This window comes from Coffea arabica, chromosome 2c (genome assembly GCF_036785885.1).
Source record: "Coffea arabica cultivar ET-39 chromosome 2c, Coffea Arabica ET-39 HiFi, whole genome shotgun sequence".
Classification (NCBI taxonomy): domain Eukaryota; kingdom Viridiplantae; phylum Streptophyta; class Magnoliopsida; order Gentianales; family Rubiaceae; genus Coffea; species Coffea arabica.
Genome location: NC_092312.1, coordinates 69,136,957 through 69,280,783, shown reverse-complemented (window position 1 = coordinate 69,280,783; position 143,827 = coordinate 69,136,957). Strand labels below are relative to the sequence as shown.

General features: G+C 35.3%; 10 protein-coding genes and 2 non-coding genes across 14 annotated transcripts; 5 read left to right on the top strand and 7 right to left on the bottom strand.

Moving 5' to 3' along the window:
• Nucleotides 1-3,058: 3,058 nt before the first annotated feature.
• Nucleotides 3,059-4,345, bottom strand: LOC113723706 (phosphoglycerate mutase-like protein AT74H). The gene is made up of 2 exons (XM_027246686.2): nt 3,671-4,345; nt 3,059-3,583 (listed from the first exon to the last, which is right to left on the bottom strand). Exons 1-2 carry the CDS (start codon nt 4,140-4,142, stop codon nt 3,168-3,170), a joined length of 888 nt encoding a protein of 295 aa, XP_027102487.1. The 5' UTR covers nt 4,143-4,345; the 3' UTR covers nt 3,059-3,167.
• Nucleotides 4,346-6,265: 1,920 nt separating this feature from the next.
• Nucleotides 6,266-10,723, bottom strand: LOC140035404 (phosphoglycerate mutase-like protein AT74H). The gene is made up of 2 exons (XM_072076235.1): nt 9,976-10,723; nt 6,266-6,907 (listed from the first exon to the last, which is right to left on the bottom strand). The coding sequence occupies exons 1-2, from the start codon at nt 10,481-10,483 to the stop codon at nt 6,483-6,485; spliced, it is 933 nt and encodes a 310-aa protein (XP_071932336.1). The 5' UTR covers nt 10,484-10,723; the 3' UTR covers nt 6,266-6,482.
• A 2,425-nt stretch (nt 10,724-13,148) lies between these two features.
• On the top strand, nt 13,149-34,584 carry LOC113732774 (piezo-type mechanosensitive ion channel homolog). The gene is made up of 21 exons (XM_027258733.2): nt 13,149-13,666; nt 14,870-14,947; nt 16,831-16,990; nt 17,112-17,269; nt 17,791-17,956; nt 18,061-18,247; nt 18,595-18,710; nt 19,238-19,322; nt 21,374-21,589; nt 21,665-21,842; nt 23,413-23,541; nt 23,721-23,894; nt 24,046-24,279; nt 24,990-26,504; nt 26,934-29,413; nt 29,846-30,241; nt 30,653-30,811; nt 32,521-33,024; nt 33,126-33,267; nt 33,384-33,528; nt 33,891-34,584. The coding sequence occupies exons 1-21, from the start codon at nt 13,618-13,620 to the stop codon at nt 34,024-34,026; spliced, it is 7,407 nt and encodes a 2,468-aa protein (XP_027114534.2). The 5' UTR covers nt 13,149-13,617; the 3' UTR covers nt 34,027-34,584.
• Nucleotides 34,585-35,751: 1,167 nt separating this feature from the next.
• TRNAS-UGA (transfer RNA serine (anticodon UGA)) lies at nt 35,752-35,833 on the top strand. The gene has a single exon. It is a non-coding gene; the product is annotated as a tRNA-Ser (tRNA).
• A 129-nt stretch (nt 35,834-35,962) lies between these two features.
• TRNAS-UGA (transfer RNA serine (anticodon UGA)) lies at nt 35,963-36,044 on the top strand. Its single transcript has one exon. It is a non-coding gene; the product is annotated as a tRNA-Ser (tRNA).
• A 2,269-nt stretch (nt 36,045-38,313) lies between these two features.
• Nucleotides 38,314-40,127, bottom strand: LOC140035403 (uncharacterized). Its single transcript, XM_072076234.1, has one exon. The coding sequence runs from the start codon at nt 39,799-39,801 to the stop codon at nt 38,866-38,868; it is 936 nt and encodes a 311-aa protein (XP_071932335.1). The 5' UTR covers nt 39,802-40,127; the 3' UTR covers nt 38,314-38,865.
• A 4,110-nt stretch (nt 40,128-44,237) lies between these two features.
• Nucleotides 44,238-45,371, bottom strand: LOC113723705 (protein DMP10). The gene is made up of 2 exons (XM_072077307.1): nt 44,625-45,371; nt 44,238-44,417 (listed from the first exon to the last, which is right to left on the bottom strand). Exon 1 carries the CDS (start codon nt 45,313-45,315, stop codon nt 44,659-44,661), a length of 657 nt encoding a protein of 218 aa, XP_071933408.1. The 5' UTR covers nt 45,316-45,371; the 3' UTR covers nt 44,238-44,417; nt 44,625-44,658.
• A 2,964-nt stretch (nt 45,372-48,335) lies between these two features.
• LOC113724581 (uncharacterized) lies at nt 48,336-72,992 on the bottom strand. The gene is made up of 55 exons (XM_072077152.1): nt 72,625-72,992; nt 71,216-71,365; nt 70,720-70,782; nt 69,518-69,607; nt 69,373-69,432; nt 68,529-68,594; nt 68,370-68,435; nt 68,180-68,255; nt 68,028-68,092; nt 67,695-67,787; nt 67,501-67,581; nt 67,336-67,420; nt 67,195-67,238; nt 67,048-67,110; nt 66,908-66,967; nt 66,738-66,791; nt 66,385-66,444; nt 66,172-66,286; nt 65,967-66,085; nt 64,351-64,557; nt 64,083-64,145; nt 63,190-63,279; nt 62,810-62,869; nt 62,316-62,381; nt 55,406-55,471; nt 55,255-55,330; nt 55,102-55,166; nt 54,883-54,975; nt 54,716-54,796; nt 54,542-54,626; nt 54,408-54,451; nt 54,265-54,327; nt 54,125-54,184; nt 53,992-54,042; nt 53,804-53,863; nt 53,574-53,691; nt 53,351-53,480; nt 52,175-52,421; nt 51,873-51,935; nt 51,632-51,721; nt 51,331-51,390; nt 50,896-50,961; nt 50,748-50,813; nt 50,595-50,670; nt 50,449-50,513; nt 50,131-50,223; nt 49,977-50,057; nt 49,820-49,904; nt 49,681-49,724; nt 49,542-49,604; nt 49,405-49,464; nt 49,265-49,315; nt 48,935-48,994; nt 48,682-48,799; nt 48,336-48,600 (listed from the first exon to the last, which is right to left on the bottom strand). Exons 2-55 carry the CDS (start codon nt 71,339-71,341, stop codon nt 48,470-48,472), a joined length of 4,383 nt encoding a protein of 1,460 aa, XP_071933253.1. The 5' UTR covers nt 71,342-71,365; nt 72,625-72,992; the 3' UTR covers nt 48,336-48,469.
• Nucleotides 72,993-84,539: 11,547 nt separating this feature from the next.
• Nucleotides 84,540-101,927, bottom strand: LOC113727565 (sugar transporter ERD6-like 5). 3 transcript variants are annotated; one of them, XM_027251795.2, is made up of 18 exons: nt 101,507-101,927; nt 89,356-89,418; nt 88,592-88,681; nt 88,429-88,488; nt 87,941-88,006; nt 87,790-87,855; nt 87,642-87,717; nt 87,449-87,513; nt 86,689-86,781; nt 86,486-86,566; nt 86,316-86,400; nt 86,088-86,131; nt 85,947-86,009; nt 85,818-85,877; nt 85,683-85,736; nt 85,358-85,414; nt 85,132-85,246; nt 84,540-84,863 (listed from the first exon to the last, which is right to left on the bottom strand). In XM_027251795.2, the coding sequence occupies exons 1-18, from the start codon at nt 101,645-101,647 to the stop codon at nt 84,739-84,741; spliced, it is 1,404 nt and encodes a 467-aa protein (XP_027107596.1). In that variant the 5' UTR covers nt 101,648-101,927; the 3' UTR covers nt 84,540-84,738. The 3 variants fall into 3 exon arrangements, with proteins under 3 accessions (XP_027107596.1, XP_027107599.1, XP_027107597.1); XM_027251798.2 differs by lacking the exon at nt 101,507-101,927 and adding an exon at nt 101,006-101,195; XM_027251796.2 differs by lacking the exon at nt 89,356-89,418.
• Nucleotides 101,928-108,301: 6,374 nt separating this feature from the next.
• LOC113724580 (putative disease resistance protein RGA3) lies at nt 108,302-112,935 on the top strand. The gene has a single exon (XM_027247467.2). The coding sequence runs from the start codon at nt 108,864-108,866 to the stop codon at nt 112,587-112,589; it is 3,726 nt and encodes a 1,241-aa protein (XP_027103268.1). The 5' UTR covers nt 108,302-108,863; the 3' UTR covers nt 112,590-112,935.
• A 2,808-nt stretch (nt 112,936-115,743) lies between these two features.
• On the top strand, nt 115,744-117,153 carry LOC113724579 (uncharacterized). The gene is made up of 4 exons (XM_027247466.1): nt 115,744-116,193; nt 116,248-116,301; nt 116,404-116,687; nt 116,922-117,153. Exons 1-4 carry the CDS (start codon nt 115,744-115,746, stop codon nt 117,151-117,153), a joined length of 1,020 nt encoding a protein of 339 aa, XP_027103267.1.
• A 4,854-nt stretch (nt 117,154-122,007) lies between these two features.
• LOC113727568 (sugar transporter ERD6-like 8) lies at nt 122,008-127,732 on the bottom strand. Its single transcript, XM_027251805.2, has 18 exons — nt 127,347-127,732; nt 126,975-127,037; nt 126,796-126,885; nt 126,285-126,344; nt 126,122-126,187; nt 125,912-125,977; nt 125,484-125,559; nt 124,818-124,882; nt 124,596-124,688; nt 124,381-124,461; nt 124,182-124,266; nt 123,858-123,901; nt 123,517-123,579; nt 123,267-123,326; nt 123,098-123,151; nt 122,809-122,868; nt 122,575-122,689; nt 122,008-122,357 (listed from the first exon to the last, which is right to left on the bottom strand). Exons 1-18 carry the CDS (start codon nt 127,500-127,502, stop codon nt 122,239-122,241), a joined length of 1,416 nt encoding a protein of 471 aa, XP_027107606.1. The 5' UTR covers nt 127,503-127,732; the 3' UTR covers nt 122,008-122,238.
• Nucleotides 127,733-143,827: the final 16,095 nt, after the last annotated feature.

Below are 143,827 nucleotides of genomic sequence, written 5' to 3'. Positions count from 1 at the left end.
TTTTAATTACATTTTTTTTTATCGTATATCAAAATTTTTTCTTAACAGATACAATGTTAACATACAAGTTAAAAATTCTAGTGGTAACTTATACCTTGCTCTTCAAGACAGACATGCACGATTTATATTTCATTCTGATGCTTCTTATCTTAGAGATTTAAAAGGGAAGGTATAAATTATTTTTACATATAAATTTTTATGCAATATTATTTATAAACTTTCTAAAACAAATGATAATTCTGAACTTCGTATGCTCTTAATTGTTAGAAAAATGGAGGTACATTGTTCGACCAACACATTAATTCATGCAAAAATTGTGCATTCCTATTTATAGTACGAACTCCACAAAATTCAACAGAATAAATTAAACTCCCAATATTGGCATTCATGCTCAGAGTTGGTTGGTGTGAAAAATGTTCCCACCTTCATAGAAGATTATCAAATCAAAGCCTAAATATTTGTAAGTATTTCATTTACTTATCAAATTAAATATTCAGTTACATTTAATTGAACCCTTATGTCGCTCAATTTATGATATAGATTTTTAATTTTTTTTAGGATCCAATTTCCATCAATGTGGTAGTTTATAAATAATGGGAATGTTCTTATCATATATTGAACTATTACTACAAAATCTCATTTTTTAACTATACTTTCATGTGTCCTAAATTATATGAACAATTACATACATTTCTTACTCTTTTTTAAATTCCTCCCTCAATTATAATTTCTTCCAAAAATATGATCTACTGTGTGTAGCACGGGCGTTTAGACTGTGTTTCAAATCAAAGAATAGCTAGAACCGGTGAAAGGGTAGATATAAGCCTCTTGAGAGAGGACAAGGAGGGGATCGCTTATCAATTTGTTCTTCGAAACTACGTGCTAGATAGTATTCTAAACAAATTTTATCTCTATACACTATACATATCAAAAGCACTTGAGGGGTGGGGATAGGTGGGGATGAATTAGATGGCCGTGGGAAAGGAGTGTAAGTGAAATATTTTAAATTCGAACCCTCCCATTTATACTAATTTTTTTTTTAAAAAAAAGCCAATATAATTTAGTAATTTAGTTTTTCTTTCCTAAAATGCCCTTATTACTAATATTAACGACTTTACTCTATTTCCAAACACAAATGTAATTCCACGTATTATTGGAGCTTTTTACGTACTACCAACTTTTAAGTTTTGTTTTAGAAGTAGAATCCCTTATGGAATAGAAATTGATTTGGAAAGATTATAGGTTATAAGTTAATTTGCTTGAAAAAAAAATTTCGTTAAAATTTAATGACCAGGCATTAGTTAGCCCATATTCTTAAAATTCTTGACTAATTTCATGTATATCAACTTTCTTAAACTTGTATAAATTCTTGCCAAGTTGATTAGAAACTTTTATAAATTCAATGTCTCACTACATAACATTACATTAAACAAGTTGCGTATCACTATGTCAGTGGATGGATATTCGAATACATAAGATAGTTATACAAAGAACGTAGACACAGCTAAATTCAGTTCAAAACCCTAATACTCATATTTTGATTTCCTTTTCCATGATGTTAACTGATTTCAAAAGACACACCCCAAGGTGGATATTGCTGACACCTATCTAATTCTATATTAGCATTAACAGAATAAGTGACCCATTAATGACGACATTATGTTCCCAAGGCCCTTTTCTATTTTTTGCTATTATTCATTTAATACTAGCCTTTAAATTTCATTTTGGAAAATAAACTTCCGGATGTAAATCTCCATCCTGAATAGAGTTTTAAAAAATAGATACTAGCATTGGTGAAGAACAAGAAAAAAAATTTAGCGGGGTAATTTATAAACTAAACATGAATGGGAAAACAAAATTTCTGTAAATTAATTTTACATGGAAGAAATAGGCGCGAACTGTGGAGAAACGAAGAAAAAGGGAAAAAAATAAAAAGAAATGACAGAAAAGAAAGATAGATTGAGTGAATCACCAATATGATTTGGTAATTTAGTGATTTAGGTATTTTCCAACAATACCTTTGCCATATACTCTAATTACTATTAATTATGATGTGATATCTTGAGACACTAATGCCTAAATATATAACTTTTGAGGTTTTCCGTAGTATCTGACTTTGATGTTTTATTGAGGAATAAAATTCTATTAAAAGCATCATTTGGATTGAAGAATTTGACGAAGGATTTGAAGTACACTCAAATCGTTATAGTTGTTTAGATGATTTAAAAAACATTTAAATTTATAATTCACCAATTATCAAAGTACATTTTTAACATTATAATAATTTGCGATTCAGAAATTCAAATACCTTTTTAAATAATCTAAACAATTAGAGTGATTTAAGAGGATTTTGAATTTTTTGTTAAATCCCTCAATCCAAACGAAGAGTGAACTTCCTCAAATAGAATTTAGTTTAGAATGGAATTATGCAATTATGAAGGAAAATTGTTCATTTTAAACCACTGATTCCTTTGAATTGCTCCTAGAATATAAGATGAATATAGGAAAGAAATCTAGCTCTTGCTCTTTTTGAGGTCAGGTTTGGCCTCCCTAAAAATGAATATAAGATGAATAAGAAAGAATCTACATCCCTTTCACAAGCAATCCAAGAACTCTTTTGCTTTTCATCATCCTTTTCAGAATTTTCCTCCCTGCCAGCAACGGAAGGCGAAAGCATCAACATACCAAGGGCACTTTCATGATGCCTTACCCTGAAAGTAAACAAGCTTAGGATAACAGTACACTCAAAAGGAAAACTAGAAATAGTACTTTTGCTTGCAAGATTACTTGCGTCTAAATTCATACAAGCATCGCTCTTACCCCCCTAAAATTGACAACATAGAAATACAGACTTAGGATAGTAGACAAACGTTGCAGCAGAAGAAGGAAAAAGGTTGAATAGAGGAACTCCCGAACATTTGGCGGTCTCAGATGTATCGATATCAATGGTGACTCGTTATTTTTTATTTCAATGAATCCTTTCGAATAAAAGAAATAGCCCTTTCTATCATTGAGCCAAGCTTTGGACCGGTGAAAGCGAGAAAATTTTGTGTGTCAGTGGTTAATTAAAAATTTTCATTCAAGTAACTTGTTTTGGTTACATTTGATCAGAATCAGAAGAGCTTACAATAAAATCTCAGTTGGGAAAATCACAAATATGCAAACAATCACTTGTTCTGACCATCTTCATGGCCATCTTTCTTAGCAGTTTCATGATCAGAATCAGCTAACTCAAAGAAAGTATTGAGGTACCACGGACTCCTGTCATTCCAAGTATCCCTGTAATTGGCCCTCAATTTTTGGTCCTCTATCATTTCAGGAGAGAACCCCCATCTTTTGAGCGTTTCATCATCATGTTGGATCGCTAAGCTGTACTCTCCACTTGCCCCTAATTCCATAACTCGAAACTCGCAATTTTTGGGACTCTTGAGAGACTCGAATTGCTCGACTGTCCACTTGAACCACTTCATCAGAAAAATGCGAACAGCTAATCCATGGGATACAATCACTAGATTCAGCTCATCAGCAGGATCATGAGTTAGTCTCCTCATGTATATGTCCCTCCATAGAGATTCAAGAAAGCCTGCAAAAGTTGTACTAAATCAACTCCTCATTTACTCGGCATACTGAAAAAGATAAAATTTATCTAAGAGAGCTTAATGGTACATACTGGAAACGCGATCATAGACATCAGCCCCAGATTCTCCTTCAGGAAACCGATAGAAGAACCTTCCATATCTATTCCTGATCTGCTTGAGCTCCTTCATTTTCTCATAATCTTGGAAGTTCCCAAAATCTTGCTCTCTGATCCTGCACTCCTCTCTGACTCCCCTGACTCTGTTTCTTGGAAATGCCCGGCCAATCTCCCTGAGAGTTGATCTGGTACGTTCGTAAGGAGACACATAAAAGTAGGCCTTCCAATTCTGCGAATTTCCCTGCTCAGAAACCACATCCAATATGCTTCTACCAGCTTGCCTGGCTTGCTCAATCCCATTCGTGGATAATGGGATTTTGTGATCTGCTGTAATGCCATATATCTTGTCATCTGTGTTGGCCGTGCTCTCCCCATGGCGCACCAGGATTATGCGCTTTGGGAGGTACTTGTTATAGTCCTGCATTTCTGCACTGCCGTTGTTTGCCATTTCTTGCTATTGCAGATTAATGGAAGTTATTGTTTTTATGGAAGTTCATCAACTGCGAGGGTTTGACATGGTTGAGGAAGGCCATGAGCTGACCTTTATAGATTGTTTTGGCCGCGTGGGCAGGTAGGATGGGAGGAGGAAGGGGGAATAGGATGGTGATAGGAACGTGGGGTTATCATTTTTTTAAGATTGGATGCAGCATTTGTGGCTTTTGAATTCTAGTCAAGTTTGATAGTTTAGGACGACTTCCTTTGTGGTCGGGAAAAGTTTGGTCGGTGTCTTTATAAATGAACGTTACCAGTTGGTCTAATCCCATCGACGGTTCGACACTAGTTTTAGAATCCATTTGGATTGTTTTTTTTAGAGTTTTTATTGAAAAATATGTTCACAAAAATTGAAAAGATTTTGTAGAAAAAAATGGCAATACAAACAAGACTGATTTGGTTAGGCAGACTTCTTTCAATTATCAAAGGATTAGATCATTGGATTAAAATAAGGGCTTAAGATAAATGAACATAATTTTTGACGTTTGAATAAGAGAGAAATCTAATCTTGTGCTGTTTTAGGTTAAATTTGTAAAAGTAATTTCTACTATGTGAATTCCTCTAAAAGGGGAAGGATAGAAAACAAAGGGAAGGATAGAAAACAAATGGAAGGTTGAAATGGTGAAATATCCTATTTCGGTTGCATTTTTTTGGGAGTTTTTTGAGAAAAGTTACTATAACACTTATTTATAATATGATATACGTGAGGTACAAAAGATTATTAGAAATTGTGTAGAAAGAATATTCACGAAAAACATTAAAAAAAATTCCACCAAAAGATCACAACCCAAACAAAGTTTTAAAAGGATAACACAAAAAGACTATTGACTTAATTTGCTCAATGCTTAAAGACGACTGCCGTGTAAGAAGAAAAAGTTCTATTATCATTTTTTTCTTTTTTTGTACAGGAAACCATGAGTTTTGAGTTATGATCGTAGATAGAGAAAGATGTAAAATCCAAAGCAAGCAACATTAAATATGACTTTTTTTTTTCTTTTTGCTAACAATTTACCCAAAATAAGATCACTTAAGATAATGTTGCCAATTAATATTTTCACTTATTCTTTTTTTTTTTTAACTTTTTCCTTTTAATATCAACAGATGGATTTATCACTTTTGAATACTTTGCTTTATCCTTCTCAATTATATGAATTCTAGTTGATTTTTCAATGGTTATGTATTCAAAACTTAGATAGACCTGATCTTCAAAACTCAGATTGCGCCATTGATTCTTTGAAGGCCGAATTTATCCAAATGTGAAGCATGTATATTCGATTCAACGAAGGTTCCTGTTCACTTCCGGTCCCTATATTCATTTCCAAATGCCTAAACGATTCCTGTTCACTTCCGGTCCCTATATTCATTTCCAAATGCCTAAACGAAATGGAAATGAATATAGAAATTGAAAGAAGAGAAGAACTTTGTTGACCAATAATAATTAATTAATTGCTTGCTCATGTATGGCTACAAAATAGAGCTAGTATTCGTGTAGCTATGAAGACTGGATTGCACAAAACCATTCTGATGGAAATGAGTATAGAAAATTGGAAGAAGAGAAGAACATATGTTGAACAATTAATAATTAATTGCTTCCACATGGATGGCTATGAAACTGGTATTAGACTCGGTTGCAGAAAACTATTCCAATACTCTCTTTTTGATGCAGCATTTGACCGAGGGCTTTTACAAACAATGTGCTGCAGTTGATCAAAACCAGGCAAAACAGCAAGCTAGTTGCCCAAGTTGTGAATTAGTATGGTTTACTCCAAACAAAAATGGGAGATAACGGAGCCCTATCTTTTGGGGGGCTTGGATGATCAAAGAGTCCAAAAATGTATGATTTCAATGGGGGTGCCCTATAGTAAATGTTAAATCCCATAAATTGCTTTCAACTCAATCTGAATAATGACAGAGCAAACAAAAAGCCACCTTGAAACATCTTTCACATAACATCCAATGCAAGGAATTTGCTACCATTGTTCCAACTTAGTACATAGGCCTACTTGGTTACCCACAACCTATTTGCTAAATCAAGAAAGGGTTTAAAGGGAACAACTAGTTTATTGTGATTCAAGTCCATGGAGGCATCAATGTAATGTATAATAGGTCATTTCCACACTGTTAAACTAAGAGATGTTTTCACTTTATGACATGAAAATATTTAGCTCCTAACAAGGGAATGTGGGGCGAAATAGATACAGGGGGAATTGTTGTGTGACACCTACAAGTACAGTAAAGAAGTGACAAATAGCCTATACAACTGAACCAAAGGAGAACTGGAAAATATACACCCCTTTCACACGCAGTCCAAGAACTCTTTGCTTTCATCATCTTCTTCAGAACTTTCATCTGTCTCAGCTAGGCTATCAAAGAAAGCATCAAGGTACCAAGGACACTTTTCATTCCAATCACCCTTCTTGGCACGAGCTCGCCACCTCTGGTCTGCTATCATATCTGAGGATAACCCCCATGCTTGCATCTCTTCATCACTATGATTGACCGCCAAGCTATATTCTCCACCAATGCCTAATTGCATAACTCGAAACTCGCAGTTGCCAAGATTGTTTAGATACTCAAATTGTTCGACAGTCCACTTGAACCACTTCATGAGAAAGACGCGAATAGCTAGTCCATGAGATACAATTACGAGATTTAGGTCATCAGCTGCGTTTTGTTGAAGTCTGTTCATGTCTATATCCCTCCATAAAGATTCAAGGAAACCTGTAAGTTAATCAGCCACTTATTAGTAAAAATATGCACTCAATATTTGTTAGCAACTAGTATTAACACACAACTTTTCACAAAGACTTCATCTTTATCTAGATTCAGTAAATATCCAAATTTGAAAACTACAATTTTGTGTTAGGCAAGTAAATTATGCCCTCTAAGCGGTCACCAAGTAAAACAATACATCCAGCTCTTCATCCATCAGCTTACGATGAAGAGCTCACGCCAGGAAAGGTGATTATGTAAGCTTGCCACCAAGTTGGGTTTATGAAATAATTACTGTAGCATTTTTTATGATGTGATAAATGTGAGATAAAAAGATAGTTGAGAAGGTAAAAAGATGATTAGAAAATGTGTTTGTGATTCAAGCAAATGTTCTTTTCCAAATAATGCCCAACCCAAACACAGATGTCCTTAGGCTGCCTGAAGCAATTCTACACATAATGGTTGCAAATCATAGTGAGAAAAGAAATGCAAAGATCTCTAGATAATACAAGTTATGTGTAGGAGTAACAAGAATGCAATGTTGGCTCAAATGTAATAAATAACTCTCGAGATACAATCTCAACTCATAGTCCCTTTCAGCCTTTACTCATTTAATCTACAGGGAAAATCAGATTTTGGTTGCATTGGTTTTATGTCCACAGAAGAAGCAAATGCAATCCTACAAATTACATGAGAACACAACAGTTCAAGCTTGCCACAGAAGTAGGAGATACTTGAACATATGAAATTTAAAAAAAAAAAAAAAAAAAAAAATTACCCAAGTTTAACCGCCAAAACTGCCAAAGAGAAAGGCTAATATGAACTTCTGATCATTCCTAAGAAAATGTCACAAAGAAAACACCCAAATAAAATAGATAGCTTTTCTTTTAATTTGAGTTATAAAGAATAATCATGTAATGAGGAATAAACTCAAAAAAATGTGAGTATGAATGGACAACCATCCAATGCAGAGAACTGATATAAAGATATGATAGGTTTGACTTAATAAAAGAATTAGGATAAGCTGGAATTTGAGAAGCAACAAGTTTGTATCCAAAATGAAGCAACAAGTTTTTTTTTTGAGATGTATCTCTGACTGTCTAATATGTATTGCAAACCACAATGGACAAATCGACAATCTTATCTCTTTTGATCCAGTCACTTTTGTTATTTTTAGAACCAAATGAATGTAATTATATCCATAAATAATTGAGGCACACATCTGAATAAGAAATAACAGAACAGAAAGGACCAGGAGAGCCAATTGGATATATAACGTTATAAATCACACATCTCCACTGACCAACAGCCATACATAAGAGTTGACACAGAGATGTATCTCTGACTGTCTAATATGTATTGCAAACCACAATGGACAAATCGACAATCTTATCTCTTTTGATCCAGTCACTTTTGTTATTTTTAGAACCAAATGAATGTAATTATATCCATAAATAATTGAGGCACACATCTGAATAAGAAATAACAGAACAGAAAGGACCAGGAGAGCCAATTGGATATATAACGTTATAAATCACACATCTCCACTGACCAACAGCCATACATAAGAGTTGACACAGAGAATATACTCATAAAAGCTAAACAAGAATCAGTTTAGCAGGTGAAGCTTAAGGATGATCAAGAAAAGAGAGACAATTACCAGTTAAGGTGTCAGCAAAGATACTTTTGCAATCTAGACAGGTTAGTAGAAATTATCCTCACATAAAAAAAAAAAGTGCAGAATTGAATGTAAGCTTGTGTTCTAAAGAAAATGCATCTGGGTTGGAAAAGGCTGCAGATACAAAGAGCTTTTCACATACAGGACTTAGAACAAAACTCCAAAATGTGACAGTAGTGGCTGCAAGTACTGATCATGCATTCATATGCTACGCTTTGATACTTGTTTCGTATTACAGCTATTGATCAGCATCTAACTTGTCATCACAATTGTTTTTTTGCCCACCATTTGGTGAATTCTCCAATTTCCTGAGTTCATCAGCTATGCTAAGATTCACGAGGAAGTGCTTTATTGCCCATTCTTTTAAATTAAGTTTCCAATTATGTCAATCAGAGCGCTTACATCTAGTCAATAAACAGCTAATTTAATAAAGTGATGCTGAGATCCTCAAAAAGGGCTGAGAAACAGAAGGAAGTCTAAACAATTAGCATCTATAACCTAGAGGACTTAATTGATGGGCTACTATTAGTTCAAATTTACAACATTTCTAGTTGGGGGTTTAAAACATTTCTAGTTGGAGGTTTCACTTTGCAAAGTGTGACACTGATTCATCGCTCAACCACAGTTCAGGCAACAATCATCCAAGCCTTGTCTTTTTAGGTACCTTAATAAGTGTTTATGAAATGATCAACTGAATTCAACCAAATGAATCTAAACAACGCCTATTATCTCCTACATTGACTTGATCCAGACCACTACATATACGTCTGAGAGTGCATTCCAGTTACTTAATTTGCACCACCAAATATATGTCTGGGAATGCATTCCATTGTCTAATTTCCTAAACCTTTTGGTCAAGAAATTATATCCAATTCCTCAATAACCTAAATTTGAAACTTTGACACTTCTAGTAGCCAGTTTAAAAGTGAATGCTCGGTTGCTGCTGAAAATTCTAGTGTCTTTTTCAAACGCTATTCCAGTGTCCCAATGTTATATTGCTACAATTCTAAATCATACTCAACCAAATAAAATATTATTGATTTTCCCAACCAGCACACGCTCGCATGCATTGTCATCCCACACATTATTTTATTTTATGTGTACAACTTAATGATTCAAGTTCTTTTTTTAACCCAAACACCTACTCTAGCTAACCTGGTCAGACAACCGATAATCTTAGTACTATGTCCTATATCCTGTAAATAGTAGAATCCAAACAAAGAAAAAGGCCAAAAAAGTTGATATCTCAGCAAACATCTAAAACAACAGCAATCCAAATAATTCAAGAAATTCTAAAAATCAATAGTTTAAACACTTCCAAATAAAAATAAAAACAACCCGTTACAAAAAATAAAAAACAAAGACTTTTTTTTTTTTTTTGGGTTTAAATTCCACTTACTGGAAACCCTGTCATAGACATCGGCCGCCGATTCGCCTTCAGGAAACCGATAAAAGAACCTTCCAAACTTCTCTCTGGTCTGTTTAATAATCTTCATCCTCTCCGCCACCTGAAAATTCCCAAAATCTTGTTCCCTAATCCTGCACTCTTCCCGGACACCGATCAGTCGACGCCTGGAAAATGCCCGGCCGATCTCCCGGAGCGTGGAGCGCGTGCGCTCATAAGGAGAGACATAGAAGTAAATTCTCCAATTCTGAGAAGAACCCTGATCGGAAACCACCTGTCTGATGCCTAATCCGGCTTGCCGAGCTTGGGAAATGCCAGTAGAAGTTAATGGGATTTTGTAATCCGGGGTGACAACGTATGCCGAGTCATCTTTGTTCCCTTGGCTTTCGCCATGCCGGACCAAGATTATTCTCTTGGGTAGATTTCTATGGTGAGAATGAGAATGAGATTGCTGCTGCTGATGCTGATGGACATGGTTACCAGTAGAATTCCTGTTTATCATTTTGGGCAGTAAAAAAAATGAACCAAAAAAAATGAAAAAGATAGAAAAGATCTAGGTGGCAGAAGAACTAATACCACATGGGGTTTATATAACAAGTATGGAGGTGAGGGGGATTTGGTGGGATTTGAAAGGGATTTTTGTGGGTTTTTTTTTTATGTGGCTTTTTTATTTGGTTATTTTGGGAGTGTTTGATGGGGGCAAACTGGACCAAGGGAGGAGTTTTGATTTGTGAAAGGAATCAAAATGGTCAGTGGGAAGACAGGATGAAACTTGAAGAAGTGTAATTACAGCAGGATTTAAAGGGGGTTTTCAGTTTGACCAAGAATTTACTTTCAATGGCGGAGATGGCGATCCATGACTGGCTCTGACTGACTCCATGAAAGGGGACGGGAGGCTGTTAACTTAATGCTACAATAACTTTTTGGGGGTTTCATGGATATTATTGTTAAAGTTGATGTACAAATTGAAGCTGTACGAAACTTTTTTGGCCAATCAAGACCGTTAATAGTTCAAAACCGTTGCTATTGTGACGGTTGTGCCCCAACTTCATCTGCTTTTTTTTTTTTTTTTTTTTTTTTAAAAGCAAATTGCGGAAACCATCTTGCACAATTTGATTGACAAATTATTGTTGTAATAATGATAGGTTATACATGTATTAGAAATTACAGATCTATAATTTAACACATATAATAGATTTGAAAAATCATCAGCATATATGAAAAATACAGGAAATTTCACAATTGTCTTCTAATAGATAAATCATTATAACTCCCTTCTGTGCATGTGCATGTAGAAATCACCGAAATTGCTAATCAACGGTTTTAAACTCCAATAATAATGTTGAGACCTGTCGAAATAGATTCAAAATCTAAAAAAATATTTCAGATCTTACAACCAAATTTGAAATAAATTTAGATCTTACAATAAAATAAGGAAAAATACAAAATTTCCATAGGAATCCTTAGAAGAATAGTAAAAAGTTCGTACTAGCAATTCTTATGAGAAACAGAAAACTCGTACTGAAAAATGAAGAGAAATTCTATTAGAAAAACAAAATAAATGAAATTCAAGAGAGGGAGATCCATGGTAATTCTGTCCCTAAGGGAAGGTTTTTGAAATGAAGTGAAGAAATAAAGAGAAGTTGGAAAAGAGGAGGAACGTGTATATATATTGTTCGAAAGCAATTCAATATTTGATTTGGGCTTAGATGTGTCCAAACATAGATTTCTTTTTTTTTTTTTTTTTTTTGTAAGATTCAAACATAATTCTTTGGTGTAATTGGGATTGACAAGGTGTTAGGGTATTTGCTTTTTGGAATTTTTCTTGAAAATGGATGATATTTTTTTATAAAGTAATTTATCTAGAATTTTAAAGCTTATCATGGAGATATATATGTACAGAATTTAATTTACACAAAAGCGCAAACACTTATCAACGACAATCGATCTGAACTGTTTATATTAATAATAAACAAATTAAAAGATAAAATCCAAACAACACTACGCCATTTTGATATAATAAGAGTTAAGCCTACATGAACAGTAATTGAATATAATAATATTTATTTATATCACAAATTATACTACTACTATTTGTCATGAATTGCATCTTGTTCAAATGATGTTAAATTGTTCAAGAACATTTGTGGTAACAATTGCAACTTGGGGTGCTTGTGCAGTGCATATCTAACGTTTAAATCTTCGAACTTTGACCCAAAGAATCGGAAATCAATAAAGGTTGAAATAACTTGTTCAAATTTTCTAGAAAAGAAAAATTTTGTATGTTGTGCACGGAATTGTCCCACTCGGTCAAAATCAAAGTGGGCAATAAACTCAGTAGAAGAAAACCACTCTAAGAATACATAAAAACATAACTGATTCTGCCCAATACAGCGTGACTAAAAAGGAAGGGAGCCTGCCTGGCCATGTCTCTCCTCCAAACAAAAGGCATAACGTTTTCATTCCATGATTATATACTTGTATTTTTTTTCGAAATATTAATGGTTTAAAAATTAATTTTTAAATATAATATTATAATAATACACAAATAAAAATATTTTATCCATATAATATATCAAAAATGATTCACATATATATAAAAGAATTAAAAAAAATTTAAATTCTACAACATTTTCCACCCTCACCCATCACCGCTAACATTACTAGAGTGGTAGTGTTAATTTTTAAAAGTATTTTAATTTTTTTTAACTTTAAAAGGTACACGAATATATATATATGTATATTTTTAAAAAATTCCTCTAAAAATACAATAAAAAATATTTATAGTAAAAATTTTTCATACACGCAACTATAATAAAATATTTCAAAAATATCTTTAAAAACAGTTAATTCAAACAGAACCTCGAATCAAAAAACTATTAAGATTTGGTTTAGTGATTAAAATTGAGATTCCACTGTATTTCTATTGAGTTGTAATTTTGACTATTTGTGAGTTAGTTTGAATTGTAAATAGCTTGTGAACTCCCACAATTTTGGGTTTCTTGTAATTTTATTTTAAAAAAATATTTCAAATAACAAAATCATTTTGGAGGGATTTTATCAACCTAACATCTAATATATTTTTTTTTTTAGGATTTGACGAAATCAGATGGGGTCCACCAATTCAAATCCTCCCAAAGGTCCCTTTGGTTCGTTTAACGTTTCCACTTTCCACACGGGAAAAAAAGAGCTTCTTTGGCTCTTTGATCCGTAAACGTGTCTTTACGGCTGCGCCAATCTGAAATCAAGAATGCCATTTTCATTCATTCCAAATCACCCCTTCAATTAATCTCCTCAAATTTCTTGATTTTCTTCTCCTGAACTGGAATAACTGGAAGGGATTAAGAGCAAAGTGCCCGATTATTATAATTATTCTTTATTTGTTGATCTTCATTTTTCCACAATTTCCGATCATGGGATTTTTGTTTTGACCATGATTTTTCAACTAAAAGGTTGAATAATTAACGTTTTCTATGATTCGAGACAAAATGGAGGGAATGTATTCATAGAAACATCCTTTTCTTGGTGAATTCTGTAAAAAAGATCTTTTTTTTTTTTTTTGAAAATGATCAAAAGGTGTCTGTGGAATGTAAAAATGCAGTCTTGGTGAAGCCATTAGTTAAAGATAGCTTAACAATGGGAAGTTCCATTGCTGGGATTGTTATACCTTTGCTGCTTTTTGCAGGTAACTGGAGGGTTCAGCCTTGATAATCATATGTTCAAGATTATGTTTGCTGCATTTTACCTTTAGTTTTGAACATAATTTTGTATTGTTAGAAAGGACAATATGAGCAAAACATGTGGATGAGACTCATTAATACTTTATAATTTATGAAGAATTAGTCTTGCATGTAGAACTGATGTCTTTATGAGTACAAGTTCTATCAGAAAATATGTTGATTTTGATATTAAAGGGAAATTTGCCATGGCCTTGTTGAAGGAGAGCTAAAAGTTGTGGTTGAGCTTTTGAATTTGTTGTGGATTTGAAGGTACTTTTGATATTTGAACTTTAGTTGATCGGAAACTTGGAGAAGTGAAAATTTTCCTATGGAAGATGAGCATTGCGAGGGTAGTCATCATTGGAGAAACCCTACCTTTGGCCTGACAGAGGTGCTGTGGGAATTTTGGATATCCTTTGATTATGTTGCTGTTACACTAACTTTCGCACCTGGTATTGTAGGGACACTTGTCCCTTCTGATATCAATGAGATTCCATGATCATTCCAGTCCACGATAAAAAACAAGAGTTGAGCTTGAAATTTTAATGAACACTAAATGCCGTTCTTGTAGTATGTTCAGTTGGCGAACCAAGCTCAAACAAGCTAAATTCCAACATTGAGTAGCTTGCATGTCTTTCAGCCCTGAGTGTGACTCCGACACCAGGTATAGAAGGAAGTGTAATACAGGTGTAGAAAAAGTGCCAAAGCCTGTGTGGGGTCACTCCAAATATAGGTGGTGTGATTTTAGTGCAAGGTTCTCTATGCGGAGGTGTGGTACACGGTAGTAGTACATCATGTTGTGTATGGACAAAAAGAAAGAATATGATGAGAGAGGATGAAATGTTCGTTATTTTTGCAAGTGGTTATTTTTTAATGCTTCTGTGACGACAAGAGGTTAATAACTGGGAACTTGGACTTTGACACTAGACTGCAGCAAAGTTGTTTTTGAGAAAACTTTGTGCAGATACTATACCACATCAACGAATGTATCATTAACCTCTTTCCAATGTTATGTTTCTGGGAGCATGTCGAAATATTAGGGGTTGTGAAATATTTTTTTTAACTTGCCTAATAACCACATCAGTACCTTGCTTTTTTGAGTTTTTATTTTCTTCTGTAAAGAGCTGCATTGTTTCCTGGTTCATGTCTTCCACTTGTGATTCCTGCAGCTTCTCTACTTAACTGGAGTGTAATAGGTTTGGCTGATTTGTTCACTTCACTTCTCATTCTATCAACTGGTGTGGAAGGTAAGTTCTTTTTTACCACATGCTTGCTCTTTGTGTAATTGGTGTATTGTTTCTATGCCGAGAAGCAACTTTCTATAAACTTTTAGGTACCTAAAACATTTTTTTATGGTCCTCATGGTCCTCTTAGTTTAAATACGCATGTGTGCTGGTTTTTAACTTGCTGAAGTTGAGGAATCACTCAGATGTTTCATGAATTCCTACATTGAATCAGATTCTTCCTAGGCAAATCTGTTCTAGCTAGGTACTCTAAAGTTATGTTAATTATATTGGTGTTCTGACTTGCGAAATGGTCTTTCAATTTTTTGTACTTTTTGTTTAATTTCATAACACCTTGCATATAGTTTTTCTCTTTTCTTTTTTTTCCTCCCTCTTTTATGATTGCACATTGCTGAAAGTGAACCAAGTCTGTTATCTGTCATCAGTTTCTGGAAAAGCTCCATAAAATTAGATGTCAAATATGAACGATTGCAGTCTCTGGCAGCAGTATGTACAATACCGTTAGTAATGCACCTAAACAATGATTAAGGTGGAAAGAGGATGAAATGAAGAAGAGTTTCAAAAAATTTCCTGATATCACAAATCCTATGGTGGCGAGCTTGAGGATCCTATTTAAAGCACATAGCTATAACCATAAGAAGTTGCTAAGAGATCCAGAAATCCAAGTAGAGTTATAATACCGACGTGTAATTTCCCATGATTAATGAAAGGACCAAATTACTACTAAATTCCAGAAAACCCTAAGTTTATCAGCAGCAAACTAGCAAAACACCTATGCATATTAAAGACTCTTTGAATTATCATTTTCATTTTCTTTTTCTTTTAGACTGAAAACACCTGTGGTTTGAATAGTTCTTATAACTGTCCTCGAGGTTCTGAGAGGCCTTAGTTTATGGCTGAGAAGAGGTGTCACATCACCAGACTTCTTGTGATCGTAATTGTCTTTTATATCTCACTAGCTGTCATTCACATGTATGTTTCACGAATCTTCTTTGCTAGTAAGGACATTGATCAGTCCGGGGTTAGTAGAATTATCTTACACAAATTTGGCCTCAACATAGTCTACAAATAATGAACCTTGGTTTCATGAACTAGTATTCTGTAATAGCAAACTAAACTTTGACTAAGCAATCTTGCATGATCTTGACAATTCTCACTTAAGCTGTGCAATTCATTATTTAGAATTCATTGACCTGGTCAGAATGCAATCATGAGGTCCAGATCCTATTTCCCTGATTTCAGTTTCTTGAAAAAGCTTTAAAGAAGTAATTGTTTTTACATTCTATATGCACGGAATAATTTAAGAGCATAGTAGTGGGGAGACCTAACTTAAATTTACAACATATCTACCCGCATACTTATGGAAGGGTGAAAAATCGTTACAAGTGTTTCAACAGAAATGAACTAATTTCCACATTCTCATTTAGTTGAATGCTACTTTAATCAAATGGGCTTTCCCACAAACAATAACTGTTAATAATTTTATTACATGTTTGATAATTACTTCATTCAGTAGGATGATTTAATTATGACCTTTTAGGAATTATTAATACACTCTGAATATTTGTCTCTATGATCCTCTTTAATCCTTCCTTTCTGAATTGTGAGTTAAATTTCGTTCTCCTGTGAATGCAAATGCTAGTGGGAGACCCTTTTTGCTTTATAAACTGTGAAGTGTAGTTTGTTTACCCATTCAGAGAAATGTCCCAGGTCTACACCTTGATGATCCTTCTATTGGTGTTTTATGCATCCGTTTAACATTTCAATGAGAATAATGCCATCTTTTCAGGGGATAGAACTAAAGTGGCTCAAATTTGTTTACATGCTGCTTATCCTTTTAATTTGCCGTCAGTCATTATGACTCCTGATGCCCTGATATTTTCTAGGTTCATATTGCTGGAAGCATGTTATAGTTTTATGGCATGTCATCATGCTTTCTGGAGCAGTTATAATCTCGCATTTCCTTTTCCATCTTACTGTGGCTATTGAAGGTGATCATTGGGGTGTAGCAGATGCTTGGTGGGCGAAATTACTTGGTTTTGTAAGGTTCCTACTGATGTTCTTTCTTCTCGACTCCTATGAATATGTTGATATGTTTCGTGGAAATTGGAATAGGTCTTTGTTCAGTCATTTGGTTGCTCATGTTAAAGTTGTATGGTTTCTGCAGAGATCAGTCCCAGAGTCCTCATGCAGTGATTTATTCCCTCCTCATTCACATAATAGTGGGTGTGGTTGCTCTAACCAAAATATATATGAGCAGAACCTTCCCTGATTCCTTAGGACAATCCTGTTTGCTTGATTTGGGTTTGTCTAGTGAAAGCCAAGGTCAGTTGACAATCCACATCAAGTATTCCTTTTCAGTGCAAGACACCCGTGAGCTCACTTCTTATTGTGTTTCTGTACATTGTTTACATGTGGAAGTGCATTTTCTTTTTCTTCTTTCTGGCCATACACTTTACGGCTGGAAGCGTTTACTAAAAAAGTTAAAGAACATAAGATTTTATAATTTATGGCAATATTACGAACAATTGAGTACTACGATTCCAGTATATTTAGTTGAAGGATCATATATGTTGGAATCATTTGCACTTTTTTTCATGAATCCTATTATGGAACTATGAGGATCATTTCATCTGCAAGATCTTAAATACAAATTCTGATCAAATGAATCATTAATCCTTTTCTCTTTTGTTAAAAGAAGATGGAAATAATTGCTAATTAAGTTAGTGCTAGATTGAAAGTTAGAGCCAGTTGGCATGTCCAAATATAATGTTCTTGGTGCAAAGTTGTTCATTTTCAACTTCTTGCATTGATACTTGATACTTGCTTTCTTTGCTGCATGGAAGATGCTTTCCACTTCAGGTTCAAGGTCCTATGTTACTTGTTCCTGCCTGCAGTACAACTGCTGTTGGGAATTAGCCACCCATCATGGGTTTCTCTGCCATTTTTCCTCTGCAGCTGCATTGGACTTGTCAAGTGGTCGATGACAAGTAAATTTCTTGGGCTCTTTTGGTGAGTATCTATTTTGTCTTTTAGTTTCTGATTGCAACTAGTTTTTATAGTTGCAATTTGCATTCAATTTTTTACTGATTGTTGGTGCATGGATCACTGTGAAGGTGCTGGAGATATCTTTTATTCTATGCAGGCGTCAACATCATTCTGTTGTATGCATATCAGCTACCCCTTGAATTCTCAAACAGGCTTGAGCAGTTTGCTGATCTCACTGGACTCTACAAGTTCTCTCTCAAATCAGATTGGCCAGAAATTTGTTCTGGTATCTCACTTTTACTTTTCTACTCCATGGTGAGCTCTCAACATTTGATGTTTTGAACAATGCCGTACCAGCAGCATTACAATTTGACTGGACTAGTTGGAAGTTTTATCTGTATACCATGTAGAAACACATTAAGTTTACTTGTCAAGCACTTCTTTTGGGAAATTGATTATTGACTTTTTGCACCTACCCCTTTATTCTATTTTAATTAATCTGGCATTGCTAGACAGAAGGATGATTTCTCTTTTCTTTTCCGAGGAAGGAATGATAATTTGAGTTTTTTATTCCCTTTCTCAACTTGGTTAGAATTTCTTGGGGTATTATTCCTTCTTAATCACTTCCAAGCTTGATAAGGATGTTTTCACCATTCTTTCAGCTTTCATATGTCAGACATGACTTGATTGAAATAAATGAAATCTTCTCCACCAAACAAACTGACTTGACTGAGCAGCTTCTTCCTAAGACACATTCTTTTCTCATTCATGAGCTAAGGTACGATTTAAGTGTTGATATTGCTTTCTCTTCATGTACTTTCGTACTTTAAGTTTCTTTGAAGATGTCTATTATTTGTGCTCCACTGTGACAATGAAGTTTTCAGTATAAGCTGATAGAAATGCAAACCTTCTCAAACAATGAAGGCATACAGTTTACCTCTATAAGAAATGAATATTGGCTATTTTGTATTTTTTATTTTACTTGAAACAAAGTAAATATGACATCAAATCCTAAATGTCATCAACATGTTCCAAAATTTTTTCTTTGAAAATTACAACCTTCTAAATGCCCTATTTTTTGTTTATTTTCCAATTTAGAGGTTCACTAGGTCTGTTACAAGGTGCTTATAATCAGCTGATGTTAGCTTTTCTGAAAGCCATTTGAGGTTTTCTGCCTTCTGAATATCGTTGACTGAAACAGAGTTTGCTTTCAGTTCCCCAAGTTTGATTCTTGTAAATCACCATGCTACAGAATATTTGTTTTTTTTTTATAGCTGATTCTTCAATTTCTCACTTGATTTTCAGATGTAACGTGATGCGCACCAGCATTTTGCACAGTGAAGCAATTATGTGGAGATTTACTATCAACTTCTTTACTTATGGATTTCCCGTAAGAAAATAACATACATATTTGTTTTGCTTTGTTCTTGTGCATTTTATCAGAATGTATGGAATGACTTGAGGGAAAGTTGTAGAAACTACATTTTTGTATGCCATGTTTGGTTGTTATCTATGTAGAATTTTGGTTGAAGAGTAGGGGCATTTTTTTATTTCATTTTTTTTCAGCATCTTTTTCTTAAAGAGTATTGGAATCATTTGTATAGCCACCATATTGCCTGTAATAAATATAAAAATAAATGTTTGTAAAGATTGAATATGCTTTTGCTTGAAGTTTCAAATGGTGAAACTCTTTTGGACTAACCATGCAGCAACTTTTGATTGTTGACATGGAAAATAGTAACACAAGAAATCAAGCCAAGGCATGTGTACACAAAACCAAACCATGTAGTGTTTAGGTCATTGACCCATGTGCATGGGCTAAGATAATACCAGGTAGGTTCAAAGAGTAGTGGGATTATGTTAGAATGGCTCTCCAAGACATCTTACCTACTTGGTTCTCAGTAGATGAGCTTTCAGTCCCAATATGTTCCCAAATACCACTCCATATGCATGAGACCTTCCCATGATTTTATGATTCTTTGCATGCGTTCTGTAACCATAGTCAAGCCAGGAATTAACCTTCTCTAACTTCTCATGTTTTGGCCAAAAATCCTTTAAGAACATCAGAGACCTGCTTTTCCAAGAGAAAAAAGCCCTCATTCTGGCCGAGAAAAGATGCAAGTATTTTCAGATTTTTTTGGACTTTGACGGGTGCATTTTTTGTATCAAAACCTTACTGTTTGGCTTGCATTGTATCTTCTTGGCTTTGGCAAAATAGTTCATGCTTTCATTTAGCGATCCTTTCTTTCAGCCCTTTCTAAGCACAGAGTCCTCGAAGTTTCCACATTTATGTGCCAGCATGGAGATAGATTAGTTAGGAAGATTGCATAGATTTTCTTGTTGCATTGGTCCTAGATGATTCTTGAACATTAAACTGCAACATGTCCAGCGAGCTTGATAAGAAGTTTAGTGCTTGAAATTTCATATTGCCCATTATCCTTGATATCATGTCAGAGTCCCAATGGTATTGCCCAATGCCAATATGACTCTTTCAACCAAATCTTATGATTTTCATGTTTAATGCAAAAGAGCAGCATGTCTATAACCTTGCAGAAATACTTAGTTCCTTTTACCCGAACAGTTTACTTTTCTCGTCCTCGTGAGTTGAATGTCTGTCTGTCTCTCTTATTCTTCTTCTAGCTTCCCTTGTTATTCTCTAAGCTTTAAACTTTTATTGAAGTTCAAACCAAAGTTATAATCCTAAAACTCCCCATCTATCCAGAAAAGAACAGGCGAATGTAGCTCTGCAACTGAGGTGCAGAAATTGCTGCTAGTGTCCAATTCAAGCACTAAGGCTCATTATAGTTTGTCATATAGCTTATTGGACTAAAACCAGAAACTTGCTGAAAACTGCAGATTAACCATTTAATTCCATGTTTGTATCTTTCAATAGTTTATAAATGATAGTATTACACTCAATATACGGTTGGTAGGTACATTTCAAAATGCTGTGGACAAGATTTTCCTTGTACATGAGTGGAAATTGGTTGCATGTGTAGACTGCTATGTGGAATACTTTTGACATTCATATAGATGTTTGATTGTATTATCTAGTCTCTTATTTGAAGGTACTTACAGTTTGAAGTTTGTCATTGCATCAGTTAACTTTTTATAATGCTTGATAAAGGTTTTGGTCCCTTTCCAATAACTCTGGTTCAGCACAATGGAAAGTGAAATAGATCTTGTTTATAAGTTTAGTTTTTGCATTTTGCTATATTTTGTTGTTTCTTTACATGAAGCATCTTAAGGTAGCTCTCATCTGTACATTATTTTGTTTGTGTGTAGAGGCTAAGAGTCTTGTTTTGTTTAACTGTTATCTTTTTAACATATTCCTATATCTTTTATTGCTTTTATACTTGATAATATTTTTGTTCCCAGTATTATTGGGATTGCAGTCTTGACACGTAACATTAGATTCACTTATAACTTGTTAAATGACAGGTCTCTTTATTTGCTCTTTCCTTTTGGAGCTTTCAGTTCACAAGCCTGTGTTCATTTGGATTACTCGCATATGTTGGCTATGTTATATACGCCTTCCCATCCTTGTTTCACTTGCACCGGTTAAATAGTCTTCTTCTAGTGTTTATTCTATTATGGGCTGCTTGCACATATATCTTCAACATCATATTCACGCTGCTCAATAAGAAACTAGAAAAGGTAAGTTCTTAAATTATGTTTTGATGCATCTTTTATGTTTGAATATTTAGCAAGAGAATTATATTAAAATTTCAGGACATGGCACTGTGGGAAGCTATTGGCTTGTGGCACTACTCTAAACCAGGTTTATATCTACTAGCACAATTTTTTCCTGCAATCCTGCTTACTATGGGGAATCTTGTCAACAGCACTGTGTTTTCGTACTTGATTGATGGTGATGGGCAACCTAAATATCGGAACCTTGCTGCTCAAGGTAGGAAGTGTGGCTGCATATTTTAAGTGCTGTCATAGCGGTTCTATATGCGATCATATTGTACATCTATGGAAATAATTTGATGTGCTTTAAAGACCGCATGTTTCTTACTTTTGATTGCTTTATCATGAGAAAAGTGAACTTTATGGTGAATATTAGAAAATAAAAATAAAAAAAGAAAACCAATGAAATCCAAAGCTTCATCAACGAACTCTAGTGATTTTTAGAGGAAAAAAAGAAAAATTGAAAGTCAATAAATTGACATTCTTGGCAGGCCCAAATTAAGTTTCTGTTGCTAAAAATAGTAATTAAGGATTGGTAATTCATTGGCACATAAAAAGAAAAATACTATGTCAAATGGAATTGCCTCACCTCTTAAATCATGTAACTTCTCCATGGATTAAGTTTCTTCCAAGTCCCTGGGTTGTTTCAGTATGGGATAATGTGGAGAAGGCTATAATGAAATTCATAATGGCTCTATTTAGCTAAAGAGAATTCCTAACAGCCCTGAAGGATATATGTAACCAAAGTTCTTCAGAGTAGGTACAATATCAAAGATGCAAATCGTAAACCTTATCTTTTAAAGTGGAATGAGTATTGTGCCGTTGCAAACCAATTATATGACTAACATCAAATCAGTTGAAGATTTTAAGATGTTAAATAGTTAAACTCATTTATCCTCAAACTAAGATTTCCTATATTTAAAAAATTACACTGATAGTAAACAAGAATAATGTTCACCCTTAAACTAAAATTTTCTTCCTAACAAATTGGACAGTTTACAAAATTCCCCTCTCTGAAAGTTGCTAATTGCTAAACACCCTCCTGCATAGACACAATTAGCACATTTATTATATGTTTCACATGATTTCCATGAGTTTTTGATATCCATGCTTTTATTTCGCAATAGAAAGCAAAATAAATATTGACATCGGGGCATTTTAGAATTCAATCATACACATAAAACGTCTTGTTCTTTGAAAGATTTTACTGGTACGTCATCTGGGTTTAGAATGATCAGAGACACTCTGATCTATATCCAGCATATCATTAGAGTAGTGAAGGAACTGCAAGTAGTAAACACTTTACTTCTTTATTACTTACATGGTTATCGATTACTGTACTCTTCCGATGTTGAACATGTAAGTTCCTAATAAGACTGTAGCATTAGAATTGGTTACGTGATACTGAAAGCAGCAGATTAATGCTGTTTCTGTGTTTCTCACTCTTGTTATGGAAGGCTTGTGCATTTAGAATCTAAAATAGTCTGCAGATTCATTGGCTACTGTTAACTTTTACATTAGCACTTATTAATTCCATTCATCCATGTCATGTTCACATTTTTATCCTTTTTTGACCAATTTATAACTGTGCAGTGTTTTTCTTTTTCTTTTGGTCAATAAATTCTATGTATGTTCTAATGTTGAAGCCCTAAGATTTTATTGCCTTCTTTCTTTTGCCCTTTTAGATTGACATTCTTACTTGACAAGGCTTGTTTTCAGCTCCCTGCCTCTCTTCTCTGATTGATCTGATATTCAATGCAACAACTGATGTTTGTAATTGATTTTAGAGAAAGAGGAGAAAGAAGTATTTGTCATAGCTACAATAGCATGGGGATTTCGCAAAGTTTCTCGAGCAATTGTGCTGGTGCTGTTATTTTTCATTGCACTGAGACCTGGTTTTGTTCATGCTGTATATAGTAAGTTGAACCAGATTTTCCAATTTTTCTTGTCTATAATCCTATTTGAGTCTTGTACTAGAATTCTAGAGGCCCTTGCCCTTACTTTGGAGGCTACGGAGTTCATTTATTGTTGCTTTAAATGGACTAAAGTTAGGCAATGAAGGCTGACTATTGGTTATTCTCCCTTGACATTTCAGTGATATTCTTTATGATTTATCTATTAAGTCACACCATTAGTAGGAAGCTTCGTCAATCATTGATTCTTTTATGTGAGGCGCATTTTGCTGCACTTTTCATTCTTCAACTAAATGTGATCTCCAGAGTCCTAGAAGAGAAAGGCTCTTGGGCTGCAGAAATTTTCTCACAGTCAGGTAACTATCCCAAGATATGGTCCCCTATCTTTTAGGACATTTTTACCAGAATCTTTTAGGACCAAAGAAAAATTTTCTGCTTCAATACTGAGTGTTTTTTTTTTAAAGCTCATCTAATCGTCCTTTTGTATATTCTATGCATGCATTTCAGGTTTGCTTGATGGCACTAGCTCCATGGAGTTGGCGACAATTGCTGGGCTGGCATCCTTCTGTGCCATTCAAAATCATGGATTTGACATACTTTGTTCATTTTCAACAATTGTACAGTTCACTCCATTACCTCCTTTTGGCTGGAGATTTTGGAAGGCTGGGTTGAACAAATCCGTACTACTTTCAGTTTATGCTTTAATATCTAGAGGGATCGAGTATGATAACTCTCTTCCTGGTATTATAGCAATGCAATCTATACATAGAAAAAGGATTAGCTTGTTATTTCCTGGATCTTTTGCTTATAATTTCATTTTTAACTGCATAAGCATTATTCCAAAAAAAATTGTTTTGGGATGTGGTTTCTAATCCATCAGTAGTTTCATAGTGTTCTCTGAGAATATACTCGCAACATATGCCTACTCTTACATCTGGTTGTGGTTAGCAGAATTTCAAATTCTCTCTTAGGAGGGCAATAATATGATCACTATGATTTTGTATTTAAGCTTAAAACCAAAACAGAGGAGATTGTAGAAAACAATTGATGATGATGTAGCTGCTTATTAAAATCTGAGGTACTGAATGTAACATGGCATTTAGATGGTAATATTTCAGTACAGATACAAGTCCCTAAGAAATAATACAAGTGGTTTTCTTTGCAATCAAAGTATGGTAAGTTTTGGATTAGTGGTTAACTAGTCCACTGCAGAAAAATATAGTCACTGATCAAGCACTAGAAAAAGCAAATTGAGAGGCACACTTAGCAGCTGTACTATTAGTGTCCAATAAATTTGGTAGCATAAAGTTTGGTGGGCAATGATGGTCAGATGGACTAAATATTTAACTAAATAGGATGCACAACTTGATCTTACATCTTATGCATTGCTCTTGTACAACCTCCCTGGTAAAATCTAAAATCTAATATCCTTGTTAACTTTCTGTTTTCAGAGCAAAGAACAATGTTGTATCTGAGTGCAATTGGACAGAAGTTTCTCCACGCATATCGAGCGTGTGGAACCTACATTGTCTGTTTGACTGTACTTCTCACAGTTTACCACGTAAAACCTAATTATATATCATTTGGATACCTGTTCTTCCTCCTACTATGGATGAATGGAAGACAACTAAGGGAGAAGACAAGCAGACACTGGTGGTTTCCTTTGAAAGTTTATGCAATCTTGGTTTGTATTCTCATTTATAGTCTGAATGTCTTTATCAGCTTAAAGAGATGGTTGTCTAGTTTGACAGATCTTTACCATGTCTTTGGCTTTAACCCTGATGCTTCAAGCATAGAAAATATCTGGATGTCATTGGCAGTTCTTGTTGTCATGGTCTTGTATAGCTATGAGAGGAGAAGAAGCAGGTCCTTGAATTTAGCAGATAAAGAAACAGAAGAAAATGTAAAATTTTCCTTTATGAGGCGTCTTCTTATTTGGCATTGTGAGAAAATATTATCTCTTTCCTTATTCTATGCATCAGTGTCCCCGATAAGTGCATTTGGTTTTGTTTACCTTATCGGCCTGGTCATCTTTTCAACCTTCCCAAAATCCTCCCAAATTCCTTCAAAAATATTTCTAGCTTATTCGGGGTTTCATTTAGCGATGGATTATCTATTCCAGATGTGGGGTGAAAAAGCAAAAATGCTTCCTGGTCAGACAAACTTTAATTTATCTCTCCTTTTGGGCTTACGATTGTTTGAGCATGGCTTTTTTGGTCTAGAATCAGGCATGAGATGTAAAGTTTTGGTTATTGCTGCATGCTTACTCCAGTACAACATCTTTCATTGGCTGAAAAAGATGCCAAGCAACTATGGACATCATGACAAATGGGAGGAGCCTTGTGCTTTGTTTAACTTGACGGAAGAACAGCCTATAGCAGGCCCTTCTTATGCCAAAGAAAGTGAGCCTTCTGCAGAAACGAGCGCATTTTTAAGAAAGCACAAGGGACCGATGAGTAACTCGTGGCCATCTTTAGAAACTAGTACTGGAGTTTTGGAGAATAGGAACAGAAATGATACATTCAGACGTATCTGGGGAAGCTCCAAGGACAGCTTTAAGTGGAATAAAAAGTGGATTCTTCTTTTACGAAAGGAAAGGCTCGAAATGCAAATGACCACCATAAAAATATATTTGGCATATTGGATGGAGAACATATTTAACCTTTTTGGCCTTGAGATTAACATGATTGGATTACTCCTTGCTAGTTTTGCTGTCTTGAATGCTATTTCGCTGCTCTATGTGACATCACTTGCCGCCTGTATACTTATGACTCGGCATAGTATTCGAAAACTCTGGCCAATATTTGTTCTCTCATTTGGTTCTGTTCTCATCCTTGAATATTTGACAATTTGGGTGGGCATGGTAGACTCAAAGCAGCAGTTCCCAAAAATAGCAAAAAGGCCTTGCCACGAATGTTGGAAGAACTCTGCCCTGTTCTTTGAACACTGCAAAAAATGCTGGTTAGGTATCTATTTATATTTATGCTTTTATGATCTCTGGGGTAGGTTCTTAAACAGTAGGAATTTATCAGATTTGACTTCATTGACATACATACGTGCTAAAACCATTTTGTCATCATGGGTGTGGTATGGTTTTCATGCAATTCTTTAGGTCTCAAATAATGGCTTTCATGCAATTCATTTGGTTCTAGTTTATGATAAAGAGGACAAATTTATTTGTAGTTTCTGGGCAAATGCTTGCCACTTCTGTGGAAGATATATTAGCATCACTATAATGAAATCATTGTGTTTTCCAGTGATCATTTTCTCTAGGACTGTTACAAAATCTGTGACATCCTATGATCACATCCCCTTGTCAGTGGCTAATTGTTTGAGCTTTCCCTACAATCTCAGTTTCTCCATCACTCTTATTATTTTACTCATGGTTTTTGTAGGAATCATTGTTGATGATCCCAGAATGCTTATCAGCTATTACATGGTTTTCATGCTTTCATGTTTGAAACTGCGTGCTGATTACATGTCTAACGCTTCGGGAATGCATACTTACTGGCAAGTGATAATGCAAAGCAGAATGGCCGCTGCCTTTAGTGATCTCTCTTTTGAAACTAAGAGCATGTGGACATTTCTTGACTATCTGAGGCTTTATGGCTACTGTCACTTGCTGGATCTTGTCCTTGCCTTAATACTGATCACAGGAACACTTGAGTATGATATCCTTCACCTAGGTTATCTTGGTTTTGCTCTGGCATTCTTCCGTCTGAGGCTTAAGATACTAAAAGAAAGAAACAAAATCTTCAAATTCTTGCGTATATACAACTTCAGTTTGATTATTCTTTCTCTTGCTTATCAATCTCCTTTTGTTGGAGATTCTAATGAGGGAAAATGTAAGACAACTGATTACATACATGAAGTTATTGGCTTTTACAAATATGATTATGGCTTTCGAATCACATCAAGATCTGCCGTTGTGGAGATTATCATCTTTATGTTGGTATCCCTACAATCACATATTTTTTCATCCCCGGAGTTTGATTTTGTATCTAAGTATCTTGAAGTAGAGCAGATTGATGCCTTAATTCGAGAACAGGAGAAGAGAGCTTCCTGGAAGACAGCACAGTTGCAGCACATCCGTAAATCAGTAGAGGAGAAGCGCCTTCGCAATTTGCAAGTGGAGAATATTAAATCGGAGATGCTTAATGTACAAATCAATCTTCACAGCTTGAGCACCAATGCAACCTTAAGTAGCGCTTCTCTGGGAAGTCAAGGCCAACAAGGGAGACTGAATTCATTTTCATATCACCAAAGTAGTAACTTGCAAAATGATGAGGCTAATGTGAAAAAGAATGGACAAGATTCTTACTCTTTGTTTCCCTTTGACACAAGTTCATTAAAAGGTCTGAGAAGGGGAAGCCTGGGCGTGGACTCTATGAATGCTTCCATGGGTTCTTCGCAAGAGATCTCTGAGCTAAATGAAACATCCAGTTACCTATTTCCAGGACTGGAAGAAGATTACACAGAATATAATAAAAGTAAGCATAACTTGTTAATTTCAGCATTTCACCTTGTGGGGGATGGTGTTTCTCATGCACGATCTTTTGGTAAGAAGGCAGTTAGGAATCTTGTTAACTTTTTCAATATCGAAGATGAACTGGATCTAAATGATAATGCCTCTGAGAATGAGGTTTATTACGAGCTCGAGAGTCAGAATATAGGATTTGATCCTGTGGAGCAGATGCATTCTTTTCATTCTGCTAGTGACAAAACTGTATCTGATGCTACATGTCTGCAAATTGGAATGATTTTTCGTTTTATGTGGGTCCAGATGCGAGCAAACAATGACATTCTCTGCTATTGTTGCTTCGTTCTGATATTTCTGTGGAACTTCAGTTTGCTTTCCATTGTTTACCTTGCTGCACTATTCTTATATGCTTTATGTGTAAATACTGGCCCTAGTTACATTTTCTGGTTCATCATGCTAATATATAGTGAAATCTGCATCTTGCTCCAATATCTATACCAAGTCATTATCCAACATTGTGGGCTGGGCATCGATACAAGTTTCCTTGAGGAACTGGGATTCCCTGATCATCGAATCAGGTCATCAATTGTAATAAGCAACTTGCCTCTATTTCTGGTGTACCTCTTTACGCTCATACAGACTTTCATCAGTGCAAGAGAGGGTAAATGGGCATCTATTACAGAGTTTGGTTCTCTTGGGCCAAAAAAGAAAGATCCTAAGGTGTCCACATTGACTCCATATTGGTTGGAGCAAGTATATAAACTGCTTTTACCAGTAAAAGATGCAATGGAAAAGATTATTAGGAGTCTATATTGGTACTGGAAATCAGTAACAAAAGGAGCAGAAACTCCACCTTACTTTGTGCAGTTGTCCATGGAAGTTAAAGTGTGGCCAGAAGATGGGATTCAGCCGGAAAGAATTGAGTCAGGTATAAACAAGTTGTTAAAAGCTGTTATTGACATGAGATCCCAGGACACTAGACAGAATGGACCCCATATGCCAAGTAGAGTACGTATTCAGAGCATTGAAAGAAGTACTGAAAACCCTTCTGTTGCTTTGGCTGTTTTTGAGGTTGTGCTTGCCTCCTCGATGGAAGGATCAGTCCCTATGAAACTTTACAAGCCATTAACTCCTGCGGCTGACATAGCAAAAGAAATTTTAATCGCTCAGCGTACTGGTATTTTTGAAGAAATAGGATTTCCTTACCCTGTGCTCTCTGTGATTGGTGGTGGAAAAAGAGATATCGATCTATATGCATTTGTTTTCTGTGCAGATTTAGCTGTTTTCTTCTTGGTTGCCATTTTTTACCAATCAGTGATAAAAAATAAGAGTGAGCTTCTTGAAGTCTACCAGTTAGAAGATCAATTTCCAAAAGAGTTTGTGTTTGTTCTAATGGTAAGTGTCTATCATTTTGCTGTGCTCCACAGACTTAGGACTTCCAAATGTTTTTTTGGAGTTCTATTAGTTTTCTATATTACATGAAAAATGACTGCAAAGTGATGCAAAAAATTCAATGTAGTTGTGGGATCAAAGCCTGAAATTAATTGTCTTAGTCAATTTACTGGTGGTAATAGTTGCATCTTCACTTGTTTCTACACTGAATTTGTTTGCGAATCAATATGTACCATCCTGAAGCATATAATTTTTGTAAGATATATAACTGCTGATCGGATTGTTTATTGGTTTCCAAAGACTTGGATCACTGGGGTTTTTCAGGGGATCTTGTATTATGAGCATAATCAGTAATGGCCATGCTACATGATGTAATGATGTTGGATGCAGATAATGAGCTATCTTCTTCTTCTTCTTCCTTTTTTCTTTTTGCAGGTAATTTTCTTCTTGATTATGATTGATCGTATTATCTACCTCTGCTCATTTGCAACTGGAAAAGTCATTTCCTATCTTTTTAGCCTTTTTCTCTTTACATACTCGACAACAAAATATGCTTGCGGCATGCAGCCATCTCACCAACATGCTGGAAAATTTGCCCTCCGTGCTATCTACTTGACTAAGGCAATATCTCTAGCACTTCAGGCTATACAGATCCGCCACGGGCTTCCCCATAAAAGCACTTTATATCGGCAATTTTTAACCAGTAGTGTTTCAAAAGTTAACTTTCTATGTTTTCGGCTTTACCGAGCTCTGCCATTTCTTTATGAACTGCGATGTGTCCTTGACTGGTCTTGCACAACTACATCTTTGACAATGTATGATTGGTTAAAGGTAACCTACTGAAATTATCTAAGGAAATTTTTGCAGAAGATTTGGTCTTTATCATATTTTTTCTCTAATGAAATTCATGCACAAGTCTGTACTCCTACTATCTGTATGCATATATTCTTTCATCAGCTAAAAGAAAGGTTCGCAAAACGAGTTAGCCTAGATGTTGGAGTTTTTATGAGTTCTAGAAATTGGTTTTTGCTTCATATCTTGCCTATATTCAGTCTCTAACATCTTCCATGTACATACTGTTCTTTAGGGTGGATTAATGTCGTTGGTTCATGAAATTGAGTTGTCTTTTGCCTACTGATACATTATATTCTCTTTGACTTTTCCAGTACTTTTTCCTTATTTAAATGATATCTTTTAGATTTGAAGATACCTTTTCTCATTCCAGCTTTTCTTCCCTTCCAGTTGGAGGACATTTATTCAAGTCTATTTCTGGTCAAATGTAATGAGGATTTGCACAGAGTCAAGCATCACCAGGGACAAAAGCAAAGCAAAATGACAAAATTTTGCAACGGAATATGCTTGTTCTTAGTTTTGATATGTGTTATATGGGCTCCAATGCTGGTGAGATCTCAGGGAGTTGGAATCTATGGACAATGTTTTCTGCATACTAACTCAAATATCATGTTTGTGATACTTATTGCCTGATTGAAGTGAAACATGGATATCAGGACTCCAAGATGTTTTGACTAATCCATTAAAGTCAGACAGATAAAAATTGTTGGATACATAAAAAGAAGTCAGGATATCTTTTTCTATTGGTGGATAAGATGCATTAAAGCTTTAAAACTTCTGATTTTTCGATTGAAAACCTGAGGAACTCTGAGTCTGAATATGTCATTATTTACATTATACATGCACTCCTTGTTGACAGCAGAGTTCTTGTTTCTATTCTGCTGATTGTATCTCTGCATTTATTCTTCTATCAAGTAGTTGAATTTCCATGATAGTCGTTGATCTATAAGAAACAGTTTATTTAAACTGCAATCAGCTGAGTAACTAAGTTTTCTCTTTGTTGGATCATTAAATCTCTTCAGATTAGAAACCCATAGAGTGTTGCAGATGTATCATGGTTTTTTTTTTTATTTGATCCATTTTTGGTGCTATTTAATTCCTGTAACTTACATAGCATCCATTCAATTCTCTAGCATTAATTCTTTTTTCTGTTCTTTTAGAAGAAAAAAAATAAAAGGGTCTTAACGTGCTTCTGAAGAAGAATTCTTTCCATACTTTTCATGAAAGAATACTATCTATATCCAGATGTTTTATTCTTTTCTCTGTTGTTTCCAGATAATCCCTTTATTTTGCTAAGTAGAATCTTCCAATACTCTGTTGATGGTTGCTATCAGTTTGTGACATTCGTTGTGGTTTCCATCTAGATACCTTTCTGACTTTTATAGCTATTTGGTATTTCCTACTTTAATGGTGACAAGAATTTAGTAATGCTAAGTAAGTTTAGGTACTTCTATACTTCAATGTGAAGTTTTGGTTTGATTTTTAAATATCCTTTGATTTTTCCAGAGACCGTCTTGATATTTCTACATTCTGAAATTATTTACTTGATCAATTCAGTGCCTCTTCTAATGTATTTCACATTTTTTTGTAACTTGCTCCTGGATCTTGCTGTACTGCCCTGTTCAAAGAATTATGTGCTAATTGCTTGATTAGGAGGGGACGGAGTACTTAACTAATCAACCCAAAGATTTCTGCCTAATGGGTTTTGATTTCAAGCTGTCTGCTGGGCATTGTGGTCTAGTTGAAGATAACCTGGATACCAAAAAACTGTCCATCTGCATCAGAATGCAGCTGGTGTTGTAACATCAGGAGCCATGAAATTGGAAACTTGGTCTCATTATAAGAGAAATAGCACGATTAGACTGTTGCATAATTTTATGGATTTGGTTGATATAAAAATATGGATGATGATACTCTGTGTGTTTGGCTAATCATTGGAATGTTCATTTGTTTGGTTCGAGGGTTTTGTGATATTAAATGGAAGTCACTCCACATGCATCAAGACATATTTAACCATTTATCCTCTAATTGTTGCTTTAGCAACCAAAGTGACACCATGACTAATATTCTTTAATATCATCTATTCATCCAATTACAAGAGTGACTTTTCATCTTTAGAATACAATTACCTGATAAAGTCTACATAGAAGTACAAAGTTTCTAGGATGTCTAATTCTAGTAAATTACCCATTTGGGTCCACCCTATTGTTGTACAAGTCATTTGTTCACAGAATGTCCAATTTTGTTCTTTGTAATAGATGTACAGCAGTGGCAACCCAACAAATATTGCAAATCCTATCAAGGATGCGAGTGTTCAGATTGATATAAGGACAATCAGTGGAAAATTGACCTTGTTTGAGACAACACTTTGCAGAAAGCTGTCTTGGAATGAACTTGACACTCTAGTTGATCTGGATCCTCTGGATTTATTAAGTTCATATAATGAGAAAGATATCCAATTAATATGTTGTGAAGCAGATGCTAGTGCATCATGGCATGTCCCTCCTGTTGTTCAAGCAAGATTCATTCAGTCTATTAATTATAGTATGAACGTTGTATTCCACTGGCAATTCACGAGGGATAGGCCAAAAGGAAAAGAGGTGGTAAATTATGACATACACATTCAAGACGCAGATCTTCCAAAACCAGAGGAAGTAATGCAAGTCCTAAATGGTACTCTTAACAGTTTCAGGATATATAATCTCTACCCAAGATACTTCAGGGTCACTGGATCTGGTGATGTGCGATTTATTGAACAACCGGTTTGTGTTTTTTTCTTTTAATATTTTCCTTCCAAATCAAAGGATATAAAATACAAAAACCATACCGATAGAGATAAAATATGTAATGTTTGTTTATGCAGGTAAATTTAGTTACAGGTGACCTGGTACTCCATCGAGGTGATCCAGAATGGTGGTCCTTCCATGATTTAGATGTCTCAGATAGAAGTGGCTGTGGAGAACTGGCTGGACCTATGGCTGTTATCGTATCTGAAGAAACTCCACGTGAGTGCTGGTGTCTCAATAAGGGCTAAATATATTCTAGTTCTTGTTTCAGATAAGGAAATACAGTGTTGTTCTACTCTTTATTCATTCCTTAAGTCTTCTTGTCTGTTGCTTAGAAGGTATAATCGGTGATACGTTGAGCAAATTCAGCATATGGGGTCTTTACATAACCTTTGTGCTTGCGGTTGGCCGTTTCATCAGACTTCAGTGTTCTGATCTCAGGATGAGAATTCCATTTGAGGATCTCCCCTACTGTGACAGGTATACAATTTCTGCATTTCTTACCATGTCTAATACCGGGAGGGAGCATTGTTTCTTCAACTGTTAACTAGAAACTATCCACTATCAATGTCATTTTGTTTAAATTGATCTCTAAATTTTTGTATTCCTCATCATACAAGACTTGTTCAATCATAAATACTAATCCACAGAACCAAGATGGAATATCTATATTTTCTTACTTTTCATATTAATTCCGGTATCATTTAACGAGTTAATACTATGAAAGATCTGTTTAGTAATTGAAGTGACAGTTATTTTCTTATGAGATTGACAGTTATGTGCTTCTTTTCTGGAATATATATTCTTCTGAGGTCAGATATGATACACAATGCTTCGTGCAGATTGATTGCAATTTGTGAGGACATCTATGCTGCAAGAGCAGAGGGTGAGCTTGAAGTTGAGGAGGTCCTTTACTGGACACTGGTGAAAATTTATCGGTCCCCTCACATGCTGCTTGAATACACTAAACGCGACTAATCCTGCACGAGTTGCTGAACGGGAATCAATGGCAGTTTTCATCCAGCTACAATGCTTACTTTGTTAGCTCCATTATAGAGTACGGATTGACATTTTGCCTAATGCTGCTGCTGCAGGCTAGACAATTGAAACAAATTCCTGGAAAGTTGGAATACGGCATTGTGTAAAGTGGCTCCATGAAGTTGTTAATCAGTTTAAGAGATCGATTTCAGGATTGCTCAAGTGTTCTTCCAATTGGTAATTGATGAGAGTACAAGGAAACTATTTCTGCAATCACCAAATATCATTTATCACTGCCCTGAATGGAGCTCTTCATTGTTTTAGAGGTTGATTTCAGCTGATTGCAGAAGTCTTCTTAGAAGTGGTAACTGACTGAAGAACCAGGAAATTGTTTCTCCAATCTATGAAGGTGCATCCAACTGATAAATTCTTGCAGCTTTTGTAGCTGAAATCTTTGCCTGATGACATTCTTGATAATTGGAAAGATGATAGCTGAACCCCTTCCCTAGTTGATTCATTAAATTTGGCAGATAAATTACATTCATGTCATGTTCACCACAGCCACATTGTTCTGCCATTTTTAATTAGGTTTTTACAAAATAAATTATGTATCAATTTTTTGTAGCTTTTAAAGGTTTGATTTTTTTTGCATTTAGCTTTCATTCCAACCAAATATTTGATACTTTCAAGAGAGCTGTAGTTCTTTAATTTTCCTATTAAACTACAAGAAGCATTACTCAACCATAAATTTTACTGCCAAACGATGCTTCACCCAAGTAATTCATATTTAACTTTGTTCAAACTACAAATCCAACCAGAAGCCTGGCATGTATGACCTTAGAAAACTGCTTCCATTGTTTTTTTTTTTTTCCTCCCATACAGATTAAGATCATGGAAAGGCGGTTTAGTCCTTAACTAAACTTGTGATTTTAAGACTTCGTCCAGGTATATGTAAGGATTTATTTGATGTTCAATTAGCAATTCAGAAAACTTCATTAGGTATATGTAAGAAATTCATTGGTAATTTAGATGTTCAACTAACAATTCAGAGATATACTGACTCAATTATGTTATTATCATAAATAAAAGTAAATGGTCGTCATTGATCAGAACAAAGTTGATTTCACTAAATATTCGAGAATACATTATACGTGTGAGTTTGTTGATACCAATATATATATTTTTTGTTTTGATAAAAGCAAATTTCATTAACAAATTGCTAGAAATCATCCGGCACGATTTGATATACATCATTGCCCTAATGGAAGATTAAACGTGCATTAGAAATTACACGTCTGCAATTTAACAAAATCAGATACAATAGATCTGAAAAATAAAATAGATAGAATAGAAATTTCACAATTATTTTCTAATAAATGAATCACTGCATCTCTCTTTTGTACATGTTGCAATTTCCAAATTTACTAATCAACGATTTTAAATTCCAATAATGATGATAAGATCTGTCGAAATAGATTGAAGATCCAAAAATTTTCAAATTTGAGAACCAGATCTAAAATAAATTTAGATCTATCAATAAAATGAGAGATAGATTGAAAGCTCCTATAAAAATAGAAAGTTATAAAATTTTAAAGAATTGTTATGTGAAAATAGTTTTCTTCTTTGTGTGCATTTTGCCCTTCTGTGTTTTAAGCGAATATTGTAGAGGCGATCAATAAAGTCGATATCTACCATAACTATAGAGTTGATCGCAGAATCAACAAAGTCGATATGTCCGAGTGGTTAAGGAGACAGACTTGAAATCTGTTGGGCTTCGCCCGCGCAGGTTCGAACCCTGCTGTCGACGCTTTGTGTTTTTCCCTTTCCAGTTTTTATCAGCACTTTACATTTCCATCATTTGCTAATCAACAAAGTCGATATCCCCTTTCGAATGTTTATCAGCAGTTAACATTTCTATCATTTGTTTATCAACAAAGTCGATATGTCCGAGTGGTTAAGGAGACAGACTTGAAATCTGTTGGGCTTCGCCCGCGCAGGTTCGAACCCTGCTGTCGACGCTTTGCATTTTCCCCTTTCCAATTTTTATCAGCAGCTGACATGTCCTTCATTAAAACCAAGCAATTCACATTTCTTTTCTTGAATTAAAAATAGTTGCATTATTTACCATTCCCATTTTTTGCCCCAAACAACTGAGAATTAAATATGCTATATATCTCAATAACTAAATAAATCTGACTCGTTGAAAAAATTTAAAGCTGATTTTTGCAAAATAAAGAAAGTTCAAGAAGAGAACAATCAAGTAGAGATCAAACAAGGGGAGGGTTATGTTGGGACGATAGAGTGAGAGAAATTATAAATAAGAGATCTTGAGTTTAAAATCTCTTATCTAGGAACAAAAAAGAGTAGAAATTGAACAATGACTTGGTCTAACTCTATTCTTGTTAGCCACAATTTCACCCAATTATAGGATCATGATTACGTGGTTCAGTTAACAACTTTATCTTCAAATTTTAACATGTATATATATATGTGTGTGTGTGTGAATCTTATCTACTGCACATGATGTGCATGAACTACCTATAAAGACCGTGTTAATGAAGGTTACAAACAAACCAAATTGCTCTAGATAAGTTGACCACCAAAAAGGATTTAAAATCGCCCTTGAATAATAGGTTGGGTGTTTGAACCCTTACATCTACATTCAAAAGAATCTCCCTTGACCATGATAATGAAGGTTGCAAAAAAATCAAATTGCTCTTGATAAATTGGCTACCAAGAAAGGATTTAAAATCCCCCTTATTCAATGAATTGGGTATTTGAACCTTTACATCTACATTTAAAAGAATCCAGAGAATGTGCAATACTGCACTTAAAAAAAAAACACACAGTGCAAATAAAGAACTCAAATTTAGAGTTTTAATAATAATTAGTACGTGCAGGGTTATAAAATTGAGGGATAAAATAAACACTCATATGTGGGAGGGAAGAAAATAAATAATTCATACTATTATTGAAATCTCAAACAACGAAAAACATAATACCACAATAAAACTTTACAGAAGAGCGTCTTGGACTCTCCTAATGAAAAAAAAAAAAAAAAGACTTGTATAAGGAATTATCAAATAAAACACGCAGCTTCTAAATTCTGACTCCAATAAAACTAGTAAATAAATAAAACTTCTAGATTGGATCTATTTTGCCAACAAATGCGAGGGGGCGTTTAACAAAAATGTTATCATGCACATGTCTAGTGATGTATTAGACAACTGGTAGTTTTTTTCCTTTTTCAAGTTTTCCGAAACTAACTTCGCCTTAGAACATTAATTAAAGCTAAAAATTACACTAATGGTTAGACATATTTGATGCATGATTAACGTTCATCGACTCCTCATTCCCTTTTCTTGAAACTTGAAGGTTAGTCCTTTTTATTGTTTTGGGTAGCCTACGTCACAGAGCATGGATACATAAAGATCAACTTTTGCATTTTCAACGTCGCTTTAGACATCTAATTTGTAATACTAGGGTTTTAATTTGTTGAAACAAAAAAGTTAGTCTTTTCAATAGGCATATGATTGAGTTATTTTGCTATGTACGGTGTATTAACTTTGAAATGGCTGCCCCAAAAAAAAAAAAAAAAAAAACTTTGAAATTGGTGCTTGAGCTTCCTGTTAAAAGAACAGGTGTACCATTCTAATGGAGTTGTTAGCGGAGGAAATTAAAGAACTCGATTTGGGTTGGACTCATTAGCCGTTGTTTGACTTGTACAGCTACAAATCATTGAGCCTTGTAGGGAAATAACTGACATCGAAAAGGGACTGAATGAGACATCTTGATTCAATGATGAGAGTCGACAATAAAGAATGCTCCAAGTAATGATAAAGGAAGAAAAGAATTTTTTTCCCCTGTTTTTTAACGTATAGGGATGTGACGTTAGTATAATTTTGTTGAAACAGTCAAATATACTTTTTTTTTTTTTAAAATAATCAAAATGAAAGAATGATTAGGAATACACTACTCTTACCCTCAAATAATGGTCTTGGGCACCTGCACCCGTTCATGCTGTACTATTTCTTTATGTGGTTGAGTAGGTCTTTGCAGCAGGGCTGATGATTAATCGATGATTGCTTAGCTTGTTAAGATGCCATGTTCAACTAGCTGCATTTGGGTGATTGGAACTCGTATTATTGTAGGAAAGTGATATTGCCATAATCCAATAGTCATTCCCACAGCAACTTCTAGAATAGTTATCCATTATCTAAGGTTGCTTAGTTGTAGTTTTAATTGGTTTAATCCAGCAGCCAGGCTGAGAAGGAAAGAAAGACAGACTGAAAGAGAAGGCTTCAAGTTGCATGTTATTTTGCCTAAGCTGTGTATGTAACTCATGCAATTTCTAAATATAGGAATTACAGGAAGACAACTACACTGATTACTAGGACCTTACTTTTTTTTTAAAAAAAAAATTTTTCTATTTCATTCTTTTTTTTTTTTTTGGCAAGCTATTTCATTCTTTTTTTATACTTGGGAAAAACTAAATAAATATAAATCCCTTTCTCTCACACTCGCAAACACGCACTGAAATCTGTGATTGATTAGGCCGTTGCTATCATTTCCCAGACCTCAATCAGAGAGTAGAACTGCACGACACCCCAATCAATCCATGACTCGGGCTCCAAAACCAAAATGCACGTCACCAAACATTATTCTCCTTTTTGGGTTCTGATTCTTCTGAATTTCTGATAGAACTTGGCAGAAAATTGAGTCTGAAAGTTCTGATTTCTGAACAGATTTGGACATGCATGGCTTGTCTTCTTCTTCTTTTTCCCTTTTTTTTTTTTTTCTTCCCATTTTTGATGTGGTCCATATACTAACTGCATTTCTTCACCTGATTGTCACACAATGTTGCCTCCAGACATTCAAGTCGTGATGGTGGCCATGGCGTCCATGGCGGCGGTGGTGGTGGTTTTGATGGTGGCTCACCTGCTCATGACATCTTAGAAAACCCTCCCCACCGCCACCTGGGTTCGCCGGAATTTGCCACCCTTCAGCCCTTTCTTCCACCATCTCTTCCACTTCCTCTTCCCCAATCTGTGCTTCCTCCATTTCTTGAACATTTTCTTGAAATTCTTGCATGTTTTCTTCTTCTTGTACTGCTCTATCCTCCAGCTCCTCCTCCTCTTCCTCTTCTTCGTAGTCTTCTTCAAAATCTTCATCTTCATTCCTGATGAGATGTAGTCTAAGCCTTCCACCTTCCCGAGAAGCACGCAAAATCTCCTGGCGGCCTATTTTCACTTCTTGAAGCTCTAACTTGCCGTCTTTCCTCACGGGGCGAAGGAAGAAAGTTGGCTTACCATCTTGATTCAGGGAAGATAATGGCGGTGGAAACTGGCTTGCCTCTCTCTTTGCATGTTCTCTTTTCCATCTTGATCCAGCCATTGATTCCCTTCTCGAACACAACTCCTCGATGACATCTAAATTCTCAATTTGATCATCAACCCTCCTCTCATCCGAGCTCTCGAATCCTAGACTCTCAGTGCAAGACATCAATCCATCTACAGTACTCCCTCCAACATCGTCCATAAAACCCATTCCACCAGGATCCCTCTTGGCTCTTGCTGCCAGAGTTGTACCAGCACCAAAAAGATTGGAGAAATGTGGTGGTGGTGTTTTCTCGATGGCATCAGGCGGTTGCTGGCCGTCGGAGGTAGTATTTTGGTGGTGGTGGTGCAAGAAGGGCGGTAGGTCTACTGTTCCATTGTCATTGGCGTTTGAAGAGCCTAAGAAGTTGTGTACACTTTTCTTGCAAAAGGTAATCATTATAAAAGGCAGTATGGCATCTACTGCAATTGACGGGTAGTTTTAGGTAGGGAAGATTTGGTTAAATGAAATCATAAAGAAAGAAAGAAAGAAAGAAAAAAATGGTGGCCAGCTATACATATATATATAGCAGCAGCAATATTATCATAGGAGGGAAGAGCAAGAAGAGGATGAGGGTATTAATAACATCCTCACACCAAAGATAGGGGAAGAGAGGGAGAGAGAGCTGGGCAGGCGGTTGGGATGTCATGGGATGTAGGCATTGAAATCTCTAAAGAAAAAGAAAGTGGTATTTTGTATATTTACCTAATTTTGACCAACTATCTATCCATATAGGAGTATTGTTTAATTGGTGTTTCAGTAATCCCGAGCTGTAATCCAAGATTCGCTCGGTGTTGTGGCGTAAATGCAACGGTGGGATGGGGCAGAAGGGGCAGGTTTTGGGGAGGGTTGTTTTGTTTGGGGGTATGGTGGGAAGAGTGCCAACGAGACATAGACACTAGGAATGAGCTGGACGATGAGGAGAGGAGTCGGCTTCCGGGTCCCACGTAGAAGATGTCTGGGGAGTTTGGCTTTCAGACTTGGATCGGCCTTTCTTTCCTCTTCCACACTTCCATCCCATCCTCATCTTTTCTGTTGTTGTGTGCCTTCTTTGGCCCTTTTGGTGTGCTCAAATATCTACCTCAATGATCTCCATATACTACTAGTTAGTAGTACTCTTTCGGTCCTACTTTGATAGTCCTGTTTCTTTTTTTTTTTCACACAATTTAAAAAAAAGTAATTAATTTTATTGAAAAAGTAAATTTAAATTGCTATTTTCTAAAATACCCTCACATTAAATATAATACAACTTTATGGAAACTTGAATTGATGATAAAAAAAAGAATCAACTCTTATTAAATATATGGTAGATTTATAGTAACAACTACTTACATTGAATAAGGGTATTTTAGAAAAATTAAAATACAACTACATTCTTCAATTAGAAAGTGGACTACAATGAAAAAGGAATACAGAACTATCAAAGTGGGACGGAGGGAGTAGTATAATAGAAGGGCCTATTTTGCTACTATAAGTATTTTTTTTTTTTTGGGTGATTCTTCTGAGACGATAGGGATGTATTTTCTTAATATATATTTTGACATAAAATTTGAATGATTCTGGGCTGGTCTTTTTTTGTGTGCTACTATTAATTAATTTGCAAATTGGAACATCATGAATGCGGGTAGAGGAGTAGTTGGTCAAAATGCGAACATGGCTTGTGATTCTTCTATTGCGCAAAAGCGCGTGGGAGTTTGATGGAATAAGACTTGGATCAAAACGGATTCAGCAATTCAGGGAAATGAATGATGATAAAGAATAAAGAAAAAAAAAAAAGTAACTATCTTTCATGTTTGTTCCTCATTTTAGCTACTATTTTACTTCTTATTTATTTATATATTTCTTTTTTTTATATATAAAAAAAGAGGGTTGTGTTCCTTAATTACTTACCTCCCTTGACTACTTAATCCATGACCTATTGTTTACAGGTGAAGCATTGCTCAGCTATAAGGAGCGCGACTTGATTTGGTTGCTCTCCTAATGATATATTGTTGGTGAAAACCTTATATTGAAAAGAAAATCAATTTTAAGAAAATTCTATAACAGTGTTGCCAAAACGGTCTGTCTAATGAGTGTCCGTTAAGGTATATTTCATTTCAAGTGTTATATTTTTGAAAATATGAGGATAATTAGGGAAAGTAAATAAATATAAGTGAGTTTAGGCAAGATTAAATAGGGAGAGTATATAAATGCAAGGGAGGACAATAATTGTTAGTATGTGTATATATGTGATTGGTTAGGCGAATACTAGATGTGTTAACGAGTGCCCGTTAGAAAAACCCACAACTGATGATATTGTTAGATTTTTATAGACAAACTAGGGGCATGAAATTTATTGTCTTATCTTACATATTGACACTTTAGTGGCGTAGTTTTCATCCCCCTGTTAATTATAATTATGAGTTTGTTTGGACTGACGATTTTGCAAAATTTTTTGTCCAACATAATATTGTAGCGCTTTTTAAAAATATGATGATACATGTGAGATAAAATGATCATTGAAAAAATAAAATGGTATTTAAAAAATGTGTTTATTGTGGAGTGAAAATTTTTTCTGAGAAAAAAAATCTTAATCTAAATAGGATTTCAAAATCTTTTGTTTTTCTAGACATATCCCCAACTACCCATAGTTTCATTGAGTGGTCAATCTTGAGGAGCTCAGAAACAGCAGTGTAGTAGCAATAGAACAGCATCTTCTTGTTGTATTGACCCTGTACCTTGCATGGCTTCCCCTTTTCAGAGCAGGCTGGGCAGCATTTTTTGATAGATTTTGACCTATCCTTGACGCAAAAAGCATATTCTGGGAACCTGCAAAAATCATATGGAGAAGCTTCTTAGATTTTTCCATTTGTGCGGTGGAAAAGCTTGTGTTGTTCCTGCTGCTCCCCGGCCCAAAGTTTACTTCTCCATCGATCACACGTTTATGAGATATTTTAGAAAAAGAAGAGAATGGCTAACCAGTGAAGTTAGTAGTATTCTTTGTGGCAGTAAGATCAAAGACGATAAGAATTATAATTTATTGGTATAAAAAAAAAAAAAAGGATAGGTGAGTATGGTTTTAATTAAATTTCTTTTTCTACAATAGTTGCTTTTTTTTTTTTCATTTAATGGAGAAATAATGGTACAAGGGGCTCTATTGCAAATTCTAACGTCTTGTTTGGAAAGCTATTTTCTCTCCAAAAAAAATATTTATGTTTTTCGTGAACACATTTTTCAATTATCTTTTTATCTCATGTCAAAATTAAATTGTTACAGTACTATATGTGTTTGGATTGCATTTTCCATGATTTTTCATGAAAAAATTATTGTAACGATTTGATGTACGTGAGAGAAAAAGATAATAAGAAAATGTGATCACGGAAAACGACGTAATTTTTTTACGGAAAACAGCAATCCAAACAAGGCCTTTAATTCCAGAAAATAGCAATCTGAACGGGAATTTTTCTTTTCTTTCTTGCTTTTCTAGACAAATTCTTAGGAAGCATTTGAATCAATTTGGATATCCTTATGAAATTGCTTCCACAATTTTGGATTAATTGTGTAAGCAACTTTCATGACAGTGATTCCTCCTGTTGCCATGTTTTACACGTTCCGATTCCAAAGATACAGCTGAAAAACTTGTCTCATCGTTTTGACTGTATCAGACTGGAAAAGGGACCACATGGCAACATTGTCTCAGCGTCCGACTGTATCAACGTTGTGCTATGGCCGTTCGTGACAAAGGTTGCGACATTGACATGACAAATTATCTCAGAAAAAAAAAACAAAACTCATATAGTTAAGTACTTATATTACGCACAATATTGCTCTACAAAAATCTTTTTTTTTTTTTTTTTCATTTCATCCTATCTTGCAACGTTCTCGTTATTTTTTAGAGGGTTCATTAGAAGATATATCCTGATTCTCAATTTATTTCTTAATTTTTTTTCACTTAAATCCTCTCTGAGACAAAACTATCCGTTCTATCGTTTGGATTTTATAAATTTTTTATTTCTTTTTATTTCTTTTGCTTTTGTTCTCCTTTTTTATTTTCTTTTTCTCTTTCTTCTTCCTTTCCTCCTCCTTCCTCTTCGCACCTAAAGGTTCATCTCCAAAGACCGAGTCCAAGTTATTTTTGTTTTTAGAAAATGAAAAGCAAAGGGAGATTCACAATTTTTTGTGATCACATAGCAGTTAAATTTATTTTAATTTTGGTTCTCAGCTGTTGCAAAATGAAGATACACATTTTATTTGAACTCTCAAAGCTCCAAAACAGTTTTCTAATTCAATTCATACATAGAGAGAGAGAGAGAGAGGGATACTTTTGTCTTACAAAGAATTAAGTGATACAAAGAAAGAAAGTTAAGGTGTAAAGTGAGTATCAGTAGTATATATCTTAGAGGATTAATTGTAAATTTGTAATTAGTCCTTTTTCATAAAATATTTGTACTCATCGGACTACGGGTAGGAACGGTTGCAAACCGTTCTTAGCGGTTTTGTGCATTTTGCACATCGCGTAAGTTTGTTTGCACACGGCATAATTTTGTTTGTACAATGTATAACTTTAGAACAATTTTGTGAGCCCTACATACGTCGTTAAAAACGAGATACAAGAAATGATCTGAAACGTACAATTTTTTTGACCAAATCCTGGCGATAAACTGTTCAGGGACGGTCTTTCTGATAACCGTCTCTGCCCCGTCTCCATACTTATCAATCATGATAATTTTCCATGCTGGTAAGTTAATAAAATGTAAGAATTTTTAAAGAATCTCATGCACTTCATCCATACTTTTTCTTAACAAACTAGGACCAGCCTCCATGAAATAATCAAAACCGAACTCATTTGTTTCCACTTTCCTGTCTTTTGTCATCATTGGTCATGTCTTTGGAAAAAAAAACTCGTACATTAAATCGAAGTGGGCAAAACTCCTTTTCATGTGTCATCGTTGAAATTTGTTTTTCTGCAAATCAATCCTTATACACAATAAAACTAACATCTCTTCTTTTCCTCTTCCTCAATTTCTGCTTTAATTCTGCAAAAACACACATGAGCTAGATCACTTTTATTTATTTTTTTAAAAAAAGGGTAAAAGATTACTTAGTACTAACAATAAGATTTAGAGCTCTTGAATTCAAGTTTCACAATTTGTGAGTTTATTATGTATACACATCAACGTCATATATTGTTGCGAGTAATAATAAACAAGCCCTTGAATTCTTTCTATAAATTATACACTTACAAAGAGGGTAGTGACTAATTGGATGGAAACTTTCTTATTTTGCACGGCTAGGCAAATCAGCATATCCAATACCTCTACGAATAGTAGGAAAGATAGTGAACAAAAAGCTTGAGAGAATCCCAGCTCCCAAAGGCAAGTTCATGAACAAAGCATCCATATTTGATCCCGCTTCCGGAAAGAAGCAATTTTGAACATCAGTATCACTCAGAGCAAAGATCAAGAAAACCAGAAGTGACACAAATGCATGGACAAAGTCTATCCAACGAATTCTATACTCGGACAATTCCTTCATGTCTTCTCCCTCTGATTTCTCATCATGATCACGACGACATTCATTGTTGAAAATGTACAAGCCCTTGAAAGTTGCAATCCCGTAGTACAACTTCCCGTCATGTTTATCAAAGAAGCTATCAGTAAATGAGGAAAAAAAGCAGATAACCGTGCAGAATCCGATAAGAAATGCAGTGAGATACTTGTTGGAAGGTTGGCATCTTCCTTTGTTGGAAAATGAAGGGGTGAGAGTTCGAAATGCCAGGACTGTTCCTGTTGGCAGAAGGTTTGCAAGATTGGCTGCTGTGGCTAAGGTTTTGTGCACCGGATGTTGTATTGAATTACAATATGGTTTTCCATTTGGTGTTGAATCATTTGCATGGGATTGTTGTTGCTGTTCTAGACATGGTTGAAGATCCATTGATGAGAAGAAGAGGAGGAAGAAGAAGAAGGAAATTAACAGGGATTTGTGTTTGATTATTGATTGGGATTAGTTATGTTTGTTATGCATGTGATGCTGGTTTATAAGCAATATTAGGAAGGAAGGTGTGGAGATTTTGGCAGGATGTACGTGACAAACTTAAAGATGTACACATTCAACAGGTGATATAAAGGTGCTTTATCAGAAAATGATTTTGCACAAGTTGTCCAACATACTAGTTTGTGTGATAGAAGCAACATGCTGAAGTTTTGTTTTGTGGATAAGGATGATTAGTTTCAGGTGGAAACGAAGAATCTAATCATAATTGTATGAAATATTGGAATGCATTTTTTTTTTCTCATTTAAGTTTTAATATATATAGGAAAGTCTCACAATATATAGATTCTAGCTAGCATCTTAGATGATTTCACTATAATGTAAAGAAGACTGACAGTTCACGGTTTACAATGCCAGAAAATGAGATTTCGAAAGTACCCTTCTTAGACCTTTAAAGCAATCACATCCCCTTTTCCCCTGTCCACATGACCTTGAGTGTAGTAGTATTTATAAAATTCCAAAAAGGGTAGAAATATTTTATATAGGGTTTTTCTAAGAGCACTCGTTAACACACCTATCATTCGTCCAACTTACCATATATATACATATACTAATAATTATTATCCGAGTTTGTATTTATATATTTTTCTTATTTAATCTTGACTACGTACCCTTCCTTATATTTATTTACTTTCCCTAATTAATCTTCTATTTCCAAAAATATAGCACCTGAAATGTATCTCAATGCGTGCCCTAGACAGACTGTTTTAAATAAATGATTTTTTAAAATTGAGTGCAAACATAGTTGTGCAAGAATTATGAAATTACTTCTATTTTTCAAATATTCATCATCATCTATTGTGTTACTTGTAATGGAGTGGAAATTAGATTAGACTCATCGAGGCTCCCATTTTTAACTGGAAGCTCCCATTTTCAAATATTCATCAATGCTATGGATTTAATTAGTTTCTTTTGGTCAAACCTAGACTTAATTAGTTAGTATGGTCACAACTCACAAGTTATTAAAGCTTGATTTCTTCTGGTTAATTTATCATTTCCCAAGTTTTTCTCAAAATAGTTCAAATCTTGCAAATACTACTTGTAAATTTTGTTTTTCCTTTTTTTTTTTTAAGTACATGTTAGTATATCTTAGGGGAAAGCACGGGGCAGTGGGGCAACTAAAAAGAAACATGGATTGGATTTAAAACCTTGTGGCTCCTAAAGTAGCAGAGCGGTCCATGGACTACGTGACGCCTGACCCAAACTTCTTCCAAAATGTCTCACACAAGATGTCTTTTAACAAATTGATCCAAAAAAGAAAAGTCTTATTCTAGAATTTGGCCCAATAATCCAAAATCATAGCACGTGATATTTTTGTTGGAGAATGTTAATGACACCCAATTTTTTTTTTTTTTTATAAATAATTCACACTCCCTCTACCATTTTTTTCTTTCCTATTTCTTTTTTTTTTTTAATGTCCATATACTACTGACGCAAATGATTTTTTGTCCCATTTTCTATTCCAGCATCGATTAAATCGCCATATATCATTCAAAAACAACAATTCTAGAGAAAAATAAACGTTGCAACTCATTTCTCATGCAAACACGTCCTTTTAATAATTTTTTCTCTCAACGAGAAAATTAGGGTCTTCCAAATTAACCATGAAAAATAATTCTGTAATAGAATATATTGATAAATTAATCAAGCAAGATGTACATCTTGATCAAAATCAACAATTTTCTAAAAATTTTAATTTTTTTTAATTAAAACGAGAATTCCTACTAAAGTCTACACATGAAGATGAAGGTATGCACTGTGAAAATGATTGAGGTTTGTGCACTTTTGTGCTTCAAGCGGGTTGGATATTTCATTATTACTTTTTTTATTCTTCAAAGATATGCATATTTTCTTCTTCTTTTTTTGGCCTAAAACATAATCACTAAGAATGAATCGTGAAGGGGGCAATAATTTATAAAGGACACGATCTCTAGCTTGATACACCGAGGTTATTCCACGAGAATAATCTCTTGATTAAAAAGAAAATTATAATAGGAGCATGAATAACAAAAAAAAAAAAAAAAAAAGGAGCAGTGTATCCTCAACATTCCCGGATCTTGCATTTCTGCAGATATAAATAATTTGCTAACAATCAAGTCCAAGAATGTTATTTGTAGCAATTAGCTGAATCATAAAAACCAAGAATTTGAGGCAAAAAAGTATCAAAGAAGGCAATACTTTGAGATTTTGAAGGGGGGAATATGATGATATTGGTTCAACCAAAATAGTTTTCTTCTGTTCGAGTGTACATTTTCGTGTGCGTTTGGACAGGAGTTTATTTGAAATAATTACTATTAACACTTTTTGTGACGTGATGTGTTTGTGATAAAAAGATAGTTAAATAGATAAAAAAAAAATGTATTAAAAAATATGTTTATGATGCAAATAAGTAATTTTCTGTTTAAGACAACAAATCCCCCTTCCAGTCATACATAGGAGTAGTGGCAAAACCCTATGAATACCTGATGCCAGATCTCAACATAACAAATTGACAAATTTGACAAAGCCATTTACATTCCCATTTGGTGAAGTACACTCTTTCTTTTTGTGTGATACCATGAAGGTATGATGGCCAACAAATTGGGCACTTCATCCACTCCAATATTTGTAATCCATAAACAAATAGGAAAATTTTCTTAGGTTCATTGCAAAAGGTTTGTGTTATACCTACTTCCACATTCCTATTATCCAATATTTTCCAACCAAAGCTATTATGACTTTAATACTTTTTGCAGGGCCAAACATCAGCTCAAATTGCAGTTTAAGTTTACTGCAATATTTGAAGCTGGTGTAATTTGCTACTTGCATTTCTTAGAACAACATGCTAATGAAAAGTCACCTGTACTCAAAACTCCAAGCATTTTTAATCTGTAGGGGATTGATAAATAGTCACTACAATCATATGGAGAAGTATGGATTTTTATTTTCTGTGCTTTTGTCAGCAATTAACTCAAAAACAAGATGTAGATATGCAGATCAAAGCAACAGGCATATAGAACAGTACACCTCTACAACCATGAAGAATGGATTTGAAATTTCAGCTTTTCCTTGTAAACAAAACCATGGATGCTTGAATTTCTTCCAGGGTACGCCCTTTAGTCTCAGGAACAAGCTTTGCAACGAATATGATAGTTAAACCACTTGCGACTGAGAACAAGAAAAATGTCCCTGGAGAGAAAAAAATACATATATGATCAATAGACGACTAAGTCTTAAAAGGGATGATTAAGTTTTTGCATGCTTTATTACCTGCAGAGCTGATCCATTTTGTAAGGAAATTGAAAGAATAGGAAATAATCCAAGAACCAAGCCAGTTCACAACTGTCACCAGGCTTCCAGCAAGACCTTTCACATTTATTGGAAATATCTGACAGAGGAAATATTCATTCAAGAATCTACTCCGGGCTACATTTAGTACAAATCTGTTTTTCCTCATTCCTGAAAATTTCGTTATTGCCTTTTGTGGCATTCAGTTGTAAGACTTCAAAGATAAATGACATACCTCTGACATTATAACCCAAGGAATTCCGCCCATCCCTAATGAGAAAGATCCTGTAAAGATCTGATAGGAGGATGCATATCATATATTAGTACTGTATGGTATTTCCCTTTTTCCAATTTGTAACCATTTCCTCACAGTGGCTGGTACTAGTCTGCTATTACTAAGCTAGAGGAACTTCAGGAAGATTTGTAAGTCTCCGATTGTATATAGTTCTTGAGCTTTTAGAGGCAGGTTTGAAGTGGTAAAACTTTTAGCAGATCTAAGAATATATTCAGTATACAAAGAAAACAATGAAACTGGAAAATTTCAATTTCATAAGAATTGCATTACCAGCACACCGATTAATGCTAATAATGGACTGTCCTTCCAGAGTTGAAGGTCCTGTTTTGTGGAGTATATTCTTTCAGTACATAAATTTTTATAGATCAATCAATTTAATTCGGAGTAAAATGTATTAAGATAAATAGAACCTGTAGTAAGAATGACAATCCTGTTAAGAAACAACCCAACAATGTTCCAGTTGCAGAAATCTGCAATAGTAATGGACTTAGTATGAGCAGATATTAACAGCAGAAACCTAAAAGCTTATTGACGACAACCTTCCTACCATTAGCAGTGGTACCCTTCCAGATTTATCGGTTAGGAGAGTCCCCAAAAGGGTCATTGGAACCTGTAGATGGAACAGAAATGTTTACAAATGCGTGGAGCAGAATCCAACATTGAACAACAGTGAATCAAATGAAAACCTGAATAACAACCATGGCCAAAGTCCCAGTCCTACTAGAAACACCTGTCATTGTCTTATCATATATTAATTTCTGTACCCTCAATTACCTTTCTTAAATTATCAGCAGATGGAATCAGTAGCAAAAAGAGCTTATAAACCTGCTGACTCAAAAATTGCGCTTGCATAATAAGCAATGGCGTTAACCCCTCCAAATTGTTGCAATACCATTAGACCCACTCCAACCTGATTGAATTTTATAATTTTAGTGAATTTCTGAGTCTAATATAAAAATCAAATAACAGTAGAAGATCTTACAATGAGTCCGTGAGCATATTTCCTCTGGAATAAGTCAATCATCCTAGTGTCAGACAATTGTTTAAGCATTCCAGTATACTCCTGGAAACGCAATTTTCCTTGTCAAAAATATCCCTTAAGAAAGAAAGTACATAAAAGAGAGTCTGAATGCTACTATGATTTCAGCTGCTTCTTGAGAAATATTGGCATTGGCTCCCCTAAGGCGCTGCAAAGAAGTTTCACATTCTTTCCACTTATCCATCTTAGCCTGCAGAAAGTCCAGATCTAGTTCAGTTTTTGTCCTGATTGAATGAATTGATAAGATTACAGGGGTTAAAGGAACATAATTGAAGGGGAAGTTTCACACAAGTCTTCTACTCCTAAATAGATCCCTAAACTTTCTCGTAAGAAAACAGAATATTTTGCATAAAAGCATTACTAATGCACTCCTTAATAGCAAGAAGTTGATTTACTGAATTGTGTCTGAACTTACCAGCCACCTGGGGGATTCTGGAATTAAAAAAAGGCCTAGCAACTGCAGTATACATGGAATGGTTCCTGAAATGACAAAGTATAGAAAGTCCTTTTTAACTGACTAACAATCATACGAGGCAATGGAGGTTGGACAAACAGAATTACCAATCAGAGCCAGTGTACGCCAGGAGGTGAAATTTCCAATAACATACATCACTGACCCCCCGCAGCATATCATCAACTGAAGTTTTATTAGCATCTAGCATCAAAACCATCAAATTGAATGCAAAATCTTATTCTCCAACCAATTTGCTTTACCTGATTGACTGCTGTAAATGCTCCTCGAAGGTTTTTAGGTGTTATTTCAGCTATATATACAGGTACCTGTGTCAGATTCAGAACCTAAATATTATCTTAGAGTCCAAGAGCAGATTCATAAACAAAATATTTGGTCAATGGTCAATACCACGTATGACAGAATCCCAACTCCATATCCTGCTAAAAACCGTCCAATGTCAAGCAACCAAGCATTCTGTCAATGACCAAAAAGATCTAGTTAGGATCTTAGAAAGTTATATATTATAGAGCACGCAGATGCCTAGGATTTATCCTTGTTAGGTATGTCAAGATGATGATCATCCAATCAAGAATAATAATACCATATGCAAAACTTACAATGACTTGTGTTCAGAATCTAAAAACAGCAAATTCTTCTTCGAGAGGATAAATATAAAATCAAAAACATATGTAGTTTGAGGATATTACACAGTCATGAAGTTATCAATCATATTCCATGGAAGTAAATCTCTGTGATTATCTATTTATGAAGCTCATTCTCTTCCATGACCACCAAATGTAAAAGGATCAAAACGAATGCAAAATAAAATACACAGTTCAGTACCTGTGAGAATGAAATTGCGGTCCAGCCCACAAGACAAAACAATTCTGCGAACCCCATTGCCTGCAGAACTAGATCAAAGTAAACTACAAATTCCTCTTTTGCTTCAGCCAGGAAACGCAAAATTGACGAACAACTAAACAAGAGATGAGGTTATTGAAGAATACTATAGGATCTCACTATTTAGGACCACGAAAGGAGGATGTGAGGAAAAATTTAATGAAGACCCTGGAGGGAATGAATGAAAGGGATTTTGAGTCACTGAGATGGATTATCTAAAGAACCACAGTGCTAGAGACATTACCACTCTCCTTCCAAAGAAATCTGCTATCTTCCCACTTATTATTGCACCAAGCATTGCTCCAATTGTCCATATTGAACCAAATACGGAATACTGCAACAAGAATTCCATAAAGAAGGGGTTGGAAATAACACAAACTCCAACTGTTTATGTTGAAACTGAGAAAAAGAGACATAAAGGAACATAACTGTTAAGATCTAAAGGCAGAAGTTTATCGCATACTTAAAAGAGCTGCGGAAATTACCTCAGCTATTGAGAGGCCTAGGTCATTTACAATTCCAGATTGAGCAGGAGAAGAAAATCCCACCTGCATACGAACTTCTTTCAACAATTGAGCACAATCATTTCTAGGAGTCATATCAGAAAATAAGATCAAACACACCAATTTTTGAGTTATAAAATCAATTATGGACATTAAATCAAAGATATCAAAGACTATGTATCCTCATTATCAACCTTCAAGAAATTCAGGATTTTAGCTAGTGATCTGAATTTACCATAACATTCTGTGAGTAATCCTGTTAAGTTACAGTTTTCTGTACTTACTGCAGTTCCAAAGACATAGGAACCCAGGACAGAAATCAAAGTGCTGAATATCACCAAAGCTGTGGCACCAGAAGAAGCAGGGCTGCTAATCTTCCCAGCCTCAGCATCTTCACGGCTTTCTGTGTCAGGACTTGCTCTTCTAAGTAAAGGGTTGCTGGCTTCTTCATCAAAATCAACTATGCTTTGTGGCTCCATCAAATGAATGGACACAAGAAAAGAAATGAGATGAACTGAACATGCAGAAGAACTTTAGAGAGTTGGCATTGGTAGCAACTTCAACTCAATAATAGAGGATTTGCACAAGTATTTTGTTTGTTTGTTTGGTTGTGTTGTCTTGTTTCGGATAAAATAAGAGACGGCCTTCCTTTTCTTTGTCTGCTTTTACTTGACACAAGATTGAAATTCAATCAAGAAAAGATTCTTCAAAGATTTTTCTTTTTAATGCTTTGATATATTGATAGGAGACAATTTAAAAAACATATTTGGAGACGCCATATTTTTTAGTCCATCTACAGTCTACACTAACAAATTTCTGGTCATAAAAATAATAAAAAAAAGAAAAGAATGAAAATGAAAAAAAAAATCCAAGAATTCAATGAAAAAAGTCCACTGCACACCCTAAGGGTTAAGTTTTGATGTATGCAGTAATATATTAACAAAACATTTGACATTTCTGCATGTTTGTCCATCACAGATAAAAATAGGCATTTTTTTAAAAGAAGAACAGATGATTTTTATAATCGCATACGTCTTATTTGAATTATAATTTTTCAAAGAAAAATTTTTACGTTTTTTGTGAATATTATTTTTTCGCAATTTCGAATCTTTCTTTTTTATTCACATGCATCACATTCTAAAAAAGGTTCTACAATAATTTTTCTCCAAAAACGCTCTAAAAAATGCAATCCAAATGGGCTCGTAGTTAAATAGATGCTGATATAAATAGATACAGATGGATCTAGAGATGGATGTATTAAAATCCGAACATTTTCAATATATCTATTAAAGGTGCTGCTGGCATTTATATCTGATGCAAAGAATGACAAGCAGTAGTCACTTAGGCCTCTGTCAAATTCTTTGTATCGTCAGACAAATTTAGCTTCACAGTACAACATAGACTTTGGAAACAAAATATAACAAATCCTGCAATAACAATAATAAATGAATTCAAATGTTCAATTCTTGCTTGTAAACAATACCAAGGATGCCTGAATTTCTTCCAGCGTACGACCTTTGGTCTCTGGAACAAATTTTTTAATGAATACCAGACCAAAACCATTGATGATGCAAAACATAAAAAATGTCCCTGAAAACAAAAGAAAGAGATCAAGATTCAATATAAGACTACATATCAGAAGCGATATTGAAAGCAGATAATCTTCAGGTTTCAGCTATTTACCTGCAGAGCCAATCCACTGTACAAGGAAATTGAAAGAATATGAAATTATCCAAGAACCTAGCCAGCTTTCTGCTGTCACCAGGCTTCCAGCTAAACCCTTCACGTTTATGGGGAATATCTGAAAAAGAAACCATCTGACCATGAGCCCAGGAAAGCCTTAATCTGGGCATTACTCAAAATCTTCTACAGGTTATTTGGCTATCAAATTCAACTGAAGCTGAATGACTTGCCTCTGCCATTATGACCCAAGGAATTGCTCCCATTCCAAGTGAATAAGATCCTTCAAATACCTGATAGCAACATCCCAAATATTATTGGTAATTATATGTCCCTTTTTTTTGACTTTTTTTTACATTGTGATGCCACCAAAGGAAAAAGACATAATGAAAGGCTTTTCCTACTGCAGGAATTTCCTTACCAGTGCACCGATGAATGCCAAAAATGGACTGGACTTCGATAGTCGTAGGTCCTGTTTTGCAAAGTACATTCATTCAGTACAGAGTTGTTTTAAACCTGAACATATTGAAAAAGCTGGATGAATTAAGCAGAACCTTTAATAGGAATGACGATCCCAATAAAAACCAACCCAAGCATGATCCAGCTGCAGAAGCCTGAAAATGGCAGTGGACTTGGTGTGAGCTGCTATTGAGATACACTATAAATATATTATTCGAATCTCCGAATTTCTTACCATGATTAATGGTACCCTTCCTGATTTATCCAGGAGGAGACTCCCCAAAATGGTCATTGGAAGCTGTAGATAGAACAAATGTTTTGGGTATGTATGTAGCAGAATCCCAAAAGAGAACAGTTTTTACTGAATGGAAAGAAAACCTGAACAACCACCACCGCGATACTCCCCGCGGCAGCAGAACAACCTGTAAGATTTGAGTTATATATTGATGATTTTGTCATCTTTCTAAAAGCTCAACAAGGAGATAATTTGCTAGCAAGACAAGCTTACAGACCAGCTGACTCAAAAGTTTCACTTGCATAATATGCAATGGTATTGATCCCTCCAGCTTGTTGCAATCCCATTACTCCTAGTCCCACCTGAAGGGGGGGAAAAAGTTAAAAGGGTTGAGTATTTCCATGTCGAATGCTATGAATAGATAGTGGTAGAAACTGAGAATAAGCCTTACAATCAGTGCGTGAGCATATTTTCTGTCGAACAAGTCAGTCAAATTAGAGTTCGATAATTGTTTCAGGGTTTCTGTATGGTCCTGAGAATGCATCAAAAGTTAATTCTCTGTCAGTAAACATATTTCATAGGAAAGGAAACATTGAAGCAGTTGAATGTGAATGCTACTCTAATTTCCGCGACTTCTCCTGAAACATCAGCATTAGCTCCTCTAAGGCGCTGCAGAGAACTTTCACATTCTTTCCACCTATTGATCTTAGCCTGGAGAATGTCAGAGAGAGAGAGTCACTCAGTTTTCTCTACATTGCATAAGGCAATTCATTAATCTTAGAATTCAAACTGTACAAATGTTTTATAATTTTTCATTAAATTTTCCCTAACGCTTACCAGCCACCTTGGAGACTCCGGAATGAAGAAAACGCCTAGCAACTGTAGCAGGCATGGAATGGTTGCTGTATTGGCATAGTAGGTAAGGAAGTCCATTTAAGGTGACAATCAAACGATCAGATCAGCCAATAGAAAGAAGGCAAGCAGAGTTACCAATTAAAGCCAAGATTCGCCAGTGGATGAAATTTCCAATTACAAACATCGTTGAATGGCCAGTGCATACCAAAACCTGAAGTTTAAAGCATCTAGCATCAGACGCTGTCAGCTGGAGTGAAGTCTTTAATAGAAAACCATTTTTGTGCACCTGATTGATAGCTGTAAATGCTCCTCGAACATTTTTAGGTGTTATCTCTGCTATATATACAGGTACCTGTTTGAGATTCAGAAACTGAATACCTCCTGAGGATTTAATAATTGTTATTTGAAATATCTGAACCCCAAATCTACTTCAATTACCACATATGACAAAATCCCAATTCCAAATCCTGTTGAAATCCTTCCGATATCGAGCCACAAAGCGCTCTGTCGACAACCACAGCCAACTTAGAGTCAGAAAAATTTGATATCATGGAGTATATCAGCACAGTATTCATTATTGTACGTTATGCCAAAGAGATGATGAATGGACGATCAGTCATTTATGACTACGACATAAGCAAACTAGTGGCTTCATTTTAACAAGGATCCTTACTTGAAAATCGCATATAAGTTCATTCCAGTGGGATAAATAAAGAAAACTTAATAAAGAAGGAAAAAAAAACTCAATCAAGCATTAGCTTTTATGGTTTTGCTCTGTAATGATTTCATCGATCATATTCCAAGGCTACCTCCTCCAAAACCAAAAGTACCTGATTATGGGTTCCAAATGCAAAGATCAGATGAAAAAGTACCTTCGAAAATGAAATTACAAGATATCCTGCCGCGCATAACACTTGTGAGAACCACATTGCCTGCATTTGTACAACTCATTTTGTTAGGGAGAAAGAAGCAAAAACTATCTTCCTTCTAATTTCAGCAAGTAACCTAACTTTTTTGCTAGTTAACATGAATGCCAGCAGAAGTTCTGATATCGAGTATAAAAAAGTAGACCAAAAGTAACATGACTTAATGTCATCTATGAATTAACATGCTTTTGAACAACATAGCACCAAGTAGAGGAGAATACAAAGAGAATATTTATGTAGATCCTCAGTCTATGGAAGATTTTGGAGTTGATGTGTTTTGTCCCTAGAAACTTAGTATGCTGAACTTACATATCTCCTCCCAATGATATCTGCTATCTTGCCACTCAGTATTCCACCAAACAATGCTCCAAGTGTTAGTATTGAACTGAACATGGAATACTGCAGAATCAGAACAAAAATGAGTATTTTTCATGTTGGAGTGTCCTTTTGGGATGCCATTAGTGTGAATAAGGCAGGAGCTTCACTACAATGAGAAGTGATAAGGTGTGTGAACTGTGATGGGATACTGAAAGCATCAGTAACAAGAGAGCTGAAAGATGTCTGGAACCAGAGAACTATAAAGTCATAAACAGAAATTCGATCCAGCGTTCTTTCAAAATTAGGCTGTCATAAAATAAAATACTTCCACGAAGTATTAGCTCAGTAAAATGCAAAATTTTTAGAAAAGCCACCATAGACAAGGTAAAAAGCCTACTTCTGTCTGTTGGCTAGAAGGGTTTTCAAGAGAAACAGATTTATGGTATTTTGAAGAGTATTTCAAATAATTAATTATAAGCACTTGGAATTGACCTCTGTCTTCATTGACTTTTTCCCAGCCATTTCTTTAGCATAACTTAGTTTACAAGTTAATTAGTCCATTGTAATTTCTTTCTTTTTCAGCCATCCTCTTTGGATCCACAATAAACCATGAAAGTTTAGACTGCAGAGAAGGGTGGAATGTAGCATCATTAGCCTCATTTGCGAGTTCAGGCATCATAAAAGTCGCACAAATTTGGAATAAATGTCTAAAGAAGAGCACTCCTGTCAAAGACAATTGACAGGCTGCTAAATCTTGCAACAAATATTCAAAGGGTATACAGAAAAAAAAAATAAAGAAAGAGCTATAATCCTCGGAGACAGATCCCTTCTGGAAAATAAAAAAAGGAGAGTCAGTCCTTGAAGGCAGATAATTTTTTTTTTTTTTTTAACATTTTTAAGAAGATTAAGGACAACTACCTCAGCTATGGAAAGGCCTAGATCATGCATTATTGCAGATTGAGCAGGAGATGAAAATCCCACCTGCACAGATAGGAATGCATCATATTAGTACAGATAACAACTCCAAAAGTTGACTCTTTGAACCTAAGTTCAGTGACACCATGCAACTGTTGAATTATACAACATTGCCATGCAAAGAGAGCAAAAATATGAACTCAATATCTTATTCTGGAATTATGACAACCTTTATCCAGGGTGCATTATAGTGGATTTGTACTTACTCCTGTTCCAAAAGAAAAGGAGCCCAAGACAGAAACCGAAGTGCTGAATATGACCGCAGGTGTGAGATTATGAGCAGGAGCAGGACTACCAATCTTTTCAGTCTCAGCATTTTCAGTATCACAACTTCCTCTTTTAAGTAAAGGGAAGATGGCCTCTTCATCAAAATCGACTGTGTTTCGTCCCTCCATCTTTTGGCCACAAAAACCAAATGATGTCAACTCAATTTGCAGATCAACTAGATAGTAATGGATCGTTGTTTATAAGTTCAACAGTTCAACTAGTACTTCAGAGAAAATGCTGTCATTTCAGAAATATCTCCCCTTCTGGGCATGTGGTTGAAGGAATCTCTTAACACTATTCTATTTGCGAATTTCTATGTATAAATTTGTCTCTTCGTGAATTATGGTCAAAAACTCATTTTGGTTTTACCCACTTTGCAAGCGGCTTTTTGGATTCTAGCTTTTTTATGGAACTACTTCCAGCTATCAGGAATCTCTCTTTCAGACCAACCATGGTTTATCCCCTCCAACATCCATCATTGTCTCATCTATAAACAAAATCTAAAACTCACCCCTATCACTGCAAATTCAACGTCTGCTCCTACCAAAAACACGAATTTGGGCCAGTGCAGTTGAGAGTTTGGTACAATTCTACGATTTTTGTTCATTTTACATGATTTGATATATATTTACATTTCTTTGTTATACCCCAAAATTTTGTTCTTGTATACTAACTCGATAAATCAATACAACCACGATTACAAACATACAACACGTTCTAAAAAGAGTACAAAATTGTACTATGGGATGCCCGTACTGGATTTAACCTTTTTCCTATCACTTAAAACTTCTCATATGATCCTATTAAAAATACCCACATATTCCTTTGCAGTCCTATTAAAAAGCTTTCATGCAACAAGGCTCTTCTTTATTTGCTGCTGCTTATATATTTGGAAGAAATTAGAAGAAGCTTGGACGATGGCTGCATTTAAACTTTTTCTAGGGGATGTTGGTACATTGTACTTTGTAGTGAATATTTTGATTTTCTAATGTACTCGATCTTTACAGCCGAGATAGGCACAGGGACAAATAACAGGTGGTAACGTGAAGTTTGTCCTGGCTTTTGCTACAACTAAATTTGTTTGGCATTCATAATTTATTGATTGCTGACTCATGTGTGACAGATAAATCCAGATGAAGTATCTTGAATGTCAATTTTATATATAGCAGACTTATTTGGCAATGTGATTTATTCTTGACTCACTCATTTTTCATTTGCTGCAGGTTTTTTTAGCAATTCTTAGTTTGAGGTTGGATCAGGACCAACTGTCTACCAAAGCCTCATTTTTCATTTGTTGCAGGTTTTTTTAGCAATTCTTAGTTTGAGGTTGGATCAGGACCAACTGTCTACCAAAGCAAGAACATTAAAATTTGTGTACAAGTCCGCTAGGTTTTCTCTTTCATTTGTATTATCGGCATAAGACAATTAGTATGAAAGGTTTCTCATGCTCCTTAAAAGGATCACTCAATGTCTGAATGAGAGAATGGAATGCTGCTATGTAATCTCTCTATTGTGTGACTAGAATTACTTATAGGAGATTCCTTAGCCTCTTATGACCATTTTTATGGACTAGGGCTTCACAAGTTGAGTTTTATTTATTTTAAATTATGCGTGTAATTCTTAAAATTTTTTGTCTAAACTTGTACAATTTTGATTATAATTTGATTTTGTCAACTAATACAACTAAATTGTTGATTACATCAAAACTCTATAACTCTACACCAAATACGGTAAAAATTACATTAACTAATTTGAACCGGACAGATTTCAACTTGTGAGATCCTTGATCCCATTTTTATTACTTTATCTACTTCTCTTTGGGTTGATTCAACTTTGCACCTTTCAACTATATTTGGATTCTCATTTTGGTTGCTAAACTTCAAAGCGAGCCACTTTAATCCATGAGGTATAGATTCTGTCTCACTTAAAGTAATATTTGTCTCACTTGAATGCTTAATCCCGAATGTATAAAATCTTTTCCACTTAAATATAACATCCATCCCATTTTAGGGACTAAAATATAAAAAAGTTTTACACTTTACAGATTATACTTTAGAGATCAAAGTGAGAATCCAAGTATACATAGTTGAAGGGTGCAAAGTAAAATTTACCCTCTCTTTTGCCATTGGGTTGTCTAGAAGACTAGAACTTCTAAGCTTGTTATACAAAATGACATAGACTTCCAATACTATTCAAGTATGGTATGAAATTGTGTATAATTAATTATATTTCTGATGTAACATTTTTACCCTTGACATACCAACAAGATTAATTCTTTAATATATGAGATTTAAGTACCAAAAACTATAAATTCAAATGCAACAAATATTACATTCCCTTGACATTACATGAGTTCACAAATATATTATATCTGATGTCCAAAGAATTGAAAGTGGTTAAAGTAGTCATCACATAAACACTTCCAGTTGTTTGTACTCGCATCCTTTGTCAGACAATTTAGCATCATATGGAGACTTGTGAGAAAAAAATCAACTCAACTCATCCTAGAATGATGAATTAGAGAGAATTCAAGATTTCAATTCTTGCTTGTAAACAAAACCAAGGATGCCTGAATTTCTTCCAGCGTACGCCCTTTGGTCTCTGGAACAAGCTTCTTCACAAATATCAGAGTTAAACCTGCAATGATGGAATACATAAAAAATGTCCCTGAAAACAAAAGAAAGACATTAAAATTCAACCTATGCCTAGACATCAAAAGGGATTCTGAAGACAAATAATCTTCAAGTTCTGACTATTACCTTCTGAGGTAATCCATTGAACAAGGAAATTGAAGGAATAGGAAATCAACCAAGAACCAAGCCAGTTCACTGCTGTCACCAGGCTTCCAGCTAGACCCTTGACATGTATGGGAAAGACCTATGAAAATGAGACCATGAGACCAGCTTTTTTAATTCTCTGGGCATCACTTAATTTAACTAGGTTTTTTGTTTTTCCTTAGAAATTTTTTACTTTTAAGGTCATTTGGATTTCACTTTTTAACTGTAAGTTGAATGGCTTACCTCTGACATTATCACCCAAGGAATTCCTCCCATTCCTAGTGAGAAGGATCCTACAAATATCTGATAGCAGAATCCCATATATCATTACAATAAATATATGTTGCATTTTGTCTACAAATGCCAACAAACCAAAAGAAACGTTACCAGTGCACCAATTAATGCCAAAATTGGGCTGGCCTTCCAGAGTTGAAGGTCCTGCTTTGCCAAGTACGTTCTTTGAGTACATAAATTTATTAAAAGCTCAATAATTTGAAAGAACTGGACAATTTAAGGCAAAACCTGCAATAGGAATGACAATCCCACTAGAAGCCAACCAAAGCATGATCCAGCTGCAGAAACCTGGAAGAACAGTAGACTTGGTTTGAGCTGATATTGATACTCTACAATTTTTTTAATTAAAAACCTCCAATTGCTCACCATGAGGAGCGGTATCCTTCCTGATTTATCCACTAGCAGACTCCCCAAAATGGTCATTGGAAGCTGTAGATAGACCAAATTTTCATGGAATGTATGAAACAAAATCCCAAAACATAACAGTTTCCATGCATAGTGTAGGAAAACCTGAACTGAAGCCATCGCCATAGTCCCCGTGGCACCCGAACAACCTGTCAGATTTCAGTTATTGATGTACCAATTACTTTGTTGTCTTTCTGAAAGCATCAACAAGGAGATTTAATTAATAGCAAGACTTTCTTACAGACCAGCTGACTCAAAAATTGAACTTGCATAATATGCAATGGTGTTGACCCCTCCAGCCTGTTGAAATGCCATCAGTCCTAGCCCGACCTGAAGAAAAATTAAAGGATTGACTACTTTCACGTCCAATATTATGAATATATAATGCTACAGACTGAGAAAATGGCTTACAATCATTGCGTGAGCATATTTTCTGTTGAACAAGTCAGTCAGTTTACAGTCCGAGAATTGTTTCAGGGTTTCTGTATAGACCTGAAATGCATTAGATGTTAGTTTTTCTGTTGTTGAACATATCCCAGAAAAACGAAACAGTGATGAGGTTGAATCTCAATGCTACCCTAATGTCAATGGCTTCTCCTGAAATATCAGCATTAGCTCCTCTAAGGCGCTGCAGAGAACTTTCACATTCTTTCCACCTATTGACCTTAGCCTGGAGAAAGTTAAAGAGTCATTAAATTTCCTCTATTGCATCGACCATTTGATTGAGCATAGGATAAAAAGCATATATTTCTGTTACCATTCGTTACTACATTTTTTAACACTTACCAGCCACCTTGGAGACTCTGGAATGAAGAAAAGGCCTAGCAGCTGTAGAAGACATGGAATGCTTCCTATAATAACACAGAAGGTAAGAAAGTCCACTAAGGTGACATACATCTCATCCATTGGAAATAGGGCAAACAGAGTTACCAATCAAAGCCAACATTCTCCAGGATACGAAATTTCCAATTACAAGCATTGTTGAATGGCCGCAGCATATCATAACCTGAAGAATTAAACCATCTAGCATCAGAAGCTGTCTACAGGAGTGAAGGTTTTATTAGTACAACCATTTTTCTTTACCTGATTGAGAATTGTAAATGCTCCTCTATGATTTTTAGGCGTTATTTCTGCGATATATACTGGTACCTATTTGAGATTCAGAAACTGAACCATCCTGAGTATCCAATAGTTGTTACAGAAACTACTTGAAGTGAAAGATTACTTTAATTACCACATATGATAAAATCCCAACTCCAAATCCTGTTGAAATCCTTCCAATATCAAGCCACAAAGCACTCTGTCGACAACCACAACCAACTTAATTTGATCTCAGGAAAATTTGATATCGTGGAGCATATCATCACACCATTCATCATTATAGGTTTTGCCTAATAGATGATGATTTGATCTAGACAGAAAGTATAATATTAAAATGGACAAGCAGTTATTTACGAAAGAAAAAATAGATCCAGTATTATCAGTAACCTAGTGACTTCACTTCAATAAGGCTCTTTACTTGGAAACCGCTTATAATGTCATTCCACAGGATAGAGAAGAATACATCAATAACAAGAAAAAAAAAATCAAGTATGAATTTCATGATTTTGCTCTGTAATGATGTCAACAATCTTACTCCAGGGATACCTACTTTTAAAGAATCTGATTGTGACTTCCAAAAGTAAAAGGACTGAAATTATTGGAGACAAAGAATAGATGAAAAAGTACCTCTGAAGTTAAAAGTACGAGATATCCTGCAGTGCAAAACAGTTCTGAGAACCACATCGTCTGCATTTTACCTCAACTCATTTCGTTAGAAACAAAAAGAAATAAAATCTATCTTTCTTTTACTTTCAGCTGATAAACCTGTTGTAACTTTTCAGCTAGTTAACATGAATGCAAGCAGAATATTCATAGTGTGTATAGACAAAAAGACCAAAAGTAACAAGACATAATGTGATCGAAAAATTTTATTTACATGCTTTTGAATACCATAGCACCAAGTAAAGGAGAACGGAAGGAGAAAATTTATGTGGATCCTCAGTCTATGAAAGATTTGAAGTTCTTTAGATGTTTTGTCTGTAGAAACTTAGTGTTACAGAACTTACATATTTCCTCCCAATGGCATCTGCTATCTTGCCACTCAGTATTGCACCGAACATTGCTCCAATTGTTAGTATTGAACTGAACAAGGAGTACTGCAAAACAACCAAAAAGAAGAGAATTTCTCATGTTTGATCCTTCACAGGGATGGCCACTAGTGCAAAAAAAGCAGCAGCTTCACCAAAGTGAGGAATCACAAGGTGTGTGATGAGATACTGAAACATCAGAAACAGGTTGCTGGCAAGGCTACGGAACCAGAGAACTAGTAACTCATATTCTGCACCCTTTCAAACTTTGGTTCCTATTTACTCCTGAGAAGTATGCAATGCAAAATTTCTAGAAGAGCCAGAATGTATGAGATAAAAAACCTAGTTTTATCTGTGTGATCAGAAGCATTTTCAAGTCAAGAAGCAGACATATAATTTTTGAAGAGTGATTCAGATAGTGCATTACAAGCATTTTGAATTGAACATCTGTCTTTACTCTTTATTATCTTTTTTTTCTGGCCAATTCTCAAGCGTTATTTAGTCTACAAGTTACTGAGTCCATTGCCATATCTTTCCACTCTTCTTTGTTGTTTCTTTGCCAATTTCTTTGGATCCAAAATAAACCATGAATTGTTAGACTACTAAGCAGAGCAGGATGTACCTGCATTAGCCTCATTTGCAAGTTCAGGCATCACATGAATAGTAATAAGCATTTCTTAAAATCACCCAAAACTAGAATGAATGTCTTAAGAAGAGTGCTTCTATCATAGAAAATAACAGGTTGCTATAATCTTGCACACAAGCAATTAAATGATACTCTGAAAAAGTTTTTTTTTTTCAAAGTAAAGATAATTATAGCCCTTGGAAAGAGACTCTTTCTTTTACATCATTAAGAAGATCAAGCAACCTACCTCAGCTATGGAAAGGCCTAGATCATTCATAATTACAGATTGAGCAGGAGATGAAAATCCGACCTGTTCAGAAATTAACGTATTATGTTAGTGGATATAATAATTTGAAATTTTGATTCTTTGAAAAACTAAGTTCAGTAATACAATACATGTGTTGAACTATAAAAGCAATGATGCCATGCAAAGATGTCAAACATGAACTCAAATCTGTCAGTCTGAATTTATAGCAATCATTATTGGGGATGCATTATGCTGGATTTGTACTTGCCGCAGTTCCAAAGACATAGGAGCCCAAGACAGAAACAGAAGTGCTGAATATGACCACAGGTGTGAGAGCATTTGCAGGAGTATTACTCTTTTCATTCTCAGCATCTACATTATTTTCAGTGTCACAACTTCCACTTTCAAGTAAAGGGGAAGTGGCCTCTTCATCAAAATCAACTGTGTTTGGTGCCTTCATCTTTTGGCGACAAAATCAAATGAACTCAAATGGCAGATCAACTAGCAGCGGATTGTTCTTATTCAGTTCAACATTTCAACTACCCTCAGTTTGCATGAGAAAATATTGCTGCTCAAGAGAGAGATCCCCCTTTTGCAACATGTACTTGAAGGAATCTCTAATAGACAATTTGCAATTTGTTATATAATAACACTAAAATAATTTTTTAAAAAAAAGATAATTTCATTTTTCAAAAGAATTTCAACAAAAATTAATGCAAGATTTGCTGTAGATTGCGTGGTTTTTTTGTCTGTACTAGTTTAGAGATCCATTGTGCAACAAGCAGTTGGCTGTTCTTTTTGTCTTTTTTGAACTAATGACAAATGCTTCTTAATAAGTTTTGTTATTTGCTTGTCCAGCACATTATTATGCTATACAGCTGCAACTTCTAGTTCTTTTCCCGTTTAGAAAGATTTCTTGTAGGGTCACAATATTTCTTAACTCCAAGTTGTAAAAAACTAGTTTGGATAGGGAAATTAATTATCAAAAATTTCTCAGAGCTATGCTGTCACTGATCGCTTCATTCTGTATGGCAGTGGATCTAACTCAATGACCCACAACAATGTGCTTTTTGGCTTTGTTTCTTGCTTTTGCACTGATTCTTGTTGGCTTACCGCTTACCATTGATCAGAACATTCTTTAGCTTTTCTATCAGGGCTTTTCACTTGTTTTCATTGGCTTGTCATTCATTACACTGTTACTTAGGTTCTTTTCAAGATTTTGCACTTACTCTAGCAGACTTATCACTTTGTCTCCACTAGTTAGTGTTCTGCAGAACAACTAAACTACCATTTTGTTTCTTTGAAGTCATAATTTGCAATGATATCATGTTCCTTTTGACATTTACAGAACGTTTTACATCGATGCAGATGCCGGTGGGACTAGAAATTGGAACATATACTCTATGAGACTTCACCCAAGTTTTTCATTTCCTTTTTCCACTAATCCAATACAGTATATACAACAACAATGATAATAACAGAGATGCTTTCAGTTTCAGCATCTCAAGAATGTATCCTCAAAACCTTAGTAGGTGAGGAGAACGTTTTACATTTATACCAGTTGTAACAGTAAATCAAAATTTGATTGTAAGAATGGACTATCTCTACACAAGTTACCTAGGGATTATATGCATATGGACTCCAATTCTGATAGAAGAATGGATGCTGTAGAATCCAGTGAGACATCTCCTTTGAAGGCATCCTTCAACTGCAAATGTGCTGGACCAGACCCTGACCTCCCAACTATATTGTAATGTCCTTGATCTTCTAAAATACCTATACCGAAGATCCACATCTAATGCTTTTCTTTTCCTTTTGTGTCTCGTTTGCACTGTGAAACAAACATTTCTAGGAACTTTGCTTTACTTCTCTGGGAATCTTCTACTTGAGTAGCGCCATAGATTCTTGAATTTCTTCTAAGGTTCGTCCCTTCGTCTCAGGCACCAATAATGCAGTAAATAGAATGATTAAGGCACAAACGATTGAAAATACAAAGAATACTCCTGGAAGCATGTAATCTAAGTGTTAGAGAAGCTGTTCAAAAAGATGTTTAAGGAAACCAGAAAATCAAAAAGATGGGATGCATCACCTGATGAGCTCCACTCAAATAGATAGTTGAAAGCGTAGGTAACGATCCAAGAACTAAACCAGTTGCCTAAGGTCACAAGGCTTCCACCTGTACCTTTGATGTTTATGGGAAAGATCTGAAATAAAAACAGTCCTCCCAGTTTAGCTATAGTCATGCATAGAAAGTCGAGTTCATGGCTAGCATTCCTCAAAAGGCTTTAAATGCAAATCTTACCTCTGACATGATTACCCATGGTGTACCGCCCATTCCAGCTGAAAACGATGCGGAGTATATCTGGTTATTGAGAAAAAAACAGATTAACCATGCATATTCTTAGTAAGCTTGGCAGTAGATAAACCTTTTTGTTTGAGAAGAACTTCATCAAGAAGGAAGGATAGCAGGAATTTTCATATTCGTTTAGGTAATCATGCAACAGTGACACAAATGCAGGCCACCATACACAAGATTAACTTAAAAAGAGAACATATGAAGTAAATAGCAACTAAAAATAAATCACTAAGGGGCTAAAAATCCTTATAAGAAAATGCAGATAAAAGGAAAAAACTACTTGGATCAGGTAAACTCACCAGCAATCCTGTCAGTGCTAAAGGTGCAGAGAACTCCTTAAATAAATTGTGATCCTGCTACCACCAAGTCAGAATGTTAAAGTATGATAAATTGATAATCCACATAAGCAAAGCTATGAAAATTAACAGGGAATATTAACGAAAAAATAAGTAAACTCAAATTTTAATACCTTAAAGAAGAACCCAAGTCCTACGAGAAAGCATCCTATGCATGATCCAGCAGCAGTAAACTACAAAGTTTCAATTCAACAATTATATTCAGTACTCATGTCTGAAACCAAAAAGAATTGGCAATCAGATTCGAACTAACCATCAGAATTGGACGCCGTCCAGCTTTGTCCATTAAAAGTACGCTCAGAGAAGCAAAAGGAAGCTGAAAATGACAAACACAGTTTGAGATATTTGACTGAAGTAACATTTTTCTGATAAATAGGCATCATTTGCAAGAGAAAGAAACCTGGATTGTTGCCATTACAGTAGATGCAAGGCCAGCAGAGCAACCTAGTCAAAAGTTATTGTTCAAATCATCATTCGTTGAAGTATAGTATTCTAGAGATGTGTTGAGAAGTTCAGATGTTAGTTGCAATATGGTGCTTACCAGCTGCCTCAAAAATTGAACTGGCATAAGATGAAACTCCATCTGTCCCTCCAAATTGTACCAGAACCATCAACCCCACACCAACCTAGCAAATAAATGTTAGTTATTAACTTCACAAAATAACAGGAAGAACCAAATCCAGCTTGAGTTTCAAGTAAAACATACTATAAGTGGATGAGCATATTTTCTGTCAAACAAGTCAAGAAATCTTGATTTAGGGAGTAGCTGGGCAGTTTCTGTATAGTCCTGTTAAACAGTGACCACTATGGTTAAAGAATTCCTTGGCTGGTAAACACAAACAAACTTGAAAAACAAGATCATCTCAATGCTTAAGAGCATAGTCCAGAGTAAGAAGTTACTTTAATTTCAGCAGCTTCTGAAAAGATATCAGCACCTTTTCCCCTCAAACGCCGTAAAGCTAGTTCTACGGCTTTTTCTTTGCCAATCTTTGCCTGCAGATGCTTCATTGATTAGTCTATCATATGCATGTGCAGATGATAACTCATACCCTCTCAGCATAGAGTGCAGGTAAAAGCGAAAGAACAATTTTAAGTAATTCTACATCAGTAAATTCATCATACCAAATTCTATGAAACATCCAGAAGTTACCCCAATCCCCATATTCATGAGAAGTAAAAATGAACACAGTGCAAATGAAACACAGATGCACTAGAATTTTCGGTTGAACTCACCAGCCATCTAGGGGACTCAGGTATGAAGAATACACCTAATATATGGACCAAACTAGGCATCACTCCTGCAAAAGTAACCAAATGTAACTATTTACATCCCTTAAAGTTGGAACGTATGAAACAGATAAAAATTCGATGCCAACACTTCTTACCAAATATAGCCAATGAACGCCAAGTCAAGAAATTCCCAATGAAAAACATTATTGAAAAGCCACAAGTTACTGTGAACTGCCAAACAATCAGTGCATTGTTAAAAAAATATATGAATTGAAAAGGAAGAACAAGAAGAAGAAAATATGCCAATGAATCTGCTATATTGAATAAACAATATATTTCCCATACCGTAGCAACAGCTGTAAATGCACCTCGAATGTTCTTTGGAGTAATCTCTGCTATATAGATTGGTGCCTGCTTGGCAAGAAAAATTTGGTAACGAATGGTATACATAATTCACAGAGAAAATAACAAAGGGCATGGGCATGCAATAACTGTAACAATTACCACATAACAATGAAGTCCAGCTCCGATTCCCATTAAAAATCTTCCAGCATCAAGCCACCAAGCATTCTTTCAAAAAGAGCATAATACGATTAGACACTCAAAGCTAGAGTAGTCACTGAATAGAAACAAAACTATCCCCAAGTAAAATATGAGAACATTCTGAAATTACGGACACCTAGTGAACATGTATAGTGATCTATTAGCAATATTTTTTTCCTGTTCAGAAAGAGTGTTCTGTTTACAGCTGGCTGATGTGGTACTTCTAAGAAAAAGAGAACCACAATGATTATTGAGAAAAGCACAAATTGTGCAGTGTATATACAAGTTGATAGTCATTAACATCTTTTTTTTTCCCAACCTAATTTTAATGTGTAACATAAAAGACAAAAAATGTTCTAAAAGAAAGATGATAATCATTTACCAACTGATATTGATACTTAAATTTTCAAAAACAAACTACTTCTGTTGCTACATTTCCTTTAACTCACTGTAATGAATGTAGGCTAAACTGCTTTAGATCTGCTGTAGTAAAATCATCAGAGTGCATGAGTACATAACATACTACCATCACTCATTCATTATAGTAATGGATTTAATTACTATGCAGCTTTGATTGTGAAGTCCCACCAAAATAAGAATATCAGAATCCATTTGGAAGAGTATCAGTAAACTAAGGTTGGATTAACTTCTGGCTTAAACAGTATCGCAATTCCTACAAATATGATGTGCAGCTAGTCCAAGAATTATTATTTACATACACTATCTCATTCAAGCCATTTAACAGAAAAAGATGAAAATACATTCAAATCGAGCTGTAGAACAAATAGAATGGAATTAAGAGTACCTTTCCAACCATTATTAAAATCCACCCGACAATGAAAAACATCTCCAAAATCCACATTGTCTGCATTAAACATCAATTTTTATTGGAAATATTCAAAAATTCTGTAAGAAGTAAAGAGACAAGTTTCGACAACTAAGAAACTTACAACTCTTCGGCCAAAAAAATCTGATAATTTGCCACTGATTAGGGCACCCATCATTCCAGCAAAAGTCAAGATTGAACCAAAAACAGAGTACTACACACGGAGCAAAAAGAAAAGGAAAAGATCAGCTTACTCCTTCTAATACACAACAAAATCTGGTACTATACCAATGAATGTATGCTCTGTGCAAAAATAAACCACTGAGACTAAAGTTGATTCAAATGTATGGCCCCAGTATAGTTATTATGTTTGAAAAGTATCTATGTGTGCAGGAAACATGGAGAGAAAATTGCACATGGTTGTGGGAATAGCTCACAATATCAGTTTAAGATTGGTAACCATTCACTGAAGCCAAACAGAATTGGGACAAGATCGTGTTGTTTTCCCCATAATTCAAACTAGTCGCATTTGCAGCACTCACACGTTAGTCACCTTTCCGGTTTTCTTAATTCAGGCAGCTCAAGTGTGTCAACATTCAGTCCTTCTTCAGTTTAATGAAGTTAAGACGTTACAAAGGCTTGTGAAAACAAGAACAGGCTGACTCCTCTTTCTTGAAGTACCTTCCCCCATTATTCACGTGGAAGAAGAGAAATGAGCAGGCTTTTAAGGAAACATAATTAGTCCTAGAGGTGAAAACTTTCCAGTAAAAAGGAAAAGTAGTATAACACCTCTTATCGGCATTATGTTCAAGTATGTCCCCAACTCAAGAAACACTAAGTTTAGATGCTTAGGAAGACTTGTTAGGTTGTGGTTCATTTAAAGACCTTGTTTCTCCTAAACCGATATCACCACAAGGACACAAATTCACAATACACCTGAAGACACGTGCATCAAAGCCAATTTTTATCGGTTGCTGTTAGGTTATCTGATGCACTTTCTCCTGATCCCCGTCAATTAATTGCTCACTCAAAACCTAATAATCAACCAAAATACAGATATTTGTACTAGAAGAGTAAAAGAAAGGTCAATAAAATGAAATTTGTGGTAAATATTCAATGTATTGTTCAGTTTTTCTCATTCTCCTTCCTTTAAACATGCAGCAACTTGTTTAAGCAGGCATTTCTTCAGGTTACTGATGCATTTCTTCAGCTTACTGATTCCTTTTTTTAATCTTGTCAGTCGGCTATTATGTCCTGATGCACTGGAAATCTTTTAAGATAATGAAGGGAACAACCAACCAACTATAGTAAAATGCACACACTTACTTCTGCAATAGATAAGTCGAGGTCATGCATAATTCCTGATTCAGCTGGAGAAGAATACCCAACCTGCAGAAATTAGTTGATGTCAACCCATGAACGCCTAAAAAGCAAGTACCTTAAGAACACACGTCTCCACTAGACCTTATTCTGCTACAAATTCATGCTTGTTATCAGATGACCCAATTGTAACATTTAACAGGCGAAGGGCAGACTCCTTTGGTTTCCGCAGAAATAACATACTTTCTCCCTTTAAAAAATTATCTCCAAATAGAGATTGGTGATTTGCCAAACATTTTAATGGAACAACCAATTACCTAATCGACAACCAAATTTGTTAAGCATCACAGTGAAAGACTTCTTCACAGATTAATTTCTACATAAACTTTGCAAAATAGTAGTACAGACGTGCACATACGAACCAAAATTTGTTCAGAATTTTTCATAATTGATTTTCATCAAACCGTACAATAGTACATATTTTCATCTGTTCCATACTTACTGCAAATCCATAGGCTAAGGAGCCGCAGGCAGCAACTGCAGTACTAAAAACGACCATAAGTGTTGCAGAGCAGCTCCTACTTGTGACTTCATCTCTGCTTCTTCCAGAAAGCAAGCCTTCTTCCATGCTGCCTATCTCCTATCACTCTCCCTGAAGAAGGAAACAATTTTTAGTCAGTAATGAAGCCCCACTGATGGAATTATGGAATTACGGACACATGGACTACATTGTCTGTATCGCCTGCAGAATAGTAGTACATTGCTTTTGCAACATTATTTCATTTTAATGAGAACCTAATTTTCCTTTTGCAACATTGGGACACCCCACCTTTGTCCTCTTCCTTTCTTTTCTTGAATTGGTTCAAAGCATACTCAATTCTTTTTTTGAAAGGCAAAGCATAATTCTTAAGTTGGAAAGAATAAAGTACCAAGAACTTATTTAAATGAAACTCTCTCACAAATTTCTTATCAAATTATCCCCACAAAACAGACAACATCATAACATCAATAGCACTACTGAAAGCAACTTTCCAACATAGATGCGAGTCTAAACCTTGAAATTATCAACCATGTTAAGGTATTATTCCTCCACCGATACTGAATTAGAGAAGATTTCAAGTGCCCATACACCTAACCGTAAAGGGCCTGTCTGGTTTTAATAGTTTAATCAACTGGGGAAAAATTAATCATGATCAACAAGCATTTTGAGCTCCTTGATTACCAATGTACAAAATTAAAAGCAGAGTGTGCCCACCACAAAGTCAAGCAAAAATTATTAAAATAAGATCCACTAAGCCAGTAGTCAAATCTCACAAGCCAATTAAAATTTACTTAATTGATGGATCAAAACATCTGTACTCTGTGGTGAACAATTAAGATTCCTTCACTAAATTCAATCAATAAACTCAGTTCATCTTAAAGTACAAACACCACAAACTTTCTTAAATCAAACGGATGCCCTTTTCCGTACTAAACTGTTTCTCTACCCAAGTCAAACATACAAAACCCAAAAAATTTACAAGTTCAATAGCCAGACGAAATCATCTGCTAGTACACCAGTTTAGCCCACAGTCTTAGTACAGTGGACTTGGGAAGAGCAACAGAAAATGAAGTTCTGCAGATGCATCATTTCTTCAAATCTCACAACTTATTTGCACGAAATCCTGAATCCTCCCTCCAAGCATACTAAATGTTTTTATCACCCCGAAAGGACACAAATTACAAAAAGTTCACCTTTTACAAAAAATAAGTTGTGGGTTATCTTTCTCCTAAATATCAGCATGACTGTAATATTGAACAATCAAGAACCCAGAAGTTAAAGTACCAAGAAAAAAAATCTATTCCATAACAAACTTTTTTCTCCCAAAAAAGAGAATAAAACCATGTAAATTTATAGTGAGAAAAACGAACCTCCACTAAAAAAAAAGCTTGATAGTTTCAGCAAAACTTCAGAAATAGCTCTTCAAGCAAAGGAATGACGTTGCTATGATTGTTGTTCAGATGAAGAGATGGCCAAGAAGTAGATAAGAGAAGATGACTTTCTTATAGGAAAGGTTTTGTCAATTGTCAAGAAGCTCTATGGCTTGACAATTGGAAGCAAATGCACAACTGTATATATAATATACATGCGTCATGCTTCCACAACCACCATTCTTCATACGCTATTGTTTGAAATCTGTAGATGGGGCCAATCAAAAAAAGCCAAAAGGAAAGAAAGAAAGAAAGAGGGAAGAAGCAACCTCAACGAAAAGCAGCCATGAAAACAACATGGCAAAATTAATAAATGATGACTGGAAAACTGTTTGTTACGGTTTCATGTGGGTTTTTATACTTTCTTGGATGTTGGATATTGTACTAGTGTACTTTAGAAGCATTTTCGCTCATATGTCCTTTTTTTTTTGAAACATACAAATATAAAAAAGGCGGGGACATCTATAAACCGTAGGCAATGTTTTCAAAGGTGGGGATATCTTTAAATCCGTTTGGATTAGCTGTTTTTGGGGATATTTTTTAAAAATTTTATTGTAACAGAATTTTTAAATTATATTTTGGGATATTTTTAGAAAATATTTTGAGATATTTAAGAGTAGAAGAGTTTCTAAAATATATTTTGAGATATTTTTTAAAATTTAAAAAAAATTAAACTAATTTTTAGATTATCTTTTAGAGTACTTTTTAAAAATTTTTATTGCATTTGAAAAATACAAATACTATGAAAAAGATGGGTACACCTTGCCTATAAACCGTAAGCAGTGTTTTTTAAATCCTGACTAATGAATAAACCGTAGGCAGTGTTTTCAATTTGCAGTTTAATCGGCTCAACTAGTTCAACCTTTCGGGTTGACGGTTTAGCTTTTTGTTTATTTATAGTTAGAAAATATTATTGAAAGTAAACTATAAGGAAAGAAAAGAAAAGAAAAATTATTGGCAAATTAGTTCAAAAGTCTAGTTTTATTTATTTTTATTATCGATTCAATCAATTTTTGACTGATTTTGACTCAATTTTTGACTAATTTTAATTTTATCGATTCAATCGATTTACAATTCAATAGGTCAAGCCGGCCAATCTAACTCAATTTCCAAAACATTGGTCATACGACAATAATATTTTGTGCAATTCTATATAATTAATGAATATGTTGTATAATTTGATGTGTATCATATTGTTCTATTTTATATACCATATTTTATTTGTACACATTAACTTTTGCTCAAAAATAAATATGTTATATCATTGTACGGTAGATACTGTAACAAATATAACAATAGTATCAAACTGGAACAAACCACAAACTTCAGCTTCCCAAATCCCTTGCAATTATTACGCAACTCGTTGCATTGGACCGCTGCTTACTGGATGCACATGTACCGCGGCCGAAACTTAAACAAACCAGTTACACTTACAGGACAAAAAATTGGAACCCTCGAAGTAGAATAGCGATCTGTCGCTTTCTTTTACTTCCACAGCTTTGACCATATCAGGAGACCACAGCAGCTGTTACGATAAGGATATTGGGATTTGGGGTCCTAAAATTCAATTACAATTGACGTGCAACACTGGGAGAGCCAAATGCCAACAACGGTACGCGGCTAGATGTATTTAGATGTACCAATATGTTGTTGAGTTTGTGTTTGTATTTCACGTCGAAAATTTTACGGTAAAATATCAAAAAATTTCTTATGATTTGTTAAATGTTCAATTTAACTCCCTTTGATTTGAAAACCTACACTATAACTCCTTGAAATTTCAACTAAATTAAAAATTAGACGAAAAACATCCAATCTAATAGTTATACGTGAAATATCAATATTGCTCCTATATAAATGAACTCCCCATGATTTGTCGGACGTTTAATTTAACTCCCTCAGTCCCTCTTATTTGAAAAATTGCACTATAACTCTCTATAGTTTTGACTAAATTGAAAATTGAATGAAAAGCATCTCACGTATAGTATTGGCAATATTGACATTTCACACACAATCATTAGATTGAATACTTGCTATCCAATTTTTAATTTAGTCGAAACCACAAGAAATTATAATGTAGGTTTCTAAATCAGAGGGAGTTAAATTGAATATTTGTCAAATCACAAGGAGTTTTTTTGGAATTTTACCTAAAGTTTTATAAAGGAATCTTTCATCTTGGTAATTATAAATACAATGAACTTAAGTGAATTTAAGTATGCTAAAAGCACCAATCCAAGCGAGTTTTTAAGAGCCCATACCCTGGTTTAAGAGAGGTTTTGATTAGACATCAAAACTAAAAAATCAAGTTAATGTGCCTTTAGGTCGTTAAGCATTTTATACTATTTAGACTTTTTTGTATTTTCAATTTTAGGTGCTTTGGAGTTTTGGAACTATTTTCTAGATTTTGTACTCTATTTTTGTTATAGTAAATATGTTAGTTCTTCACCCGTGGACCCATGGACGTAGGTCAATTTGGTCGAATTACGTAAAATTCTGTATCTTTCTGTTTATTTTATTTACTTTGTTATTGTCTTTATTGACTTGTCAAAAATCTTGTTAGTTAAGTTTTTGGGATCAGACCTAACAAACTAATATCAGAACTTCAGCTTTGGGCTCTGCAAATTTATTTTGTTATTGTTTTTATTGGGTTGCCAAAAACTCTATTGTTCTTGTTGATTAATTTTTTAGAACCTGACTCAACAAACTGATATTAGAACTTCGAGCTCTGGGTTCTGTGGCAACAATAACAAACTATCAATATCAATTTTGAGATATTGTTTTAGTGTTATAGAGGGTGAAGAAAAATCCCTTGTTGTAGTTTAGTTGGATTTTGAATAAGAGCTATTTGGCTCGTTTGAATTTGTTGAAAGTTTATGAAGAAGATAGAACAAAATTGCTATGTTCCTTATTTTAGGAGGTTAAGATTTGTTGAATTTTTTGTGAGTTTTAGCCCGTTGGAATTTGTTGAATTTTTTACATCTTAGTTCATTAATGGCTCATTATGGTCCATTGGGACTTTTATAGTTCGTCGGGATCTATTGGACTTTTATGGAGAAGTAGGAGCGTGTTTGCTATTTATTTGCATGTTAGATACACGTCAAGATTAAAATTTGTTGAATTTGTCTTTATATCCTACATCGAAAGTTTTACAAAGAAATCTCTTCTCTTAGTGGTTAAAATACAATAGATTTAAATGAATTTGAGTGTATTAAAGGCATTAGCCCAAAAGAGTTTTGGAGGGACCTTTGCCTTGATTTAAGAGAAATTTTGGCTAGATATCAAATTAAAAGAGCAAGTTAGTGGACCTTTGAGTTGTTAAGCATTTTGCGCTAGCATTGTTTGAATTGCATTTTTTTGGATTTTTTATAGAAAAATTATTGTAGCGATTTGATATATATGAGATAAAAAGGTGATTGAAAAATATGTTTACAAAAAACATAGCAATTTTTCAGAAAAATTGTTATCTTGTGTTTTCCGTTTTAGGTGCCTTTGGAGTTTGAAATTATTTTCTAAATTTTGTACTCTTTTTTTGTTATAGTAAATCTGCTACCTTTTCATCCGTAGACACAAGTCAATTTGGCCGAATCAAGTATTTTACTGTGTCTTTTTGTTTATTTTATTTACTTTATTATTATCTTTATTTAATTGTTAAAAATTCTATTGTTATCGTTGATTAATTTTTCAGGATTAGACCTAACATATACTAATACAAAATAAGCTAACATTTCCTACATCTAATTAATAGACTGACCTTTCTTCTATGTGGTGCATGTTCGGTTGGCTTTCGATGTAGTTGATATGGTGATGGTATTTCTTTCAAGATTCGATAAACCATTATAGACAGTTGTACTCATATATCGAGTTGGTCTAAATGAAAAAAAAAAAAAAAAATGTTAGTCTACCCCATCTAATGTAAAAATCTTCTCAATTGTACCCAACTCGAACCTATATTATATGCCATTTTGCTTTACTTGAAAATGGAAATAGAAGTTGATTTGGATAGCTTAAAGTTCTTGGAGCCATTGCCACCATGGAAGTCAAATCACACAGGTGCAATTTGAAACGACATCCAAAAGTTGTCCGTGATGAGAGGGTACGTAACTAATACGCCATAACTTGTCTCGTCAGGTTCAATGATTATGCCAATGGATAATTTCATTGACCTTCCCTTAGATTTGTAAAATTATACTAACCGCTCCTGAGGTTAAGATTTGACAATAAAATTAGTCCAAATAAAAAAAAATCATTAAAAAAGTGCTTTGACAAGAGAGATAAAATTTTTATTCCATAATACCCTTTATGCTTGTATATAAGTTATATTGTAAAGGAAAGAAAAATATATTATTAAAAGTGAGGGGAAGGTAAGTGCAAATAGCAAAGAACGAAAAATAAGCCGTAACTAATTTTCTCTGCAAATTTGGACCAATGACTAGTGCATTAGATTACAATGGTTATTTTTTCAAGTCCTTACCATTTTGCATATAAAAAGGCAATAAGAAACATTAAGATGGATCTTACTTTCACTTGAAACAGCCAAAAATTGAGGCGAAAAAAATAGTGTGATTTTGTGTGGATTTTCCAAGTTGAAGGTGAAGTATAGGTGCAAAAATTATGGTCTTGTCAAGCTATAGGAAGAAATCATAAAATTCATACACATTTTTTAGCATCAAGAACAAATATTGCAAGTGTAATTGTAAGGCAACTGTGGAGATTTTTTAGAGTACAAATAAATTACCATTTGCTGTATCAATTTATGAGAGTGAACAAATATTTGGTATATCAATTGGCACCATTTTGTAATTGTAGATTGCTGCTCATCATTAAAAAATTTTCAGCAACTATTTTTATTAATTAGTTACTAACAGTTAATTAGTACCTAATTACGTAATTGCCACATGTTAATTTCCAATAAAACATAATATATTAGGGTATATGAGTAATTTTATCCCAATAAAACGCTATAGAGGAGGTTAGTATTATTATTTTGTAAACCACAAGTGAGACGCTCGAAATTATCAGAAATCTCAAGGGAGGTTTTGAGATTTTTTTTTAAAATTTGTTGTGCTGCATAGAAAACTAGTATCCCCCTTAGATCCCATGGACTGTGACTTTTGGAGAGGAGTTGTATGGGTCTTCACCCTCTGACATTCTTGACGGCTGGCCAAATAATGGAGAGTCTTTCAGCTACATTATCGATGCCGCCCAACAAGTCAAAGAACACAATTAAAGTGATAAATAATGGACTTTGATCTTTTTCAATTAAAGTATGTATATTAATTGCACATAAAAATTAAAGGTACAACAAAACAGAGAAAAAAGTATAAAAATATTTTAGAAAAAATTCTTTTTTTATTATTCGACTTTCTTAATTAAACTTGATTTTTGACTGAATTTGGATCGTGTCACTGATCAGTCTAATTTAGGACTAGACATTTGTTCTATTCTTAGTTATTCGGTTGAACCGACCAATTTAGTTTGACTTTCTAAACATTGAGATTATTATTGTTCACTACACTTAATTTACGTGTAATTCATTATTTAATTGCACAGAGCGTCATTCTGTCGCGCACTTATTTTAGCTACTTTCTCAATTCAACTCTAATTTTTTAAAAATTATAAGAGCTAAGGCCTTAACAGCAAATAAAATGTCTTAAAATCTTGATAATAGCAAAGTGTTGCCATATTACTAAACTATAAATTGTCTAGATTTCGAGGGGAAAGTAGCAAGGGCTACGTTGCATGGACAATTTGGACGCGTGGTCTTAGAGCCGCCACCGAAGACCGAAGTCATCAAATATTTAGTTGGAAGAATATCGCGCAGTTATCTACGCGGCAAGACTGAAGTCAATTTATAAATTGACTTCTTTCCAGTCTTTCATGGCTTCGGTTGGTCAACTTTATATCACGTTTTTCTCTTTTAACACGTTTTTAAGCTGTCTAGTTTAGTTGGCCATACGCTTAATATGCGATGGTAAATTGATGCTAATCACATGTTCTCTGTTACTTTTCAGCTTTCTCTCACACATTATTGCAGCTCTTAACCATTTTCTTGGTGATTGTATTATTGGTCATTGGATCGTTTATATATATACACAGATCGGATTAATAAGAATACTAATATATATATATATATATACATACATACATATGCACGTAGACACACACAAACACATTAGACGCTCAGTTAGAGAAAGTTGGGGAGATCTTACGAAGTTGTTTTCCTATGTTATTTTTCAATGTTTGGCAACCTCATAAGTTTTGACTTTCCTAATTATAGAAATTCAGGCTCATAAGTTGGCTTTTAATTTTTGCTAAAAGCGCATTTGGACAAGTGCTTGTTGAAAATTTTGCTAGTTTGACAAACCTAATCAAGCTGACCTTCTATTAATCTCTGTTTCTAGGCAAACATTCCTTTAAATTTCGCCTATTTAATGTTTTTGGTTTTATGGCAATTGGAACCATTAGCAACAATTCCTTTGACGCACCGGAAGAAATTCATCAATATGGGTGCATTCGAATATAGTTGAATTTGAGTAGTGCACTACTCGACCACTCAAGATAAAATAACTGAACTCGAATTTGATTTCAAGTTCGTCTCGTCGACCTTTTAAAAGTTGAGCTCGAGCCCAAATTCGACATCAATTTACTTTACTCGAGTTCGAACTCAAATTTGAATTTAATTAAATTTAATCAAGCCTAATCAATCTCAATTGAGCCTACTTGAGTCTAATCAAACTCACCTAATAAAAATTAATATTTTACATATAATATCAAATAAAGGATATAATTGATATTTTATAATAATAAATATAAAAATATATATCATAAAACGCCGATTAGGCTTGTCAAGCCTTTGAGCACTAGAATTTGAAGCTCAAACTCTACTCATGAGCTCAAACAAGCAGTTTGAACTGAAATTCGAGTCCGATCAAAGCGAGTTTGAGTCCAACTGTTGACCGAATAGCTCATAAGATTGAGTCGAACTATTTGGTTCAACATCACTCCTATTCATAAAAATTATCGGAAAATAAAGTTGGGCCGGATCCATCAGTTCTGGAATTTTCATAGAATCCAAATAAAAAAAATCAAACTAATAAAAAATCCAAATTGACTAACACCCCAATCCAAGTTTGTACCACACCATGCCGTTCCATTATGCAGAAAAATAATTGGTACGAAATTTGCAGTGGGCCATTAATTACAACTGAAATAAACAGAAACAAGTATAGTAGTAGTTCAAAAATCACGTAAAAACACATATTGTGAGAACCCAATAAATAAAACTAATATTTCGATGTCACCTATGGATTTTTTTTCGTATTTTTCTTGTAGTACTCTAACTTAATTTGTGATCAATAGTTAATCCCTACCGGATTAATGTTGGACATAATAAGAAAAACATAAACAATTAGCGTTTGGTTAAGGTTTTCTAGTCTCTTCTTCGCCCTTAAGATTATAAAATAAGCACAAAAAAGATAGAAAATAAACACTTTGATTCATTAGATTAGAAAAAAGCCCCTTTCCTTTTACATGTTTAATGTATTTGTTAACGTCATTGTAACTTTATTTACTTGATGGGATCATATTGCTGTTTATAAGGATCAGATAAGATGGAAACTGGCCCTACATGAAATTTATACTACTATATGTTGAGTGATAAATCCGGTTCATCATTGGCTAGAGTTGTTAGTGCAGGTATTTGACTTTTTCTCAAGTGCCCTCACCATTACATTTTCTACATTTTGACGTGCGGCGCTTTGATTAATTCATGTCAATATAAGTTGGTTCAATTGATAAAAATAGATCATTTTCTCGCAAAAGATCTGTATATTCAAATTTCACTGTTAATGTGAAGATTATTTTTATATTGCCCCGGCTCAATTGATAAGGACAGGTTATTTTTTTTTTATATATACAAAATTATGTATTTGAATCTTATTGTAAATATAAGGGCTGTATTAGTGGTCAAGTATTGATAATCAATTTGTAAAAACTTTATATAAGTGACTTCTGGCCCTGGAAGCATGACAGGAACCAAATTCACCCAAATTTTTTTCTAACCAAAAAAAAAAAAAAAAAGGCTACTTAAATTACTTTTGCAAGAACAAGAAACCAGCAGCCAGCATCGGTCTGACTTTGAACTTCTTCCATACAACCAATCGCATTTTGTGATATTAGTCATCTTTGTTAAACCACCCTGACAGTTACGTACCTTCACCATATAGTCAACTTTTACTCAGTATTTATTTATCTTTTCTTCTAATTCTTTTTTTTTTTTTTGTGTTTAAAAAATTTTTCCCCATTGACACCAAGACACCTTATTTCTATTCTAAGAGAACCCAAATTAAAAAAAAAAAAAACTATGAACTTAGGTTAAGTTTCAAATAATGCATATGATGATGAGGTCGGAAATATTAATGTTGGTGTACCTCATGCAACCAATGGCATGCATACGACATCTCGTGGACAAGCGTGTTTTTGGCTTCAGAAACCATAGAAGACTAATTTGAGTTGCAGCATGAATGTGCTTACGCAATTAAACATGAGCACGAAACTGAGTTTACACAGCAGAGAAAGATTAGATCAACATTTTATCTGCCAGAATGGAATTTTGAACCTAATGCCTCTGTTTTGATTTGAACTTCTGGAAAACATATTCACAAGAAGGTTTTTCTTAAAATAGCGAACCTCATACATACCTACGTTACCAACAGCTTTAGGTCATCAGACAGTAATTTAATGCAGAAGAAAATCCAAAACCTTAATAATCAGTCGATTCTCTCCTTAGCGTTGCTTCCCTAGTGTCTGTTATTCATTGATTCAAACACCCCACCGCCCCCCCCCCTCCCCCAAACCACCACCACCAGCAGAAAAAAAAAAAAAAAAAGCATCAGTGGAATCAAATTGTCCTAGTCAATCGTACTATTGAAGTAATTAATTAATGGCCGGCCCGTTGTCTGAGTCGGCTTACATGCGAAGCCAAGAAGAACAATTATGGACTAGTTTCAGTCTGTATCATTCATGGCTTTGCACCTCTATACAACTTGGACGAGTGTGATTGAAACAAGAAACAATTTTGAAAAGGGTACAAAATTATTCTGATTTTGCCTTTTGTTGAAAATATTGATAATATTAGGTAAAATATGGTTTAAGTTAAGGAAAAATCCTACTCTAAGCTAATGTAAGATGATGTATACAAACTAAATGATAGTTTGCCCCTTTAATTTTAGAAATTTTTATGTTTGTATATATTTTTAAGAACTCTGAGTCAAAGTGAAACTCCATGTGTTTGTATGATTGTAATCTGTTGTTGTGTCAAGATCAAAGGAGGTGCTGTTGGCACTCTTTTAGTCACTAATACTCCGCTAAACTTTTTATTATTGAATCTGCAACCACACCCTTAATATGAATACCTTTTTTTGGTTAAAAAATTAGGTGGATTCAATTTCGATCACCACCACGAGTCAAAGTATGCTCCCATGACCACAGGTTGTCTATACCGTTGCTACAAATTGTCTACCAACACAGCTCTCATATTGAGAATATAATTCGAGCACACGATCTCTTACGAGAAAATGACTTGTTCTTATCAAATGACTCATCTTGTATTGGCTACCCTTAATCTGAATACATGTAAGTTGAGAAAAAAAAAGGGAACATTTTTTTTATCTTCATTGAACAGTCAACGGAAATGGTAATAAGTAATCAAAATTATGAAAATTTCAATAACAATCCCGAAATTACTTGTGTGTTAAAACCCATCCCAGGCTAGATTTGTGTGACCTTTAGTAAATCTATAAGAAATTGGACTTGGGTGTGTGCCTGAACAAGGATGCAAGGCTACAGAATTGTTCGGGCGAAATGAGGGCCCAATGCTGATCCAGTTTCATTTTCAGCAGCAATTAAATTTATCAGTCAAGTCACATTATACATGACTTAGCAACAGCTCGATATTTACAAAATGTCAAATTTGGCTTGCTTAGCTTAATTAAAACTTGATTAATTACCAAACAAAGAAAGAGAAAGTTCACCAAATAATTAGTTGGCTTGTCCTAATTTAACAGTGCAGATCTTTGCCAAATATCTGAAACAAAATCATAGACAGCCAAATTCTTTATAATTAATTCTGACAATTTCTATCAATCACCTAACTGCAGATATAATTAGAGGGGAGATCTTGTTGGGTCCATAATGCTTGAATTTCTTCGAGACTCTTCCCTTTTGTCTCAAGCAACAACTTTGCCTCGAAAAGAATAAGCAATGCACAAATGGTTGCAAATATGAAGAACACTCCTGAGGGACAAAGAGCCAAATTAAGACTTAGGCAAAATGTCAATGCAATTAGCACAGATAGGAGTTTGTATAAGTGTAAACAGTAGTAAATGTAATATTTTTTTGGCAATTAGGTGTAATTTTAGGTGGTTTTTTGTTTTTCTTTTTTTTTTGAAATAAATATTATGTCAAGGTACAAAATAGATAAACTAGCTACTCCCTTTTATATTTGATTGTGAATTGCAGTTTTATAAGAAGTCGTTGTTATGTTACAAGTTGCAACATATCCAATATATAAGTCGTAATATAATCTACACCCAAAAATCTAAACTAATAAACTTTCGACCCTTGCTTGTATATTAAGTTTATTCCTCATTCAATCCAATCTAGGACAAATAACTCTACTTATGAACGCAGCGTGCTCTTGGTAAATACATGGTATATATGTAATATCAAACAACAGAAGATTATTTTTGGCCTTCAATACAAGTCTTTTGTAAGCCATTTTTTTACAACGCTAGCTAAAGTGTTGTTTCTTAGTTTATGCGATCAATAGGATTGTGTTGTTGGGTTTGCAGTGGCAATTTTTTGTGTCTTCTTTAATAGTGTGCATCTTTCATTGTGCTGTTTCTATTATTTTTTAGTTAATGAATCATACCAGCTACTGCAAAGAGAGAGATTCATTTGCGTTAGTTTTTTTCTTTTTTCTTTCTGGACTTGTACAAATTGATTGATGCATTGGCAAATAATGAAATAGAATCATCATAGTTAGAAATTTTGTGAATGATAAGCATGTCAAGAGTAGTGTAAATTATACAATCTTATGATACAAAATTTAGTGATTGCGGTTATTTTTAAAACTATCATGTGCTTGTCATTTGCTTTCCTTGACTCTCACTCACATATCTACAGAATTTTTGTTCCACTTCATCTACTCCTAAAATTGAGTTCTCTTTGGTTATTTTTAGTGTTTGGTATGCTTAATCTAACTCTATCTTGGGGGTCTTTTTTCCTTTAAATTGTAGTGAAATGGCTTTTTGTAGATATCTTATAATTTACCAAAAACGCTATTGTGAACCTATTTCTATATGCTAAATTATGAACAGGTACAACAATAATAAAATTCCATGCACAGGAAAGTACTAGATGTTCTTACCCTTTTTTTTTTTCTTCTTTTTTCCTCCATTAGATATGGTGTGGGAATTGGTTGCTGGTTGTATTTTGTTTGCACGAATTGATTCCTGACTTGGCTTTCCAGACTAGATAGATCTTCACATTCTGCTCTTTATTTTTTCTACTAAAGTTCTCTTGTGTGATTTGTCATTCAGGATTGGTAGTCTGGTACTCAAATTGGGCTGTTTTTTCAGACTTTGGTTCATTTCATTGTCTTGTTTATGTGACTTTACGATTAGTATTCAGCTTTCAGTCAGTTTTTTTTTTTTTTTTTTGATTGATGATAATAATAGGTTGTAAATATTTTGATGAAAATTGGCATTGTAGAAACATAGAATTCCACAGATAAGAAGAGAACTCAACAAGCCCCTATAATGGCTAAATGTTAATCCAGCTGCTGCTAAGGTAAGGAATCAATTGGAAGGAGAAAATTGGCATTGTCGAAACATAGAATTTCATGGAAAAGAAGCGGACCTAACAAGCCATTATGATCTGGTTTTTAGTTTTACAATCCAACGACTTATTTTTGACATCTGGGATCAGTGCTTTATGCATCATCGTTATTAAGACCTTACAACTTGTGCGTTGCTGTATAAGAAGTTCCTGCAAATATCAGTGCACTTCTTGTGTCCACAGTGCTTGTATCTCTTCAAGACTTTTCCTCTTTGTCTCAGGCAACATCTTGAGGACGAAGAGAATCAGCAATGCATAGATAATCGAAAATATGAAGAATGCTCCTGGAGGACAACATTCAAAGGGAAGGTGAAACAAGCATATCTGTTATGTTTCTCAGTTAATCGCATGGCACGCAAAGCATTCCTGCTCACTCATGATTCAACCAAAAAGATTATTCCAAAAGAAACAATTGAGAATCTGTTAGGATGTGCGAAAATTTGCTAAGCTTTTTTACTTTCTATGGCTCCTATGAGTTTCTAAAAGTTATACATATATATATATATAGGCGACAATGAGAGAGAGAGAGAGAGAGAGAGAGTGATTAGTTACCTGCTGAACTCCACTTGAACAAAAAGTTAAAGACATAGGCGACAATCCACGAGTTCAAATAGTTAATGAAAGCTGCTAAACTTCCAGCTGTGCTCTTTATGTTCATTGGAAATACCTGCAATGGAAAGACACCAATTAGACAAGGGTTCAGATTCTTTGAAATGTCTTGCACCTCTTGATAAGTCTGAAAAGGATACAATTAAAGAGTATATTGAAAATGGCAAACCTCAGCGATGATGACGAATGGTAAACCAGCACCAAAGGCAAAAAATGCAAAGAACATCTGGTGGCAGGAATAAGAAAATACAAATGGTTCAGTATTGTCTAGTTCAGATAAAGAATCTATAATAAAGCAACATCATGTCCAAATTCAGTTCTGCAATAGACAGGAATGAAATTCCAAAAGGCATGAAAGGCGATTTTCAGATTTCATACATTTGCTGCATACTTCTGTTATAATCTTCCAGCCAAATGATAACAAATGTAACTAAAGAAACTAATGGCTAAAAAATTTTGTTCAAGTGATGTTTTACTATTATTCATGAAGCTACCTGCATGCCAACAAAAACTGTTGTTGCACTGAGATCCACCGGCAGTTTTAAATCCTGCTCATATCCACCAATATCTAAGAAAATTAACTTTCATATGATCAATGAAACAGAGATAACTGAAACGTCCAATAAAACCTGCAACAGGAATCCCACTCCTATAAGAAGGCCTCCCAAGCATGCTCCAGCCAAATCCACCTATGAAACTTCTGGTATTAATGTCAAATAGATGAAAGAATAAAAGAAAAACATAGTCGACATTCTAACCATTAGAAGTGGCCTTCTTCCAAATTTATCCATCAAGAGAACCCCTAAAACAGAAAACGGAATCTGCAGAAAATGCTAACATGTCGTAAAATACACATCAAGCAGATGCCTTATAAATAATCCACATTCAAGCTTGAGTACCTGAATAAAAGACATAGTCGTAGTTGCAATACCAACATTACAACCTGTCATCACCTGAAGTTTAGTTCTCTTAACACATTACGTGCATGTCGTATCAATTTTCTCACAGTGTACCAAGTAATACACCATTGACTAAAGGGTGAGAAGAGAAAACAATTTAGGAAATTAATTTCTCAAGTCGAAGTCTTTTATATTTCTGGATCAAATTAATCCAGACTCTAAATTTACCTGCAGTATCAAATATCGAGCTTGCGTATAATAAAACTCCATTACCGCCTCCCCATGGTAGCAGGAAAGATAGTCCAACTCCAATCTGAAAATATATAACAAGAATTAGGAAGATAGGACATGTTAACAATTGTTGCAGGCCCTTCTCAGATTGAACTGCTGGAGCTCACACTGACTGGACGGGCATATCTCGTCTCAAGCAACTCCTGAAATCTGGAGATTGGTTGCTTATATAGAGATTGGTTGCAGTCCTACAAGATCTCATGTTCGTTATAATTTTGCCAGCTATGAATGGGTAATAGAAATGGTAATGCCTTTTCTTCTTAGTTCAATTAAGAGATTCAGTTTCTAAAATGTGATGTCTATAAATTACCTGTATCTCAGCGGCTTCTTGAGAGATATCAGTTTCCTTACCTCTAAGCCATTGAAGACTTGCTTCTAGCTCTTTTTGTCGACCAACATTTGCCTACAGGGAACAAATCATGTAATCAGCTAACAGAGCAAGTATGGAAACAAATATGGTACTCGATTTTCAACCCTTTTTCCTTTGCAAGTAAGTTAATAGTTTGGACTATTAGTAAAAGCAATCAAAGAAAAAGCAAACCTGGTCAGCAGGACAAAATAAAAGTTAACAAAAAGAAAGGAGAGGCAAAATTCTAAGAAATTTCTTCGAAGAACACATTGAAAATTGTCTTCCTTTTTCTCTAAAATTCTTTTATAACTTCATTCCGACAAGTTTTGATGCCATAGCATAAACACCAAGGTCTAGTTTGTTTACAAAAGAAATAGTTGTACTCTTTTTTCTCGTCTAAAAACTTTAATTCAAAATTTTTGTCCTTTCTCCCAGCAGAAATGTTTTATGACCTATTCTATCATTTTACACAACAGAAAATTGGGAATAAAATATGATACGTGATAATCGGCATCTCATTGTGCTAAAAACTCTTAAATTTTTCTGTCAGGGATTTCCCCACATTTGGTTACTCGGTCCTGAACAAAGCACTATATTACTAATTTACTATGGCTTTTGCTTTGAATGGAAGATAGGTTATTATGTGACTGTTGTCAAATTCTTTACTTTTTACTATCTCCTATTTCTGTACATCAATCAGCAAATATCAAATAAAACGCACCAACCATCTAGGAGACTCTGGAACAAAGAATAACCCAATGAGCTGTATGATACACGGTATGGTTCCTGGAAACATGACGCAAAGAAATTGTTACAAGTACGCATGCAATTTGTCTAATAGGAAAAATAAGTAAATGCACTAATCAACATGACTTCAGCTTATAAAAGTGACAGAGAGTAGAAAGCAACATTACCAATTACGGCTAGAAAATGCCATGGAATGATGTTCCCGAAGGAAAACATCACAGCGATGCCCGCACATACCATTAACTGTGAGTTTATAGGAAATGCAGTTAGGAGAGGTATTGCTTCCTTAAAGAACATCTTACTTTTTCAGTTTACCTGACTTGCCATTGTGAATCCTCCTCGAATATTTGGTGGTATGGTTTCAGCAACATATATGATGGACTGTGAACCAGAATAAAAGTAGGTCTACGTATGAAAGAAACTGATAAACAAAAGGATAATAGCTTGATAAACTTGCTTCAATTACCACATAAGTTTGAACTCCAGTGCCGAATCCCAACAACAGTCTTCCTACTATGAGCCACCACACGCCCTGTGAAAGTTGAATTGTTAGTGCTTTCCTGATTTAGTACATGCTTACTTAAACGCAATGTCACCTTTTGAAGACATCCTTGCAGATTTGTTCTTTTGCAATTGCACCGTAATATGATATTTACCTCAAAAACTTCAGTTGTCAGTTTTTTTTTATTCACTTTTCCAATCCATTACAATATCTATTGGCATATTATCAACAGTCTATTGTGCTATGAATTGTTTCTGGACCAGTTTACAAAGAAAATAAGGTAGTTTCTGAAATAATCTTTTTCAAGCCTTAAGAAATCCAAACCACTAGAATATCGAGCTTTATCATACGTATACCCTGAAACAACTTCTGACAGACGTGCTTAATCTTGACAGAATAAATAATGGAAAACGTGTTAATTGTCAATTCTAGGACAGGAGAAATGAAGGAACCTTTGCAAAAGCAATTGCTAGCCAACCAATGATGAGTAGTAGTTCAACAAACCATAATGCCTGCACCCAAAGGGGCAGAGTTGAAATATTAGTTTCATCTGCATTGAGAATGATGAATCTCCTCCTAATTAATACTTCTTAAATTAGAACTTAACAAACTTACCCCTCTTCTACCAATGATGTCAGCTACTTTGCCACTTATGATTGCACCCAACATGGATCCAAATAACAACAATGACCCAAAAGTCGAATACTGAAAAAGCAACGGGCTATGAGAAAAGGTCACAAACCAGCAAGAGAAGGAATATTGACAGGAGCACTGATGTTGCGTTACTGTTCAAACAGATTTGCAGCATAATAAGCAGATAATATGTACTGAGCAATGCTTTTATATTCAAAACAGAGCTGATGTCGATGGTTAATGGTTTTGCAAGGGGATAAATCCTTGTACACACTAATACCTATTGCCTCAGATTTGATTATCAAGCTGAGAATCATGCAGAGGAAAAATGGTAAAACTTAAAATCTCAAGTTTTTGTATATAATTCTCAGTGCATCAATTTGTAAACCTTTTCCAATAAAGCTACACGAACCTGCAATCAACAAGTTTCATGTGGAAAGGGGTGATGTTGTTAGTACAGTAGCTTTGTGCTTCTTTAGTCATGTATGCTACCAGACATCAGCACAAATAAGTTCTATTTATTATAATTGCACTACTAGTCTCGTTAACAAACATAGACGAATAATTGAGAGTGTTATCACCTCGGCATTGCCATGATTTCATGTAGACATTTTACTACTGTAGTTACTATTAGTCATAGTCCAGGTTCGTCTATTCACATAATACAAGCTAGCTTTGCTTTTGACAATAGCATAGCAAAGTGCATATGTAATAAATCCCATGGTTCAGGAGTTTAGGTTGTGAACCTCTGCAGTAGAAAGGCCCAAGTCATGTATGATTCCAGATTCAGCAGGAGATGAATATCCACACTGGAGAAAACAAAAACGCAATTAGCAGTTAACATCGAGAGATATTGCCATTGACAGAAGAAATTTTGTAATGGCTCATGTGGGAAACTGTTAAGCTCACATGTAGTGCCCTTAGGATAGTCATCCTGCAGATTAAATTTCAGAAATAGGGCTTCGCAATTGAATTTTGTCCAATTCGAACCGATTGATGTAATTCTTACAACTTTTGGTGTAAAATTGTACAACTTGGGTGTAAAGTTGAATTTGTCAATTCGTACAACAAAGTTGGTATAAAATTCACGATTACACCAAAACTATATGAGTTTACACTAGATGTAGTAAGAATTACACGAACCGGTTTAAACTAGATAGAACTCAAACCTTGCGACCCCACGGATCCATATATTCCACTTTTCTGAAAAATTAATTCCTAGGCCTCAATAGTGTGGCACCAGCTCTCAAGTCGTCAATAGAAATTAGGGGCTAGGTGTTGATAACACAAATGCTCCATTGATGCACGTGATTTGGATTATTCATGTTGTTGCAGCTGAAGTTAGTTGCAGTTGGTTAGTAAGAATCTTATGACGTCAGCTGACGTCATCAGTTAGACTGTAACCGACTTAAGCCACCGCCTTAGTTTGCTTATAAAACGTGAAGTTGAGAACCAGAGAGGGTTGTTGATTCATTTCTGTAAAAGCTACATTCCTCATTTCTCTGTAACCTTCATCTCTCTCAATAATAACAATTCATGATCATTTTTCTTTGATCCTCGAATTACTTCTCTGAACATTCTGTAATTCCTAGATCAGAGATTGTGGACCTCCACTGTCCTTTGCATCAGTGGTATCAGAGCTGGGTTAATCCAGCTCAGTTCATTAATGGTAGAGGGCACTAGGTCTCAGGGTGTCCAGAAAATGGAGGAACACGTTCGATCTATGTTGAAAGAACAACAGGAGCAATTTGAAAAGGAAATGACAGCTTTGCGAAACCTGGTGATCGAATTGCACATGCAAAAGGCTCGGGTGGAAGGAAATGGCTCTCCTCGCAATTCAGATACTCTGGCCAGTAATAGAGGAGGTTATCAAGTTCCCTCTCGTCTGTCACGGATTGATTTTCCGAAATTTTGGGGATGGCTGTACAAGAGTGAGCAGTTTTTTGAAGTGGATGAAACTCTAAGCTTAGTGAAGGTTAAGTTAGCTGCAATAACTTTGGAAGGTAAAGCTCTTCAGTGGCACCAAATTTTTATGAAATCTAGACTTACGCGTGAGTTTCCTCCTTGGGAAGAATATATAAGGGAGTTAGCTTCAAGGTTTGGAGATTCCTTATATGGTGACTCAATGGGGGAGCTTAAGAGCTTGAAGTAGTATGGCTCAGTACAGGAGTACCATGATTTGTTTGAGGAGCTCCTTAATAGAGTGGATCTTCCTGAAGACTATGCTACAAGTTGTTTTTTGAGTGGATTGAAGCCAAAGATCCAGTTGACCATAAGGATGTTTATGCCTAAAAATGTGCAACATGCTAGAATCTTGGCCAAGATTGAAGAGGCCAAGATGTCAATGCAGTCGAAGGGAAAGGTGATACCAAAATCCTTCATGAACTATTCAGACTCCTTCATGAACTATTTAAACCGTACTAGTACTTCACAATTCCACGCTAATGCCCTTGGCCACAGATGGAAGACAGATTCTAAGCCACTATTGCCCCTACCTACCTTCCCAGCACTACCTAGCAATGAAAGGCAGCTAGAGTCAGCTATTAAAAAACCTTTTAGGAGGTTGAGTAGGGCAGAGATGGATGAAAAAAGGGCAAGGGGACTTTGCTTTTGGTACGATGAGAGATTTACAGCTAGGCATAGGTGTGGAAGCAAGCCATTTCATAGATTGGAAGTTTGGGATGATACCTCAGATAAGGAGGAAAACGAGTCAGAGGATGAAGAGGGCATAGTGGATGAGGGGCAGCTAGCCCATATTTCCCTCAATGCCATGACCAACATGACTATTCCTAATTTTAGGAAATGAGGGTCACTGGGCATGTAGGGAAACAGTCTGTGAACATCTTCATAGATTGTGGCAGTTCACATAACTTCATTCACCCCAAGGTAGTACAGAAGCTGGGGTTAACCACACAGAGAATTGAACCATTGATGGTAGAGGTAGTAGATGGGAACAAATTGACCACCCAAGACCTTTGTCCAGACTTCAACTGGAAGATGCAGGGACAAGAATTCAAGGTTGATATGCTAGTGTTACCTGTAGGGGGATGTGAGTTAGTTCTTGGTATGCAATGGTTAACCACTATTGGAGATGTGAAGTGGAACTTTGGTGATCTTAGGATGGAATTCATGCAAAATGGCCATAAGGTGGTCTTGAGGGGAATGAAACAGTAAGGGTTGTAGTTGGTTTGATAGAAGAAAATGCAGAAGATACTTCAAAAACCTGAGTAGATTGCAGAGGCACAAATCTGTCTGATTAAAATGGTGCAGGATCCTGAACCGGGGCCATTATCCCTTTTTACTATTTCTACTGACACAGATGGGCGACAGGTCAATAATTCACTGGAACTTGAATACTTGCTGAGTGAATATGATGATCTATTCCAGGAATCTACTGGTGTACCACCTGAAAGACTGCATGACCACAAAATTGTTCTAAAGGAGGGGACTGAACCTATTAATGTGAGACCCTATAGGTATCCTGTTATTCAGAAGGGTGAAATTGAAAAGTTGGTAGCTGAAATGCATGCATGTGGTATCATCAGACCTAGTTCTAGTCCTTTCTTCTCCCCAGTAGTTTTGGTAAAAAAGAATGATAAGTCTTGGAGAATGTGTGTTGATTACAGACAACTGAATAATGCCACTGTAAAGAATAAGTTTCCTATTCCCCTAATAGAAGAGCTATTGGATGAACTTTTTGGAGTAAGATTCTTTACCAAATTGGACTTAAGGTTTGGATATCATCAAATTAAAATGAAGGTAGAAGATGTGGAGAAAATAGCTTTCAGAACTTGTTGAAGATATGTGATATGATATTATGGAAAGATTTGATATTGTAAATATTAGGAAAGATTTGATTATAGTATCATATGATTATAGTATCATGTATGAATTAGGTATCATATGATTATAGTATCATATATTAATTAGGTAGTAAATTGATTTAGATTAGCATGATTTTAGGATCTAAATTAGGTTACACTTGTGTGTGTGTATATATATATATATATGTATGTATATTGTGTAGTCCAAAGATATGAAAAAGAGTATTTTCTCTCACTTTTTCTTAGTTTACATGGTATCAGAGCTTCAGGCTCTGTCATCAATTTGTCTTTTAACGTGACTCTATTGAGTCACTTTTAGGTTTTTCTTGTGTAAATTATAATGGCAGATATGAAAGGTAGTAGTAGAGAGATGAAAACAGTAATTTCTGATGTTATTCCTACAACATAAAAAATTACTGAACACAAATTGAGTGAATTTTTTTTTAGATTGGAGTAAAACTATTCGGATATATCTGCACAACATTGATAGAGATGATCATCTCACTGATGACTCGCCTGTTGATGGAGAAGAAAAGAAGGTTTGGCTAAGGGAAGATGCAAAATTATTTTTGCAGATCCGAAACTCTATTGATAATGAGATAGTCAGTCTCATTAATCATTGTGAGTTTATTAAAGATTTTATGGATTATTTGGTTTTCTTGTATTCTGGTAAGGGTAATTTAAATCATATATATATGATGTTTGCAAGGAATTTTGCCGTTCAGAAAAACAACAGAGATCCCTTATAGAATATTTTATGGATTTTAAACGTGTGTATGAGGAATTGAAATCTCTCCTTCCTTTTAGTACTGATGTAAAAAACTCAACAGTCTCAACGGGAACAAATGGCTGTAATGAGTTTTCTTGCAGAATTACCAATTGAGTTTGATGCTGCTCGAACACAAATGCTCTCTAGCCCAGAGATTATTTCCCTCCATGATACTTTTACACGAGTGTTGAGAACTGAGAGATCTTTGTCTACTTCCAATGTTACTAGTGCTCTCATAAGTCGAAATGGAGCTAGTCAAGGAAATAATGGTAAAAACAGTGGCAAAAATGGGACTGGTGGGATTGCTGGTCATGGACAGTACAACTCAAATCAACGAATCTGTTATCACGGTAAGAAACCAGGCCATACCATACATACGTGTTGGGACCTTCATGGTAGACCTCAACAGCAGCCCCCGTTTACAAATTTCACAACTCAGGAAAATAATTTTGTACCTTCTGATAAATCCATACTCATCTTTGCTGATGAGTTTGCCCGCTTTATTGAGTTCCAGGCCTCACAAAAAGCTGCTAACCCATCTTCTAGTACCAATTCTCCTTCTATTGATCACTCAAGTAAACCTACTACATGTCTTGTATCATTTTCTAACAAATGGGTCATCGATTCCGGTGCAACAAATCATATGATCGGTAATAAAGGTATTCTCTCCTCTTTTAATCCTAACAAAGATCATCCGAATGTTACTTTGGCTGATGGGTCATGTGCTTCAGTTGTGGGTTCTGGTATAGCAATTTCTGTATCATCTATCCCCTTATATTCAGTCTTATGCTTACCTAATTTTTCGTTTAACCTACTCTCAGTCAATAAAATTACAAAAGCTCTCAAGTGCCCTGTCTCATTTTTTCCTGAATATTGTGTTTTTCAGGATCTTATGACAGGGAAGATTATTGGTAAAAGACATGAGTTTAGCGGCCTGTATATACTTGAAACCCCTTCATCAAAAGTACCGAAACCTGTTGCATGTTCCTCCACCTTGACTCCGCTTGAAATTCACTGCCATTTGGGTCATCCAACTCTATCCACTTTGAAGAAGTTGTATCCAAATTTTCAGAATTTATCCCATTTAGATTGTGAGTCATGCCAATTTGCCAAGTATCATCGTTTGCCTTACTTGCTTAGAGTCAATAAACGGGTTTCATCCCCCTTTGAATTAGTGCACTTTGATATATGGGACCCTTGTCCAATAGTATCTAAGTATGGTTTTAAGTATTTTGTCACATTTGTTGATGACTACTCTCGTGTTACTTGGTTTTATTTAATGAAAAGTCGTTCATATTTATTTAATATCTTTTGTTTCTTTTGTTCTGAAATAATAACACAATTCAATGTGTCTGTCCGCATTTTGCGAAGTGATAATGCAAAAGAGTACTTTTCTAAATCCTTTAATTCATATATGTCAGAAAATGGAATCCTTCACCAATCTTCATGTCCTGACATACCACCACAAAATGGTGTTGTTGAAAGAAAAAATAGGCACTTATTAGAAATTGCTAGAGCCCTTCTATTTCACATGAAGGTTCCTAAGCAATTTTGGACAGATGCGGTTTCAACAGCCTGTTTCTTAATTAATCGCGTGCCATCTTCTGTGCTTGCTGGTGAGATTCCTTATTCAATTTTGTTTCCAACCCAATCTTTGTTCCCCATTGAGCCACGCATATTTGGGTGTACTTGTTTTGTTCGTGATACCCGTCCTCAAGTGTCTAAATTAGATCCCAAATCTCTCAAGTGTGTGTTTTTTGGGTTATTCACGTCTTCAAAAAGGATATAGATGTTATTCTCCAAGTTTATATCGTTATTTAGTCTCTGCTGATGTTATATTTTTTGAGACGCATCCATTTTTTCTTGAGTCTAATGTCTATAGTAGTCAGGGAGAAGGAAATGATATTTTAATCTACACTGTTACAACAACTGTTCCTACAAGACCACCGATCACTCAAGTGTATTCTCGTCGTTCTCAACACATAGACTCACATCCTCCACCACCTTCTCTGTCTACAAATCCGAGTCCTGATCCACAACTTCCTGAGCCTCTAGATTCCAGTTTTGATTTGCCTATTATTTTATGAAAAGGTAAAAGACGGTGCACTTACCCAGTTTCATAATTTGGTTCATATGACTATTTGTCTCCCTCCTTGCGTTGTTTTACTGCTTCCTTAGATTCAATATCTCTTCCTCAATGCTTATTTGAGGCTTTGAAACACCCTGGTTGGCGGGCTGCTATGGAGGAAGAAATGATGGCCTTAGATAATAATGGTACTTGGGATTTGGTTCATTTACCAAAAGGTAAGAAACTTATTAGTTGTAAATAGGTGTTTGCTATAAAAGTCAATCCTAATGTTTCTGTTGCTCGCCTCAAAACTCGTCTTGTTGCAAAAGGGTATGCTCAGACATATAGGGTGGATTACTCAAACACATTTTCTCCCGTAGCAAAACTCATATCTGTTCGATTATTTATTTCCCTTGTTGTTACTAATAATTGGCATTTGTACCAGTTAGATGTTAAGAATGCATTCCTTCATGAGAATTTGCAAGAGGAAGTTTATATGGAGCAACCACCTGAATTTATTACTCAGGGGGAGTCTGGTAAGGTTTGTAAATTTCGAAAGTCATTATATGGTTTAAATCAAAGTCCTCGTGCTTGGTTTGGAAGATTCAGTGAGGTAGTTTAAGAGTTTGGCATGAAGAAGTGTAATTCGGATCATTCTGTCTTTTATCAATAATCTGAAATTAGTATTATCCTATTAGTGGTTTATGTTGATGATATTATTATTACTGGTAGTAACAATGCAGGTAGAGCTGTAAACGAACCGAATCGAATCGAGTATCTCATGTTTGAGCTCTGTTCGTTAAGCAGTTCGAACAACGTTCGTGTTCGTTCGTTAATTTTCGAACTCTAAACCTGTGTTCGTGTTCGGTTCGTCAAGTAAAATTCGTGTTCGAGTTCGAGTTCGAGTTCGTGTTCGGCTAATTTAATATAAACGAACCGTTCGCGAACATGTTCGAAATGCTCGAATCCAAATTATTTTATGCTTTAAATATGCCATGCAAATTATTAATCATTCTAAAAAATAATTAAAGTACTAAGTGACTAAATTCTATTATTCATTAACTATATAACTAACATTAACATAAAAACAACAAATAAAACAAAGAAATTTGCCCTCCAAATATAAAAGTCCAGCCATAAAATTAACCCTAAAATTTGTCAAATGATAATTATGTCTATGTTTACTAACGTTCGTTAAAACTCGCGAACATACTCTGTTCGCGAACGTTCGTTTAGCATGCTCGCAAACGTTTGTTAAAACTCGCGAACATGTTCGTGTTCGCTCGATTATTAATCAAACAAAAAAATTCGTTCGAACTCGATTCGTTTAAAATTTCGAACGAGCCTTTCACGAACACGAACGAGCCGAAACGAACCGAGCTAACGAACAGCTTGATTCGTTTAACAGCTTTAAATGCAGGTATTGCAGCTCTTAAAAATTTTTTTCAATCGCGCTTTCAGACAAAAGATTTGGGTATGTTGAAATGCTTTTTAGACATTGAGGTTACAAGATGTAAACAAGGTATCTTCTTATGCCAAAGGAAATATGTTCTTGATCTTTTGAAAGCAACAGAAAAGCTAGGTGCTAAGCCATGTAGTGCACCAATGATCCCCAACATGTACCTTGCAGCAGATGATGGGGAGTTATTCTCAGATCTTAAAATGTATCAGAGATTAGTGGGGAAACTAAATTATTTTACTGTGACTCATCTGGATATTGCATATCCGATTAATATTGTGAGTCAATTTATGTCCTCACCAAGAACCACCCATTGGGTAGTTTTAGAGCAAATCTTATGTTATTTTAAAGGAGCTCCAGGGCGTGGTATAATATATGGTAATTATGGTCATTCTCATGTTGAATGCTTCTCAAATGCGGATTGGACAGGTTCTAAAATTGATCAAAGATCTACAACTGGATATTGTATTTTCGTTGGAGGTAATTTGGTATCATTGAAAAATAAGAAACAAAGTGTAGTATCTCGCTCTAGTGCAGAGTCTGAATACCGGTCTATGGCACAATACACTTGTGAGTTTATATGGATACATCAATTATTGTGTGAGGTGGGAATCAATAATTCACTTCCAATGAAGTTATGGTGTGGCAATCAAGCTGCTCTTTATATAGTATCAAATCCAGTTTTTCATGAGAGAACAAAGCAAATCAAAGTTGATTGCCACTTTGTTCGTGAAAAAATTCAGCAAAACTTGATCTCAACTAGTCATGTGAGAATTGGAGAACAGTTAACTGATATTTTCACTCAACCTCTAAATGGTCCGATAATTGATTACATTTGTGGCAAGATGGGCACGATTAAATCTATGCTCCATCTTGAGGGGGAGTGTTGAAAATATGTGATCTGATACTATGGAAAGATTTGATATTGTAAATGTTAGGAAAGATTTGATTATAGTATCATATGATTATAGTATCATGTATTAATTAGATATCATATGATTATAGTATCGTATATTAATTAGGTAGTAGATTGATTTAGATTAGCATGATTTTAGAATCTAAATTAAGTTACATTTGTGTATATATATGTATATTGTGTAGTCCAAAAATATGAAGAAAAGTATTTTTTTCCCTTTTTCTTAGTTTACAGAACTTATGATGACTACTATGAGTTTCTAGTTATGCCCTTTGGGCTAACTAATGCTCTTTGAACTTTTCAGGGTCTGATGAATGGCATCTTTAGACCATTCTTAAGGAAATTCATACTAGTTTTCTTTGATGATATTTTGATACACAGTTGTGGTTGGAAGGAGCACCTGCAACACCTTAGGATTGTATTTGAACTGTTGAGACATCACACATTAAAGGCAAAAAGGAGTAAGTGTGCATTTGCTCAACAGCAAATTGACTATTTGGGGCATGTGATCAATATTGAGGAAGTTCAGGCAGATCCTCAGAAAATCTCTGCAATCAAGAATTGGCCAATACCTCAGACAATCAAGGAGTTGAGAGGTTTTTTGGGGCTTACGGGATACTATAGGAGATTCATATGGGACTATGGTAAAATTACAAGGCCATTGACATACCTACTCAAGAAGAATCAGTTTCAGTGGCATGATGTGGCTACTCAAGCTTTTAAAAGATTATAGGAAGCTATGAGCAGCCCCTTGTTCTGACTTTACCATACTTTAATGAGGAGTTCATTGTGGAAATTGATGCTTTTGGAAATGGGATTGGGGCAGTATTGATGCAGAAAAGGAGACCTCTGGCTTTCTTTAGTAAGGTAGTGGGCCTCAAGCATCAGGCTCTATCAGTGTATGAAAAGGAAATGTTGGCTATAGTAACTGCAGTTCTGAAGTGGAGAGCTTATTTGGTGGGAAGAAACTAATCATAAGAGTTTGAAGTATATAATTGAGTAGAGGGTGTACACACCATTGCAACAGAAATGGATAGCCAAGTTAATGGGATATGATTATGAGGTACAGTATAAGAAGGGGAGTGACAATAGGCAGATGCATTGTCCAGGCAACCATAGGGAGGTAGTTCAGTGTATGCTCTGGTCACTATCACAACTTCCCTAATCAAGGATATACAGCAGAGTTGGCAGCAGGATGCCCAAATTCAGGAATTGATCCAAAAGTTAACCAGCAGTGGTCAACATTCCAACAGTTATTCATGGCAGGAAGGATTGTTAAAGAGGAAGGGTAAATTGGTGGTTGTCAATAATTAGACTCTAAGGGACAAATTGATTGCTTTGTGGCATTCTAGTTCGCAAGGGGGCATTTTGGAGTGGAAGTAACTTACAGAAAGCTCAAACAGGTTTTGTATTGGGAATTCATGTTCAAAGATGTGGCTCAGTATATAGCATCATGTGACATTTGTCAAAGACATAAGTCAGATAATGCAGCTTATCCTGAATTATTACAACCTTTACCTATACCTCAGAAGATTTGGACTGATATCTCTATGGACTTTATTGAAGGCTTACCAATCTCGTATGGCAAGAAGGTGATCCTAGTGGTGGTCGACAGGCTTAGCAAATATGCCCACTTTATAGTTGTAGCTCACCCCTATACAACCATCTCAGTTGCCCAACTATTCATGGACCAAGTTTACAGGCTACATGGTCAACCTCAGACCATTGTGAGTGATAGGGATCCTATTTTTGTGAGCTCATTCTGGTAGGAAATCTTTAGACTACAACGTGTCCAATTAAACATGTCCACTTCTTACCATCCCCAAAGTGATGGCCAGACAGAAGTAGTTAACAGGTGTCTAGAGAACTACTTGAGGTGTATGGTTAGTGATCACCCTAAGGCATGGAGTTTATGGCTGCCCTTAGCAGAATATTGGTATAACGCAAATTATCATTCTTCTGCTAAGTTCACCCCTTATGAGATAGTCTATGGTCAACCTCCTCCTCTTCACATTCCTTACTTGCCAGAGGCCACAGCAGTTGAATCTGTTGGCAGGAGCTTACATGCAAGGGAGAAGGTCATTCATTCTCTGCGTCATAATTGGTCCAAGGCTCAACACAAGATGAAACAGTTAGCTGATAAACACAGGTCAGAGAGGGAATTCGATTTTATGTTGAGCTTCAACCCTACGGACAACATTCACTAAGATCTCATCACTGTCAGAAGCTATCTCCACCGTATTTTTGTCCATTTCAAGTGTTAGCAAGGATGGGAGCAGTGGCGTACAAATTGGCTTTGCCCTCACATGTCCGTATTCATGATACATTTCATGTTTCCCTACTCAAGAAGAAGGTCAGCACAGGATCCATTCAACCTCATATTCCTACTGGAGTTACACACCAGGGACAGCTAATGTTGGAACCCATTGCTGTACTAGATAGACGTTTGGTTAGGCGTGGAAGGGTTGCTCCTACTCAGGTCTTGGTCCAATGGAGTAACAGTTTTCCAGGGGATACTACTTGGAAATACCTGCAGGATTTACAGCTCCAACTTCCCAATTTCAGTCCTTGAGGACAAGGACCGTTTGAGGGGAGGGTATTGATGCACGTGATTTGGATTATGCATGTTGTTGCAGCTGAAGTTAGTTGCAGTTAGTTAGTCAGTTGGTTTATGACGTCATCAGTTAGTTAGACTGTAACCGACTTAAGCCACCGCCTTAGTTTGCTTATAAAACGTGAAGCTGAGAACCAAAGAGGGTTGTTGATTCATTTCTGTAAAAGCTACATTCCTCATTTCTCTGTAACCTTCATCTCTCTCAATAATAACAATTCATGATCATTTTTCTTTGATCCTCAAATTACTTCTCCGAACATTCTGTAATTCCTAGATCAGAGATTGCAGACCTCCACTGTCCTTTGCATCAGCTCCATTTCCTCTTTCACTTCATATCTCTACTTTACCGTCTTGCAGTACCATAAAGAAGAAATTGAGACAAATAGGAAACAACATATTCAATTGTCCTACCATTTGCCTTTAAATTTTGCAAAATTTCTATATCCCCCAACCCAAAGCCAATTGTAATAATTGCACGCATTTTGATCTTTACTTTAGTTGTCATAGGCTCATGATTGTAGACTCAGTAAAGTTCGAGCTTAAACTCAAGCGTGAACTTTTGGACTTCGATTGTTTGTGATCCTCAAGCTTGGCTTGGCTTGATTGCCTTGATAACATACCGTGCAAAATACATTGATGTCAAGTTCTTGTAGAATGGTTCTTCATGATTGTAACCAAGAGTAACTGAAGGGTGACCAAAAGATAAAACAGAGTAAATTTGCAGAGCACATAAGAGAAGTTGATACCTTCCGTTATAGAGAATGATGGTTCATGGTGTCTAAATATTATTCTAGCCTTCAATGTTTTGGATGTGGGCTATGGACCATTTTGATCCTTTAAAATTCCCAATTCCAAATCTACTAAATTGGACAGATTTCAATATAACTTGGGTGATTTTTCATCAACTCCCTTTAATCAACCAAGACCCTAGGAGACTAAATTGCTCCAACCCATTAACGCTATTGATAAGGGACTAAAATGATAATAATTCCATTACAAACTTTTGCCCCTTTCACTGGTTCGAGATTACAGTGACTGGTCTAATTATCAGCAGTAAATATTGGTGCAAAAATCCGCCAATTATATCTGCTTAACTCCTCTTGCATTCAAATGCATTGATGGCAAAATAACCAAACAACAAACTGAAACATGCAAGATAGAAGCTTGCAGAAAAATAAAAAAAGGAAGGGAAAAAAATACAGAACAAGGAAAGCTTAAACTGCCAATTAAAAAGAAATGCAACTTACAGCACAGCCATAGGTGAAAAAACAGCAGAGAACAATAAAGCTGCTGCAAACTACTGCAAGTGTGACCTTGGGAGAGGAACCCTTTTCAGCATTAACACCATCTTGGGAGCTACAGTCCGGAAGTAACCTTTCTGCATCCATGATTTCTTCTACTTGTTCTGAAGGATTACTTTTTTTTTTTTTGTCAAAACTGTTCTGAAGGGTCACTTGAATCAAGACAAAAGGAAGCTTTCAAGATTTGAAGCAATTAAGTGGTCACCGTTGCATATTGCTCAACTTCTTCTGCATAATGCTTCATTGGAGTTTCAATTTGGGCAAATATAAGTAGGGAAGAGACTGGTTTTGTTGTGGATTTCATGTCTTTTTCCTTTCAAGCGTAACATGAATACATGATTGTGACTCGATGCATAAACGTCCGATAAAGCTTTTGTCATGCACCTTGACATTCTTGAAATTGGACCCAACAAACTACCGCTATAATTACTTAAAGTTATTTTCATTTTGGTCCTTTAAAGTATTCTAAATTCTCAATTTAGTTCTTTGAACTGGAAAGTGTCCATACAATACTCTAAAGTAACAAAACATCTCAATTTTTTCCCTCAAATTGAAAAAGCCTCTCATTTTGGTCACACAAAGTAGTCCAAATCTCAATTTGGTCCCCTATATTGAGAAATTCTCAATTTGGAGAAAGTTGCGAGGTTGATCCTTTCAACTTATTTCAGTAGAAGCAATACCAATTGGTTTATTCTAGGATGATTTAAACTATAAAAGGAGAAAAATAAGTGAACTCATTTTAGTTGTTTTACAAAAAGTATTTGTCCCTTGACTGTTTGAATGACAGAGTTATGATATTTTGCTGCTTACTTACTTTATGACATTTTGCTACTTATTTTTTTTATTGCAATATAGAGTCATATTGAGGTTTCATCAATGTAGAAAAAAATAACTTATCTCAACAAATGAGGCACTTTTTTTTTCCCTAATTGAAGTAAATAAAGTAAGAAAAGTTTTAGAAAGTAAAAGAGTCATGTTAGTTTTTTGTCTTCAATAGTTTGATTGTTTCATATATATTAACTTTTATAGATTAAATTAGGAAAACCAAGTTGAAATTATTTTATCGACTTGGATGAGCAAATTGAGAGTTTGGTTTTCAATTTGAGGAACTAAAGTTTAGACTTTTGTGCTACTTTGAAGGATTAAAATGACACTTTCTTATTTTGAGGGATCAAATTGAGATGTTTTGTAAAAATCAAATTGGGACTTTTTTAAGTTTAAAGACCCAAAACAAGATTTAGATCATTTTAGTTCCTTATCTTTAGAGTTTTGACTAATTTAGTCCTTTATTTATTATTGTGACCATTGTGATCCCTTATCTTTACTATAAAAAGTTAATTTAGACCTTCCAACAGAAAAGTAAAAATTTCTAGTGGAGTTACTCCCGAATGCAGCATGTGTACAATTAAAAATGATAATTTTAATCCATTATCATTAGAGTCACGTCTAATTTTATCCCTTACATGTCAACATATATCAATTCGCATGTGTGTGTGTGTTTTTTTAAGGACAAAATTGGACACAACTTTGAAGATATGGACCAAAATGTTCACTTTTTAACAATGCAAACGCATTGTATGTGACTAATAGTATTAGAAATTTTTAATTTTTCGTTAGAGATCCTAAATTGAATTTTTTTTTTGGGTTAATCACATTTTAATCCCTTAAAGAATACCTCATTTTTCAGTTTATCCCCTAACCTTTAATTTTGCTCACTTAACTCCCTTTAGGACAAAATTGCCCTTGCATTATTTTGACTTTTCATTTACCTTGTTTTCCTTTCTTTTATTTTTTTTCTCTTTCTTCTTTATTTAATTCTTCCTCTTTCCCACAAAAATTTTTACGTTAATGATTGAAATTAAAAAAGAGGAATTGCAGGGGTCTATCTTCTCCTTAAATGATTAAAAAAAATTCTAATCACTTTTCTAAAATACAATGTTTTTAGCCGTTCAATTCTTTTAATTTTGGATTTTTCTCTTTCCTTTTTAGTTTCTCAAGAAAATATCTTAAGATGAAATTGTGACCTGATTAATAATCATCAATTGAAATTTGTGACACGTGGCATCATACAATAAATCAAAATTAGTTTTTGATGCCTTTTAATCCTTCACCTAGAAATATGCAATTACAAGCTCAAAACAAAAATTTTCGTTGAAATGAAATTTCTATTGGGAAGGATGAAAGAGAGAAGAAAGAGAAAAAGAAATAAAAGAAAGGAAAACAATTTCATCTTATGATATTTTGTTGAGAATAAAATGAGAAACTAGAAAGGAAAGAGGAAAATCCAAAATTAAAAGAATTGAAAGGCTAAAAAATTTGTATTTTAGGAAAGTAATTTGAATATTTTTTTAATCATTTAAGAAGAAGATAGATCTCTGCAATTCCTCTTTTTTAATTTCAATCATTAAGGTGAAGATTTTTGTAGGAAAGAGGAAGAATTAAATAAAGAAGAAAGAGAAAAAGAAATAAAAGAAAGGAAAACAAGGTAAATGAAAAGTCAAAATAATGCAAGGACAATTTTGTTCTAAAGGGGGTTAAGTGAGCAAAATTAAAGGTTAGGAGGTAAACTGACAAATGGAGTATTCTTTAAGGGGATAAAATGTGATTAACCCCTTTTTTTTTGGCAAAAATAAGGGACTAAAATGGTGGTAGTGATAGATGGGGATAAATTGGCTAAGACCCTAAAGATGAGGGACTAAAATAGACATTTTCCCTTATAATTTTGTTTAACAACGTCCAACCAGCACTAATTAAGAGGAATTTATCCTTCAAGTATTAGTATCTCGAAAAGATAAAAAGTTAAATATAGCATCTAAAGTGTGGCAATAAATGTGGAAATTCTCAACTCTCAAGCTTTATTTATGCAATTTAAGAGCAAGGGGTGGAAGGTTGACACTTTTATTCATTTTTTTTTATATGAAAGAATATGCATTAATCTAATTATTTGTCTTTTACAAAATGAGACAACTAAAGGCCTCCTAAGTCATCTTCTAACAATCAGACAGTAGTGAAGCAAATTCATGATGATTAGTATTCTTGCAAGAAATATAAATCAATTACAAGATTGGAATCTAGTTCTATTTGCAGTTCGGAGACATGAAGTGAAGCAAACAACTTATTCATTATTGCTCTCAAGATTCAGGATCTGGCTTCAAGAAGTGACGTACCATGGAAACCTGTAATCCGCACAATAGAAACCAACCACATATGGACCCTGGGGAAGCAAATATCTAATCACCAGCTTTGGGTTGGTCGCCACACCAAAGCAAAAGTGGCTTTGTTTAAAAGATTCAGACGGGTACATTTTGCATCCGTTTGGTCTAGTGATGGTTCAGTTTTCTTTGAATTATTCCTGAATCTCCATAGATCTGCCCCTCCTCCTAGTGTAATATAGATTAGGTTATACATTTTTGAAAAAAAAAAAAAGGAAGCAAGTATCTGAATCGGGAAGTGGATGCAGAATTTTCCACCGTGTACAAGTGTAGGACCTTCTTGTCCCTTCAGATTCACATTTATTGAGAAGAGAATGCAATCATTGAGGATATGGATCGTACGAGAAGATTGAAGCCTCAGGTCCTCAACCCGCTAAAAAAATATAGTATTTTGTGTTTGCTTTTTCTTTTTTCAACAAATCAATGCAAATTAATGCCTCTGCATGTCAAATCTCTAGTAATTAACGTTGAAACTTAAAGGGCATTTTGAAATTGACGATGAGCTAATATTTCGGTTTGGTTTACAATTTGGGAAATGAATTTGTCAAAGATTCTTTAAGCAAAATTTTATCCCTTTTTTTTGTCTTGCATACACCCTTTATAAGTTACAAAAAAAAATCTCTTAAATAAAATGCAATCCAAATTAATGGAGCTTATTTAAAAAGGTTTCTCCACTATTTGAGAGTTGGAAATGATCGAAACCATTATTTCAAGATGTGCCACAATCAAGCTATATTCTCACTGATGTTGACACTAGAACTATACGCATGTAACAAAATCGTTGGAAATTACATATCTAACTTAGGTAGTTTCTCTGGAGGTAGATATTATTAGAGGTAGAAAAACCTACACTATTCTCTTTTTTTTTTTTTTTACTTTTAATAATTATTTTGTATTTTGAGTTTCTGTTTTCGATGAATTTCTTGAACTCTCTTGGGCAATTTTTACGGGTAGATTATCGGTTATTGATTGGTACTTGAATTTTTGATCGACTGATTTTTAAAACCATTTTCTGTCGCTGTTGGTAATGGTAATACTACTCCTCGCTGCCTTGGATATTATAATGTTGCCTTAACATATTATCATCATTCTTAGACAACGTGCTATTCTTTTACAAATACCAAGTTCAATGCTAGTAGAATTTGTAAAATTCCATTTTTTCTGCATTATATGCATCAGATTACGTATTCACAAAATGTCTACGTGTTTAAATCCTATTGTCAATGTGAGGATTATGTTAGTGGATAATCTATAAGTACCGTTATAAGTGCCCCATGATTGTGGTGATGTGTTTCAATTTCGAATCTTACTTCGAAAACATATCCTCACAAAAGGTCTATAGCTCCGTTCGGATTAGTTATTTTTGGGGGTATTTTTGAAAAATTTTACTGTAACAGAGTTTTTAGAGTATATTTTGGGATATTTTTTAGAAAATATTTCGGAATATTTAAGAGTAGTAGAGTTTTTAAAATATAATTTGAAATTTTTTTAAACATTAAAAAAAAAATTTAGACTACATTTTAAAATACCTTTTAGAGTACTTTTTAAAAATTTTTATAGTATTTGAAAAACTGAAGGATCTAATTCTGGTGACATGTCTTGACTTCGAACCCTGCTGCAAAAGACATATCTTCACAAAAGGTCTATGTGTTTAAATCCTATTGCAAATGCAAAAGTTATGTTGGTGGATAATCTATAAGTACCATTGTCAGTGATCTATTATTTCAGATATATGTCCTGATTTCAAATCTTGCTGTCGAGGACATATTTTGATTTTTAAGACATTGGCCTACAGTCTATGATTCCGGAAACATGTCTCGATTTTGAACCTGTTGCCGAAGACATATCTTGATTTCGAAGACATCGGCAATGAGATTCAAACACACTGCCGAAGACATATCCCGATTTCGAAGACATCACTAGTGGGATTCGACAATACATATCCTGATTTTGAAGACACCGGCTTACAATCTATGATTTTAGAGACATTTCTTGATTTCGAACTTGCTGTCAAAGATATATCCTGATTTTGAAGATATCGACAGTGAGATTCGAACACACTGCCAAAGACATATCTTGATTTTGAAGACATCAGTTGTGAGATTCGAACACGTGATCTTTTGTAAAAAAAAAAAAAAATCTAATTTTATCGATTGAACCAATTTGTGTTGACTTGGAACTACAAGCTCCGTTCAGCAAATAGAAGTTAGACAAAACTAGAACTATAATCTCCCTGCAAACATAGCTCCGAAAGAACTTGGCAAGCAAAGAATTTTCACCATATTCTCAACAAAGAAGCTAAGATATGCTCCCCAAAAAAAATGAATTTCAATCTTGACTCAAAATTTAACTGACCATTTGGTTCAAAAACGGCTTCAAGTTATTCAAAACTTTGTTCCTCTTGGAAATTTTACCACCTGCCGAACCTTCCCACGGCTTATTTTGCATGCATGTTGAACAAAATTTCAGTTCATGGTCCAGTAACCTTTTTTTTTTCTTTTCTTTTTACGTCAAGTCACATAAAAGATAATTAACAACACATAACTCTGATTTCAAATCTCAAAATCCAGTAAACCTGCATATATATATATATATATATATATATATATATATCAAGTTAATATATAATATAGCTCGTGGGAGCTGAAAAAGCTTTTCTGATGACTAGGTGTAGTACAAGTGGAGAATCAAAGCGACTCTTGAGCAGCATTTTGCATATAATGCGAAAGTAAATCCTGTATTCTTGAGATGCATGAATTGATTATTTTTTTGCAAGACTTACATAACATCTTTATATTACTCTATCTCTCTAACAATATTTTATTTTTATTGAACAGTTCCTTTTTTCCTCCTTTTTTCTCCAAATCTTTGGATTCTAGTTATTTTCTTTATACAAACTCTTAAAATAATAATATTGGCAAAAAAAAATTCAACATCACGTTAAAAACTTAAAATTTTAGACTAATAATATCCCACTTTTGACTTATGTTGATTTTTACCTAAGTTTTTATTTATTTATTTATTAGCCAAATAACATGGTTAGTTTGGGAAAGTAATCATCCAAAATAACAAAAAAAAAAAAGATAAAAAATTAAAAAACTTTAAGTAGAAATGAACGTAAGTGTGAGATAGCGAATTATTAGTCTACAATTAGAGTTCTTAACATGATATGGTTTTTTAGCCGATTTTGTTGTTTTAAGAGTTAGCAAAAAGAAAACAAAATAATTGCAAGATTTGGAGAGAAACAAAAGGGAAACAAGGGGTGGCATTTGGAGGGGAACAAATTAAAAAAGAAAAAAGAAGCAAGGTTAAATTGGTGATTATACTCAAGGAGTTATGAGGATCATCCTAATTGCATTTTACTCTTAGACGGCTCACTTACTTTAGATTTTGCAAAATCTAATTATGCAAAGTGATTAGGCAATGTTTGTCCTATTAGTCACCAACAAAGAAGGGATATTAACTCCAACAACCCCCTCCACGTCCCCTCCCCCCCCCCCCCCCCCCAACCCAACCCAAAAAAAAAAGGCAAAATGCCCAAATCCCACTACCCCCGCCAGCACAAAAGAAACAAAAAGGGACCCTTGAATTTGCGAGGAGAAGAAGCATGGTGGATTGGGTCAGTGCCTTTAGGAAGCTTTTGTGAAAGGTGATAGAGCTTTGCCTATTGGATTTGGATCAACTTGAAAATCAAGTCAACTTAGAACTTTTTTATTTGTGATCAGTAAGTAAAATCACCAAATGTGTATTGAAGGTCTTGCACGAGTGAGTAGCCAATTAAACGCGTGAAGGAAAGTAGCGATAGTTTGAAGAGTAGCATTTCCTTGTAGTTTCATTTATCATCATCCTTCTTTCTCTGTGTCTGTGAGGAACTTTCATCCAAGTTACATAGAAAATTTGCTAGGAATGCCTAAAGATTTGGGTTTACCAAAGTTTATTATGTCAAAGTATTGATCTTCTTTTGGTCTTGTTCACTTCAACAAAAATCTTCCAATTCTTGATAAACACAAAAATAAACAACCTATTGACACAACATCTATCTTCTCTTTCGGCGGCTGTCTTCTTTCTTCTATTCATGAACTTGTTGAGAAATGGCAGAAGCTGCAGTGATAAGTGCAACTGTCAAGGCCCTTTTGCAACCTCCATTAGAGAAGGCTGCAGCCCTCATTTCTGAACAGCTGAATCTTTCACGGGGTTTCAAGAAGGACTTGAAAAGGCTGAGAAGATCACTGATCATAATTCAAGCCTTCTTGCTTGATGCACAGACACCGGCAGTCAGAGGTGAGGCCCTCAAGCTCTGGTTGCAGAGCCTTGAAGATGTTGCTTTTGATGCCGATGATGTCTTGGATGAGTTCAACTACGAAATGCTCAGACTGAAGGTTAAGAAAACTTCTAGCCGAGGAAAGAAAAAGGTAAGCTTCTTCTTCTCTCTGTCGCAAAATTCAATACTGTTTCATTGGAAAATGGTTCCTAAAGTTCAAGAAGTGACCGTAAACTTAAAAATGCTGAACGAAGAAGCAAGTAGCTTTGGCCTCCAAGCTCAAATGGAATGTACAAGTACAACTAAGACTGGCTTTCCTATTTGTGCTGATAATAGAATTGGAATAAGAAGAGAGACTGACTCTGCTACTTGTGATCCAATAATGGTTGGAAGAGATGAGAATTTATTGGAAATAGTAAGTAAGTTATTGAGTCCAACTGATGAGGTTGTTTCAGTTGTACCATTGGTGGGCATGGGAGGCATAGGGAAGACAACTCTAGCTCGGCTTGTTTTCAATGATAAACGTGTTAAGAGGCATTTTGATAAGAGAATTTGGGTTTGCGTGTCTGAAACATTTGATGCCATCAGGCTGTTTCGATTAATTCTAGAATCATTGACCGGGAAAAATGTTGAGGTAGGGAGTAGGGATGTGATAATTCAAGAAATTCAAAAGGAATTGGGAGGTCAGAGATATCTGCTTGTCCTAGATGATGTGTGGAATGAGATCCCTGCTGTGTGGGATGATTTCATAGGGTCTTTGTTAGGAGTTAACCAAAATAAGGGCAATCACATTATTGTGACAACTCGAAAGCAACAGGCTGCATCCATCATAGCAAACCATCCTCTACTTGTCTTGGGAAAATTATCAAGTGATGAGTGTTGGTCCATCATAAAAGAAAAAGCATCTTTGGCCCGAGTAATACCTATAGAATTGGAAGACATAGGGAGGAAGATTGCTGGAAAATGTCAGGGTTTGCCATTAGCTGCAAGCATAATTGGTGGCATGCTAAGAAATAAAGAAAGTGATGAGTGGCTCTCAATTCTAGAGAGCAGCCTGTTAGGTTCAATGGCTAATGGAAATAGCATCTTGCAACTACTTAAATTGAGCTTTGATCACTTGCCATCTCCATATTTGCAAAAATGTTTTGCTTACTGCTCAATTTTCAGCAAGGATCATGACATTGAAAGGGAACAACTAATTCAACTCTGGATGGCAGAGGGATATATTCAACCAAGTGTTGGAAATGGACCAGAAAAGGAGAACATGGGCTCTGCCTTTTTTGACATTTTGCTGAAGAGTTCCTTATTTCAGGAAGTGAAATTGGATGAGTATTGCAACATAACACATTGTAAAATGCATGATCTTGTACATGATCTTGCACAATCTGTTTCCAATTTTGGAAAAACTGGTGCGGACGGAACTTACAAGATTCGTTACCTTGCACTGGAATCATTTGGAGAAAAGACATGTCCAATTAGCAAGGACAATGCGAGATATCTGCGGACATTGTTCTTGGAAACTAATACATTTGATGATGTTCCTACTTGCAAGTTCTTGCGTGTTCTTAACTTGAGTTGGGCAGAGATTGAGCAATTGCCAACCTCAATTTGCAGGTTGATACATTTACGGTATCTTGATCTATCAAGTACTGCAATCAAAGGTTTGCCAATCTCTGTTTGCAAGCTTTACAACTTGGAGACTTTGAGAATCAAGGAGTGCTATTATCTAAGAGAGCTTCCCGATAAGTTCAGGAATTTGATAAGCCTGAGGCATTTTGATTTTTCTACATTTGATTCCAAGTTCGAAATGCCACCTAAAATAGGGCAACTTACTTGTCTTCAAACATTAAGATTCTTCAATGTTGGTCGTGATAAGGGTCGTCAGATTGAAGAATTGGGATTTCTAAAAAACCTTTCTGGTAGGCTGGTTATCCGCAATCTTGAGAGAGTCAAAGACAAAGAAGCAGCCCAAAGGGCAGATTTGTTTGGAAAGCCAAATCTATACAAGTTGGAATTCGAGTGGAGTTGGGACAGGAATGGTGCTATGAATGACAAGAATGTGCTGAAAGGTCTCCAGCCTCACCCAAATTTGAAAAGCTTGACAATCCGAGATTTTATGGGAGATCGGTTACCTTCATGGGTTATGAGAATGGAAGTTTGTATTGATAATTCATTCCTGAGACTCAAAAATTTGATGGAGGTCAAATTGTTGCACTGCAGAAACTTGCAGGAAATCCCAACATTTGGGCATCTGCCATTTCTTGAGCGTCTTGTACTAGATGGACTACATGAGATAACAAGCATTAGATCTTCATTCTACAACAATGGTGCTTCTGTGGGTGGTCAAGGAAGAACAAAGTTATTTCCAGCACTCAAGGCTCTGATCCTAGACAATATGCCCAACCTTACAGAGTGGATGGAGGCTGATGTTGCGTCAGCAGCAGGTAATATGGAAGTGTTTCCCTCCCTTGAAGAGTTGAAGATAAGGTATTGTACCCGATTGACCACTGCTCCCAGCCATTTCTCTCATCTTAAAAAATTAGAGATCAAGCATGTTAACCATGGCTTACCAGTAACAAAAGTTTGCAGTGAAGTGAAGACTCTCACAAGTCTAGATATTGAACGTGTGTGTCATCTCACTTCTCTTCCGGATGTGCTATCACATAACAATCAGAATCTTGAATTTCTGAAGTTGAAGCACTGTCCTGATTTAACTCATATTGTTCCTGAATGGGGCTTTGCTGCTTGTCTTCGTGAGTTTCAGATATGCAATTGTGATAATCTTATGGAACTTCCTAATGATTTGTATAGCCTCAAATCTCTTGAAAGACTGGAGATAGACTCATGCCCCAAACTCAAGTCCTTTCCAACTCCAAACGGACAGGAAGGTCTTAAGTCCCTTCGGCATCTGAGGATATACAACTGTGGAGGATTAACCTGTCTGCCTGGTGAAATGCTTGACTCATGTACCTGCCTTGAGTCCTTGTGGGTGAATTACTGCCGCAATCTTGCATCATTTCCAGTTAATTTGCACCATATGTCTGCTCTCTCATCCTTGGAAGTATTCAAATGTCCGAAATTGACCAGTTTGCCTGAGGGGCTTTGCTGTCTTAGCAGATTAAGTGAACTACAGATTGGTCCATTTTCGAATTCTATGGATTTTGATCCATTTCAAATCATCTTCAATGGCCTTCATTTACTGTCCTCGTCCCTCCGGGAACTAACTTTATATGGCTGGCCTCATTGGGATGCTCTGCCCTGTCAACTTCAGCATCTCACTGCCCTAACGGAGCTACAGATACATAATTTTTCTATAGATGCTTTGCCACATTGGATTGGGAACCTTGCGTCTCTCGAAGCACTGTCTCTACATTTTTGTGAAAAGCTGCGCTTTTTACCTTCTATGCGAGACCTTAGCAAATTGAACAGCCTGTCAATCCTGTTCTGTCCCTTGCTAGAGGAAAGATGCACCCCTCAAATTGGCCCTGACTCCCAGTGGTCCAGGATTTCCCATATTCCTCATATTTATATAGATGGAAGAAGAATCCAGGCCTAGGCTTTCGCAAGTTTCATCATCCAATTCTGTGGTGTCTTCCTTTTGATTCCACATGGTTTTCACATATACGCTCTGAGAAGATTCCATATGGCCTTTTCGTACATATGATTTATTTATCAGATCATGTTCTGCTTCTGTTTTAACTTTATGTTTCACATTACGTAGATTTGTGATGCACACTCTGATGAGTATTTTTCACAGATATAGATAATCTATTTGAAGTTGGAACTTTTGTGGGTTCTGCTAGGGGCTGCTTTTTAATCATTTTCGCACTCGTTTGTTGCAGTGTCCTTTCCACATTAACTTTTGCAACATGATCTAAATGAAGAGATGCATTTGAATTCAACCATAGTGTCAGTTATTATATGCATTTTGTCTACGTTTCTCAGTCACATTAATGACTTGCTATTGTTTGTTTCCAGCTTTGAACAATTTTTTCTTTTTCCCTTAAATGTTTTGATTTTTGAAGTACATGAAAGTTTCTATTATCCCCTAGAAAATATGCTGCTCTTGTTCTTCATCAATACTTAGATAACTGGAAGTTCTGCAGATGGCTTTCATAAAAGAAGTCAAGAATTTGCAAATCAAGGAACTTGGTTGCAAAACCACAGGAACAATAAATATTGTGCTGAAAATTTCCGAGTCATAAAGCACCTTAAGATATTGAATTTCTCAGGCTCTTTTAATATTGTTATAAATTTATTCATCCTTGTCGATATCAGAATCATTTCCTGCTTGATTTGTTTTCTTTCCTGTTAAACCTTTCTCTCTTGAGTTTTTTAATTTGGCCGTAAGAGATGCATAGCCATCTTATTGTTTTATTTCTTGTTGACCATTGTTCGTGTAGTTGCAACTTGCCATATCGGATAAACGCTTGAAATATCTATACAAGAGTAAGGCCCTATTCGATAACCAATTCAACACTTAAATTTAATAAATTTAGATTTTAATACATTTAGATGTGTTTCATAATAGAAAATAGACATCTGAATTAATTAACTGATAATGAATTTTCTAGGCAAAATTTGCTCCACAAAATAAGTGATAAAATTTTAGTTTTCTCAAACGCTTCCATAAATTGTAAGGGGGTGATGCAAAAGCAACCAAAAGAAGAAGACAAACAATTTTCTTGGGTTAATTTCACTTGGACCCCTCAAACTATACCTTGAATCCCACTTAACTCCCTAAACTTCAAAATGGGACACTTAAGTCCCTAAACAAAAAATACCATCTCACTTAAGGAAATATTTTGACAAAATCTGGGGTGTCGTCAGTTTTCCTAGAGCGTGCAAACACGCACTCTGTTAACCGAGACAAGTGACTGAAAAAGGCGAGGACATGAAGGTAAATTCACCTGTAAATACTAGTAGATTGAATGAAGAAACTCCATTTGCTTTGCTACATCCGTCTGAAAGGGGACGAACAGAACAGGAAGGATAGGAATAGGAAAAGCAAAAAAAAACAAAACAAAACAAAACAAAAATCTACCATTGATCGGGATTCATGGTTGGTGACATGGGAAGGAAGACAGGGCATCGAAAGGCATCTGCATTGAAGGCAAAGAAAGGGAATGTGAAGATGGAAACTGGTAAGAACATTCAAAATTTCAATTTAATACTATTTGGTGGTTTGCAATTGGAATATGTTGATGGGTCGGGATTTGTATTGAGATAGAAAAATGATAAATAGGCTGATGAAGTTAGGGATTAGTGAAAAATTAGGGTCTGTGAAAATATTTAAATATGTAATGTACTTACTTGAAAATTTTTTATTTCAAAAATGATCTGAAAATTTGTGATGTTGGAACCTCAATGCTCATTCATTGGAATCCTAATGCTCCTCCATTGAAGATATTAGGGTCCTAATCGTACAACTGGAGTATTTTTAAATTTATTTTTCTGATTAAAAAATTCTTGCTTTTGATAATAGATGGTGGTAATGGAGCGATTTTCGGTCAACCATTCACTTTGAAAATACACCATCAAGGCGACTTCACAGATCCTCCCAATATGCAATACTTAGGAGGGTAGGTGGATTATATAGACGGCTGCAACCTAGACGAGTGGTCCCTAGTAATGTTGGATAAATGTGGGTGGAAACTTGGATACCCAAAAGACTCAGAATTTTTATGGCACTGTAGATTAGCAGGGATGCCTTTGGACACAGGGCTGTTTTATTGCTTGTGTGATAGAGATTGCGAGGTAATGGTGAATACATTACCAAATAATAGAGTCGCAGAGGTGTATCTAAAGGTTGTACCTGGAGCAATGAAACAGATGCCTCACACCCAGCAGGCATACGATGAAGCTAAGGCAAATCAACATAGGGAAGATGAAACCACACATGAGAGCAATAGTGACATTATGATATTAGAAGATTGGGGACCTGATGATGAAGTAGCAAAAGATTAAATGACAGAAAGAAAAAGCCGCCTTTGGAGAGTCGAGAGCTGACAACAGCAATGAAGTGGAAGGGGAACCAGTGGAGAAACATGACATCAATGAAGTTGGAGTGAATGCTGAGAAGGGAAATGACAGTAGCAAAGATAGTGAAGTGCAACCTGCTAGAGGAAGCAAAAATTACAATCCAAGTGATGATCAGCCCAAGGAGGCAATGGAAAAATTACATTTATGCATTCATCCCAGCTATAACCCCACAAAAAACAAAGCCGAGCCTTCTAACCCAAATGTGAAAACAAGGAAGAAAGTAGGCAGAAAAAAAAGAAAAGGCAATCAAAGTCAATGCTTGTGAGGATGCTGATGTGATAAATATTGATGGCATGCAATCAGAATATGAATTAGATGCTTCTGCAGAGTTGAAGAGTGAAAGTGACTCAAATGAAGAATCTGGGCTCCGTAGAAATAAGCGGCCTAAGTTTCTAGTTTTCAATGACAAAACTGAAATGAAAAGTGCTAAATTTACTGTTGGCCAGCAATTCACATCAGTGGTTATCTTCAGATTGGTAGTCAGAATACAAGCAATTATGGATGAGAGGGATGTTTACTTCACCAAGAATGACACAAACAGGGTGCGAGTGAAATGTAGAGGCTGTGGGTGCGAGCTTTTTGGCTAAAAAATGCAAGATGAGAGCACTTTTCAAATTAAAACACTGAGTGATGAACATAGTTGCGGTAGAGTATTCCATAACAAGAATATGACCTCAAGGTTGGCCAATAAATTGTTTCTAGATAAGGTGAGAAAGACACCTTCAATGAATGTACATGAGCTACTTACCAAAGTAACTGAAGAGCTCAAATTAGATTTTTCCTTAAAAAAAGGATACAGGACACTTCAAAAAGTTAGAGCTGCAATTGAAGGGTCCCATGAGAAACAGTATGAATTGCTAGAAGACTTTTGTGGAGAATTGAGAAAAGCAAATCCAGGGTCTACTGTCTTTGTAGAGACTGAGGTTGATGATGAAGGAATTTCTAGATTCAAGAGGTTGTATATGTGTCTAGAGCCATTGAAACGGGGATATTTAGCAGGATGTAGATGTTGGATTGGAATGGATGGGTGCTTCTTAAAGGGTCCTTACGGTGGACAACTTTTGACAACCGTCGGCATGGATGCGGATAATAAAATGTATCCTTTGGCAATAGCAGTGGTAGGAGTGGAAAATTATGATAACTAGAGTTGGTTTTTGGGATTACTTGTCTAGGACTTGAGAATTTCAAATTCAAAGAATTGGTGCATAATGACTGATAAACAAAAGGTAAATGAAAACTGAAATTAGCATCCTAGACTTATTAATTAGCTATTAAACCTTCTTGTCATATTGTAACTAACTATCTGCTTTTGACTTGGATTGGTATAGGGACTGGTCCAAGCAGTTAGAGACAAACTCCCGGAGGCTGAACATAGGTGTTGTGCTCAACATTTGTACTCCAACTTCAAACTCAATCATAGGGGCTTAGCACTAAAAGATAGGTTGTGGAGATGTGCAAGGGCATCATATATGAACCAGTTCATACGTGAAATGGAGTTGCTTAGGCAACAATCCGAACTTGCACATCAATGGCTGGCTGACAAAGACCCTAAAACATGGTCAAGATCTCATTTTAGGGCTGGTATGGACTGTGACATTCTGGTTAACAACATGTGTGAGTCCTTCAATGCTGTGCTACTAAAAGCTAGATCACTGCCCGTAATAGGCATGCTGCAGACCATTTACCTATATTTATTGAGGAGAATGAGATAAATAGGGAGGCAATGGCTAAACATGAAGGTTAAGTACCTTGTTGTCATCTTTGTTGATGTGTTAATGCAATGATTGTTAGCTGCCCTTATTTATAACTACAGTTGAAATTAACAAAATATATTTTGCTGCTGTAGGTCTCCTTTGTCCGAGAATTTTGAGATACTTGAGAAAGCAAAAAGGGATCAAAGCACGTGTATTGCCTCTTATGCGGGGACAAATAGGTACCGAGTATCTTGTCCCTTTGGTGAGCAATTTGTTGTTGATATGGCTGGCAAAACTTGTAACTGTCGCAAGTGGCAACTGAGAGGAATTCCTTGTGGTCATGCTGCTGCATGCATTAATAGAAGGCATGAGCAACCTGAGTAACATGTATCTCACACATATTTGAAGACTATTTATGTGGCAAGTTATGAGCCCGTACTAAATCCTATCAATGGCCTAAATTTGTGGGAGCACATTAATTTACCTCCAATGAAGCCTCCAAACTTTGGAAGATCACCTGGTAGACCCAAGAAAATGAGAAGAAAAGGGTCCAGGTGAAGAGGCAGTAACTTCTAAATCATGTGTCAATCCAAATAAACCTCACAAAGTGAGCAAGGTTGGCATTAAGATGAGCTGTAGTTTGTGCAAGAAGTGTGACCACAATAAGAGAAGCTGCCCAACTAATAAGAAATCTGCCAATGAAATAGGTGCTGCCCAGCAACCTGTTACTACACAAAATGGGATGCCTAGTATGGCACATGGTGCTGCAAGAGATGAACTCCAATCTGGCTTTCCTTCTAACAACTATTCAAGTGCTCAAGAGCCATCTAAGAGTGGGTTAGCTGCTGATGTGGGTATGCTGAATACCCAAGAGAGCATATCAAGTATGCCTCAAGATGAGCCATCCAATCAACCAACTGGTGCTGAAGGACAACCAGTTATCAAAAAAGCCAGAAAATGCTCATTTTGTCATAAATATGGCCACAGTAAAAAAACAATTGCAAATATCGACAATGGACATTTAGAAACTCGCTTGATATGACAGGAGAACTTGGCTTGAAAAGGGCTACTCACACAGGTGATGAGCCCTCTAACCCATATACAGAAGGTGCCAATATTGGTGTGATTGAGAAGGAGGCTGCTGGTAGTATACACGTAAGTCAAGTGGCTGAATACAATCTTAAATTTATTGCTACTTTGACCAATCACTTTCTTATTCATTTGTTATTGTTTAATGAATGCAGTTGAACTCCAATGCTGCAGGTATAGTTTATTCCCACGGTCTCGAAGTAACAATGAAAGATCCAGAATCATACCTAGATGAGAGATACACAGAGGACTTATCTGCAAATTTTCACCTTGCACGAGGACTATCGCCAGCACCATTCACGTGGAGGGGTAATATGTGCATTAACTTATCTACGTTACAGAGGGTTGCAGGCCACCACAAGCATTCAACCGGCATTGACAATGTGCAGCTCCATGGAGATGGGAACCAACATGCTAGTTTAGGGAATTTAAATGCCAAGAACCAATAGGGCTGCTTTTGGCGTTAGGGAATTAACATATTGCTTTTGGTGTTAGGGAATTACTTTTGGAATTTCCTACTGGCGCTTAACGATGAGCAGTTTTTGATAGTACTAACAACAACTTGCTCTATATTTGTAAATAGTAACAATTTTTAGTAGTAACAGCTTACTCTTTTTTATTCATGTAAGGCTAAGCTTGCCTTTTTCTCTACGAAATGCCCTGGTTGGTACCATGTTATAATGAACTTGATAACAGGGGACAATAGGGGACAATTTACAGGAACTATTGTATATAAATGCTGAGACACACTTCAGTTATAAATAGACTTCTAAAAGGATCATTTAAATACATCAATTTTACTTGTTAGGGACACTTAAATCCCAGGTTGGTACAAGGGTACACTTAGGCTCCACTAATAATGCATTACATCCAAAAGTAAAAGCTGATACTACAAATTACATAACCAGCAAAAACACTCATCCATTTGCAGTATTGCAGTATCAACACCAGAACCAACTTATGTACATAGTTCACTACACAACCTATTCCGAATACCCACAACTACGAAACTTGGATAACCTACCCCCTAATGACCTTTGATCCCAGCATTAGGCAAAAATAATAATTTCCCACATCATAGGGCAGCTTCTTCTCCAACTTCATTTTAACCTTTTGCCCCATATTTGAAGAAAAACAGCCACAGGAGAATGACACCCCAATGAAGCATCAGGTACATCTTCAACCTCCTCGCATTTCCTTGCTGTACCTTGGCCATCTCCTTCCACTTCTCGACCTCAGCTGCAATCTTGTTCTTGGACCGTAACAGTCCAGGTATTATTTCTTTAGACCTTTGACACATCTCAAGATCAACCCAGTCCCAATATTTACAGCCTCCCGATTCCTATTTTCATACCACAATACCATCGAACAAATCACAAAACCACCTAAATTCCAACAGTAAGCCAAATTACAAGAACATCTTGTTCATTACCTTATACTGAGGACATCGCACAAATCGACTTCCTGGGTTTGTCTGTCCATGATGTCATCAGTAGTGTTTGTCTTCCACAATTACAAGTTTCCCTGACCATCTGCCCTTATTTTGCCGTAGCGTGCTTCTTTTTCTTCTTTCTTCGTTCTTCCCCTCCCCTTTGATGAGTCCCAATTTGTTCTCATTTTGATTAGGGCACATCCGACCCTTTTTATGATATGGATTTAAATCGGGTCATGTAAACACAACACGGGTATTAGTCATATGGCGGGAAACTTTCCCTCTCTTGGCTCATTTTATTTTCCTTTTTTTTTGGAAAATTTCATCCATGCCCTTCGGTTAACAGAGCGTGTTTGCATGCTCTAGGAAAACTGACGACACCCCAGATTTTGTCAAAATATTTCCTTAAGTGAGACGGTATTTTTTGTTTAGGCACTTAAGTGTCCCATTTTAAAGTTTAGAGAGTTAAGTGGGATTCAGGGCATAGTTTGAGGGGTCCAAGTGGAATTAACCCTATTTTCTTTGAGCAAAGTTGTAGGGAAATTCAAAAAGTAAACGCATTCAAGAACGAAAATTATTTGATTAAAAGTGGATTAATGTTATATACCAATCAAACAAACACAATTACGGGATTAATGAAACTTTTTAATAGAAAGAGCAAACTGGACAGTGAAAATTATATAAAAGTCTAAACTTGATCTTATTTTATGAAGTGAAATTAATGTCAGCAATCATGGTTTTCCGTAATGATGGATATAACGAAGGTCTTTCTACATATTTGAGAAAGATTTTCTGAAAGTAGAAAGAGAAGTCCAGTTATAGATGGACAAAGTAACTTGAGAAAATGAAACAATAGCCCACCATTGCAAAAACAAGAAAACAAATCATTGATGTATGATTATTGTCCTTAAACTCCTCTTCAATTTAGAAAGCCTCCTAATCTCAACCTGCCTGGTTAGTTTAAGTGAATATCTCAACTGGGATCTGAAACCACACAACTAATCATACAAGAGCTCGAAAAACCAAGAACTAAAACATCCTGATCAAGTGTAAGAATAGAGTTAAAAATAGTCGGAAGTCTTTCACTAATTGAGCAATTATCTTACATTTTAATTGCATTGATCCACTGGGTTTTTAGATCTAGCTTTATGTTTCGTCTTGTAGTATAACTTGTTAATCATATCATGTACTTGTCAATTTAATACAACTATTTAGCAAATTTTATTTGGGCATATAATTTATTGCCAAGAGCAGGAATAGTGCCAGAGAAACCATCCCTAGATGTGAAGACTACCCTCTCCAGTTTTACTTGAACGTTTAATTCAGGCCCCAACACAAAGATTCTTCCATCAAACTGTCTCTTTGCTCATCGACTAACTTTCTCATTGTGCACAAGGACGGCAACGGGGTCCCCCCCCCCATCCTGCTGCCTACAAATTTCCCCCGCCCCCCGCTCCTCCTGCCCACCCCGCTTCCCTCACCAGTGCTCTCGCGGGGCTAATAAAAATTTATTATAATTAAATTTTAACAAATAATCAAGTATTAAAATATCAACACATCACCAAATTATTATTCATTGTAATTTTATAATTGAAACTTATAAAAACAATCAAACAAAAGTTATTTGAATACAATCTAACATGATAAAATAAATACAACTAAAGTAGCCAAGTTTTCACTTTTAGCACAAATACAATCACTAATTCATTATTGTGCTTGTACTTTTTTTTTTTAGAAAAAATGTTATTGTATTAAGTGTAATTAGGGATTTAGTATAAATGTATTAGTAAATTTAGTATAAGTAATTAATAATTTCTATTAGTAGTCATATATAATTATTAGTATAATTGATAATATCAATTATATTACATATACTGATATACAAAATTGTTATATTCTAACTGACAGTGTATATAAAATTTATTCATAAAAAAATTATATTTATCTCCATTATTGGTGTGAAGTTACTATAATAACCTCGAAAAAGCGAAATTTGCAAATTAAATAGAAATCGGAGAAAATAAAAAAGTGATGCTTCCATTCAACCTCATTCCTTCTCTCCTTAACAAGGGCACTAGATTGCCTCTAAAATTCCAGCCTTAAGGTCCTCAACTTTCTCCTCTCTTGACCCTCACTTAACCCAATCCCATAACACAAATAAAAAGAAAAAGAAAAGATATCAAAGACACAGACATAGGTGTATGTCGTATGGTATCTTAAAACATGTAACAAATATCAATTTAATTAGAGAGGAGACTAGTGCATTGAGGCAAGCCAAGAAATTGGGGGAAAAAGAGACTTTAAGATTTTTTAGAGGGGACAAATTAAATTGTCATCCTAGTGTTTTTCCACAGGATATTACAATTCTACAAAAAAAAAAAAAATTGATAGGATAGGGTAATATATTGCTAAGATTAATAGTTTAGGGGCCAAGTCATCAATTGGAATAGTTCGAGGGACATCTTGCAGTTTAACACTTCTCTTTTTCAACCAAATCATATCTGAAGAGACTGTTTCACTTGGACGGCCAAATTAAACATGTAATTAGAGATTTGGCCCTTTTCACGTATTACATGTAAATAACTATATCTCCAAAAGTTTTCTAAACCCTTTTCTTTAATTTGCATTCGTAGTTTAAAAAAAAAAAAATCCACTTGACTCATAAAGCTTTAAGAAAAAAAACACAAGCAGACATACGTATATAGGATGCACAAAAATTATTAAAATGAAAGGATGAATTTCATCTAGCATGAAATAAATTACAAATGTCGTACTCAATGATCTTAGGCTAATTGTTTGCATAAGCTAGAACCTAGTCAGAACTTTGGTTTTTCAAAATAGGAAAATATCTTAAGCATGCTATTGCTCCTAAACAACATCTATCTCTTCTTCTTCTTCTCCTTCGATACTCGACCGGGCGACAGAGAGAGAGAGAGAGTAAGTTGAATCTAGTTTGATCTCAAAGAAGCATGAATTTCTTCTAGGGTTCGCCCTTTGGTTTCGGGGATCATTTTAAATATGAATATTATGGCAAGCAGACACATGGATGCATACAGGAGAAATGTACCTGAAAAACAACCAAAGACAAACTTGTGTCAAATGGCAATTCCAGGAAAGAGGGAAGGAAAAAAGAAACATTTCCTGGAAAAGTGTAAGGATTTTTGTGCTATTTTTGAACAATTTTCTGTGATTTTCTTATCTTAAGAAGATCAAAATGCAAATATTTGGTTACAAAAAGCATAAAGCCCAAAAATTTAGATGATAATATAATGAGTTAGGCTTACCGGATGAACTCCATAACATGAGGAAGTTGAAAGTGTAAGACACCAGCCATGACCCAAACCAATTCATAAATGTCACTAGCCCACCACCCAGACCTTTAATATGCAATGTGAATACCTACAAGAAAGAACCCAAAATGTTAAAAAGGAATATGAATGAATTTAATTTGAAAATCTTACAAAAAAATAAATAAATAAATAATGACATATAAGTATTTTGGGAATGATATACTTCACCTCACTCATGATTAGCCATGGACCTGCACCCATCCCTATGGAAAAGAAGGCAATATAGACCTGCACACAATGTACATACACAAGTAGAATAAGTTAAAATTTTCGGTTCTTGGCAAGAAGAAAATTAGAAAGTGGGAATCTTGAGGAATATTGCAAATTCTGAAATTGCTCCCTTTATACATAAAAAGCTCAGAAAACAATAGTGGAATTCTGCAGATTTGATAGTTGTGATTGAAAAGCCAGTTATGTAGCAAAGCTGTTAGACTAGTCTTTCAGTTTAGAGAATTACCAAAACACCAATTATTGCAAGATGAGGTACCAAATGGGTTGCAAGTTCATGTGCCTGAAGAAAAAAAAAGAATTAATTACAATAACAAATCAGAAACCATAAATGCTTGATTAAAGAAGCATATGCATAACATGCTAAATGTTGGATGGTGCCTTGTGCATAAACTTACCTTGAGAAAGAAGGACATTGCAATAAGCAAACTACCAAGAAGCAAGCCAGAAGCGGACATCTGAAATTTGGCACAAAAAGAATTTCTTAAATTCAGAAAGTTAATTTTTTTTTTCTTTTGATTTCCATTGAGGGGAACCGTAAAAGGTGAATAAGGAGGATGAATAATGAGTTATTTTAATTTTTTTTTTCCCTAGAAGAAGCTATAGTTTATTTTGTTTTGTTTTGTAGTTTATATTGTTTGAATTTACCAGCAAGAGGGGTCTTCTGCCCGTCCTATCAATTAAGATTGCAGTTCCTGCGGACACAATAACCTGAAAGAGCAATTAGGAAAGAAATAAATAATTAGCAAAAAGACAAGTCGATATAGACATAAGAAAAAAGAGATTGATCTTGTATATATAGTAACACTAAAAGAACCTAGATACACAATCATGCTTTAGATTCATGATACCCTATCTCGACTCATACATGCAATTCCTTCCTCGTGCATGTAACATGCATCTATATATACATGCTCGTGTGGAAAAACTTCTAAACTATCAGTTTGTGAAATTCAATCTTGCGAAAATAAGAGGCAGAGAAATGAAACCTGTATAACCGCAAAAAGTATACTTCCAACGGTGGGATTGTAGCCTGATATGTCAAAGAAAATATATAGTTAAATGAACTCAATAGTTAGCAGCTGCATGCTCAGGAATTAGTACAAATGACCGCCTTAAGGCTGATCATTGCTAACTAATCTTTGTGATCATCAATATAGACTATAGTATATGTATGGAACTAGTAATGTACGGAAGTATAAAAGATGCATCGTATATTCAGAAGTTGACAATCAATTTTGATCCCCTTTCTTTGTTAACTACAAAAGCATTCGATAAAAACAGGTGAATGACAGGGAGATTCGTGTATTTACCTGCCGACTGGAAAATATAGTTGGAGTAATAAACAATTCCATTAATTCCCACAAACTGCTGAAATGCCATTAGACCAACGGATATCTGCAAAGAAAAGGTGTCAAGAAAGATGATCAATTACCAAATTTATAATGCAAAATGAGTTATGATCACTATTGAAAGAGACAAGAAGAAGTGGATTAGTTTTTAGATGCTTACTATGACTGCACGTATATTAGCTTTATCAAACAAATGCATCACGGTGACTTTGGGGAGTAGCTTAAGACTGGTTACATTCTCCTGCAAATGATGATCAAAATCAAAATCAAAACCATTTTCTGCAATAATTAAGAAGATTTCTGAAGTAGATTGAGAATGAAGAAGTCATGGAAAGCAAATAAAAGGAACAAGTGAATGTCAGCATGTAAATTTACCTTGATCAGATCGGCTTCTTCAGAAATGTCAGCTTGCGGTCCTCTAAGTATCCTTAGAGCCGCTCCAAACTCTTCTTCTTGTCCTGACATAGCCTGTTTGCAGCAGCAGATTTGAGTTTTATAACACTAACAAAGAGGGCATGACGTTGAAAAAATAAAAAAGACCAGAAAGAAAGATGGCATTTGAGATCAAATGGTAATAAACGTAGAACTGAGAATTACCAGCCATCTTGGAGATTCTGGAATCAGAAAGAGTCCAAAGAACAGAAGAAGACATGGGGCAAGTCCTGCAAAGCACATAATTCAAATTGAAAATTAGTCATACGGTCGAATAATCATACATTCATGTCAAAATCAAATTTTTTAATGTCTTGGTTTTAACACATTGTGACTTGAGATTGTTTCAAATAATATTCCAGAAGTAAGAATCTCTTCTTTTACAATGACACAGTATAGTGTTATATATATCTTAGAGTTTTTATTTTATTTTATTTTTTTAAACATAGATTTCTTAAACAGTTTAAATATCAACTTAAAGTAACTGCAATTTGATGACTTTTTTTAAAGCAACTTTACATATTCCAATTAAGCAGCTAAAAAAAAATCATTCTGATTTACTTTTCACCTTTATATATATCTTGTCTTAAGGTTGCCTCCAGGATCATAAGAGGGTAGTGTATTGTGTATGAGAAGTAAAACATGATTATTAAGAATTTACAAGATATTGAACTCTCATGAAAAACCGATTCCACTACCATCTATCTAAGACTCTTAGAAAATCTTGTAGTCTAAACTTTTTTTTTAGGGCAGTTGCCCTCAAAAAAATTTTTAGGAAAAAATAATGTAAGTTTTTTGAGATTTGGCGGCTTCAAAAATTGTAAACTGTACCAAATAAAGCCAGAGTCCTCCATCCTGCAAATGCCCCTACTACATAGCTTGCGGCCAAGCCGGCGACGATAAAAAGCTGCATGGAGCCATATTACTTGATCCATTCTAAACTAAATGAAGATAGACATAATAAGGGTAGTGGCTAGTAATGGATTCATATATATGTTCCTTCTCTTGTGTACTTGTGTTGGAAAAAGGTAAAGCAAAATAATATATATATATATATATATAGAGAGAGAGAGAGAGAGAGAGAGAGAGAGAGTTAATGCACAATAGTTTTAGAATGTTGCTTGTCAAAATGCACGTAAATTCGCACAAATTTATGAAAACTTTTGCTGTAATCATGATAATATGTATCTATACTTTGCTCGTGTAAAAGAATCAGTACAGTATTATTATATAGCGAATAATTAGGATAGTTCGACTACCTGATTTGAAGATCCAATAGCTCCTCGTAGTTTGTTTGGCGTAATTTCACCAACAAAGACAGGAATCTAAGTCGATCGTCCATGAATGCAGGAAATGGTGAGGGGAATGAAATTATGTATATATTCAGCATATTCTGAGTTGCATTTTCAACTTCAAATGATTCAAATGAGAGACAAAGGAAGAAGGGAACCGAAGACTTGGTGACTTACTACGTAAGACAAAATGCCGACGCTGTAACCTGATAGAAATCTCCCCAAGTAAAGCATATTAGGCCCCTTCAAGTTGAAATCCGGACACAGAGATATTAATTAAGAGTGCTAATTATTTGTATCAAAAATCAAATCTGAACTAATTACATAAAATGGCACAAACCTTGGCCACATATATTGCCATCAGTCCAGCTGTGCAGATCATTGATGAAAGTCGCATGGCCTGTTCAGACAAAAGAAAAGTTAAAAGCCAATCAATCATTCTCCTGCTTTTAGATTTCCACGTTTTTTTTTATGTCCCAAAAAGTGATTATTAATTAAGAAATTGAGAACAAAAACAACGTACATTGTTTTCAAGAAATGAAAGCTACATCATATCCTCAATTGTTAAGAATCAATTGAGGATAAATCCTGTGTCGGCGAAACAAAATGTTTGAACATAAATGAATCATCAAGAAATATGAATTCACCAACCCAGGGAGGCATCTTTTTCTTTTCTTTTTTTTTTTTCTCTTGACGGAGTGGGTGTTCGGGTCAATCCTTATGGGGCCCGACCCAGAGAGGCATCTTGGTTTAGCTAATTGAAGATAAAAATAAAATAAAATAAATAGAAAAGTTTACTCTTCAATGCTAAATAAGACAAACTTATTTATTTACATAATTTGTACTCTTACCCCTTTTCGGCCTATTGCATCCGCAATTGTACCACAGGTAAGGGCACCAATCATTGCCCCAATTGTTAGTATGGATCCGAAAATTGAGTACTGCATTTGAAAAAAGCTTTTTTTCAGATAAAAATATTTATGCATTATCTAAAAATAGAAGTAAAACTACTTTATTTCGTCATGCAAACCTGAGAATAAGATAATCCGAGTTCCTCCATAATGGGAGACTGGGCTGGTGATGAATATCCAACCTACAAGATAAATGACACAAAATCATTTAATCAAGAATGTGAAGCTCAGGTGATTTAACAAGAGCAAATGCAATATTTTTTCTTGCAAGAACATGCATGTACCAAAAATCTAGCCAAAACTAGATCGAAGGATTCATCATTCCATTTAATGCCAAAAAAAAAATATATTAGAGTCCAGGATGAACAGGAATAAAATATCAAGTTACAGTTGATTTGAATGCAAAGAAGCCAAAGGCAGAGATGAACAGCAACATAATTTAAAGATATAAAACTTTAAATTGATTAAAAAAAAAAGAGAAAAAAACTTACAGTTGATCCATACGCAAAAGAGCCACAAACAGCAATTGCTGAGGAAAGAAAAACCATATATAGCCCGTTCGAATCATCTTTTTTCTCCAGAAGTGGCATCTCAGATCCTTCTTTTCCATCACGACCACCTTTCTCAATATCAGGGAGGGATGCCATTTTCTCCCTTGTATCCTTTCCTCCAACCAAAAAATTCGAGAAACTAGTCCTGATGGTAGGAGAAAACCAAGGACAAGGATGATTATAAAGAGAACCCTTTCTCCCAAAAGGTTGAATAATGTTGGTTAAGGATTGAATCCAATAACCTTCAATATTCTTACAGAGAAAGGTTTCGTTAGCCTCTTCACTTTCATCTTTGACATGCCGCCACTCTGCATATCTGTGATGAAACCTTTATATAGGAAGGGAAAAAAATACAAGAAATAAAAAATTATTTATTCAGTTTTCTAATTCCAAGTCATTCCTAGTCAGTCACAGGTCATGATTTATCTAAGATTTATACCAATCAACAGCAAAAAAGTCTTTGAGAATTATGTGATGGCAAAGGATTTATGTTCTGTTACAAAGTAACGACAGTGAAACAACGGTGAAAACCTGTTAACCGTGTAACTTTTGCTTTCTCGCATACGTCGACCAGTTTGTTATTTTCCTCTTTTAATAGTTCAGCTATCTTTATTTTTTCTTTAAAAAAAAAGCAAATATTGTTTTCCTTTGTTTTTTCCAACATCACGAATTACAAAGGCAATATTTGATAACTAAATAAATAAATCTTACTAAATTTTAATATATTAAAAAGTTAAAATAAATCATTTGATTAAGAAAATTTACCATATCTTGATTTTTAGTAAAGGACAAAAAATTAAAGTGATAGATTTTGATGAGGATATCTGTCCGCATAATTCCAAGGTGACAGCAATACAATTTCGACAAGGATATTCGTCCACATCATTCCAAGGTGGATCCTAAACAATTCCAAGTAAGTGAAGGATATCTCTAAGAAGGTGCTTCAAGTTGCCTACTCGACAATGATTGAAATTCTGAGTTGGATGATGATTATGCGACTAGAGTTGGCAAAAAAATCCAAAACCCAACAATTCACCCAACTCGCCTATTAATTTTAAAGGATGGTTGGGTCAGTTAGGTTATAAAATTTATTGGATTGGATAAGAACAATCCAATTTATTCAACTTATTCATTGGACGGTTTGGATTTTTTATTTGGAGACCCAATATCCAACTTTTTCAAATTTAATTCAAAACAATAAATACAAGATTCAATACATATATGCTCAACCACTTGCATTTGGACATGTGTTAACAATTCATTGACCAACTTGTATTCAAAATTCTCATATATATGTTTTCAATCAATTTTTTTAATTTTTATTTAAAAGAAAAAAGAAACTTGAAATAAAAACTCATGCTTATTTTACTTTTACAACAATAGTTAAACTTGCTCAACATCTATAACAATTTATTATGCCTTTTAAGAGTATATTGTTTTTCTTCCATTCTTATTTATTTTTTGGTTGTTGTTCTCCATTGTTACTTGCTGCTGATTGTTAATATTTTGTGTACCTAGAATAGAGTTTTAAATTTGCTCTAATTGCATTCTTTTACTTTTCTCTAACTTATTTTATTTCATTGTTAATAATTCCTCATCAATATTATAATACAACAAATTACATGTCTCTTAATTCCATTTTCAAGCATAATATAATTTAACATTCAATAATTTAAATACATAGAATATTACAACTTACAATAAAGTAGATATGAATAGTAAAGTATTAAATAAGTTGTGACAAAAATAAGTTTCAATCAATTAGTAGTATTACAAAGTATAAAGTAAACAATTTTTTTAGCTAATCTATTTAAGTGTACAATTTATTGCCTAAAATTTGTAATACAAGCAATATAAAATATTATTCTATTTATGATGTGTTTCCAATGAGCTTAAGAAGTGAGTGTGTATTTATATGTGTGAAAGTATGTTAGTGTGTGAAAATATATTTATTTATGTGAAAATGTGTTTATGTACGTGAAAAAAATCTTGTTGTCCGTATAAATGTATGAGAGAGAGAGAGAGAGAGAGAGAGTTTATGTATCATAGTGTATTAATTAATATGTTGGGTTACATTTGGGTCATGGATTTGAGATGATCCAATATGATCCAACTCAAAATCAATCTAATTTAAAGTTGGACGGGTTGGATATAATCTATTTAAACGAAAATCTAATATTAACCCGCTCAAAATCCCCTCAACCCGTCCAATTGCTAGGTATATACGTGACATAAGAAGATAGCTATTGGAGTCTGCGCATTAGCAGAGTGTATTTGTAGGTGAGTTCTACCGCATCTATATCGCTACGTATGAATGCACCATTAGATATAAAAAAAGAGATATTAGTATGATTTTAAAAATTTAATTTATTGAATGATGTGTAAGAGTTTATTGGATTACAGCCATGGGTATGGTACCCAAAAGGAATTGTAGAATTTCCTTTTTTTTTTTTATTATTGTGATTAGTTAGACAGAAATAATCCATCAACAATGTTTTATGTGTTGTATATTCATATTATACCATAAAATTATTGTATTCCAATCATTTGACTACCTTATTTGTCTTTAAAATTTTTTATATATAAATTTATTACCATGTGATAATATTAATTAAATTGTATACTGCATAAAAAGAAAGAAATAATAAGCATTGTTTAGGGTAATAATTAAATCCTTTTCATGATATGATCATACACCGATTTATATTCATTTTCAATACCAAACAATAAATAAATAAATAAATATATATATATACACACACAGCAATCTATTTTTTACACGAATGATTTATTAGTTTTTATCAAAATTAATATATTTACCAATGTAACAATTAAGTTCACACTAAGCAAAACTACCATATATGGATAAAAAGAATATATTCTTCTTTTTTTCTAAAAAAAAAAAGTAATAGAAGCTATAAGAAGAGAGAGAAATTATTAGCTACTTGCTGAATAGTGTTACAGTTTGGAACATGTTATAAATAATAAATCACCATTAATAACAAAAAGTTGATAAAAAATGGACTATTTCTATTCATTTTGGGACAGTTGCAACTGATTTACAAGAAACATAGGAAATGGCCTATATGTTCATGATGGCGCACCCATTGATTTAAGGATTAATCAAGCTAGAATGAGAAAGTTTTATAACATTAATAAGCTCAATATTACCTTTCGTACAAAAATCGCATATAGTTCTTTAAAATAAATTTCATATAATTTCTCAATAATTGTTTTTTGTTAATTAGTTAACTGCAATGTTTATGAAATTGACGTTCATTCGATCTTTTCTAGCCAGATGTGATCAACAACAGCTCCCGAAGCAAACTTGCGCACCTTTTACACAATTAGCAATATGAGTCCATATATAATTGATTTCACTAAAAAGAAGTGCATACTTTCTATGTTTAAGTAAACCCATCATTTAATTAAAGGACATTTTGTTCTAGCTGTTTTAGAAATTACAAAGAGTATGAGAACTCACACAATAACATCCAAAAATTTATCTGTCTGCTTTGCCTTTTACTTGAATAGACAGATAAAAAAAAAATACAGAAACTGAGAGAAAATTTTTGAGTCCAGTATAATTTTTTTTTTTTTTTTGTTTCTAGAAAAGGAAACTGAGAAACCTCTAATTGCAAATTTAAAAATTTTATCTCCTGAAATACAGTAAGTTGAATATAGCAAGTTACGTGAGCACTGGTTAAGAGAAATTAATATTAGGCGTCAACCATTCGAAAAAATGGAAATTCAATGAGAAAAGCGCAAAACACTTCAATGCCTGCATTTAGTCCATATACATGAATAAAGTGCATTCCATATTTTAATAAAATTTTGACTTAAAAGTTTAAGTTAAACCCTGAGTTTGAATTATTTGGGATGACTAATTGTCCTGAGCGAAATAGACGTGAGATATCTAGCTGGGCTGATGGCTCTCCAGCTTTGCATTTATTACATTTCTTGTTTTTGGAGATATCAATCTATTCACTTGTATTGTGTAGCCGTTTTAACTGCGTGGTGAGTAGAGAGTGAACTATATATTCTTTTGCCTTCTACCAAGGAACTAGTTTAGTACCCAGTCGCTGCACGGACATAACAAGGGATAGGCATGTACCTTTGTGAATTTGCAAAGTGTTAGATATGGCAAACTTTTAACATTATTGTAGTCATACAGATTCTATATAAATAATTTTCATATGCGAAAACCACATAAATTCTTGTATATTTCAAACACGTAGGGCTTGTTCTCGATTGATTGTTTTAACTGATTATAAATTTTCATTTTGGATAGTCAATTTGTGCGGTGTTCTTCATTGTTTTTGTATTCTGATTATAAATTTTTAGTAACAAAAAAAACTAAAATCTATAATTATCTAACGATTAGCTTTTGCTGATTTTAATATTATTCTCTATAATTAGTTTTTATAATTAGATTTTGTAAAATCTAGAGCAGTCGAGAACAAGGTCGTGGACTTCTGTAGTAGTACGTTACATTAGAGGGACAAAGAAATAATACAGACAAAAATAGAACATGAAGAATTTTTTTTTTTACTTGTTTTATTGTACTCAACCAACCGAATTTCAATGCAAGGAACTAGTTGGATCAACCGAATGGAATAGCACATTTATATTACGTACCTGAATTCAATTTAAAAAATAAGAAGAATACGTTCTTGTTTTTCGGGGTAATCTGTTTCAGAGTCGAGGAGAGGAGCGAAGCAGGGAGAATTAATCTGTGATTAACGAAGAGAGGATAGAAGAGAGAGTTGAAGACGGAGAGGGCGCGTATGTTCTAAGGAAGTGCATTATAATTACTTGCTTTTTGGTAAAGCCAAATAGGGAATAGAGGAAGTGAAGAGAAAAGGATGTAAACATTGTTTTATTATAACACTTGTTAAACTCTAGTACACTTTCCCGTAACAATTCAATGCTACGTCGATATTTATGTCAATTGTCCTGTTCATTTAATTTGTCATATACTTTTTAATTTTTTTAATAAATTAAATTAATTTGATTTAATTCAAGTTTCATTTACTCTCATGTCATAAGTTGAACTGGCACTAGATTTGGTATCGAGTAGTGGTACCAAGGATCTCAACTATCAAAAATCAAATGGTAACACCTGTAATCCGAATCAAAGAACATCTATGCAAGCTTTTAATCATTGTATTACTAATTAATTGCTTTAAATTTCGATATCTATGCATGCTTCCAATCTTGATATTAACTAATTAACTGCTTTTAACTAATTAACTGCTTTAAATTCCAATATTATGGTGAGATTTGTCGATATAGACTTAAGACATCTTATATTAGAAATTAAATCGCAAAACCTCAGATCAAACAAAAAATAAAAAAAAACTTGCAAAAATTCTCGCTAAGAAACCCACGGAGGAGTGTGCATTTAATGCAACAATTTGTTTAGATTATTCTTTAATATACTTTTAGTATAAGAAGTTTCTGACATCAGCAGTTTTGGTTACATTTGCACTGGGTTACGTGGCACACATCCGGCCGTACTAGTGCAAAAGTACTTTTTTACACGGATGAAGTAGAAAAGCCTAATGTTATTCCACGTATATATGGTATTTATTATGTAAATCAGCCTAACTAGCTGTGATAGATGAACTTCCGTTTAAGAGGGATTTGTGAGAAGCTTAGGGTGATTAAAAGCGTGTTTTTTTAAGTTCAAGAAAGACACGACAGTGGCTTGAATTGCTAATTTTGTTAATCCCATCAAGCGCCGTCACCCTAAATGGGATGGCTGGCATTGAAGTTGATGAATTGGATGCATTTCCATTGCTATGCCGGCTAAGACATTGCCACCTGATATGGGTGGTGTGGCATCAAGTACGACCAACTCCTTTTTTCTTTTGTTCTTTTTTGCTGGTTCAAATTTTTAGATATGGAAAAAAAGCTAACCCTTTAAAGTCCATAGCAACTTCGTAAGATGGTAACAAGCCCCTAGCAGCAGGTGGAGTTGCTTGCAATTGCATGGCATAGATGTCCAAGGTGAGGTGGTAGCATTATCTATGAATTTGAATCCATCTATATGTTCAAGTAGTTGTATTGCATGTTATCAATGAATCTGAATCAATCTATAGGGTGAAGTAGTTGCAGTGCTCGTAGCGGCCAAGACGTACGTAGCACCCACCCCACCCACCCTATATGGGTGGTGTCATTTTTTTCCTTTGAGAATAATTTCAAAAACCTCCCTTGAGGTTTCGGACAGCCGCACTAGCAATTTCAGACACCTCCTCTGCCATAACATTGGGTCCTAATGCTTACATCAGACACAGTGAAATAAATGTAGTAGCCTTGTAGTCTATAAGGTGTTTGGCAACTACATGGACTTAATCAATTAAATCAGTAATTGACTGAATAAATAGAAATAATCACAAATTTAGAACTAAAATAAATTTCTAATTTGCTATGAGAAAAGGGTGTCAATTTCTAAATAATAACAATTTAGAACAAAAAAAAAATTTTAACATGCGATTACAGTTGCAATATTTGTTTAAGCCTTTTATAAGGCTTAAAAGGGCCATATTTTGTTATACCAGTTCATGATCGAAACTAGTTTACTTATTACATGTTAAGCAATTCCACCCAATTCTTGAATCTAAACATTCTAGAATTTACTTTCTAATTGTTTGTTGTTGTTGCTATTTAAGTATTCTCAAAGGTAGACGTTACAGAAAGCCGTTGTAACGTCTACTTTTGCCATTGGGTGTTGTACAGACAGATTTTATATGTGATACCTTTAGAACATGGAAAGGTATATTCTTAAATGGTAGCAAATTCACAACAGTTATTATGTCATTTCAATGTATGATATATTGATATTTTTACTTTGCTTGCAATATTTCTAGGTCAAATGGGAGAGGCTCAAGCTGCATTCTGTGGACTTTAACAGATGAGTTTGAGAAGTGGCTTAACAGACTTTAACTAATGGCGAGTGAACTCATAGCTGTTTATGCTTAATGAACTGAATTTCTGCTGCATGTAATAGTTATACCAAGTGTCAAAATAGAGGAATGTAACATGATAGTCTTCTTTTCAGCTACTATTTCGGCAAATTGTATTTGCTGCCTATGTGAAAAGGGTGCAAGTTTGCTCCTGCCATAGGTATCTAGCTTTCCTTGATAAGTTTGTGATGATTTGAGGTTGTATATTAGTTTTTTGAAATGCTTGTCATGTGATTCATCTTATTGATGTGCTTTAGTAATTGGCTTGTGTTACCTAATGAGATCAATTTTCTTTTTATTTTTCAATTCATATACACACTACAAATGCTTTATAGGCATCCATGGTAAATTGTCACAGCGCGATGCGTGGTCCATGCCTCCCAGTACTTCATAATTCGGCTAATTTGCAATTACAGTACTACAAATATATCCAGGTGATGTGATTGTGCATTGACCTGATGCTTAAGCTCTGAAATTTTTTTCTATTAGAAAATTAGCTTAATTTCTTTTAGGTAGAATTCCTGTTTTGTATGGAAGTAACTAGTTTTCTAATTGGATTTAGTTACTTGAAGTAGTAGATAAGCAAAGCCCTATTTAGCAGGAATTAGATGATATTTCCTATTCTATATGAGTTTAGAAAATAATATTAATTTTCAATTGTTATTTGGTTTTTTTGGCAGTAATGTTCTCTATAAATAGGTGGGTTGGCATACTACACAAGACACAACAAAAAGGAGACACAAGCGACATCATGTAGTCTTATACATGGGGTGTGAGGGAGGGTTCTTGGGAGATGAGAGATAGTAGACAAGGGTTGGGTTTGGGTTCAAGTTGTATTCTTGTATAGGGTTTTCCTCTCATAATAAAGAACAGATTTCTCTCCGTGGACGTAGACTCAATGGTGGAGTCGAACCACATTAAATATTGTCTGTCATTTATTTTTCATACTTATGGCTTATTTGCTATTAAATTATTGTGCACTTAATATCTCAATAGTTGTTTATTCCGCACTTGGATCCTAACAAGTGGTATCATAGCCTGGTTGCGAGACTGGGCAATAGAGCAAAATTCGTGGTTGGATCCTAGTTAACAATTGAGATCAAGTGGATTGGTAGCTGTTACTAATTGAACAATTTAATGAGTGGTATCCTTGTTTTAATGGCTTGGCAAAAAGCATTGATGGTGAAGGATGGGAAGTCGAAAATCATGGAGATGATTGACGGTGAATCTAGGCAGGTGATTCAAAGGTAAAGAAAAATGTGGAATCCAATATTGATTTTGGACGTGAATCGATGGAGATTTTCTCACACCTCCAACGGTTGATACTTCATTCCGGTGGATTTTAGATTTTGGTTATGTTTTTTAGGTGGTGTGGCACGTGTCCTAAAGAACAAAGAGATCTAATTTCCATTCGCTAGAAGACTCTGACAGATACGAGTTTTTCGTTTTAGGTGGAGTCTTGGAAACCACACATGGCGAGACAGTCTTGAGGATGGGAAGAAGTATGGTGATTTTATCACCTGATTGCCTCAATGATTAGGGTTAGAGCTCACAGAAAGGGATCCCAGATTGCAAGTGGTAGTGAGAAGAAATCCTGCAAAGGGAGACGGTGAATTGAGGTACCTTCTCGCGAGTCAATAGGAGGTTAAACTCGGGGCAACTACACATGTTCATTTGCCGATTGAATCAATTTGGTGTCAGGGCTCTATTGATTCAAGTGTGTAGTTTGGTACCATATTATTTGGTAGTTGAAGGCAAATGGTTGCTAAAAGAAATTTTCGCCAAGATGGAGAATATTTGTTAGAAAATTGGCTTAATTTCTTTTAGGTAGAATTCCTATTTTGTGTGGAAGTAACTAGTTTTCTAATTGGATTTAGTTACTTGAAGTAGTAGACAAGTAAAGCCCTATTTAGCAGGAATTAGATGATATTTCCTACTCTATATGAGTTTAGAAAATAATATTGATTTCCAATTGTTATTTGGTTTTTTTTTGCAGTAATGTTCTCTATAAATAGGTGAGTTGGCATACTACACAAGACACAACAAAAAAGAGATACAAGGGGCATCATGTAGTCTTATACATGGGGTGTGAAAGAGGGTTCTTGGGAGATGAGAGATAGTATACAAGGGTTGGGTTTGGGTTCAAGTTGTATTCTTGTATAGGGTTTTCCTCTCATCAACATAAGTAGATAACGTCTCAAGTGAATTCAACCAAAAGTTTCGTCGTCCTCTCACGTGCCCCGCATGCGGATTAGAAGCATTAAATCCTTCGCGCCTTGTGCGTTAGCTTTCTATCTGGCCTCGCTGCCAGTAGCCATGTGCCTGTGTTTCCTTCTTTTTTATGCTTCTGCTTCTACTGTGTAATGAAACAAAAGGCTAGGAGGAAGGAAGGCGTGAAGTAAAACTAAAAGAAAACGTGATCAGGCGTGAAGTGGAATGGAGAAGACGTGAACTAAGAAGGACGGTCATCAGCAGTGCACTAGGAGGACAAAGGCATGAAAGCAAAAAAGGGAAAGACGCGAGAGTAGCGAAAGGCGTGAACAGAAAAGCACGCCTTCTCTGGGTTCATGACATTCTTGCTGTTGGTTGCACCAGACATTCCAGAAGATTCCTTCTCACATGCACTACCGTTTCATTAGCAAATGGGAGGAATTAGTTAGATTAGCTTTCTATAAAAAGGGGAGATCATGTAATTGCTAGGTATCAGATTATATTTTGAATTTTGTAATCAGAAAGGAGAATATCCTTTTTGTTTCTTCCCCAAGTTACTTCCTGCATTCTTCTTCCCCTTCTTCCCTTTCCCGCCATTTTCATTTCTATACCTTTTGAAGTTTCTTCAATAAAGGTAAAGTTGATTTGCGAATTCAATCCAGCTTAAGTCCAGATTACGTTTTCAGTTTAATTCCAATTATCTCCGTTCCAGCAACATTCTCCAGTTCTGTACCACAACAGTGGTATCACCTTTTTGTTTCTTCCCCAAGTTACTTCCTGCATTCTTCTTCCCCTTCTTCCCTTTCTCGCCATTTCCATTTCTGTACCTTTTGAAGTTTCTTCAATAAAAGTAAAGTTGATTTGCGAATTCAATCCAGCTTAAGTCCAGATTACGTTTTCAGTTTAATTCCAATTATCTCCATTCCAGCAACATTCTCTAGTTCTGTACCACAACAGTGGTATCAGAGTTCGATCACAAGCCATAGGGATGACAAAAAACCAGGATAAAGCATTGAGAAGAGACGTGGTAGAGCTAGGGAGTGTGGTCAGGACTTTTTCCAACAAAAATGATGGAATGGAACAGGCCATCAGGACAATGGAATTCAGACAGGATGCTACTAAAAAGTTACTCAAAGGATTGGATCAGAAGTATGAAGGAATGATGAACATGATGACTCAATTGATGGCCAAGGTCAGTGATCGTGAGAAGGAACTAGAAGGAAGTAGCAGCTCCAAGGGAGAGGATAGGCCAAACGAATCCAGGCTGGAAATGCAGAAGGAAACAGTCAGCAAGAGAGATACCATAACTAATGGAAGGCTGCCTAAAATGGATCTGCCAATTTTTTATGGTGAAAACCCAAGAGAATGGATCAGGAAGGCTAATAAATATTTCAAAATACACGAGATAGAGGAGAACATGAAAGCTGAGGTGGCTGAACTCTATTTCAGGGACAGAGCTGATATCTGGTTCCATGGAGTCTTCCATGGGAGAGAGACCATCTCCTGGTCAGAACTGTCTACTGCTCTGAGCATCAGATTTGGAGAAGGGAGTCCAGAGGAGGCCATTGAAGAATTCAACAAGTTGGTGCAGACTGGATCCGTGGCTGATTACCTTAAAAAATTTGAGATGCTTAAAACCCTGGTAATGCCATCCTTACCTCACTTGTCTGATTCATATTACAAGGCATGCTTCATGAGTGGACTGAGGGAGGAGATAGTTAATATGGTTAAGATGTCCAAACCTGAAACCTTGGCTGTTGCCATTGAAATGGCAAAACTCCAAGAGAAAAACCTCAAAGCTATTCAGAAAATGCAGAAGCCTGTCAGTACTAGCCTCAGTAACCAAAGAACCCCCAGTAAAACAACACCAAACCTCAGATGGAACCAAAACTATCCCAAACATACCAACAAAATCCATGACCAGAAAACAACCAACCAGAAACAATTCAAAAGAATATCACCCACAGAATTCAACCTGAGGAGGGAGAAGGGATTATGTTATAAATGTGCTGAACCTTATACCATGGGCCACGTATGCAAACAATCACATGTGCATTTCTTGCTAGTTGAGGAGACTGAGTCTATGGGGGAGGCTAAAGAGCCAGAGGAGGAGGTTTATTATGATTGCATTAATGGGGAGCCGGCAGATAAACACATAAAGGTATCTATCCATGCCTTAGCTGGGGAAACTGAACACAGGACTATAAAATTGAAAGGTCTGGTTAAGGGGAGAAAGGTCACTGCACTGATAGACAGTGGCAGTACCCACTGCTTTCTGGATGAGCAGCTGGCCAGAGAGTTAAAGCTAGGTACTCAGGGACCAAACTTAGTAGTTAATGTTGCCAATGGAGAAAAGGTGGATTCCAAGGGATTGGATAAACCTCTGCAGTGGGAAATGCAGGGTTACCAATTCCAACATGCCTTAAATACCTTAAGGTTAGGGGGCTGTGACATGATCCTTGGGGTGGATTGGTTGGCCAAACATAGTCCAATAGAGTTCAACTTTAGGGAACTAAATATGAAAATTCATCAGGGAAGACAAGAAGTTGTGCTGATGGGGGAAGGTATCAACACCAAACTGAAGGGACTCAAGGGAGGAAGATTGGCAAAGTGGCTGAGAAAGCAGACCTATGGGGTGGTTGCTCAACTGGTGGCAGTAGAAGAAGAAGGAAATGCAGGGCACCTGTCTACTGAAATCAGACAAGTACTAGATCAATACCAGGATGTCTTTGAGGAGCCCAAGGGAATGCCTCCAATCAGGGGCCATGAACACCAGATTGTCCTCAAAGAAGGAGCCAAGCCCTTTCAAGTAAGGCCATACAGGTGTCCCTATATCCAGAAGACAGAAATTGAAAGATTGGTAAAGGAGATGCTGGAACTAGGCATCATACAACCTAGCAGTAGCCCTTTTGCCTCACCAGTACTACTAGTTAAGAAGAAAGATGGAACATGGAGATTCTGTGCGGATTACAGGCAACTAAATGAGCTGACAGTAAAGAACAAGTTTCCTATGCTTCTGATTGAAGAATTGATAGACGAATTGCATGGAGCCAAGTTTTTCACTAAGATTGACCTGAGGGCAGGTTACTTTCAAATCAGAGTTAGGGAGGAGGACATTTCAAAAACAGCTTTCAGAACTCACCAAGGGCTCTATGAGTTCAAGGTTATGCCATTTGGCTTAACCAATGCCCCAGCAACCTTTCAAAGCTTGATGAACCAGGTCTTCCAAGAACAGATGAGGAAGCATGTGCTAGTGTTCTTTGATGACATCCTGGTCTACAGCTCAACACTAGAGGAGCATGTGAAGCATGTAAGGGAGGTGATGAGTATCTTAAGGCAGCACCAGCTATATGCTAAAATGAGCAAATGCTCCTTTGCTCAGCTGCAGGTAGAGTACTTGGGACATATAATAACAGCAGAAGGAGTTCAGGCTGATCCCAGGAAAATAGAATGCATGGAAAACTGGCCCAACCCAACCAATATAAAACAGCTGCGGAGATTTCTGGAATTGACAGGTTATTACAGAAGGTTTGTTAGAGGCTATGGTGCCACAGCAAGACCACTGACTGATCCGCTGAAGAAGGACAACTTTCACTGGAATGAGGACGCAGAACAGGCTTTCCAAAAACTAAAGAAGACCATGTGTAGCACCCTTGTTTTAGCAGTGCCTGATTTCACTCAACCATTCATAATTGAGACAGATGCTTGCTACTCTGGCATAGGAGCTGTACTCATGCAAAACAGGAGACCTATTTCCTACCTCAGTCAAGCTCTGGGACAAAAGAACATGGGACTATCAATCTATGAGAAGGAACTGCTAGCATTAGTAACTGCTGTAACCAGATGGAGACACTACCTAGAAGGACATCATTTCATCATACATACTGACCATCAGAGCTTAAAGTACTTACTGGATCAGAAGATTACTACCCCTCTCCAACAGAAATGGCTCACTAAGCTACTAGGATTGAGCTACGAGATTCACTACAAAAAAGGAAGAGATAACTTCGCTGCAGATGCATTATCTAGACAGGGCAGAGAAGAAGTGGGAGAGTGCACTGCCATTTCCTGTGCAGTACCTGTGTGGATCAAAGAAGTAATAGAGAGCTATAAAGGGGATGAGTGGGCTCAGAAGACCATATCCCTGGTGCTTCTGACTCCCACACTAGTTCCAGATTATTCCTACCAGGATGGCATCCTCAGATACAAGAAGAGACTAGCAATAGGAGGGCAAGGTGACACCAGGAAGAAACTCATTACTGCACTACATGACTCCCAACTAGGAGGTCATTCAGGTATCCAAGCCAGCTACCTGAGGGCCAAGCAACTGTTCTATTGGCCAGGAATGTACAGAGAGATCAAGAAGGCAGTTCTGGAGTGTGATACTTGTAGGAAGTGCAAGGATGAACATGTAGCCTACCCAGGATTGTTACAACCACTCCCCATCCCTCAACACTCCTAGAGCCATGTTACCATGAATTTTATTGAAGGATTACCACGGTCAGAAGGGAAGGATACCATAATGGTCGTAGTAGATAGATTCACCAAATACTCTCATTTCATCAGCTTGGCACACCCTTTTGATGCCCCTAAGGTGGCCAGACTTTTTATTGACTATATCAGTAAACTTCATGGGATTCCTCAAAGCATGCTCTCAGACAGGGACAAGATATTTGTTAGCCAATTCTGGGGGAGTTGTTCAGTATGATGGGGGCCAAGCTAAACTACAGCACCGCTTACTACCCTCAGACTGATGGCCAGACTGAGAGAGTAAATCAGGTGCTTGAAATGTGCCTCAGGTGTCTAACTCATGTGGAACCTAAGAGATGGAATCAGTGGTTATCCTTAGCAGAATGGTGGTACAACACCTCACACCACACAGCCATTCAAATGACTCCTTTTGAAGCATTATATGGATTCTCACCTCCACAACTGGCTCTAGGACCCTACCTGCAGTCCAGGGTAGATGCAGTAGGAGAATACATCAGGGAAAGGCAACATTTGGATAACATGTTGAAACAGAACCTGAAACAAGCTCGGGAAAGGATGAAGAAGTATGCCAATGAAAAGAGGAGTGATAGAGAGTTCAGTGTGGGTGATTGCGTGTACCTACGGCTACAACCTTATAGACAGAGTTCAGTGGCACTGAGGGGAAACACTAAGCTATGAGCAAGGTATTTCGGCCCATACCAGATACAGGAAAGGATTGGAGGGGTAGTGTACAGGCTGAATTTGCCAGAATCTTCAAGGGTCCACCCTGTCTTTCATGTATCTTTGCTCAAAAGGAAAGTGGGGAACAAGGTCACTCCTATCCTCCATTTACCAGAGATAAATGAGAAGGGTCACTGGAGAGTGAGCCAGAGGCAATTTTGGGCAGAAGAATGGTAAAAAAGAAGAATGCTGCTGTAACTCAGTGGCTGATCCACTAGTGGGGAACAGACCCTGCAGAAGCCACCTGGGCTGATGCTGAGGAGATCAAATCACAGTTTCCTACGTTTCAATCTTGAGGACAAGATTTGTAGTTAAGGGGGAGGTATTGTAATGAAACAAAAGGCCAGGAGGAAGGAAGGCGTGAAGTAAAACTAAAAGAAAACGTGATCAGGCGTGAAGTGGAATGGAGAAGACGTGAACTAACAAGGACGGTCATCAGCAGTGCACTAGGAGGACAAAGGCGTGAAAGCAAAAAAGGGAAAGGCGCGAGAGTAGCGAACTCTGGGTTCATGACATTCTTGCTGTTGGTTGCACCAGACATTCCAGAAGATTCCTTCTCACATGCACTACCGTTTCATTAGCAAGTGGGAGGAATTAGTTAGATTAGCTTTCTATAAAAAGGGGAGATCATGTAATTGCTAGGTATCAGATTATATTTTGAATTTTGTAATCAGAAAGGAGAATATCCTTTTTGTTTCTTCCCCAAGTTACTTCCTGCATTCTTCTTCCCCTTCTTCCCTTTCTCGCCATTTCCATTTCTGTACCTTTTGAAGTTTCTTCAATAAAAGTAAAGTTGATTTGCGAATTCAATCCAGCTTAAGTCCAGATTACGTTTTCAGTTTAATTCCAATTATCTCCATTCCAGCAACATTCTCCAGTTCTGTACCACAACATACTGCATTCTCTCTTTCCGCTACCTTCTCTCTCTTTCTCCTTCTGTCGTTCTTTTTGTTTTCTTTTTTTTTTCTCCCCTCTTCCCACAACGATGTTGCTCTATCACTTATCCACATGCTCTCTAACCTGGTACAAAAATTTTTTGGGGTCTGTATTCGGTTCTGCCAAGCCCATTGTCTTCTTCTCGCCCACGGAGCTGCCGTCTTAGCTGTTGGCTGCATCGGTCCAGATCCTGTGCCGTTTGTTCGGTTTTCCTCCTCCTTCGTCGAGAGCTTTCTTTTTCTTCTACCTTTCCAGTGAGTTCCGGACTTTTCTGTGAGTTTCCTCTGTTCTTTCCCCTTCCCCCCTACAGTTCGTATTTTTTTTTCCTTGTCTGGTGACGTGCAGCTTCATGTTTTTTTTCTCCTCAACCGCTGTTTTCTTACCGCCACGGAGGCACCATCTTCGCTGCTGGTTGCTGTTGTCCGGATCTTGTGACATTTGCCTGGTTCTCTTCCTCCTGCTTCGTTGTAAGCCTTCTTCTTCTTCCTGTCCAGTGTGATTCGGTCTTTGCTACAGGCTTCCTGTGTACCCCCCTTTTTTTTTCCTGGAGTTCGCTTGCTTTGTGCTTTGTCTGGTGAGGTACATTCTTGGTTTTAGTGCACTGTTCACTTAGCTTACTTCCGTTCTGGTTGCGTTGTGTTTGGGAGCCTTGTCTTTCCCTTGTATCCTTGTGCTGTGTTGGGTTCTCTGTGCTTACTGCCTCAAAAAAAGAGTATAGGCCGTTTCTGTGTCTTTGTCTCCCTTGTTTTCATCTGCTGTTTGTGGCTTGCTTTTCTTAATTAAAAAAAAATGACCCTGTTGTGTCTGCCTGGAGGTGTTGAGACTAGTTTGTCCTCCAAAAAACACCTCTATGTCTTCTGCCTAGAAGGGAATTTCGAGAGAGGCCTATTTCATATTTAAATTGATACTAAAACTTATTTAATTCAGAACTTTTTGCAATCAACGTGTTTAATAATAGAAATGTTTTTAATTTCGTTCGGTATGAAAAAAATTCTTACCGCTTAATCTATTAAGCACTGTTTGATTTGTGTAAAAAAATTTATGTAAACCTTTCGCACTGAATTTTTGAATTGACTATGCGTACTACCCCTCTCA

Bases quoted from the DNA above. Each gene is read 5' to 3' on its own strand.
- LOC113723706 (XM_027246686.2), bottom strand. From the start codon at position 4,142: ATGGCAAACAACGGCAGTGCAGAAATGCAGGACTATAACAAGTACCTC. The intron at 3,584-3,670 runs GTATGTACCATT...CAACTTTTGCAG, and splicing joins TGTCTATGATCGCGTTTCCA to GCTTTCTTGAATCTCTATGG.
- LOC140035404 (XM_072076235.1), bottom strand. From the start codon at position 10,483: ATGATAAACAGGAATTCTACTGGTAACCATGTCCATCAGCATCAGCAG. The intron at 6,908-9,975 runs GTAAGTGGAATT...ATTAACTTACAG, and splicing joins TGTCTATGACAGGGTTTCCA to GTTTCCTTGAATCTTTATGG.
- LOC113732774 (XM_027258733.2), top strand. From the start codon at position 13,618: ATGGGAAGTTCCATTGCTGGGATTGTTATACCTTTGCTGCTTTTTGCA. The intron at 13,667-14,869 runs GTAACTGGAGGG...TGATTCCTGCAG, and splicing joins ACCTTTGCTGCTTTTTGCAG to CTTCTCTACTTAACTGGAGT. The intron at 23,895-24,045 runs GTAACTATCCCA...CATGCATTTCAG, and splicing joins AGAAATTTTCTCACAGTCAG to GTTTGCTTGATGGCACTAGC.
- LOC140035403 (XM_072076234.1), bottom strand. From the start codon at position 39,801: ATGATTACCTTTTGCAAGAAAAGTGTACACAACTTCTTAGGCTCTTCA.
- LOC113723705 (XM_072077307.1), bottom strand. From the start codon at position 45,315: ATGGATCTTCAACCATGTCTAGAACAGCAACAACAATCCCATGCAAAT.
- LOC113724581 (XM_072077152.1), bottom strand. From the start codon at position 71,341: ATGGAAGAAGGCTTGCTTTCTGGAAGAAGCAGAGATGAAGTCACAAGT. The intron at 63,280-64,082 runs GTAGGTTGCTTG...GTTGTTTTGCAG, and splicing joins TAGGCCTTTCCATAGCTGAG to TACTCCTTGTTCAGTTCAAT. The intron at 50,814-50,895 runs GTATTGACCATT...AATCTGACACAG, and splicing joins TTGGGATTCTGTCATACGTG to GTACCTGTATATATAGCTGA.
- LOC113727565 (XM_027251795.2), bottom strand. From the start codon at position 101,647: ATGGATGCAGAAAGGTTACTTCCGGACTGTAGCTCCCAAGATGGTGTT. The intron at 86,567-86,688 runs GTAATTTATAGA...GAGATCTTGTAG, and splicing joins AAGAAGCCGCTGAGATACAG to GACTGCAACCAATCTCTATA. The intron at 85,247-85,357 runs GTTTGCCATTTT...TTTCCATTGCAG, and splicing joins CATTCGTCATCATCGCTGAG to GTATTTCCAATGAACATAAA.
- LOC113724580 (XM_027247467.2), top strand. From the start codon at position 108,864: ATGGCAGAAGCTGCAGTGATAAGTGCAACTGTCAAGGCCCTTTTGCAA.
- LOC113724579 (XM_027247466.1), top strand. From the start codon at position 115,744: ATGACCTCAAGGTTGGCCAATAAATTGTTTCTAGATAAGGTGAGAAAG. The intron at 116,194-116,247 runs GTAGGAGTGGAA...TTACTTGTCTAG, and splicing joins ATCCTTTGGCAATAGCAGTG to GACTTGAGAATTTCAAATTC. The intron at 116,302-116,403 runs GTAAATGAAAAC...GGATTGGTATAG, and splicing joins TAATGACTGATAAACAAAAG to GGACTGGTCCAAGCAGTTAG.
- LOC113727568 (XM_027251805.2), bottom strand. From the start codon at position 127,502: ATGGCATCCCTCCCTGATATTGAGAAAGGTGGTCGTGATGGAAAAGAA. The intron at 124,689-124,817 runs GTAATTCTCAGT...TGCTGCAAACAG, and splicing joins CAGAATCTCCAAGATGGCTG to GCTATGTCAGGACAAGAAGA. The intron at 123,902-124,181 runs GTAAATACACGA...TTGACATATCAG, and splicing joins CTATATTTTCCAGTCGGCAG to GCTACAATCCCACCGTTGGA.